The sequence below is a fragment of the Cuculus canorus genome, chromosome 4, assembly GCF_017976375.1.
Source record: "Cuculus canorus isolate bCucCan1 chromosome 4, bCucCan1.pri, whole genome shotgun sequence".
Taxonomy (NCBI): Eukaryota; Metazoa; Chordata; class Aves; order Cuculiformes; family Cuculidae; genus Cuculus; species Cuculus canorus.
The window spans coordinates 26343251-26487429 of NC_071404.1; the positions used below are offsets into that span (position 1 = coordinate 26343251).

General features: G+C 38.9%; 3 protein-coding genes across 6 annotated transcripts in view; 2 read left to right on the plus strand and 1 right to left on the minus strand.

The window, feature by feature from the left end:
• TMEM33 (transmembrane protein 33) overlaps positions 1 to 8179 on the plus strand; it is an 8810-nt gene extending 631 nt beyond the window's left edge. For both annotated transcript variants that reach the window (XM_054065544.1, XM_054065542.1), the window contains 6 exons: positions 690 to 784; positions 1225 to 1412; positions 2365 to 2432; positions 3208 to 3341; positions 5197 to 5280; positions 6618 to 8179. In XM_054065544.1, coding sequence (XP_053921519.1) covers positions 690 to 784; positions 1225 to 1412; positions 2365 to 2432; positions 3208 to 3341; positions 5197 to 5280; positions 6618 to 6747 — 699 coding nt within the window. In that variant the 3' untranslated portion in view covers positions 6748 to 8179. The remainder of the gene's footprint in view (positions 1 to 689; positions 785 to 1224; positions 1413 to 2364; positions 2433 to 3207; positions 3342 to 5196; positions 5281 to 6617) is intronic.
• Positions 8180 to 20950: 12771 nt separating this feature from the next.
• On the plus strand, positions 20951 to 59466 carry SLC30A9 (solute carrier family 30 member 9). 2 transcript variants are annotated; one of them, XM_054066501.1, is made up of 18 exons: positions 20954 to 21220; positions 24078 to 24254; positions 27763 to 27825; positions 30302 to 30401; positions 31701 to 31793; positions 32175 to 32257; positions 34402 to 34460; positions 35218 to 35285; positions 38923 to 39025; positions 41852 to 41907; positions 43259 to 43394; positions 44091 to 44130; positions 44573 to 44644; positions 45087 to 45194; positions 46413 to 46578; positions 52070 to 52199; positions 54538 to 54651; positions 56145 to 59466. In XM_054066501.1, the coding sequence occupies exons 1-18, from the start codon at positions 21139 to 21141 to the stop codon at positions 56187 to 56189; spliced, it is 1695 nt and encodes a 564-aa protein (XP_053922476.1). In that variant the 5' UTR covers positions 20954 to 21138; the 3' UTR covers positions 56190 to 59466. The 2 variants fall into 2 exon arrangements, 1 of the variants encoding a protein (XP_053922476.1); XR_008449900.1 differs by lacking the exon at positions 52070 to 52199 and having other exon boundaries at positions 20951 to 21220.
• Positions 59467 to 61750: 2284 nt separating this feature from the next.
• BEND4 (BEN domain containing 4) lies at positions 61751 to 104858 on the minus strand. Of its 2 annotated transcripts, XM_054066502.1 has the most exons (6): positions 104504 to 104858; positions 95822 to 96388; positions 82529 to 82620; positions 78382 to 78622; positions 74995 to 75186; positions 61751 to 73787 (listed from the first exon to the last, which is right to left on the minus strand). In XM_054066502.1, exons 1-6 carry the CDS (start codon positions 104841 to 104843, stop codon positions 73735 to 73737), a joined length of 1485 nt encoding a protein of 494 aa, XP_053922477.1. In that variant the 5' UTR covers positions 104844 to 104858; the 3' UTR covers positions 61751 to 73734. The 2 variants fall into 2 exon arrangements, with proteins under 2 accessions (XP_053922477.1, XP_053922478.1); XM_054066503.1 differs by lacking the exon at positions 61751 to 73787 and having other exon boundaries at positions 75045 to 75186; positions 78453 to 78622.
• Between the last annotated feature and the right edge of the window lie 39321 nt (positions 104859 to 144179).

Below are 144179 nucleotides of genomic sequence, written 5' to 3' on the forward strand. Positions count from 1 at the left end.
GTGAAAAGAAACTGATGCTTTGACTCTATGGCACCTAATGGCCAAAACCATGCTGTGTTTAATTGGAACCTTTCTGGTATGGAGGACTATATCAGGTGTGAAGAGGACTGCGGCTAAGGAGCACTCAACGACAGGAGAGGTGCTAGACTGCCGCTAAAAGCTTTTTAGGTAGGCCAAAACGAGGCCACTTTACTTGTGGTGTACTTATCCTAACTTTATCTAACTCCTTCTGTTTTCCTCTCATAATTAGTACGGAGATTTAGCCACAGGTGCATGAAGGAAACTTCAAGCAGTAGTTTCTGCAATGAAACTTGGAGCAATAGATACAAAAGTCAGTCAGGTCTAAAGACCGTGCATGATAGATTTTTGAAGGTGGCTGTTCTGTGGTGTCGGTTTGTTTAGAAAAAGTACCTCCATGTAGGATCTTACCATCATATTTTGTTACAACATATAAAGGAGCGTTTTCCTTCTGAGACACCCTAGCTATTTTTGATCTAGTTAATAACATCATTTGAGACAAGTTTCATACAGAATAAAGAGATGCTCTTTGCTTCAAGCTATAATTTGCTTCTATTCAAAGCTAGAGGGAGAGCTGCAATCTAATAGAGAAGGCAAGAATGTTCATTGTATGCAAATATTAAGATACCAACTTCTATGGGGGTTGGGTTTTTTCTTTTCTTCTAATGTAGCAATTTCTGATGGCTAACAAGTTGGATACAGCAATGTGGATTTCCCGATTGTTCACAGTTTACTGCTCAGCTTTATTTGTCCTGCCTCTTTTAGGGTATGTATTGTAATATTGTAAAATAGCATTAAATATTTACAAAGTAACTGTACTCCCTTTTCACAGAGTGGCCTTTCATGTAAGGAGATGTTTTTGTTATTCAGCTCATTTGGGGGGCATTCAATAAGAACCGCTTATAGGTTTTAGATCGGTTTCAAACATTTGTAGACACGTTTGGAAAACGTGTTGGACAACTGTGAAGTACTGGCAAATACATGGTTTTGTGCATGACTGTGGAGTGATACATTGAGTTGTTTTACCTTTTGGCACCTGCAGTAAATCAATGTTACCAGTTACTGAGTTGTGTTTTGGTAATAATGCTTATGTATGATAATAGAAATACTGAAGGTATTATGCAAATGTGATGCAATTCTCAAGGGTAGAAGGCTCCAGAACAGAGGTGCGGTTCGTATGGTAACGTTTCCTCTGATGATTTTCAGGTTGCATGAAGCAGCGAGCTTTTATCAGCGTGCCTTGCTGGCAAATGCTCTTACTAGTGCCCTTCGACTACACCAAAGGCTACCGCACTTTCAGCTTAGCAGGGCATTTCTGGCCCAGGCTTTGCTGGAGGACAGCTGCCACTACCTGTTGTACTCTCTTATCTTTGTGAATTCCTACCCTGTTACAAGTATCCTTTACTTGTGTCATCCTGGTAATGTTTTTAAAGATCTTAAAAACTTGATTCTTTTCATCACCTATACGGTGATTTGAAAAACTGGTTTAAACCAGAATATGTGTGCTCTACATACTCTATGTAAAATAGGAAAGGCTTTTGTTGATTGATTCATATTTGGGTTAATCATCTCTAACTAGTGCACTGCAGTCTCTGGCTACTTAGAGTTTCTGTTCCTGAGACTGAAGTTCAGGGGATTTTATGACCAGCTTCGAGTGATACTTTAAGAGAAGCCTGTTACTTTCTCTTATTACTAGTACAGGTTTTATATATGACTTTTCACTGTAAGAAGGACATTGATTATATAGGGAAAGAATTGTTCAGTAGAAGCTTTTTCAAATAAGTTATTAAACAGTTAAAGCCTGCGAAAAAGAATTGCTACCGTGGCTTGTCAAAGGTGACATATAAGAACTGACTTCATGCCACTTTGTATATACACTTTAAATATTACTCCTAAGATGTCTGTGGCAGAGGAATGTCTTATGTTTTTGCTCTCTAAAATCTGAGTGGCTGCCAACTGCATGGTCTTTGGTAAAGAAAAGAGTTTTATAGCATCTCTTAGTAAAAAGTATAATGGCTACACATATATGATAGATTTTAAGTCACCTCGCGTTTGTCTTTGCATTCCTACTAAAATGCATTCTTTCTGCATCATTGTGTAATGGTATGTTTACGTATGTGTAATGGTATGTACACACGCATTTTGAAATTAAGAAGAATGCATAGCAAAGAGGTGCAAGAGGCAAAGGAAAGGATTATTACTGTTGTTGTTCGACATATTTGTCTTATTCCAGTATAGGTCATTCCAGCTAGCCTCTTGCAAAGTGTCATCATGCTATTGCTAGCATAATATTACGGAGAAATGTTCACTTGTGCAGCCTATAATTTTCCTTATCACTTGCTTCAGTGAGTATTTTTCCAGTTCTGCTGTTCTCCTTGCTTCATGCTGCCACTTACACAAAGAAGGTCCTTGATGTAAGTACAATATGGTGTATAATATGATTAATACTGTTTATAAACCCCAAGAATGCCAACAGGATTGCGCTGCAGCTGTGATTCCTTTAGCTGCACTAGAGGAGTTAGAGTGAAATCGTAGTATGGAATCTCAGCACCCAGAATGTGAGGAGTCCTTTTTTAAGTTCCCTCCCAGCCTTTCCTTCTGCTATGACTCGATATGTTGGAGTTCACACTAATTATTTTTCTTCAAATACTGTCCTTTGGTGGAAGCAAAAATCTGTGTAGCAGTTAAGTTGAAACCTAAGACATTTCTTTCCCAGCTAAGCCACAGCCTGTGAAATTTAGTGTCCTATTTCAGTAGTAAAATAATAAACTAGTGAGAGTGAGGCTGGAAAGCAAAATACTTTCCAGTAGACCTGCTGCTCAGTGAACTTCCTTATGCAGCTTAATGTAACTAACCTTTGGTATTTTGAACTGCGCTATCTTGCTGCCATAGGCACTTCCTCCTAGTGGGCAGAATAAGGCCCATGACTGTCTCGATGCATTTGAACCTAAAATGAGTGGGTGAGGAAAGTGAAACACCTCATGTTTGTAACTTAACTCTATGTAAATAGAGTTCCAAGCCTCCAGTAGTTTTCTTTGTGATGCTAATATCAGCACCCTTAAAGGATCTAGACTTCAAATAATGAAATGAGTTGTAAATTATAATTTTTAGTATTTTGGTATTTTTTTTTTTTTACTAGAGAAGATAGGTGTAACTTATGTTTTCTGGCGATCTTTCTCTTCTTCAAAGGCACGAAGTTCAAATAGCCTGCCCTTACTGAGAAATCTTTTAGAGAAACTGAATGCTAATCAACAGAATATTCTAAAATTCATCGCTTGCAATGAAATTTTCCTGATGCCAGCTACAGTTTTTATGCTCTTCAGGTAAGAATTATCATATTTTTAGTATTAGAAACTTTCTACACAGGATTACATTTTGCAGTTGAGTTCTCTGTGGATCACAGATCTCTCTTATCTGTATGATTCTGGCTGACAGGCTTGAACTTAAGAGTTAAATTTATTTGATTCCTAGACTTCTGAAGTTGGTACATCGTGAAATCGAAAAGCATTCACTCTGATATAACTAAGCACTAAAAAAACCCTTTCCCTCTCATGGCATGGATGACATTGTTGGGTCAAATGAAAGTTTTTTCAGGCCTGTAACTTGTGTTCTACATTACTCAGTAAGTTGAATTTTGGTCAGCGTAATAAAATATTAAGAACTTCAGCTTCACTGAAAGTGAACTGATACTTTTTGACTATTAATTTCAAGAAATTTGAGTGGCATGAAATTTCAGTGTGCAAAGGAGTAGGTTATGTCCTCTCCTGCATTACTTCTGACCTGTGACCCTTGTCTCTCTTTCAGTCTGTTTGATTTTGCCTGCTGTGCAGCCTCTTGAATGAAATTTAGGGATCTTGAGTGTATGTTGGAATCCTATTCAAGTCAAATAGGCAGAATTACATGCCAGTCATTGAAGTTTGGGTCATTGCCTTTTAATATTTGGAGGGAGAATAACATCCTTTCTTCCATACGTAATAGCATAGTGAGACCATTTGTGTTGCGTGGTTTCACAGGCAGGAGAAGGGAGGCTTTATCTTCTTGGAAGTTACTGGAATGCATAATTTATCTTTATCTTGATATATCAGCTGAACACTTCAGTGCTTCAGCCCTGAAGGATTCCATTTCATTTAAGGCCACTTGCCAACTGACAGATACACTCTGTATCCAGTATCTGAAACTTTGAGATGCTTTAAACTTCTCTTTAGGAGAACTCTTCTTCACCACCCCATGCCCCTCACCAAAGGAGAATTTGTGAAGTGTTTCTACTTGATGCATCACCTTGTAGATAATAAAATATATAAAAGATCAAATATGAAATTTTAAAATTGTATAATGGTTAAATACAAGTATTGTGAGAATGTTCTTTAAACTTTTCTAGCATATTAAAGCGCTTGTAAATACCGTATAGGTGCAAGACTTCCTGTTTTCCCTCTCCAATAGCTCATTTTCCTTTTCACTTTTTTTTCCTTGGTAAAGATATTGCTCATACTTGCAGGATCTCTAGTTACTGGAACTGTCATGCTCAAGTTCAAAACAGAGCTCTTAATATTGTGTTATATAAAGAAACTTTGGTCGTTAAAATTAAACTCATGGTATTTCTGCGCTTTGAGTATGGTTTGTATACTACCCTTTTACAGCACCATCGTGTGAAACAGCAGCTTTGTAAAGTATAAAAACCTGATTTCAGTGTAACTGAAATAGGTGGATATCAGCATGGTATTAATATCTCAATACATCCAAAATAGTCTCCAATGTGTTCTGAGAAGTTTTGCAAGAGACTAGAAATGTGGTTCAGGTATTCAAAGTGCTACCATTAGAGCTGGACTATTTGTCAGCCAATTTCCATGTTTGACCAGCAAGCTCTTTCTTAATAGTTAACTGGTGTCCACCATCACCTCTGTGATTCTTTGCCCACTGCCAGAAATGAGCTGTATAAAAAGCTTCATAAATATAAAATCAACACAACAACAGCGTTAACTGCTTCATTGAGCAGTTTTTCTGCTTTCATAAGTGTATTACTATGTGCTTTTTCTTGTCAGATCAAGATTAAATGAACCAATGTGACCCCAGTGTAGCATTTTTTGAGCCTAAGTAGTTTGCTTGCTTTTATAAGAAAAAGTACTGGTATTTTTTTTCTTTTTGTCATTATTAACCACTACTTCCCTATTCTTTTTTCAGTGGGCAAGGGAGTCTGCTCCAGCCCTTCATTTACTATAGATTTCTTACATTGCGCTACTCCTCTCGGCGAAATCCATACTGTCGGTAAGCACTAAATTGGTTTTGGAACTTAATATTTACCTGCATAGTGCTTAGGCATTCAGAAACTTTTCATTCTGAAATGAATGTATAATTCATAGTACTAAATCTGCAAATGGTAATTATAGAATGTGCAATACTCCGGGATGCTAAAAAAAGAACAGCTTGTTCAAGATTACTTTTTTTTTTTTCACGTAACTGAGCGTTTCTGAAATGTGCCACCATCCTTGAATGGGAACTTCCAGAACATGCTTAAGTAATTAAAACTATGCTTTGGGAGAAGAAAGAGATTTTTAATTGTTCTGCAGCCACTTACTGGAAAGAAATGATTTCTACATTCCAGGCCTATCTGAGGTGAAGTCTATACATAAACAGGCACTTATGAACGTGTGTAGTATTGAGAGTAAAAAAATCTGTGGATGATCTTAAACATGTTCATTATCTCCTTTAGAAAAATTTGTAAGTCAGGTTATTTATAATTGAAATAGAGCCTTATTGATTTTGTTTTGAAAGTTGGTCAACCTAAAACTATTGCTTTAAATTTAGAAACCATAAATATTTCTATAGTTTTCTTATGACAAATGTTGCATAGCTTAAGATTTTTGTGAACATACTTCCAATCTGATCCCTACTTGATTAGGAAATGGTTTGCCAAAGAACCAAGGCAGTGGCTTTGGCTACCATGATATGCAAAGACAGGTCTGAGAATCAGGTTTAGTAGCCACCTATTCACTACTGTTTTGTAAGAAATCAAGTTCCATCTTGTAGTTTTTTTAACAACCACAGAAAAATAATCTAAGGGTGCTTTACTATGCTGGTATCTAAAAATAGCTTAAGTTGTGCAACAATAAAGCTAACTTTGACTATAACTAGTTTATCCAAGGTGTTCTGCTGGTCTTTATATAGTTTTAAGGCAAACTGGTGTTGTGGCTTTTATTTCTCATAATTGTCTTCTAATAGTTGCTTCTAGAGTGCAAGGTTCCTGCACTCTAGCAAGAAGCAGCATGAGCACACCTCGTGTGTTACCTTCCAGCTCCTTATGCTATTTCTGATAAAGCAATGCTCTTTCTTTTTCTTTATAGTGGTCTTTATTTGATTGAAGGTGGATTTTTTTCTGTTGTCTTTATCTGTTCTCAACTGGCAGCTGCTGAACTAAAGTTAATTAAAATGTTAATGTTTAAAGGACAAGAATTCTGAAGCTGTTGCAAAACAGCGTAACATTGAGTTGACGTAAAGTGGGGGGTGTTGAGAAAAGAAGAGAATGAAAAAGATAGATTTAGGTGATACTTACTTCTGATAAATGGTGTAGGATTTAAAAGTTTTCTTTAAATCTGATTTTGCAGGACTCTCTTCACCGAGCTGAGGATTGTTGTTGAACACTTAATAATGAAGCCCTCTTGCCCTGTTTTTGTAAGAAGACTATGCCTCAGCAGCATTTCCTTTATAAGCAGATTGGCTCCAACTGTTGCATAGCTGAACTTCAGGAAGCTGTGTTTTGTGAACATTATGAGCAACTGGCACTTCTGATGATTATAAATTCCTTTTACACTGATCTTGCTCCAGGCTGTATAAAAATGTGTATATGCTTTTCTTGGAGATAATGGGAAATTTAGCATATCAAAAACAAGTAATGGAAACTTAAAATTACTGTGCTGTATTGCTAATTGGTGAAAAAAAGTAGCTGCATCCTATCTAAAACATGCCTAGTTATATGGAGTTGGGTTTTTGGGAACCAAGGATTGTTTGAGGTTGACTAAAACTCTGAGAAGTCTGTGCTCAGTAGGTTTGTTAGTTTGAGCTATAGCTACTCTAGGATGTCTCCAGTGGATAGCAGTTGCTATGCATAGCTATGCAGTACACTTTGGACAGTATTTGTCTGCTTTCTAAATGTATCTGTAGAACCATTTGGTCTAAATTACTGTACTCAATGGAAAAATATGGCTCCAATTTAAAAAAGGGGTTAATGTCTATCAGTCTGACATAGTTAACGCCCTATCTGGAGGAGAGGCTATTTTTATTAAATGTACTTAAAGAGATCTCTTCCAAGTTTCCACCTTGTGACATAGTCTTACATTAAGTTTTCTGAAGAAATGTCAAGACTCTGTTCATGGAGAAAACTGCAGTTTTCTCGTCACAACAAAATATTTTACTAAGCTAAATTGCAGACCTTTTTTGTTGGCTTTTCAGACAAAGATGCAATCCTTATACTTTTAACCATCTCTAACTGAATTAATCAGTGTAAATGAAGTAACTTTTGCAGAAGCATTGCAGACTTGTTCTTCTGTCTCATGAATGTGAAACTGCAGTAATTCACACATGTTAGCTTTTAGAGAATTAATCTGTAGCTAGCTCTGTATAAATTGTTCTGGTTTATGAAACTCTCATTGTGATGAGAAGTTTATGTAAAGGATTGCACCTGTTTAGGCAGCTTCTCAAACAAATGGGTGTAGGATTTCTGGCATAAATCCATCTGATCCAAAATCAGTGTCTTTGCTACAAATGTGAATATTAAATTGATTGCTGATTTTTGTATTCACCTAGCAGCGGAAAGGTAGGTTGAGGGGGAAAAAAAAAAAAAAAATCTGTCTGAACTCAAACTTCTTTCCATAAATTCAAGGCGAAGTGTTTGCCTAATCCTCTGTATTTAAAACGTTAGCATTCTAAATGTGTAAAACTGAAATGGGTTTCATTGGCCTTTTGTAAGCTTCTATAGCACTACACTTAGCTGTTCTTCGGTCAGAGAAATCCTGTATGAAGACATTCAAAAACAGTCCTGAAGCAAAGTATTTTCCTGTAACTATTGAGTTATCTTGTTTATGGTGTGGGTATTATTCTTACTTTGCAGTTGTATTAGTTTGTTAGATCAGAGCCATGTATTTATAAACTTATTTCATTTTTTGCTCAACCTCTTGGTACTGATAAACCAATTGATAATTGAATATTATATTCTTTGAATACTTGTCTTGCTCTCTGAACATGTTTAGCTATTTATAGAACACTGGCACACTGCAGAAGCAACTGCATGCAGTAATGCTCTACAGCTGCTAAAGACTTGCAATGAGATTCATTATATGTATATCCTGTAACTTGAGGATTTTATAAAAACTAAAATTTCTACTGCAATAAAAGGAGTGTTAAATGTAATTTGCAAGGCTCTTCAAGCTTATTTTCTCTCTGACAGAACATCTTGATGCTTGAACCTGGAAGTTGAGCAGAATGCTGTCCTGGGTGTATGTGTGCATGTTTATATTCCCACTGCTGCTTCTGAATTGTGACATGATGTCTTGTTCATGTCTTAAATTATTTTATAACAATTTTTTGCCTTAAAATTTATGACCTTTTTCTCTGAAGTTTAATACAAGAATAAGCACTGCAGCAATGGTATCTAATCAAAGCGGCAATAGAGACCTACTAATTACCACTTCAATTCTTCAGCTCTATTCTAAACCCTCTTTCATGTTATGATTTTTTTTTTGAGTAGTGACATGAGACTCTGTTCTGCTCTTTACACCTTTGTGACTTAAAAAATCAAATTGGTCATCTAAGTTGTTCCCTTGTACTGGGAGTGGAAGGCAAATAAATACTTTTGTAATTATGGTAAGCAAAATAACACGTTCCTTCTGAGCAAATTTTTGTGGTATAAGGCTTCTGCTATGGGGTCAGTGTACTGTTCCTTTAATTGTATGCTGTTATTAAGTTAGAGAGTAGTCTACATGATGTATTGCAGTTGTAACTGAAGGATGCAAAGTCTTGAGATCCAACTGTATAAACAGATGAGAAAGATTAAAAGGAACAAGTGAATGAGGCTTCAGTAAGTAGAGAGTTGGAAGACAGTGCCATGATGTAGAGCTTATGTGGATACCAAATTTCTTCTTAACTCTAAGTGTTTAAAGTGGATCAAGAGGAGAAAGATGTTTCATAAACAGGATTTGATTTGGCTAGCAATATTTCTTGACTTTGCAAGGAGCTGCTTGATGAATGAGGCCTTGATTTTACTTGTGGCCTGGTAAAACCTCTCTGTGCCAAGAAAACATGGAACAATGGGGTAAGAATAACTTCCAAACAAAATAAATAGGGCAACTGACCTGCACTCTGCATCAACTTTGATTTTTTTACTGCAGCCTTTAGACTGCAAATGATAAGTTTCCTTAGTGCTGGCAAAAAGGCATTGTCTTTGCCTGCTTCCTTACTACGGTTTGTTTCTATACTAATGATTAAACACATTAAATGCTGGTTGTGTCCTCATAGCTTGAGATTTTTCTCAAGAAAAGAACTGTACATCCATGCTCCTGTGCTGCCAACAGGTAGCTGTGATGCGGAGGCTGTAGCAGAAGTTTGTGGGAGTAGAGAAATTTTGCAACTGACAATACCCTTCCAGCCCCAAATGTGAAGCAGAAGAGTGTTTATCCTACTGAAAGGCTGTCTACCAAATGTGGTAATTGTTTCCAGTGATTTAAATCACACTGGTAAATATTTTTATCATTAGCTTTCAGAATTTTGGGTGTTGTTGCATAGATTCTGTGGGGGGACCTACCCCTTGCTGCACACAAACGTGCTGTAGAAGTGATGCTCCAGACTTGCCTGTTCTCACCTGTAGATAGATAAAGCATCAAGACCCATTAGTCTATTGGAGTAGCTAATGCCAGCTGGAATTTCTTGCAAACATGAAGTAATTCACTAATGCAGCTATCTTTTCCTTTGTTTTCTTTTGCTTCATTTTATACTGTTCTTGTCATTTTTGTGCTGTCAGTTGTTTGGTTTGCTCCCTTCTTTGATAGGTGTCCATGAGGAGCAATAACAGTTAATATTTTAAGTTACATGCTTTAAAGAGTTTTTTAATATATTGTTATAATGAGCCACTCTTTATTCCAAGAGTTAATATTTTTTTGAGCTGCTAACTATATTTATGGTAGTACAAACAAATTCTGTAGCAGATTATTTTGTACAGTCTGTGTTGGATGTTTTTATTGTAAGCATTGGTATTGCAGTGTGTGCTGTATAGATTCCTTTTTAATTAAAGAAATGTAGTTCTTTCCCATTTTACTTACAGACAGGAATTGAAACATGGAAGGAAAGACCTGTCACCTGAGGTTATGCAAGAGCTCTGGCAGAACAGGAAATAGAAAGAGTTGGACAAGCGTCCAGGCGGAACTGTGATTTATTTCTACACCACGTACAACTTCTTGGTCCTGTTTCCAAAATGATACTAGCTGCTGCTTACACAGTTTGAGAAAGTACTGTACCTTATGGTGCCCAGATTAAGGGTAGCAAAGACTGTTGAGCTAGAACAGTGCGTTCTTTTAAAATAGTGCCAAAAATTGATTCCTGCATGAAGAACTAGGTATGGCCCCTGGTATCATCACCTTCCTGGTAAGGAAAAATAGTGCAACAGAATAAGGTAACAAGCACTTACATGCTAGATCTTAAGAGTATGTTGATTTGTTGTAGTTGTACTTTTAATTGCTGCAGTGCAAGTATTTGTGGTTAAACTATATATACTGAAATTAATGTATCTTTGTACTGTAGTACTCCTTTTAAGGATAGGATCTTACGCAATCCTTTATTTAAAAAATGCATTATCAGTATGGATAATTTAATCTTAAATGTGGATTCAAAAATACCTTCTTCATAAAATGTCAACATTACTTATTAACTTCTCTGCAGATGCTAGCTCTGTGATAATAGCAGATCTTGTGCAGGTTAGGGAGTTTCATTGCTTAATTCTGTGCCATCCAGATGGTACAAACTTCCAAAATGAATTGAAAAACTCATCTTTTACTTGTATTCAAGGACTGAGGCACAAAATGCTAATGTAAAGGCTCAGAGGGGAAATATAGTTCTCCTGCATATTTGAGAAAATGTGAAGCCCTTTGAAGAAAATCTAATAAACATAATAATCACAGGCTGCTGACACTAAGGAAAAAGTACCTCATTCGCTCTTTCTTTTATGCAGCGATTTACTGGTCCCTACTGATTTTCAAATTGGATCACTGCAGTAAATTATCCATGCCAGTACCTGTGAAAGAAAGCACTGGGATCCATATTTGTTTAGTGCTGCGCTTAAATCAGCAAGAATGATAAATTTGATAGCATGAAATTGAAAATATCAAGGGCTTTTCTCAGTGAATGAGCAAGTATCTCCATTTGTAATTTATTGTGACCCTTTTTCACTGGATGTGCTTTGTATGTCAAATATTTATTTTGAAACAAATTAAATTGTTTTCTCTCTTGATACAGCTATGGTTTTGTTGGTGTTCTTGAAATCAAATAGTGTAGTTTTTTTCAAATTTAAAATATTAATGTGTAGCAAAATGGCACATGCTTAAGATCAAATCCCTGAGTTTGAGTTACTGACCAACAGCTTTGTGTTAAATGTTCTAGGTGTAAGTTGGGTGTTGTGGTTTTTTGTTTCGGGTTTTTTTTTGTGTGTTTAGAATACTGCCAGATGCAGTGAGCTTCTGTGGCTTCTTATTTGCTTTTTCTAGAAAAAAAAGGAAGATAAAGCTGTGTATCAAAACCAAAAAAAGCTCATCCGTCTTTGTCTTTGGAGTTATTCTGCTTCACACCTGGCATAGGTATCACCTAGTCCTATCAAAAAATGGACCTACATGCTCAGTTTACTGCCATGTGTTCAGTGCAGGTGTTAAAGTTGACGGTACACCTGTGTTTTGGCAGGAGTCCTGTCCCTTTAATGGTTAAGTAGGCTACTTTGTGACTATGTACATCCTACTATCCAAGTAAGTGCCACTGCTAAACTGGAAACGAATTGTAGCTAGCACTTGATTACTTGGAATTTATATCTGTAAATAATAATTTGGTTAGCAAAATTGTAAACCAGTGTTGTTAATAATGTTGACCCTATGTTACCCTCTCTTTCTGGGCTAGGCTTAGCTCATTTGTGATGGCATGTTAAATAACTGACTTGTGTTCAATCCCAGTGCTGACAAGATGGGTTCTATCCTTCCACAGCTGGGTACCACCATACAGCTACGATTTTCAGAAGCAGTACGGTGGATGGTACTCTGAGGAGGTATAAAAACTTTGCTCTTAAAAGAAAGCAGTGGTTAATTTGAGTTAATTCCTCTTTATCTTGGCTTCCATGTATCTGACCATGTTATCTTGGCTTTTGAGTTAAGTGTTGTAGCAGTCCAGACTCCTGCCTGGGGTAAGGAAACTATTTTCATTTGCTGTGTGTTCCTATGAATACTCATGCACCTTTTGCCAATGCAAAGAACAAGAGTATGTTGGATGAAGATGGTGCATCATATTTCACTGGTAAATTAAGCTGAAAATCAGAAGTGGTGAAGATGCAGGGCTAAATTATCTGTAAGGGTTAAAGCAATGTCAACTATAGTTTTCACAAAGGTATAAATGTCATAGAAGGAAGAAGAATGGGAAGGAAAATGAGAATGTAGAAGACTTCAGCTCTATGTGATAAAAAGAGGTATGGAAATCCTACTGGGTCCCAATTAATAATTTGTGGTTTTATGCCATCAGTATTCTCTGGGTATTACTTAAGTTTCTAGCTGTAAAATATTTTTTAGTCTGTTAAAATACTATTCAAATAGCATGTTCAGATGCTGCCCCATCGTACAAACGCTGACAGGCTGTCTTGGCTTACTTAAAAAGGAAAACAACTATAGTGGAATGATGTGTTCCTGTTCATTATGTTTGAAGTTCCTGTAGTGGAAAAGTAGATAAATAAACACTGCTCTATATTGCTACTGGACTTCTTGACTATTTTTTTTAAGATTTTCTGTTTTCATGTTCATTTGCTACACTTTCATATTGGCAGTTTAGGGGAAGATATATTATATGTACAACTGCATTGGGTTTTGTCCTGATGTATGAAGTCTGACACAAAAAACCCAAGCTTGGGAACCAAGAGTGGGAAGGGGGAGAGAGATGGTTATAGAACAAGTTCTAACCTGTCACAGTGAGGCAAGGCTCAGCTTAGTTGCTTCACTCAGTACAAGTGGATGTGTGTTCAAATAGGGAAGTTTTCTTACCCTTGGATGAAAGATCTTGGTGTGCAAGAATAAACAGAGTTAACATCAAGTTGTGAAACAGAAGAAATCTGACAAACTTCAGTTATTGCCTGAGGCTTACAGTGAAGAGATCCCAAAGATTAAGTCAATGCTCAAAGGAACATATTTTTTTGTTGGTAGAAAATATGAAAGCAAAAATGACAGATCTTCAACCTTTCACAAAATGATCTGTGGAATTGCTTTGAACATTGGCAAAACTCAGAAGGGAACTATTTTGAAGATGATCACAGTTGATTTTTCTCAATTTGTTAAAAAGTTACAGGTAAAGTTGTGTTTTTTTTTTTTTTGTTGGACATCATTGTACCTTTGTGCAAAGACTAATAGAACATGGAATTAGTAACTTAGCATTTTGACATTTTTTTATTTTAATCTAGAAAATCTGACCAATGTTTTGAGGTGACATGTTTGTCTATTATAATCCCCTTCAAAATACTTTCTGCTATAGCTGCTTCATTTAGGTTCCAACTAAAACACAACAAAAATCACTGAAACCTTTCAGTGATATAAATCAATGCCATTATTAGTAGCTTTTTTTTTTGGTAATGGCAGATAGAAGTCTGAAGTTGACTTTCTGAATTGTGTCCACTGGCATTTTATCAGTTGTATAACTATAGTACAGAGAAATATTGAAACCTTAGAAACTACAATTGTAGCATCATCAAGCATTTGTTCAGCGTGTTTGCGTATCCAGTAGCTCTACTCACATTTTTAATTCAAATTTTTTTTTAACATGGCTATGGGGCAGAGGTAAGCAAGATGCTTGGTTGTGTCAATGTATATATGTTTTGGATTGTTGGCATGTATGTATACTTACAGCAGCAGATAAATGACTAAATATGTTATTTTGAGGATTATTTGCTGTTTTGACATGTTAATATATTTTGCTCTTTATAATTAAAAAGTCTCTTACTGCCCTCAGCCAGCCTTCTGTCTTTGTGGAATGTTACACATTTATAAAAGAAATAATTTAAAAATAAAGATTCTTGCACTACATAGGAAATTCTAATATTCTGCCTTTATATACTTCAAAAGTACTAGTTGAGCTTGTTTCACATTCTTTTATTTTTTTTTCCAAAGCAAAAGGAAGCTGCTTTTAAACTGGTCCTTGATGTGTTCATGTAAGATTGCAGGATGGGTGGAGTAGCAGGACACTAGACCTGATGATGCAGAAAGCTTCCTCCAGACCTGTGTTCCTGTCATGTCTGCATATTACTGTAAAGAATTGGGAGTAGTTTCAATATGTTATGTATTATGTACCTAGCACTGTTAAGAATTTTAAGTTAGCTTTCTGCTTTGGGATGAAGACAACTGCTGCTAATCTTAAGAGTTCTTTTTCCTTAATTGAAGGCTGGAAACTTTTATTTGATTATATATCTGGTCATTTGAAATAAAATGGATTTCTTCCATGTGCTAATTTTATTCCAGACCACTGACCTCCAGTGGCTGACTTGTAGCTATGAAGCAAAACATTTTAGTAATTGTGCTCCTCATGTGCCTACTGGCTACAGGAGAGCCATTTTCCCTTTAGATTTCTTAAGAAATTCTTTTCATTGTTTATTGTACTTTTGACTTGGTAAATATCTGTCTATCTTATGAATTAGAAAGGAGATCAAAAGAAAACCAGTATTATGGTTAAGCTTTCTTTAAAGATGTAACTATTCATGAGTCCAAAGGTTTGCTGTGATTTTTGAGAAGCTAGAAGAGCCCATGTCCTGTAAGAGCATCCCATAATAAAGATCTTAAAACATTTATTGTCAAATCTTTGCAGTTATAAAGCATGGTAATTACAATAGCAGAGCCCCAATTCTTTTTTGCTTAAGTTGTTGTTGCTTTACAGTTGAAGTCTTTGCTCTAAGTGTGAGTTAAGTGTTGCAGCAGTCTAGACTCCTGCCTGCATGGTGTGAGGAAACTGTATTTTCATTTGCTGTGTTCCTATGAATGATTGCTCATGCACCTTTGCCAATGTGGAGAACAAGAGTATGTTGGATGAAGACGGTGCATCATATTTCGCTGGAAAATTAAGCTGAAAATCAGAAATGATCAGGTGCAGGGCTAGATTATCTGCAAGGGTTTAAGCAATGTCAACTACAGTTTTCATGAAGGAATTGTTAGTTCAGTATTATTTTCAGTAATATTTTCATCTCTTTCCTGCATGACCATGAAGTGCACATTTCTGGATATCTGTTGTATGAGTCTTTCCCTTTTCCCTAATTTGATAGTAGCTGCTTATGTCCCAGTATAACTCCCATTAACTTGTTTGGTTTTTTTTTGTTGTTGTTGGTTTGATAGGCAAGTGACTCTTCATTCCCCGGTGGGGGAGCAAATTCTTTCAAAGTGTAATGCCTCCATTTAGAAAAACAGTATTGGGTAGCTAAAAGGGAGTGCCTTCCCTGGCATCTTAAATCAGAGCTGTACTGTGTTTTTTTTCTTCTTGAGCAAATCCCCTTATTGTTCTCATTTACCATAAAACCAAACTGGAATACCTACTGTAGGCTTTACTCTTAATGAGCTCTAGTCTTCAGGGATACAGGGCCTGACCACTGTGGTGGCTGCATTACTGCAGAGTTCTCTGGTGTGTACCAAGTCCTTGTGGCAATGAGGAGTCAAAACGTGGTGTCCTGAGGCCTTTTGAGCACTAAACTAAGGGCCAAATGATATCTCTGCTTCCATATCTGTTCTCAATCTCTAGACCACAAATTTTACCCCATCTTTCTCCTATGCTGATATTCCTTCCCTTCTTCACTCTTATTTCCCATTGTCCACTCTTGTGAAACCTCTTCTGGAATTCCCTCCCTCTGCTTTATTGTGCTCCCACTTCAACCTCCCAAAATATCTGCCATGTGTCACCTGGCTTCCTGGAGAAATGATGTTGTTCACAGCCTGTGCTGTGAGCAGATTGCAAGCTGTTCCAGTAGCAGGAGGTCACTGCCCACCTGGCTCTGCTGGGCGTGAAAGGGCTGGTTGAGCACTGCTGCATGCAGTGGAAGAAACGGAAGATGACCCTGCTGGTGTTTCGGTTAATGAACTGCATGTGAATAATTAAAGCCACTTAGCCACATGCTGGAAATGAAAGATATTTACTTCTAGTTTATGTTGATATTTGAGCCAGTGATGGTGAAATAAGTTTACAGACACTGTTAGCAGTATATGACTCATAGCAGTGTTATGCACACTTTTGTAGATTCACTATTTTGTTCTTTGAAAGAGTCATTTCCCTCATGGACCTGCCCTCCATGACATATTTTCTTTTTCTGTTAATTTAAATATTTTACCTGGAAAACTTAAAGGACGCTTTCTGTATTCATACTTTTTTCCTTTGACCTATCAGTATGTATTTGCTTGGTGTTAACAATATATGTGTAGTATCATAAAAGATACAAAATCAAAAAAGTCTTTTCCTTTTAAAAACCTTGCTATACAGTATGAAAGACACAAGTAACATGTTATGGGAATCATGAAAAGTAATTTAAACTATATTAAGTCATTACTTCAGCTCTTGCTGCTGACCTGGGGAAAATGTGAGCTCCCTCCACTGTATGAACTTGAAATCTTTAAAGAACTTTGTATTTTAAAATATTCAGATTGGCTTTATATCACATATTTTATGTAAGGAACATGAAAATCCTTCACTGGATATTAGCCTTTACCTATCACAGATTTCTTGCTGGACAGTAACTTTGGAGAATTTAATTATGATGTACTGTTGTAGCTCCAGTAATCCAATCAGTTTCCAAATGTCTATATTTCAAGCCAGTCACCTGTCTTTACTTAGAACTGCTTACGGATCAAGAAACTTTTCAAGAGGTTCCATAAAGCAGATTCTAAATCTTAAAAGGTTGTACCCACACAGTCCCTGTTCTTCCTAAAGACCGTTATAATGTGGTAAAGGTAACAACCTCGTAAGTTCTTTCTTACAAGGTACTATGCTTTATACACAAGGATTCTAGAGCTTTTGCAAAAGGTTGGCTGAGGAAATGACCCTCATACAGTAGCCAGCACCCCTCTTCTTGTAAGAAATATATCAAGATGTTCACACACAGGTTTATGCACAACCTCTGTCCCCTTGCTAGAGGGTCAGATGGCACAGAAGTCCCCTTACAAGCATGGCATATGTAAATAACCATTTTTTTATCAGGTCAGAGTTTAGCAAGTTGAATGTGAATGAGTATTTTAATTTTTTTCTTTAAAGCGGCTTGATTTCAAGAAATCCGGGTTTAAAACAGCTATTGAATAACCATTCTTCACAATTAAGCCTTAGAATGCAGTTCCAACTATATTGATTGAAAACATTGCTGCTCAATGAGAAATAAGATCTCACATATTCACTTTGGGTATGTACAGCAGTTTTTGGCACAGTTTTTGGCAAAAAGTTGTCTAATATAGTTTGGATGTGGTGAAACATGTAAATAGTTCCCTATAATTTAGGATGTTTATCCATTCATTGCTAGTGATTTATAACTAATGGATGTGATGCTCATAAAGAAAGATTTGAAGTTTTTGTCTTAGTGAGCTGCAGCCACATGCCATGAGGCATGGTAATTCATTATCAACTGCTTTATGTACTTGGTTCTCCCATCCTGACCAGGTTGCTATTGATGTTCTTTTGGTTGTCCTTTGCCTCCTTCCTCTGGTTTCAGTATTTATCAATAGAAAGGTTCATGCAGAGCCCTCAATCATGTAAGTCCTGGCTGAGTGCCACACCAGTATTATCTACTAATCTGTCTATGGCAGTCCAGCTTTATTATTTCCCTTCCTGGTTCATATTTACAACAACAAAACCAGACGAGGTAAATTCAGTTATTCAGCTGGATAAGATAATATGAAATAGTTCAATAATTCCATTTGGTTTTGGATAGGAAATGATAAAGCTAACAAAAAATATTTTTAAAAGTAATGCAATAGTTAGGTGTGGGAGATTAACGGACAGCACGCTGATCAATGTGATCAAATGCTGACAGTTTATTTGAGTCCAGATAGCATCCTATATATCTTTTCCCCATGATCACGCAGCTAGTTCTTACAGTGATTGGTACACGTTTACATATCCTAAACAACTAAGCCATAGCGACTGGGTAACGAATACTGTCCACGTGAAGATCAAATGCTTACTTGGTTAGTTAGCTTTGTATATTTTACATGCTTTTCCCCTAAGTTATCATGATTTTTACCTTTCTAACTTACACCTCCCTCTCAGCTGCTGGGCATACAGCCATAGCTTACTGTTGCTATCCATTGTTTCCTCTTACCACACTGTTCATGGTCCTTCAAGAGCATCGTGGCCTTCATTAATATAAAAAGTTTCTATGGTTAGGAACTCTTTTCAGAGGCTCTAGCAATTACAAATGTTTTGAGAATGTCTATATTCTTTTAAACATTTATGTAGGGAAAAGAAAGGGAATTCATAACCTCATGTTACTTCTTTTTCTGTTTAGGCTTTTGCCAAAATAACAAGCAGCCAGCAAAACATACACTAGATGTGCGTTAGACCCCAACTAAAATTGGTGAATTGACCCCACCATTCCTACTTAACAATTTGCAGTGAATTTATCATTTAACTCCATTGCTGTACATCTGGTACCTAATGATACAGCATCTGTTGCGAAACTTCTGATTCACCTGGTATGGCTGTGATTGGACTACTGGGAAGAGGTATGTTAATTATTTTATGCAAGTATTCTGCTTTAATCTGCCTCTATCAGGCTTCTAAGAAAACTCATACTGGCAATGCTAATCACTAGGCGGCTAGTAAAGAAGTTATGTCCCAACAAACCTTGTTCAAAATCTCATTGGGTAAGTTAAAGACAGGCATCATAATAATTCTCCTCAGTGATCAAATGATTTAAGGATTATCAGGTACATTAATTATCCAGATTCCCCGCCAAGCTAACTTCTGGTGAGCTCCCATGTTCCTCGCAGTCAGCAAATGAGGACAAGGAAGCCAGAGATGTTTTGTCAGTCATATAAAGTAACATCAAACCTATCCTGGACAAACAAACTTGCCCAAATGTGGGTTGGTTTTTTTTTAATTCAAAAGGGTGTAATCTGATGCCACTGGGATTAATTACATGCTGGTCCTGAGGCAGGTTGTAAGAAGAGCAGGAGGAGGTGTTGCAGACATTGTTATTTTAATTAGGTTTTGTTTTATCAGTACTGACCTGGGAAGTGCATCCTAGGGGAGATCTAAGGGTCAGGAAGAGCATTTTTCACACAGAACACTTTGTGCATGGATTTAGCGTATGTGTTTTAATGCTGTGATCTATAAAAACACATTCTTGGGTGTTTTGACCAGTGCATACGTACACACGCACAATTATATTATTCATTATTATCATAGAGTTGTTTGGTTGGAAAAGACCTTTGAGATCATCTGATCCAACTGTACCTGCCCACTACTAAATCTCTAGGTACTTCATCTACCTGTATTCCAGGGACGGCAACTGAACCACCTCCCTGGGCAGCCTGTTCCAGTGCTTGAGATCCCTTTTGGTGAAGAATTTTTTCCTAATGTCCAGTTTAAACCTCCCATGGTTCAATATGAGGACATTTTCTCTCCACCTTCCCCTTGTTACTTGGGAGAAGAGACCAACACCCACCTCATTACAACCACCTTTCAGGTAGCTGCAGAGAGCAATAAGGCCTCTCCTCAGCCTCCTTTTCTGTAGGCTAAACAACCCCAGTTCCCTACACGACTCCTCCTAAGGCTTGTTCTCCAGCCCCTTCACCAGCTTCCTTGCTCTTCTCTGGACACGCTCTAGCACCTCAATCATAGAATCATAGAATAGTTTGGGTTGGAAGAGACCTTAAATATCCAACCCCCCTGCCACAGACAGGGACATCCCACTAGACCAGGCTGCCCAAAGTCCCATCCAGCCTGGCCTTGAACACCTCCAGGGATGGGGCACCCACAACCTCCTGGGGCACCCTGTGTCAGTGCCTCACCAGTTTCTTCACAGTGAAGAAATTCTTCCTTATGTCTAGTCTAAATCTACCCCTCTCCAGTTTATACCCATTGCCCCTCATCCTATCACTACAAGCCTTTGGACACAGTCCCTCCCAGCTTTCTTGTAGCCCCTTCAGGTACTGGAAGGTTGCTATAAGGTCTCCTTGCAGCCTTTTCTCCATGCTGAGCAACCCCAGCTCTCTCAGCCTGTCCTCGTATGGGAGGTGCTCCAGCCCTCGGATCATCCTACAGCTCCACACCCTTCTTATGTTGAGAACTGGACACAATACTGCAGGTGGGGTCTCACGAGAGCAGTAGAGGGGCATAACCACTCCCCTCACCCTGCTGGCTGCCCTTCTTCTCATGCAGCACAAGCCACGCTTGGCTTCTGGGCTGCGAGCATGCATTGCCAGCTCATGTCGAGCTTCTTATCAACCAGTACCCTGGAGGGATCCGAAACTTTATTATTATTATTATTATTATTATTATTATTATTATTATTATTATTATTATTATTATTCTGAGCAGCAAACGAGCTGTACCCGACCAGGACGCGCTCCCACCCGCACACAGCCGGGAGCTGAGGGTGGCAGCACCCACACCCGAGACAGTCTGACCGGCCCGGGCCCAATGAGCGCGGGGCGGGGGGAGAGAGAGGCTCCGCGCGCAGGCGCGGGCGAACGCGTGACTCAGCGGCGTCGCGCGCCTGCTCCGCACATCCGGGTGCGCGGCGTCGCCTTCCCTCCGCGTTCGCTCCCCGCCTCACCCACCGGCGGCCTCGCGCCGGGGCCGCGCAGGGGCTTCCCCCCATGCTGATCGGGGGCCGCTCGCCGGGGCGCGGCGGGGAGCGGCCGGGCTCCGCTTGCGGCCGCCGACATGATGCCGGCCCGGGGCTGCCGCGGCTTCTACCGACTGTACCTGCGGTGCCAGGCGGCGCCGCTCCGCCGCGCCTGCCACGGTGAGTCCCGCGGGGCCCGGAGGCGCGCGCTCGCAGGGCTGGAGGGCCCCCTCGTCCCCTCTTGTTCCCCCTCGTCCCCTCTTGTTCCCCCTCGTCCCCTCTTGTTCCCCCTTGTCCCCCCCGCCGCGGTCTCTCTGGGCTGGGAGCCTCCCGAGTCGCCGGTGCGAGAAGTGGTCTCTGTTAACGAAGTGGAATAGAATCATAGTTTGGGTTGGAAGGGACCGTAAAGGTCATCCAGTTACCAACCCCCTTGCAATGGGCAGGGGCACTTCCCGCCAGATCAGGCTGCCCAAGGCCTCATCCAACCTGGCCTTGAACACCTCCAGGGATGGGGCATCCACAACCTTCCTGGGCAACCTGTGCCAGTGCCTCACCACTCTTACAGTGAAGAAAAGTTTCCTTATGTCGAGCCTCCCCCTCTCCAGTTTATACCCATTTCCCATAGTCATGGAATCATACAATCATAGAATAGTTTGGAGTGGAAGGGACCTTAAAGATCACCTAGTTCCAGCCCTTGTGCCATGGGTAGGGACACGTCCAACTGGATCAAGCTGCCCAAGGCCCCATCCAAGCTGGCCTTGAAAACCTCCCTGAGCAACCTGTTCCAATGCCTCACCATCCCCATTATGAAGAATTTCCTCCGTATGTCTAGTCTAAATCTGCCCCTTTCCAGTTTATACCCATTCCCCCCAGTTCTATCACCACAAGCCTTTGTGAACAGTAGTCTTGGTTTAAACTAAAATAAAGTTTCATCTAAGCAATTATGTTCTTTGGAGGTCAGACAGAATGTGCCTTTGATAGCATGTTTTCTTTGGAACAGTGTTTTTCCACACACTGTTCATTTCAAGATGGTAATGTTGTGTGTGCTGTGTGATCTGTGCTGAATGGATGTGTCTTCTGTGATCACCTCTGTCTGGCGTTTTCTTCCCATCTCAAATGCAAGGCAGAGCTGGAGATGGCTCCAAATTAGTAAGAGATTTGTCTGTTGTGAAGTTTGTAATAACATTAAAATTAGTTCTCGGCAAGTAATAGAATATACATGAGGTTTCTGGGAAAATTTATCCCTATACATGTATGTGGGAAATACATTCTGTCCCCAGCTCTTGTCTTGCTGCGCAGGATTGATGAAGATTGCTCTGTCACGTTGCCCAGGCCTGATAAAGGGTGCTTGCTTTCTAAAACTACAAAAAACGAGTCTTACAGAGTGTATTTGCTGGCATTTTTGGTGTCACTGCCTCCCTGGTGCTGGGGCAGGTGAGGTGTGTACTGGCAGGTGCTATGGCATGCCTTGTGGTGACCTGGTGCCCCATCAGCCCCGCTCTGTTGTACAGTGGGCACTGGCGTTGGACGGGATTGTGTGAAAATGTCTCAGTTTTCAAACCCAGTGCAGTCTTGTAGGATTTGTGTTTGTGTGAGGAGCGAGCCCTGTTTTTTCTCTTTAGGCCAGACACCCTGAAACTTAAATTCTGACCAGTTTTGTCCCTCTTCACGTAACCACTTACAGTTAAATTGCAGCAAATAGCCTTTTCCTTTAATGGTTTCTTGTGTGTGTATGGATTATTAGGGAAAGTGTCCTCTAAACGTGCTGATTAAGTGTCCTTTTTCAGTTACTCTGGTGTCACCATAGCTTAGGAAACAGTACTGCGCATCTTCTGCCCTATGCTTATTGTGGTGCTTTATGAGGCGTAATCAGTAAGTTTGCTGAGCTGTGTTGCGTTGATTGTTCTGGGCTTTTGTCACATTAGCAACAGCTGATAGTCAGTAAGAGCTTATCTGACTTTTTTTTGATGGAAGTGTTCTCATGTAAGGTTCAGATTGGTGCATGCACATGTGCAGATGTTTCTGTACGGTAGATGACTGAAATAAAAGGGAAGCTGTTGAGACTTTTATGGTATGCACAGTTTTATAGGATATTATTGTTTTGTGAGAGGAACAGTATTCATGCATGATTACTTATACTTTGTGTGACTTGACTTACCAGCACTGCTGATTTATTTTTTTTAATTTGTTTATTCATTTAATGAATACTTTCCAAAGCAGCCAGTTGGCTGTTGCATATCTGGTTGGAGGAGTTATATACCCTCTCTACAGAAGTGTTTGTGCTGCCTAAAAGAAGCTGTTTGCTAATAAGCTGGTTGGCTTGTACTGCATACAGCTCTGCTTTTGGCTAGTCTTTTGAACTGAGGATTGTCTACCCAGGGTGATTTCTCAATAGGATTTTTACATATTTACTGTGTAATTTGTCTGTTGTAAATGTTGCAAAGTTTAAGATTCTTCTCTATAAAATATTTTATACGGTGTTGTGTGCTTTTCTACGTAATATCTGTAGCAACTGGCTCTTAACATGTAATGCACAGTTAAATTTTTTTCTTAATTGGTAAGGTGTGGTTTGTATGGAGTGTACACAGGGAGATGCAGTGGCAACACTGGCTGATAGTTTTGTGGTGGTCTGTATTTCTTCTATTGATATTTGGCTTTTTGAAGATTTTGAGGCAATCTGACTAGAATATGACTTAATGTATCAGTAAGTCAATCTTATCAAATAATTTTGTATTTTTTTTCTTTTTGAACCCCCTTAAGATCATCTAGAGGTCTTTGGAAGAAGTGCATACCAGGCTGTTTGGGGAGAAAGCCCTAACTTTAGAATGAAGTTTAAAAGTAGGCGTTTGAAGGGAGGCAGTCAACGCATGCTGTGTGTTCCTATTGCATAATTCCTAAACATGGGTAAAATAAGGACAGATCAGTACTCAAAAGCTAACTTTTTGTAACTTAAATGCTGGTATGGCTCTACCGTTTCCTTTCTTTTTCCTTGCAAAATGGTTGCCTGAAACATCTTTTTTTCTCCTTCCCCTGTCAGGATGGCAAGCTTCAATGAAAAGTGGGAGTCTGTCTTGTATTCTGCCATGCAATCGTCTGCCTGTGCAGTTAATGAGTCAAGTGAGAGTTTATACCTCCAATGGTCAGAAAAAAGATCTTGGATCAGAAGATGCAAACAAATCGGCTCCTGAAGAAACCCTACATAAAGCTGGAACAGGTAGTACTAATCTAAAATAAAGAGTGTTTACATAAATGGAAAAACTTTATGTATTTAATGATTGCTAACTTTTTTTTTTTTAATTGTGTATTATTATGGTTGCAGAATTCTTGCTTCTGGGCATCTGGGTATATAAATTCAGATGCATAGGCAAGGAAGAATGCCAAAATTTATTTCTTTGTCATTCCAGTGTTTAAAGGGTTTCAGTTCAGAATAATCTAATTCAAAGTCATGTATGTCAGAAGGGATTAAGTCACTTAAGGGATAATAAAGGGGATGTATTACTTGTCTTTTACCACTTTACTTGGCTTACTTAATTTTTTTTTTTGTGGTATTTCAGGTTTTTTTTGTGAAATAGACTACTGATATGATAAATATTCAATGGGCATGGATACTAAGCACTTTGACTTCTCCAGATCAGACTGTAGATGACTGGCAAAGAAGGTTGAGCTGTTTCATCCACTAGAGTTTTCTAATCTGATCGCTGTCAGAACTGCAGCATTCACATTAAAAACTTGATGTAATGGGCATAACCTGACCCTCAATTTGATTGTCAATCTTGTGCTAGTTGGGTGCTTGTAAAATACAGAACTGTCTTGTTCTTACTTCATCATAGCATCTGCTATTTTTTCTGCTTATTAAGTGTAGGATGGCACAGATACATGTTTGGAAGACTACTTTGCTGAAGAGATAATGAATGCTTTTTATAATGAAAGCTGTCTTTGTGTGCTTTTGTATAAAACGTAGTGGTCTACTAAGAAATCTTTTTCCTCTTCATTGTCAGGTTAGCAGGTATTTATTATTATTAGCAGGTATTATTTGTTTTTTGTTTGTTTGGTAACTTGTAAATTCCTGAAACTTTTAGTAGTCTTTAAAAGCTAGTAACTATAGCCAGCTAAGTTACTTTTCTGATGTTTGAAAGAGCACAAGAGTGGATCTGAAATGTTGTTCTAAGTTTGACAATTAGGTATTATTTCTTAAGCCTGGGACTGGATTTTAGAAGAGGATCATACTTAAGACTGTTTATGTTTCTTGGAAAGTCTTGAGCTGCAGATGGTTGCTAGAGGCAGAAAAATGTCTGCCTGAATACAGTGAAAGACTGTAGAGCCAGTTGTAGTTATTGGTATTTTCTGGGTTCTTAATGTGCAGTTACTGGTGTTAAAAATTGGACATGTGAAAATAGGCTAGGACTATTGCTTTTATGATTACCTGAAGTTTGTATAATTACTGATAGTCATCAGAAGGGGTGTTCCTACCTTCTCCCACCCTTATCTGATTACTCCCTCTCTTGTGGTGACGTTAATGAAGTTTAGCTTGTTCTGTGACAAAGTAATTGCTTGCTTGTTTTGTAGAGCTAGGGTTCAAATGAATCAATAAGCTGATCCTGCTCACTGTCTTTGAGATGGCTGGAGGAAAGACGCAGCCCTCCATGGCCTCATGGCTTTGAGTCGCAGTAAACCCTAAGTGGAACTTTGTGGCATGGGCACCATGAGACCAACAGACCTTTTTTGAGAGTCTGGGCTGATGTATGCAAGTGTATATGAAACTGTAGCCTATACTGTGCATAGATGGAGAACTGCTTTGAAATTTATTTTGGAATGCATATTGTCATATGCATGCTTCATATAGGGGGTGTTCTCTGGAGCCTGGCGCATAGAATGTTCTTATGCGTTATGGTCGTATTACTACTGTTTATTTAAAAAAGCATGATATTTTGGTAATGTTCTGAAAAGATGATGTGCTGCCTGTAAAGTTTGCCCTATTTTTCCAATAACTTAAATGTTTAGGAAATAATGTATCTCTTTTGGACCTCAATTTCATTATCAGTAAACTTGGGAAATGCATTTCCTGTTACTGTGTTATTTAAAATATAATGTCTTCGTCTTGAAAGTTCTATTATATCAACCTCCACTTGTTTGAAAAACAGTCTGAATTGAAGTGTTACATATTTTTTTTCTTTCTTTTGACTGATGCACTGTGATTTTGTCCAGTCTCTAGGCTGAGGTCGTAAACTTGAAAAAGGATCCTGATGTAGTTTTTGCACATAGATATAAATCTTGATATTTTTTGTGCTTTTTTTCCCCTTCTGAAATCTTATGACCCAATCCTTTGTTGAATAGTTTTGATGATATCTCTTTTAATTACATAAATGGATTGCATGCAGAATTTCTGAAAAGAAGCTACTACTCGTTTTTTGCTAAGCAATCTTAGCTGAAGTTTATCATGAATATTGGTAGATTGGCTGCCTGGTGCTTTAAACCAGGTAAGAAAAGAAAGGAAAGGAATGGCAAAAAGGTTTTTGCTTTATTTTCAAGTCCAACAATAACTGATAGGGATAAATGTTATAGGAATGCTAGTTATTTATGGTCCATCCTTGTTTGTTGTGTAATAAGACCAAGTTTCATTTATCAGTGTTATATTTCCAAGAAAGTATGCTTGGGTTGTTATTAGCCTTAGTCCTCGGTTGATGTTAGGGAAATAACTAATTGCCTGGTGAAAAGCTAGTTATGTAGTCCAAGCTTCGAGAATATCTGACCTTTGAGTAATTTGAGTAGCATGTTAAGTGAGGAGTGTCTCATGAATTAACTTGACCTGCTTGTAAAATCTTCTTTTTTTTTTTTTTTTTTTATATATCACTTTCAATAAGATCAGTTTTAATTTTTTTAATGACTGTGGATGTATGGCAAACCACCAATATTAGAGTGTTAGGACAGAAAAGAGTGAGTATGTTGATTTGTTGTGTTGGAATCGTAAGGCTTTCATTTTGAAAGCTGTGTTGAGGTGTATGAGATAAGGATGCAATATTTGTATTTTTGAGTAGTACTTCTGATTTCTAAGTAGAAATCTCACTGATGTTACTTGAATCTATTATTTTCCAAGTATTAAGATTCGCTGAATGGTATTGTGAATTATATTTTATTGGCTTTTTATTGAGTCAAATCCTGAAATTTCAAAACCAGCGAAGATACTTTGTTTTCATTCTAGCTCCAGCTTGTGACACCAGTTGTGGATTTTAGTTTTAAGTATTCTATATTTTGAGGAACTAAGTTTTTGTAGGTGAAAAAGACTCGGTCCCCTGAAACTGAATTACAGATCGAAAACTCTGTGAGAGTCAGGTGATCAGAAGCCATAAACTATGTAGAAATCATTGTATTAATCTAAAATTTTGCATAAAAATTGCCCCAAACTATAGGTACACTGTTAAAATATTTTTTAAAAATTCAGGATACTTTCTGAAGTAGTTTGCAAGTTGGAACTCTTCTTTAAGCCACTAGGAGTTTATTCATCTATGCTATATTAAATGTCTTACTTTCTTATTTATTTTTTTACTATTTCTGACTTATGTTTTGAGAGTTTTAAATGTTGGGAATCTAGCAGAAATGTTTTTTAGTGGTCAGGGGGGAAAGCAATATTAAGATATGTTCTTTTTTTGTTACGTTAGCCAGACTCTTTACTAAAAAAGAAAAGTGCTTCCATATTTACAGTGAGCTTTATTTTTATTTTACAGGACAAGATACAAATAGTACAGGTCAAAAGCAGTCTTTCATTAAAGAGCCAATCCAAGTAAAAGGTAAAAAAATGCTTTCTTTGTTGAAACTTTACTACTGTCTGCTAGTAGTCAAAAAAGATATGTGTAAAGAAACTTTCTTTTTCAATTGTGACAAGTTATGTTAATAAAATTTAAAAACACACTTGTATGTCAGCTTTGTTTGAACGCAGTTGCTGGGAAATTGCTCCTGAAAAATCAAACACAGTGGTATTCCTTGTGATTACTCATTCTTCTCTGTCTGTTTTTAGTTGTTTCATTTAGGCAGATAAGTTTGTCAGGAAAAGACTGATTTGTTCTCTCATCTGTTACGAGTCTGTCCTCCTTGCATGTTTTTAGATATGTCCATTCACCATCTCAGACTTAATGTGGCTAAGCTAAATACTTGATCTCACCCCATTCCCTGTTCTAAGTCTTCCTCTGTTCCTTCTTATTGCTGAGCTAATCTAATCAGTGCTGCTTCTAAATATATTTTGACCACGTGAACTGCCTAATCCAAGTCCTGTAATGTTCCCATTTGTGCCTGTGATAAATACATGCTTTTGTCTTTAGTTACATTGTTTAAAAACATAAGTGGCTAAAATAAGAGCATAACTTTCTTTCATGTTTTTAATTTATCACAACTTGATTTCACTCCATCTTCACTCACATAGCTTCTATTATGTTATTGTGAGAATGATGCTATTAAAAACTCCTGTGCTTTTGATCACTCCTAGCCTTCTATGAAAGAACTTTATCAAAATAGAAATTGCCATTTCTCTTTAAACTCCACCTGGAAAAAAAGAAATCTCTGGAGTGAAAGTAACTCAGGAAGGCTATAAATGGTATCAAAATTCCATCCTGTCTTTCCCTGGATTTAAAGAAACTGATCTCACCTTGTGTATTTTCCACACACTTTTGTCTACATCCTGCATCCATGTTGAAGTTCACAAGGTTCTTGTTAGCCCACTCTTCTAGTTTATCCAGGTCTTCCTTCAGGGTGGCTCTCCCTTCTGAAGTGTCCATTTCCTTGCTCAGTTTGGTATCATCAGCAAATTTTATCAGGCTACACTTGATCCCATCATGAAAATACACTTATGAAAATATTAAACTTATGAAAATATTAAACAGCCTTGGGCTCAGTATGGATCCCTGGGGGACCCCACTTGTGTCAGGTTGCCTATTTGAAAAGGTTCCATTTACCACCACCCTCTGGGTGTGGGCTGTAAGGCAATTCCACACCCACCACACAGACCACTCGTCTAGACCACAACATATCAATTGCTGTAGGAGGAGGCTGTGGGAAACTGTAGCAAAAGAAATCCATGTAGGCAATCTCCAGCACCTGTCCCACATCAACTGAATGGGTTATTTTGTTGTAGAAGGCAATCAGGTTTGTTAGGCAGGACTTGCCCTTGGTCAATCTATGCTAGCTTTTCCCAATCACGTGTTTAATTTGATTTGTGAAATCCCAGGAGGATTTGTTGCATGTTTCTCCCAGGGACTAAAGCAAGACTGGTGCACCTGTAATTTCTTGGATCCTCCTTTGAGCCCTGCTTGTCGGTGGGAGTGACATTAGCCTTCTTCCAGTCTTTTGGGATGTCCCTTTATTTCCATGACTTCTCAAAGATTATGGAAAGTGGCCTTGCAATGACATTAGCTTGGTCTCTTAACACCCTTGCGTGGATATTGTCAGGGCCCATCGATTTGTAGGGGTCAAGCTTCTGCAGGATATCTACATAGTTCGGGACTAGCTATAGAAATCATATCAATCCTGTCATTTGCAGGAATTTAATGTTCTTTATTTTTATATCCTGCAGCAATTGTAACCCTTTTTCCAATGTGCATAATGTTTTTAATAGAAGTGATTGTATAGCAACTTAGCTTCATCTTATTTTCAAATATACGTACATACAGACAAGCAGGAAATACTGCCATAAAGTTAAAATTCCTTTTTCTGAATAGATATGGTGTTCTTTTTCTTATGCATGAAAATCTGATATTACGAATAAAGAATGTGTATTTTTAATGGTTATAAATGGCCAATATTAAGTGTGCTAATTTTGAAAGAAATAGTTGAGAAGATTGATACATACAGTCTATCTCAGATCTCTGTGTGGTCTGCAAAGGTCAAAAATCTTACCTGTGGAAGAGGGAATTGGTAAAGAATTGGAAAAAAAGAAATGGAACTCTATGTTGCCATTTCAGTTGCTAGAGCAAGGGTTTGCCATGTTTGAGTGCTGTCTTAGTTGGAGAGGTAGCTGGCAGTGGCAGTGTGTGGGATGGTTGAGACCTCTGGGCTACAACTTGGCAAGTAGCATTTTTGGAGGCAAATTGTTCTGCTCTTACTCGTTTCCACAATGAAGTACATTCTTGTCTCTTCACTGTAAGTTTTTTATCTTGCTGACAAGCATTGTTTTTTGAATCTCCACTTAAAGGTATCATGATATGACACTACGTTAATTACCTTTTGAAGTTTCTGCTGAGTGATTTAACTTGCTTATCTTTTTCTGGTTTTAAGTGAAAGCAGTCCTTAAAAAGAGAGACTATGGACCAAAATACACACAGAATAACTTCATCACTGGAGTCAGAGCAATAAATGAGTTTTGTCTTAAATCCAGGTATGATGGATTTGAGTTGCACTTTAAATTGTGAATATTTGTTTATTTGTATGTTCTTCGAAGTAATTGTGACCATAGAGTGATTTTGCATGGCAACTTCTTCTAAATACTTTTGTGGTATACATAATCATAAGTGGCTGAAGTTAGTTCTTGTTTACTTAGTATTGCAGTGGATTAGGAACTTGCACTTAGTTTGCATGTTTCCATAATGACTTCTTAGAGTAATTTATTTGTACTTCTATGACTATAAATCTAGTTGGGAGGAGTCCACCTCTAGAGCAGCTAGTCATAGGGGGTAATGACAGATAACTCTTGTTTCAGCATTTTGGGGTGGTAATGGTTTGTTGTGAACATTTCTAAAAAATCAGTGGAAGCTTCATGTTATGCGAGGTCTGTAGTTTGACATAAAATATGATCTGGTTCATTGTAACCTAACTATTGTTACTTGATTCGTATTTACTGCCTTTTACTGTGTGCTGTGCCTGCCAGCGGGTCTTGCTGAGTGTCACTATAGTTGAGGTGTCCGTCAGATTTCATGGATGTTATGTGTGACCCCAAGGCTTAGCAGCTTTATTTATGACTTTTTATGCTGTCACTGTGCCTCCTCAGTTTTTATTTGTAGTGTATGTCACCAGACTTAGTCTTTGGTGGAAATCTAGTGAGAAATTATTCTTAGTCCTTTGCCTATTTTTATTGTAACTGGCTTGTTGTGCGGAGAAATAACTAGCTAAAGTTTTGCTGGATTGACCAAACGGGAAAAAAAATTAACAAATAAGACTATATAATTGGTTGGGTTAAAAATGAAATGTTCATCAGCGATTTTTTTTTTTTTTAAAATACTTCTCTGTGTAGATACCCTAATGTGTAGCTCAGCAAGTAAAATTTATCTGTTCCCTCAAGTAGTTTTGTTATCTCCAGCCTTTTGTAGCTTGTGCAGGTGTGTAATTCCCATTTAGAGGTTTTGAACAATGAACCTCTTATGCACATTGTCAGTTACATGCAGATAATTGATTGGATGTTTTATTATTCAAAGGTTTATTCATTTGTCTTTCATGTGTAATATTTCATAGTGTGAGGACAATTTGGCCTTTTGAGTGTGGAAAATACAAAGGCTTTCAATAGCATTCTAGAGATAGCTTGCTTCATGTCACATGTCTGTTCTGTTTGGTGCAAGTAAACAACTTCAGTTTTTTTGTACTCAAATTAATATACTAAAGTTATGTGAGATCCTCCAGACATAAGTAAAATAGAATAATATGAACTTTTTCTTGCACTAAGCTGTTTGTCCACCTTCCTTAGTGATCTAGACCAGCTGAGGAAAATTAAACGACGGAGTCCCCATGATGACACCGAGACTTTCACTGTGTACCTGAGATCGGATGTAGAGGCAAAGTAAGAACATTTTTATAAAGGAAAATTTTCGGATCATTTAAAACGGATTATGGCAGAGAGAGAAAAAACTTACGGAAGTCAGGCTTACAATGTGAAAGGGCAATAACGTTTTCCGTTTTCTATCAATACATTTGATATCCTCATAATTGTAATAATTACATGGTGTATATAAAGTTGGAGAGTATGCTTCATATATCCAAAGATTAAGTGCTTGTCCTCAGCCCTCTCTTGCTTATGTTTTTATTCTGTAAAGTAACCTCCTTGGCTTCTTATCAGAAAGAATGATGTGATGTTTGTATAGGAAAGACATTTGCAATGTATTCAAACTTAAAAGAAGTTGCATAGATAGAACCATTGTTAAGTTCCTCTTACTTCATGCAGGTCTCTTGAAGTTTGGGGTAGTCCAGAGGCTCTTGCTAGAGAAAGAAAACGACGTAAAGAGGCAGAGATCAAGTACAGAGAAAGTAAGTATATAGTTTTCAATTAACTTCCAATGTAAACAACAACATATAGTTGTTAGAAGTCCACTAGAATGTAGTATTTCATTGAGAAAATACTAATTTGGAGTTAGCAATTCCTGATAAGGTCTTATAGCCAGTGTTAGAGTAACACATTACTGTCTATGCCGATATAGTCTGTTACTATCTTACAGTTTATTACCTGTGACATCTAAAATTTGAAAGTACGACTATAGATTATAATTAACATCTTCAATGGTTTGGGATTCTTCTTATTGAGAATTTTTGAAAGACTTAAAACCAGTTGGAATCTTGATACCATATTGTTGTTCATTTGGTTTTCCTCTAAAATGAATTCGGCTTTGTGCTTCAGAAGGGGAGAAACACTCTGTCATGGTTTAGCCCTACCCAGCTGAATCTCAACAGCTAAAACTGTGCATTTGAGCTTCCAAAATCCCTTCCCTCCCCCAGCCCCACAGGAAAAGGGCAGAGGGAAATGAAAGTGAAAGATTTGTGTGTTGGAAAGTAAAACTATGGCTTTAATGAGCTGATAATAGTGAAAATAATTAGAAAGTAATAAAATATATACAAATAAGCGATTTGCCACCCCTTGATGACTGTATGCCACCCCTTGATGACTATGTGTCACCACAAATACTACCGAGTAGATGCGAGAGAATGGGTCTACAGTTAGGAGGGAGTTAGACTTGGGAGCTGGTTTCAGGAACATGTGGATCTGGGATCAGGAACAGCCAGACAGGTGAGGTCCGCATCGGATGTCAGTCATCACAGAAGAGAGAGGCACCCTCATGATCTCTCAGTTTTATACTGACTATGACATATCCAGGATAGAATACTCTGTTGGTCAGTTTAGGGTCACTTGTCCTATTTGCCTCTTCGCAGGTGTGGCCCCTTTTCCACCAGCTTGAGGATGGCCTTGGTTAAGTATAATCATTGGCCTTTCTGCATACCAGTGCCTTGTGTTATTACTTCTAGGGATGTCTCAAATCCAGGCAGTTAGCTTTCAGAAAAATGAAGTTACTTACAGCAACTGAGTTAATCACAAAACTGACCCTAATTTCCCTCAAACTACAACAAAACCCCAAATGATCTTTTTGCCTAAAGTTATTTTTGTCATCATTGCAAGTATTATCAAAAAGCAGGTATGGTCAAATCAGTAATCCATAATGGATTTTGATCTATCTAGTCAGTTAAAATCACAGGATAGGCAATGTTACTTCAAGGTACTTATTTCAATTATTTAATTATTAAAATTAAAGTTTCTTCTTTTTTTTTTTTTTAAATGGTTGTGCCACTGGAACACTCTCCCAGTAAAAAGACTAGACCTGCAGGCTCTTGTGAAAGTACCTGTAACTGCTGGTACTAGGAGCACAATCAGTAGCTTCAAAATTTCTGGTGACCAGCAGAATCAAGAAAAAAAAGACTAAAAAAAGTACTACTCAGTCATAGAAACATACTGAAACATTATATACTTGAAGTAGTAACTCCCCTTTTTACAGAGTATCCTTGTATTCCACTGGCTGTTTTAATCTATTTAAATTGTGTACAATACTTTATAGGGGAGAATCTAGTGCTAACAGCTTCTAGGTACTCTAATATAACGCTGTTTATTTTTAAGTTACCGAACATCATTAGTGGATGGAAAAGATACTGACTGTAAGAGTCTTGCTCTGAAACATCCTTCTTCTAGTCCTTTGTGGCAGAAAGGGTTAAGGAGTGGAAGAGGGGCTGTAGAATGCCTGGATCTGGTTATAAAGTAGCTTGGTTTGGTTTGGGTTTTTTTGTTTGTTTGTTTTGGTTTTTTTTGTGCAGGGACATTGAAAGATAGCCAGAACAGAGTATTTTGAGTTTTTCCCTCTTGTATATCATCCTTTATTGGTAAGAGTCACAGCAAAGCAGAGGATCATAACAGATTTTATTTAACATGTTGAATGAGTATCTAATAATCTGTGTTTCTGATCAACAATATCAGGAGAGGAGTTTTTCCCAAACAGAGATGCCTTTAAGAGATTGTAATTTGAGAAGACCACGTAGCTTTTGCTAGAACTTGGCTGCTGCGTAAAACAGACTTCAGTTCCTGAAACTACTGGTAACTAGTAAGCATTCATGATAACAATTTTGCATTGCAGATCTATTTAGAAACCAAAGGCTGTTAAGAGAATACAGAGAGTTCTTTGGAAATACTAAGGTAAGAGATGTTTTAAGGTTTTGGCTGAAAAAATGCCACAAGATATACTATAAAACTTATGGAAGTAAATAGTTGTGAAACAGTTGCATGAGCTTAACTAATTGAATATTATTGGAAGATTTATTTGCACTGTAATATACCAGATCTAGTCTGACTGTAATGCAGTGGCAAATGTTGTGGTACAAGCTTAAATGGCTTCTCACTGTGGCAGTGTAATCCACCAGTAAGGAAATTTGTCGATTGCCTTATTTATTAACAAAATTGTAGTTGCATTTGTGATTTCTTCTATAGCCTATAAACATTTATAATAAATGTATTGTTAATTTAAATAAATGAAATATATTTCTTAAGGGGAAAAAACCAAACAATCAAACCCAAAACTTTGCTCTGTGTTGTACTGACCCCTCCTCTGCTTAAGCAGACACATTCCCTAGATCCAGGTATTATGCTATGGTAGAGTGATTTCTTAATCTTACCGCTGCAGAGTTGGTGCCTGTCCTTATGGCTGCGGTGGGCCCTGCTGGTAGCTTTGTTGGTTGTTTATTCTTTTTATAGCCATTCATTTGTAGAAATATGCAAGGCCCAACTGCAGTCTGGGTGAGCATTTGGTAATAAATTAGTAGGCTTCAAGGACTGTAGCTTCACATTTGCAATACAAGACAGCATGAAGTTTTTATTTAATAATTTGTATGGTAGGTCCTTCATGAGGTCAAGATTTGGTTATTTTATGTTAATAATTTCTTATTTCTTTATGTAGCCACGCTCCAGTGCAGCAGCTATGTTTTTCAAGGGACCAGGAAAGGTGGTAATGGTAGCCATTTGCATGTAAGTTAAAAAAAAAAAAAAAAAAAAGTTTTGTTTATGCAAGTATGAAACAATTTGGTTTCGTTATCCTGGAAATGAGAACGGTGTGTAATCAAGCTAGAGGTACCTGTATCTCTGTAACTGAAGTTAGTAGATCTGTTTATTCATTACTGATAGAAGAGATTTCAGGTAGATACATTCATCAATATATAGAGAACAAGGATAGAATGTACCAGATCAGAAAAGAGCAAACTTCTGAAGTTGATCAGACTATATAGTTTTTTAAAGTAAAAACTAGAATTTTGAAGGACATGCAGAAGCACACATTTAAAGTTGTCCTTTTTTTTTCCCTCTTCTTGAGAGGAAGCTTTCATATGTTTTAAATAACGTTCCATCTAATCACTAGAAAATAATTCAGTTGTCTCTTTCAGCGGTTATTCCACTGTTTTACTCCCTAACGGAAAAGGGAATGTTTTGGGAGGTTTTTACTTTTTACTTATCAAAAAGTTTCAATGAAACAAAGCTAAGCTAATCATGCTGATATAAAGCAAATGAACACAGAGACTATGTGGCATGAAATAAACAGAAGTGTGTTAAGTTCCTCTAAGAAAATGATGGCTAAAATTTACTTGAAATTAACACAGTGTATTTTTAAAATAAATTTGTTTATAGGAAAGGTATTTATGTGCTAAGACACTATCAATGTAAGGGAGCAAAATAGAAATATAGGGAAGGTGCTTTTTTTGGCACAGGAAACAACATTTTGAGCAGGAAATAACTTTCTGATTTTTCTCCAGAATGATATGCTTTTTACTTGGGGGAGAAACCCACAAAGCCCCTTTAACTGAAAACTTCCCTCTTTATTTGGTATTCTATGAGTAACTTTCTATGTTAAAAACATAAGAACTGCTAGTATGGATGTTTCTATTGAGAGACAAAAAAAAAAAAAAAAAAGAAGAGAGGGGAGGGTTGCGTGGTTGCTTCCATCTCCTTCTCTTTCTTTTATAGTGATCTAGAGAAAACAAGACCTTTCCTCCTGCTTTATAAATAGAGCATTACTATAAGCATTGCACTGTCTTCGCTTCAAAATACCTTTTGGATGATTAGGTGCTTTTATAGGTGAATGCCTGGCAGGCAGGCCAGTGGGAGTTTGTAGAGCCTGTTGTATTGCTCAGTCATCTTTTTGTTGAGCTTTTTTAGAAGTTAAGGGCCCTCAAATACCTGATGACTTTTCAGAGGTTTAAGTCAAGGCCTCTATCAGTGCTTCTTTGTTGATGGCCTTGATCCTTCTTAACATCAGCATGATTTTTAGTGGCTCCTGGGTTTGAGTAAAGAAAGGCCAATCTGTATTAACTTCTGTGGTTGGAATGATTCGGTAAGCTTTGGGCTTCCCTTGTGGTGGTGAAACGAACGTGGGTCAATCAAAAGCAGAGTTCTCTACAGATCCACCAGCTGCGCTGGTACATTCTATAATATTAATAAAATTCTGCGTGTGAGGAAAAATTTTGAAGCTCTGTTAAAGAAATACAAGAAGACAGTGTCTTTATCAAAAAGGAAATGACCTATTATTATCAAAACATTCTTCAGAGTCTGACGTTGTTGAATTGATTTTGTTATCATGCTAATACTTTACCTTTTAAATGATACCACATTTGCATGGTATGTAATGTTTTTCTATATATTCATAGTGGATCTGAATATTTTCAGTTTGATTTTTCTTTAATTTTCACTTTTTTTTTTTTACTGTCCTTCAAAAGCCTGAATATTTTGTGTAGGTAGACAAAGATGATTGTATAAATCAGACGAGGTTGGTGTAGACCCTTATCTTATGCTTTAATGTAATTTTAGCTGCTTTCTCAGAATCTACTAGTTTTGGATTATTTTTCCTGTGCTGTTTAAAGTCTTTGTAGTATTTTTTTCAACAGAATTTAGGCTTTTATAGGTCTTTATGTTTTCAGATGCAGTGGTGAATTTATTTTTTAAAGCAATGCATGTTTTATTTACAGTAAAAACCTGACTTATCCTTCAACCCCCATGACTGTTATCTGTTGTCTTATATTGATATGAACATCTGGTCAGACAGGAAACATCAAATAGCCTTGGCTCTATAGTCTTATTAGATTTCTTGTAATTATTTCCCATGTAGCACTCTTCATCCTTTTGTCCTGTGTCTCCAACTCTCTGGACATCATTAACAGATGGATTTTGCTGGGCCTGACATTTGAAAATTTTTGTGTGGTTTCTTTTTAGATTTATAGGATGTCAAATCTCCTCACAAATTTGGAAATTGTAGGGGTGAAATAAAATACCAGCTGAGTTCCTGTTGTCACCTGAACAGGTGGGGGCCGCACAACAGAATTGTACCTTCAGATAAGCTGTCAGACCGGAGTTTATTTAATAATCAATTTTACTGGAATTTATTTAATTTTCTTTCTGTGTTAAAGATGCACTATGCTGTGAACTTGTTATTAACACAGGGAGTTAAAATTATAGTTTATTGTTTTCCTTTCTTTTTGGACTGTCCAGTAACTTAGGCATTTTTTTACTTCCCGCCTGTAAATTATGGTGATGCTTCACTGTCTCATGAGGTAATGAGACTAAATTAAAAATTTTAAAACACATTCAGGTCCTTGTATGGAAAGAGGTATAGAAAACTGCTACCTCTTGATCAAAGTGGATCTACTCTCACAGAAATTCTTTAAGGTGTTCGCTTGAAAGTGAATGTTATTCAGTCAACTGTATAATTTGGATTGTGGCAAAGGACTGGACTTGTGCTTCTTATGCTTATTCTAACAAGTATAATTTCTTGGCATGTGGTTGTTAAAAAATGCAACTACAAGATGCTGTTAATACTTGTTTATAACACTATTTCGTTTGAATACTTTTAAAAATTGCCAATAAGCTGCACTCAAATGTATTAATAAAAATACAGAAGAATGTTGTAATCCTGTAGTCTGATTTTCTTTACAATGAAACCGTAACAATTAATCTACTGATTCTGGTAGCAGCAGTTTAAGGTGAGAATGTAGATTTGCACGTTAGTGCTAATAGTTACTTTTCTCTGTACAGCGTAACCCAGGGCTTGCTGCAGTGAGCTCATAACCTAAAAAAGACTTGACAAGTCACACTGGACAACTTAATGGAAAAGTTCCATAGATAATTTTTACAGTGCAGTCTAATGACACCCTTGTTTTCCTGTCTGGTGTCTTATGTTTGTATCCTGCTGAGAGTTGCTCAAACTGAGACTGAAGTGGGGAACCTTGTACCTACAGTATTGGAAGGGGATGCATAGGAGGCAAAGGATTGAAGAAAGAGAAAAGGGAAATGTTAAGGCTTGTGTTCTCCTGCTGGTAGGCGATTAGTTGTTCCAGGTAGTGAATGTGATGGCAGTTTTCAGGAAGTGTAACTTACTCAGGACTGCGTAGAAGCTAACAATTTTGGAAAAATAAATTGTTTATCTTTACATATTGAGTTTAGTTGAAAAGGCTTTTAAACAGTAACCATGCAGAAAATGTGTGCGCTTTATCTGTCTGTGCAGGTCTCTAATGAACTGATGTTTAGTTTTACCTGCTGGCAGGTAATGCAGGATTATGGTTTTGATGAAAATACTACCAAATATTCTGTTATTATTTACCTTATTTTTTCTCTTTGTTTCCAGAAATGGGTTGAACTTTTTCTTTAAGCTACTTGCTTGGGTTTACACGGGTTCTGCAAGTATGTTTTCAGAAGCCATACATTCTTTAGCAGACACATGCAACCAGGTGAGTGTTTCTTCCATACTCCGTAAGTTAGCACAATAATCTTTTGGGAATGAAGAGAGATACTTAGAGTAGTTGTATTACACTTAAAAGCAATAATTCAGTCTACTAGTATTCTTTAGTTTGCTTGTACTGTCTAAATAGTTAACACCAGAGAAATGAAAACTTATATTTAGGAGGACTACAGCTCGCAACAAAATACTTTACTTTTCTTTACAAAGTGTGCTCATAGGTAACACTGGTGTTTTGAAGTCTAGAAATTCCAAGTTTATTAACTACAACTCTTACTACAAATGACATTTAGATTCTGCTGTGGTGCGTGTTTACTGTGCTCTTCCTGTTCAATACCTGTGAACATTTGTTGTATTGTTCGTAAGGTTCGTGTACTCCCTGGAATCATAGTAATTATATTCTAGGAGGAAAAAAATGCTAGGACTTAATCTAATGACCATTTAAAATAATTTTGAGGCAAAGCAGTGTTAAAGGTGTGTTTATATAAACTCTTTCACTTGGAAGTGGGTGTTTTACTTTATTATTAAATAATTTCTGGTTTCAGTCACTCCAATTACAAAACCTGCCGAGTGTGGCAGGCTCTGTGTGAACTTTTTTCTGTGTGCACATTGCATACGTGTATATTTTGTAGCTTCCTGGGGGCAAAAGCAGATCTCACTTAATGTTGTTGTTATATACAGTTTTTATCAAACTAGTCAGATGAAGGCATATTTTTTCAGAAATTCACGTTCCTTTAGAAATATTACTAGGACCAGAGCTCTTTCTGCTGTTTCCCACTGCAAAGCTGTTGTTACTGTGTTGCAAATTTACTTGTCAAAAGTAGTGGTTTCAACTAATGGTTTCTATAGCTACTCTTTTAGTTTTTATATTGATGCAAATAATTTGATGGAGGGTTTATGAGCTCAGAGTAAAGTAACTGGCATAGTCCAGAAAACCTAACTGCAGAAGGAATCTAGAAAGTCACCTGTAACTATAAATAAAATCTATTTGAATGGTGTTTGGTATTTCTGTTTATAATTACTATTTGTTCTACATTTGCATTACTTCAAGCTGCCTGCCTCAATTACTTCTGTTCTTCTTTTCTAAACTGTTGGGTTTTTTGTAGTTGATTGTTCCATACTTCAGTTGCAATTATTTTCCATATGGGTATAATAGCAGTCAAATATACAAACATTTGGAAATAAGTCCCAGGACAGGTTAAATTTTGTTTGTCGCAATGCATATGCATAATGTGACTAGCTTTATCCTTAGGAAGTGGTGTCAAACCAAAATCTGAGTAGTTTAGGTTACTCACTAACCTCATGCTCACTCCTCTCTGCCTTGCTGCCTGCCCCACCTGGTCAATAATGGTATGTTTGTCATCTTGAAGTATTATTGAATGCTTGTGCAGGTAATAAAAAATACAAAATAGAGCGTTTTTTGATTTGTATTGATATAAGGATCAGACGAGTCAGAATGCAGATTTTAAAGTTTTCTTTAGAAATTAGTTGGAAGAGAAGAGTTATAGTGAGGCAGAACTGTGCTGCTTCAGGGATTGTAAGTGGAGCCTGAAACTAAGATGAGGTACAAAGTGCACCTCTTTCTTATTTTGGTTAAATGTTAATTTGAAATACTTTTCTTGTCACTTATCGTTACAGAATGACAGACTTTGCTTAGTCATCTCTTTGTACAATAATGATGAAAATTTGAGCATGTCATTTTCTTTTTCTATTCCTAGACTGCCTTAGGGGCCACTCAGCCCAAGCAGCCACTTACCTCGCACATCTACTTTGAGTACTGTAGCAGACTCAGAGCTGGACATGTAATAGTGCACAGGGTCAAAATTAATATTATTTTTACCCACTATTTCTTTAGTATGCGTGAGGCATTCATTACAAGACTGTGAAGTCTCCCACTTTCCCAGTATGCAGAGAATCTTTCTTGTTGCGGTGTTTGATATAGCCAGGCTTTGGAAACAAACAAATACTTGAAGTTGAGTGGCCGAAACCCTTCTGCATCTCAAGCCAGAGGATGGCTTTGGTAGCTTGTAACTCATAAAATGCAACAGTCTTGTGTTCCTCCAAATTTGAGGAATGTATGGAAACTTGTAACTGGCTTAACATCTTAAAAAGCATTTTAAAATAATTTCATAATTTTGGCTACCTTTTTGCTTCAGTTGTCTAGTATGCTTGTCTGTCCAGAAAGACTGAGCAGAGGACTAACATTTTGTTTGCTGTTTTTCTATATATTATTTTACAGAATCTTTGTGCTATTGCAGCTGTAAAGTGAAGATGGGGTGCTATTAATTCACTGATAGTAGTTTAAGTCTGCATCCCGATACATTTCTTCGTGCGTGATATTCATTTGGCTAAGTGTGCCTGTAGATGAACCAAGTTTTGTAGCAGTATTGTATACCACTTAAATGTGGAAGAGCTATTCTGGTTTTTAAATGTGAAAGTTAAATAGTCCACTGGACATGTGTGGTGTTTTTGCTCAAATATTCGCTTGTGTGGTTTTGAGGAACACACAAGAGAAATCTTGTTTCCTCAAAGCAGCCTGCTGACTATAGTGTCTACATTTTAATACTTGTTATTATGTTTCAGTAATTGAGCCCTAAACCAAAGCACATATAGGTATAATTAACAATTTTTTGGGGGTCGTAGACTTAAATGACACACTTTGAGGATTATATTCCAGATCTAACAAAATATCAGTAACAAACCATATGTGCAGATCAGCGAATTGCATCTGCCTTTATCTTTCAAGTTCGATTGATGTAGAATGTTTCTGAATTAAATTTTTCTTCTAACAAAAATGTTTTCCTTTTGTCCTAATTAGGCATTGCTGGCTTTGGGCATCAGTCAGTCTGCAAGAACGCCTGACCCTAGTCATCCGTAAGCTTTTTGAGTAAATAATGATTTTGGTAATTATATGTAGAAGTAACATCAGTTTTTGTTTGTGGGTCACATTGGTCTTTTTAGTCTGCTGTTTTGTATCATTTCTGAAGTGCATTGTTTCTGATTTTACGGTAGGTAAAATAAGAAAAGGAATTTCTTCCAAACTGCAGAAGTTTTAGCTTCAGTGCTTTGATGTATGTTATGTTTAATGTGGGCTTGGTTTTTTTTTTTTTGTGGTACGCTTTTCAATGTGTATTATTTTAATTCACAGAATTTTTCACAGAAGTTTCTGGGCTCTTCTGTCTCTTCCAAGGGATAGACTTACTTTGCTTTTAAATAAACACTGTTCATGTGAATGATAAGATTCTTTTAAAAATAAAAAATTTCTGTCATCCTCTGCCTCTTTTCAACAAAGTGCTTTTCTGCATGGCAGCTACTTGTGTTGTAAGGAGATGTGTTTGACTTGAACTAGTCTTTGTTTTTGTCTGAGTAATAGGGATATTGTTGATAAGTTCTTACCACTCCTTGAAAGTTAGAAGCTATGCTCTAGATACTTTCTTGGCGTTGACCTGCTTTACACTTCATGGGTTTGGGCAAGTCATTCAGCACTAGTTCAGTATATGTCTAGTGTACAAAATTAGTTAAGCTCTTATTCATTAAGAGTATCAAGTAACTTGAACAATGTTTTGATCTTGTTTGTCTAAATATTTATTTTGTCTCCTTCCCCTCTCTCACTTTTTCCCCCTTCTTCCTCAATATAGTCTTATGTACTGTTGGTTTTTATATGTTGCTGAAGAAATGTGCTGTTTCTAGTAGCAGCTAATACAAAAAAAAAAGATTAAGGATACACTTTTATAATATTGCTTTAGCTCTTCTCACTGCACTTAAAAAATTGCAAATGTTGAATGTCTGCAGTTTGCTGAACTACTTAACTGTCACAGATTTGATTCCTTTTAAATTAGTCTTAAAAAATATGTAGTCTGACTGCCTATAAGACAAGATTTTTCATTTCAATATAATGTAAGTTGCATAAATTTTTGGTTATTTTGCTGTAGTAAAATCGTCGGTGTCTGCACAGGACCTAATACTGCTACATAAATAGCTTGTTTTAAAACAGATTATGAAAATAACTATGCTTGATATCCTTGTTTGTACTAGATTACCGTCTCCAGGTGGCTTTTAGTTTCCCCCTGGGATTAGGTTGATTTTAGCAGTTTTGTGTTGAGTAGATGCCCAGTTGTATAACCGTAATTTAAGACATGTAAAAATTAATGGAAAAATCTCGAGATATGGTTGTGGAGCTACGGACCTCTTATTTTCCTAAACTACTTTATTTGTTTTCATCTAGGTATGGTTTCACAAACATGCGCTATATTGCCTCTCTGATTAGTGGGGTTGGCATTTTTATGATGGGTGCAGGACTTTCTTGGTATCATGGGATCATAGGTTTACTCCACCCTCATCCTATAGAATCTCTTCTCTGGGTAAGCTTATCTTGTTTAATATTGTATCTTAACATTGGTGACTTAATAGAAAGTAACAGCACAGTCTGAAATTCACATTCACCTTCTGAGTCATAGAATCATTAAAGTTGGAAAAGAACTGTGAGATCATCAAGTCCAAACGTCAGCCCAGTGCCACCATGTGTACTAAACCATGTTCTAAAGTGCCACATCTGTGCAGTTTTTGAACACTTCCAGGGATGGTGAATCTGCCACTTTGCTGGGCAGCCTGTTCCTGTACTCTTTCAGTACAGAAATTTTTCTTAATGTCCAGTCTGAACCTGCCCTGGCACAACTTAAGGCCATTTCTTCTCATCCTATCACATTTTATTGGGAGAAGAGACCAATACTCACCTCAGTTTGAATCTTAACACAATTAACTCAAACCATCCTTAATGCAAATATGTTTTAAGAAAAAATAGTGTTAAACTCTAGCTGATCTTGCAGCAAAATGAGCTTTAAACCCTGCATCTTCTCTTCTTATCTTCTAAGAGGTTCTTCTTTCCTATATTGCTATATATTTCATAATTCAAATACTGTTGATGGGCTTCTGTTTAGAGACAGCTACATGGCTCAGTGGGAAATGGGGTTCTGGAATGCTGCATTTGGGTAGTCTATGGTGAAGAGATCTGTATAAATATTCATATAACATAATAATCGAGACTTTTTTTCACACAGGCATACTGCATTTTAGCAGGGTCATTGGTATCTGAAGGAGGTATGCAGTTTTAAAAAATATTTCGGTAAAAATATTTGCTATCTCTTAAGAGTACAATGTGATTGCAGTAATAATTGATCCTTGCATAACACTGAAGTTTTGGGCTCTCCTGCAAATACTCGTATCATAAACAAACAAACAAACAAAAAAGTGGGATCTTTTTTCTCATATGTCTATATAATAAGTTGAACACATCATTTGGAAGGTATACATGAAATACCCTTTTGGTGTTAAACTATCAGTGGGCATAACTGTTCCAGTTTCTATGGGAGACGCACATAGAAAAGAGGGTAACTTTTTGCTTTGTAATTTTTCAAAGTATCAATAAACAGAGCATTTTGATGATCTGTTGCTATGATATAAAGAAAAATTCCCTCTTCAAAATAGAAGCAAGTCTTTTTGCCTCTAACCATTTTCAGCAACTACTTTGGTGTCATTTCAGCTACCCTTCTTGTTGCTATAAATGAAATCCGCAGGAGCGCTCGAGCCAAGGGTCTGTCATTTTATCAGTATGGTATGTGTCATTATAGCAATAAGGTGTGTGGTTATTTAAAACAGAATCTATTTACCTGTGTTTGCATAATAATAGAAACAATTTTGTCTGTTTTCCTTTCCCCGTTGCTTTGTTGATCTGTTTTCTGTTCTAGTAACAAATACTTTTTACACATTAGTGTGAAAAGCAGTTGATTTAAGTAACAATAGTTAGATACTTTTACTACACTACTTGCATTTATCTGGATAAGCTTTTAAACTTCTCGAACATTTTGGAGAAGATTCTGTTCTGTCTATTTATGAATGCTTTAAGAAGTATGTGCAAAAAGTCAGTTTACACTATATATACTTACAGAAATTTTTTTCTTAAGTTGCTGCTGTTACTGTACTTTAAATACAGTGCATAATGTAGTAAAGCTAAGCTTTCCAAAGCAATGTAATTTTTTTTTCCGTTGCATACACAGTCGTACAGAGTCGTGATCCTAGTACAAATGTGGTGTTACTGGAGGATGCTGCAGCAGTTCTGAGTGTGGCCATAGCTGCTGCCTGCATGGGTCTGACTTCTTTAACAGGTAAAATTCCATCTCAAACTGAGGCAAGCAGGATGCGAATTTCCTTCTGTGCATGAAATGACCACAAAGCATTTAGTTTATATGGGTTGACTTAAATACATCTCTACTCTTTTTCTGATACTTGTACTGTGTAAGCTTCTAGGAGTTTATACTGTTCTCTGATCTGATTTCTAGTGGCTTGAGTTGAAACTGTTCAAAATTAAAAAAAGCTTTTTTTGTTTTTTTCTTATGTCTATTATTGATGAGTTTAAGCTTGAAAGAGTACATGCAGATAGGTCTGACTTCCCTTTGTCGTACAAACTAAGGTATTTTTACTAAAGGTACATTTATTGTAGTCAGTTATGTAAACTACTTTGTGCTGTGGTTGAATTACATAATTTGAGCTTCCTTATTCGGTGGTGTGCAGCTCCATCTGCATGTAGGAGGATTTAAGCAGTTCCTTCCTTCCTATTGAGATGCAGTGGTATTAGTGTTACGTTCAGATTACAATATCTACTCCTGAACAGTGTGGCAAACCTAATTCATGCAGTTAGGATGATCTATATGGCAGCTGATTTGAAGTCTGTCTTTGCTGCAGTTACATTTTCTAAAGAGGGGCGATTATTTGTCTGGTTTTATGCAGACTTTGGCTTTTCAGTTGTTTAAAACCAAATATGGTTATTTTGTTTGTTTGTGGCTTCTAATGAGTAAAAGTTTTGTAGGTTTTCATTCCATTTCTAGTTTCCTTCATGAAGTTAAAAGTATATTACTGCTTCTACAAATGTGAATATGAATGAATGTGTTTAAAGCTTATTATGTAATTACTGTATTCCAGAAATGGTTAATACTTGCTAATTTGAGTTATTAGGACAGACTATTGTGCTACTCCCTGTGTTTAGGTGTATGTAATTTTATATTAATAAAAGTGTATCTGTACAGAGAAAATAGCTAGCAAGAGTTTATTCATTTATTAGTCCTGCAGGAAACAGGAGGGACTTGAGATTTATCTTAAGATAACTTGTTTTCTTCCAGCTTCATCTTGTTCCTCACTAGGAAAGAATTGCCAATGCATTGAAATTGCCCCAAAATCCAAATAAAACAAAAATGCCACCAAATAGCAAAAACTGAAAAACTAAAAAAAAACCCGCCTAAACTACGTACTTCTTTAGGTGTGAAATCTGAATTATCTACTATGTTTTAGAAGTGCTCTTTGAAACTAATTTGACATGTCTTGTTTAGGAAACCCTTATTATGACAGTGTGGGGTCTTTAGGTGTCGGAACTTTGTTAGGAACAGTGTCAGCATTTCTAATCTACACTAACACTGAAGCCCTGCTGGGACGATCCATTCAACCTGAACAACTGCAGCGACTCACCGAGCTGCTAGAAAGTGATCCTGTCGTAAGGTAAGAATCTTTTCAGCTCAATCTCTACTAAGAACAACAAAAAGCAGGAAAATAACTTGGAAAAAATAGTTAGAATGCTTTAAATGAGACAAAACTGGTGAGATTTTTTTATTTATAGGGTCGATTCTTCTGTATTGAGATTTTAGAATCCTTATTATTGCTAACTTCTATTTCTGTGCTAAAAATTTCAATAAGTGAATACTCGTACACCTCAGATGTCTCACAGGTGAAATAAAATTGCAAATATGTTCTAACAGTTAGATTATTTACAGGAGTTGACAGTGACTTAATGAGAAAGCCATCACAAACTTGAAACTATTTTTAAATGCATGAAATGATTCTGTTATGTTGCTTTTATAGTTTATTAACACTTAGATATTTACATTTTGTTACTGCTAATATTCAGTGTCTGGAATTCTGTAGTAGTTGGCACTGAAGAGCTGCAGTAGTATTATGATGTAAAAGATTCTATATGTTAGAATGTTTACAGAATGAACTCAAATGCTAATTTCTCTTTCTTTGGAAATCACATTTTGCAGTGAAATAAACTTATAGCTCATCATAACTCTGAAATCTTTCTTAAATGTTTTTCAAGTAGCTATTTTAACTTACAGTAAACCTATTAACCTTGATTTAGGAACAACTCTCTTTTTGTTTACTTGTTAATCTGTGTTCAGGAATGTATTTCTGTGTGAATCAGCTGGAGTATTTTAGTGCTTACTTTTTCTGCCTAGTAAAAAAAACCAAGCCCATTAGTTAACACCAGAATTCTTGAGAAGCTGAGTGCTGCATTATCTCAGTTGAAAGCAAAAGGTCTGAACAACATTCGCTTCATTCCAAAAGCTAAACAAGATCCTTATTTTGGAATGGGATTGTGCTAGAATTTTCACATCAGTAACTAAACTCTGTTAAAATATTTGTGGTGGCCCTGGATTACTCAGAATGGTGCAGCATGTGCCAATAGTGGTGTGTTAGAGTAGGTGAGTTCATGTGGTTATTTGTATATGACTTCTCTATTCCTTTTTTCTAAAGCGCACGGGTAGCTTTGGCTTGTCTTGGGCTGGAATCATAAAATTTCTCCTGTGCCAAGGACAATTTTATATTTTGTTCCATTTTGTAGATGGCTATAGCCTCTCAGCAGAGCAGACTCAGTTAGTTTCCTTTTTGCTGTAGACAATTTTTTAATACCACAAGTAACAATTTTAAAAAAGCACAAACAATAAAAAAAAGTGAAGAATCGATAAGAAAGTGCGGGTTTCTTTTAAGGTTAGAATTACTTTTTTAGGTACTTCTCACATGTACTTTAGTATATGTTCAGGTACTTCTCACATGTACTTTAGTATATGTTCAGGTACTTCTCACAATCCTATTTGTATGACCTGTATTCACTTTGTCTTGAGTGATCTCTTTCTTAGGTCAATTACATTATGTGCTTTGATTCCTTTTAGTACACGTCTTTGACAAAGTTCTTCTTGTAACAACCCTAATATCTTGAGCTTGATTAATTTACATCTTCTAATAAAACACCTGGTCTTCATTTCAGAATTCTCTGAGATGTTAACGTATATCCCCTTGCTTGTAACTAGGCATAAATCAGGGAAAAAATACTCTATATTTTTTTTCTTATTCCAAATGTTGGTTAGTTAGGGGTTTTTGTTTTGCTTGTTTTCAACTTCTTCTTGTGAAATGAGGCAGTCTTTTAGCATCAAGTATTTCTTCAGAGGGCCACTTGTACGTTTTCATCACCATAGCTTTGGGCTTATCAGACTTACACATTTTGTTGCATTTTAAAACTCTCCAATTTGCTTAAATGGGTTTGTGTGGTAGTATGTCCTAATCTTACATCTTTTCCTACTGACACCAAATGTAAAAGTCTCTGCAACTGTGACTAAGACGTGTTCTTTTTATTTCAGCTTTTCAGGGTCTTCAGCTGTCAAATTGTACTTGAGTTCTCATTGCAATCCTTTTTGCAATTGCTGCTTCCCAGAACAGTCTTGTTCTTTTGGGGAGAATTTGTAATCTTCCTTTTCAGGGTTTTCTGCCAAATATGAAGGGACATACGTATATTAGAGAATCACTTAGTATTTATCAGAAGGTATTATAGATGCAAACAGACCAAAGGTTCCAGAAGTTCTGATTTCTGCCTCCCATTACCACCGCCACCTTTATAACTTAGTATTCCAGCAGTAGCTTGCCTGAACATCATGCTCTGCTGATAGTTATCAAGAATTTGATTTATCAGGCAATACTAACTTCTGTACTAAAATAAATAATCTCTCTTTTTCAGCTAATTTATTTATTTTTTTTTTACCAGGTAGTGGAATGACTGGAATTCATACTCATAATATTTTTTTTTCCGCACTTTTTTCTCTCTTTTGCCTTGGATTGTCAGGTGAAGTTGTATTTAGTTAAATGATTTGCTTCATTTGCCATTCTTAAGTTTTGGCACAATGTTTTTAATCTTGTCTTTTTTTATTTCTCATCAGTATTGCAGGATGAAAATTAGTTTGCTTTCGAAGTTGTTTGTAGTTATTTTTACTCTTGAATGCAAGTTATGAAGCCTGCTAAATTAGAAGCATTTTTCCTTTTAGATATCCCGTATGCTTCTCTGCTACTAATAGAGAAATGCTTTGTTGTAATAAATATATTTTTGCTTTTTTAGATCAAGAAAACAATGCCTATTGCAATGTTTCTGCCTATTTTGTATCGTTAGTAATGATTTTGCTATTTCCATCTAGTAGCAGGCTTTTTTCCAGGTTATCCTTTGTTTCTGCTGTACCTAAAAAGATGTTAGTTTGTATCACAGATACCTTTCTTTTAATGCCTCTCCTCTATCAGCTTTCTGGACTTCATAATTTTTTTTTAGGCTCATGGCTATTTCCCTTTTAATTTTTCTTTTTCTAGATGTAGCACATTTTTTTTGTGATCCAGAATGGTCTTTCAATAAGAGATGTTCTCAGCTGGAAAATGATTTTATTTTATTTTTTGCTACACAAACATTCATTTCTCAACAGTGATAACATTCATTTCTTTTCTAATTCACACCTTTGGGATGCCAAAATTTTTCTTGTGTTAAGCTTAACTGAAGTGTAGGAAATTAGGCTTTTGGAACCGTGAAATAAAATATATGCTGTGGTACAGACTGTCCTTATCTATTCTTATGGAATGTAATCACAGATCCCTAGACGTAAACTATTCTTAGTGACAATTTCTTCTTTAATTTTTACTTCATTGTAATAGCTATTGGGTAGTTGTGCTGCTGGAAAATCTGTCGTGGTATGGAGGGGAAAAAAAAAGCATTACAGCTGATGGCTGAAAACCAATAGCTTGGCATCCTCTGACAAATTTTTCTTTAGTGTGAAACTTTCTCTTTTCCCTAGTTTGAATTAATGATGTCTGCTAGCCATCCAGAAGCTTCCATAAGCAAGCAAGCTTTGTAGATTAAATTTTAGCATGCACGTTTATATTTTTGAATTATTAGTGATTTTTCTCATCCTGACTTACTTTCTTATCTTTCCTGAACAGATTATAACCAGTAAGGTAGACTTTTTTTTCCTTCACATTTGCATTCCACTGCATTTCGTTATCAAGTTACTGCTTAATGAGAATCTCAAATATCTCTTGTTATCTTATTGCTTAGCTCTGATAGGCACTTGATATATCTTCAACATTTTTGAATCACATGGGTTCAAATTCTCTTCAATAACTCTCATCGAACCACATCCGTTATCTTAAGTACCCTCTTGTGTAAGGAGGTAGTTTGTTGCCAGTTAGGTTGTTGCAGTTAATACTGTTTGGATTTGGTAGCTTCCCACAGGATAGCTGTGTAAATTTCATTGGAATTGGAAATTCTCTATTGCTGCCAGTAAGCTGATAGTTCTTCTAATCTGCTTATGTATTTACTAAGATGTTTTTCTTGGTGTCTCTATATTTAGTTTGTGTTGTATTTCTTTTTTTAGTGTGCTTACACTTCCCCCACCCTGAGTATTACAAGAAATATTCCATAAAAATTTCCTGTGACTGTTCATTTTAAATTTCTGCCTCCTGTTCTTTGTAGGCCGCTCATTCTAGCAGGCTTATTCCAAAATCTGTGCCTTCTACTTTCTTCCTACACCCACTGTGAAGCTAATTCTAATTTATAAACATTCAGATGAGAAGAAACATTTCCAGTTGGGAAAAATGCATTTTTTTAAGACAAAGGGCAAAAGTTTAAAAAGGCTGTAAAACTTTAAAAATTTAAAAAGGCTGTAGAACTGCACAACTTAAAGTGAGTGGGGGAGCAAAAAGGTTTAGTACTTTCCATCAAGTGAGCTTTATTGTTGAGTCTAAATTTTGTGTTAAAATTTAAAAAAAATTTCATATTGCATTTTTTTTCTTAATAAAACCAAGGTGTTTAGAATATTTTGTAGGTGACCTCAGATCCTCATTTTGCTTTGGAAATGTCAGAAGAAAAAAATTCCAAAAATGTGAAACTTAATCTTGTGATTTATGTTCCATATCCTAATCCCCACTGTTTCTCTGGCCTTGATAAAAAAATGTGGAAGCTTACTCTGCAGTGGCAATTTTGAATTCTACTTGGCTTTAAATATAAACAAAGTTTGTGTTAATGTAATTAAAAAAAAAATAGTTTACTACATTATTTCCTATATTATTATCCCTGAAAAAGAGAGTTCTCCATTTATTACCTATACTCACATGTCACTAAGTTTGTCTAAGAAACTGGAACAAAACTGTGCCGTAGAAAAACAAGTTTTCGTAGGATGAAAAATGTAAACGTACTGCAATGTTCATGTTCTAGTGTCTATTATGAACCTTTAATTCAGCATTTACAAATAGCTGTGTTATTAGTCATGATCCATACTACAGTACAATCAAAAATGAGTTCCAAACACAATATCCATAACTTTTTTTATATCAAATATAACTTTGAATAGAAAATTCTCCAAAAGGTCATGCCTTTACAAATTGTAGTTATCTAGGAAAGGACACTTCTATAATTACCATGTGTGCTTTCAGTAATGGACAATAAATTAGTGTTCCTTACCTCAGAACTGAGAGTACTTAAAGAGTGTTAAGTAGAGTCATGTATATGTATATGCACTAAAACTTGTGTGCCATAGCAAATAAATTGAACTTAAGAGTTTAAGTCAGAATAGGGAAGTTATTGCTTTCTGTGGAGTGGGAGTGGTTTTTTTATACTATCAGTCAAGCCCTAAATCTGCGATGCTTCTTATGGTCAGTCTTCTATTTCAGCAAGCAGTTTGTAGATGTGTTGGTGTAGCAGATACCTGTGGAAGTGGTATAACTGGTGAAATATAAACCAGTATTTAATGGAAGTGGGTGGTGACAAAATGAGTATACCTTAGTCAAAAGCAATGTTCATTTTAAATTACGTCATCATTTTAATGTGACGTTGTTACATCAGAATTCAAACTAGCTAGGTGTTTGTTTTATGTTCTTCTACATTTTCATTAAAAATTATGTGTTTCAGAGCAATTCATGATGTTAAAGCCACAGACATGGGAATGAGCAAAGTGAGATTCAAGGCAGAAGTAGACTTTGATGGACGAGTTGTAACTCGTTCTTACCTGGAAAAACAAGACATTGAACAGCTGCTCCAAGTATGTTTAAAAAAATATTTTGTAACTTCCCATATTTGATATTTACTTTCCAGTTTCAAGTATGTCTAAACCCAAGATTTTCAAGTAGGTGAGATGCATTCCACTTCTTAATTTTGAAGACTTGCAGGTGTTTTTACTTTGTGTTGGTGTGTTAAATATCTGTATGTGGAATGGTAACTATGTGCTGCTGAAATACTTGCCTTCTGGGTTGAGTAGGTCCTGGGTAAGAGGGCAGGTATTTTTTATTCAGTTCTTTTGTTAGAAAATTCAGATTTGTCTAAAATAATTTTGATGAGAACTTAATTCTTCCAGTAAATTCTTATGTGATTACAGGATCTCTAGTTAAAACTGGAAGCCTGTCACCTGAGAATAAGCATCTCTTTTGTCTAAGCCATTTTTGCCTTTGGTGCTGAAGATGCAGTGTTATGGTTTACAGATCCTGCCGTTCAGAATAGGCTTGAATATAGATTGCTTGTATCACGTCTTAGCATTTTGTCAGTGTTTAACAATTAGCCACCCTTAACTGTCTGTCTTTGATTTTAATGTTGTTCACATTAGGTTTTCTTAGTTCCTCTCTTCAAAATAGAAAGGCAAAACTGCTTTCAGCTGGATTCTATGTGGCAAAGCTATGAAATGTGAAGTAAAGAATGTTTGTTATTTGTGTACCTGGACAATTTCTTTCTTTGCTACCCTTTCAAACTGAAAAGTAGATGTGCCATATATCTGCATTTTGTCTGGCCATTAAACATGATTTAGAAGTTATCAGAGTTTACATTTAAATTACTGTAATTTTTTAAACCATTAGTGTTTCAATGTTTAAAAATGCCCTTTAATGTCAAAATAAGAATGTATGTATATTATATATATAGTGCAGTGATCTGTTCATGTATTGGATTTCTATTTTAATACATTTTTGAGAGGAAGAGTGCTATCGGCTTTTTATAACTGAGACACTGCAGATTTGCTTGGTTTTATATTGCTAAGCCTGAGTTGCTTCGCTTTTGCAGCTGTTTAGTGTGCTACTTTTCAGAGGATTTGTTAGCTTTTGTTCTATACCCATGATTCCCTTTCATGATTGCATACAACTTTTAACTATTTTTTCCAACTGATATTGTTGGGAAAGTTCTTCCTGACTGTTTCCAGGTTGGCAACTGTTTCTTACACAGATCATTGTAGTTTTGTGTAGGAACCTTGTGTCAGCTATAAAACTATTATTGAAGGATAGCTGCTTTCAGAAGCAGGACTCAGCCACCTGAAGTCGAGTGTAGACATAGTGCTTGCCTTCGGCTCTATAATTTTTCAAATAACTGGCTATTTCAACTATTGATGCTGTATTATCAACATTACTCTTGCTAAACTTGCAAAGTATTTGTTGGAATTCTGTCATCCAGGTTAATTTTGTTTCTTTTTCTTGTAGACATGCTGTGATTCTAGTCATAGATTACTGTGGTTGGGATATCATTTAAACTCACTCAATTACATTATTCCTTTTCAGCTTTAGGGTAATGATGGGGGGGAGGAAAGTGGTGTTGTGTTGTAGTTGTATACACAAGAAGAATTAGCTATTTAATGATTGCTTTGTCTGTTAGTAATAAGCTGTTTGTTCTAAGCATACTGGAGCTGTATCACCTAACCTGCGGCTGAGATACTGCAGGGTAAATGGCTTCCGGCCAGCTTGGTGTGAGACCTCCTAAGGAAAGCTCACAACAATGCTGTAATGCCTGCTTTGGTGCCTCTGATGTTCTCTGCTTTTTTTGGAGAGAGAAGCATAGCATCCTGTCTTCCTTCAGTTTTGTATGCTATGGGTCTCCTAGTCTGAGTTCTATCAACCACCTTTTAACTTTTCTGATAGTATACAGGAGCAGTATTTACAGCGGCATTCATAGTAATCCTTGTGTATTTTCAGATGAGTTAGAAATGTGATGCCCAGAGTAACAGTGTAATGGAATAGCAAGAATGTATGAAAATGAGAAAAGAATACACAGGGCTGTCCTGCTTTGTCATGCTGAGAGCAAGGGCTACCGCAGAAACTTTTAGAAAATCATTGAAGTCCTCTAAACTTATTTGGAAAATAAAGGAGGGAATCCATTAAAGTTAGAAGGTTTTATATCAAGTGCAGGTGTAATGGTAAGCCAGCTGTTTTCATTGAATAGATGCTGCTCCTCTGTGTCTGAAATGTAAAAACAGGTGACATTTTGAAAGGAAATGGCAAAAGCTGAAAAATGTTTGATTGTTGTGTGTTGTCCCCCACACCCAAACTTGAAATGTGTCAGGACCCTTTGTTTTGTTACTCTTTTCTTTTCCACATCTCAACCTCTTAAATTTGATTTCTTCCTAGGAAATTCAACAAGTGAAAACCCTTGAAGAATTAGAAGCCTTCATGCTTAAGCATGGTGAGAATATCATTGACACATTGGGAGCTGAAGTAGACAGACTTGAGAAAGACCTAAAGGTAAAATTTATCTGCTTATTAGGGAGTGCTTGTTCTGTGATTTATTTTAAACAATACTACTGCATCTACTTTTTGTTTTGTGAATATGGGAGAGGGGATGAGGTTGATAATCGCAATGCAAATTTTCTTGCTGTAGTATTGTTAACTAATTTCTGAGCAGCAGCAAACCTTTGCTTTGCCACTGATCCACTTATTATGTATTTTGTTCAGTTTCATACCACTCTTGAACAATATTTTTGTGAATGAGACCTGATTATGTCTTTGTTACTGTCTTCTCAAAATGTCAGCTTATTTGCAGTCTGTGAATTTTGTTTTGGTTGTGAAGAAGCAAATTATATATATGTATTATTATGGTACTTAGCATTGTATCAAATATATTGTTGTGTGATGAGGGCTTTACTAAACATTTTCGCTCTTGTTGAAGTAGTACGGTGTTTGCTTCTGTTATAAGCCTATCGTAACTTTCTTGTCATTTTTTTCCCATTCTACAGTCTAAATATCCTTTGACTGATGCAACAGAGGATTATTTCCTTTTTTAATTTTGTAATTACATTATGCCTGTTAATCTTACCTTTCCTGGCATGGATACAGAATTATGAGTATGCTGCCTGTCAGACACATACAATCCTGTGGTGACTGCCTTTCCTGGTCCTCAGGAGACACTGCTCAAGAGCTTGTCTGTCCTTGTTTAATACATTTGATAAATATATTTTTGTTTCTGTCCCTAGAGTGGTGTTGTTTAAAAATCAAAATACTGTTTTTGAGTTTAATTGCACCAGCAGATCCAGTTCTTCGTGTTTTTTGAGGAGTAGGGTGGTGACTACTTTATAAACTTGAATACTGTTTTTTGGTACAGGCAGGGATTTCAACAATTGTGTTGCTGTTGAATATTCTTTACTAAATATCCCAGTCAGTTTCACATGCTGGATGACTTTGAAGTCGGTGACTTTCAGTAAACCTCTCATTGATTATACAGTCCATGTAATGATTATAACATATTTCTACAATATCAGAAAATGCATATTTCTTAATAGAAACAGTATTTTGAATTTTTATAAATAGCTTCAATGGCATAGAACAAATATTTCAGCAATCTTGTCCATTATTCAGGAAAGAGATCTGTTAAAACTTTCTTAAAGTGAGGTGGGTAGGTATACATTTATTTTGACAGTTTTATATAAAAACTAACTCCCTTTTCATAATCAAGAGAGCTGTTTCGTGCTTTATAAAGCATAAGAAGTAATTTATGGTGTTGAAAAGTATTTGTGAAATAAAAAAGATGACTTAGCTTCAAATAACTGCTTGTAGTATCAGCGATGCTTGTTGAAGCTGTTCTTCATTTTAGAATAGTTCCTGCTTTAAAATAGTCCCTTTGTTACCAGAAAAGGGTATTTGTTATCTAGTTATAGATAACAGCATCTTACGTTATTTGTATCAATGTGCAAAAATGTGTTTGAATATTTTCAGTAATTTATTTAAAAAAATTATTTCAGCAACGAAATCCTGATGTTCGTCATGTGGATTTGGAGATACTATAGACTTGGCAGAAGAAATCTTCAGGTTGCTACCATTTTGGAAAGAAGTCACATGAAGGACTGAAAATCTTCTGAAATTGCAGTGACCTCAGTACCATACCTCGCTTACTTTTGGTGTAGTCTTCCTGGAGTGTTAGCACTGTTTCTGTTTCTGGAAGAGCATCAGAGTTGCAGACAGAAATTTCCATGGCAAAATCAGTTTTAAAAATCTACTTGATCTAAATTCCACAGGAGAGTCTGTCAGAGTATATTTACTGCAATTCAGAACTTAAGAGTTGAGGTTAAGTTAGGCAAATGTAGCTGCCTGAAAATACACAACACACTTAGTTTTTCCATGTGTCCCTTTGCAGTCAGTTTGCACTTCTTTAGTTTCTTTCAAGATATCATTAAAGGTTCTTGGGAGATATTAAGATTAGCTAGGAAGAGTTTGTTCCAGTGGAACCTGCCAACCTTAAACTAATTGTAATATTTCAACTGTGTAATTGTTTCACAGTTTTTCTTTTCTATGAGATAAATTCTTTCAAACAGGCGCTGGCCTTCTCTCAAGTACCATGACCTGGAAACTTGCTTTTTGCCGTTGTTGTAATTACCAGCCACACTTCAGAAAAATTATATTTTTCTCCTCAGTGGAGTCAGCTGTGTGTGGTTAGCCAGAGTATGTTAAGTTACTGTGAACAAAATACTGTGTAGATATTTCAGTGAACTTCCGCTGTTTAAATTTGTTCTTTTTTTTCCCCGCCTACTTCGACACTTTTATTTGTGAATATCTTCAGATGTAATCTGGGAGCCATTTATAGTAGTGCTTATTAAAAATTGCCTGACATTTTTGGCTTTTATTATACTTCTAATAGACTATATTGCCAGATATGGTCTTTGCTAGAAGGTGTATGAGTTGTATTTGCAAGTTACTATAGTAACAAATGTATTAGAACTATTTATGGTTAAATGAATACGTTATATTTTTAATTTATTTACCTCTAGGCTTTATCTGTTATCTGAATTCTAAACCACTTTGTGTTTCTTTTTAAGAATTGACCTTGCTTGTTTGGGAAAGTAAAGTAATTCTGTCAGTGGTCCTCATCAATCCTGAGATAAGCGCTTAGAGCATATAACTTTGAAATGTGCAATTCTAGCACTGTATGTAATCAACTGGAAGGCTTTCTGCAGTAGGTACCCAAGGTGTACCATATTCTTTGAGATCTGGTGTTTAATAAGACCATGAATACTGATCATGCAAGTTGAAATATAAGTGAAATAACTGCATATAAATAACTCTGAGGAAAATCCTTTATGCACTTTAATATGTTTCAGTAAAATGGTAATTGCACATGGATGAGAGGTGGTAATAAGTCTCTTGTAGTGACTCACATGTTGAGTAATGAATAACTTGCTGAAAGAAGAAATGGTGATATGAAACAAAAAGTCTTCAAAAATCAATTTAGGGTTAAATTATAAGTATTGCAGCAAATAATTTTTGAGACCAATACATCCAGATTTGACTAAAAGCTTTATAGAATGCTTTTTTTTCATATTAAATGTCACTTATCAGTGAATTATGAGAATTTAAAATATCATGCCTTTTGAGAACTGCAAAGCACTTCACATGCTGGTCATTTTAAGTAGAAAAACATTCCAGAATTTAGTTACAGACAGGACTTTAGTTACAGTAATTTTGAGTGAAGAGATCTTTTTGGTACCATTGTTCATAATCCCTCTTTGCTGGTGGCTTCATTGTAGCATATTAGCTTATTATGACAAGTCCAAAAGAAGACTTACTTTATCTGGTTTTCTTCTATTGTAGAACTAGTTAGTATATTTAAGCCTGATGAAATGCAGTTTAAAAATAATTTGGAAGTGTGCTGTATCAAGTAAATAGACATATTTTAGCACATTGTATTATTATTTACCTTTCTTCTTGCCCTTTCATATAAACTTCAGCTCATCTCAGTCTGCACTCTGCTGGTGTTAGTCTTATTAATGAAGAGCACTGGAATCTGATAATGCATAGCCTCCTTTCTTATTCCTAGTATATTTATATGGATCTTGAATTTGAATAAACCCATTAGTCCAGAAATCTTAAAAACTTGAAGAGAAGTAAAACTGATAAAATGTTCTTGCTGGGGAAGTTAGTGGAGACAACCGGTGTGATTCAGGTGGTTTGTGTGCTGGAATTACTGATGAATGAGTAGTGTTGGTATGTACTCAGTGTGGCAGAAATTTCACTGAGAGGTTAGTAAATGTTTTCTCAATACTGAAAGTGTTCCAATATCTTGTTTAAGAGGAGGCATGAGTTTATATTCCTTTTTCATCAGAAGTGTAATTCATATGAATCCTGATATTAATTTCCTTATCTGAGTCAGAAGCATAGCCATCCACACACCTTCTGTTTGTGTTCTAAGATTAAAATTCAGATCCTTGTCTCCCAGTTATGTTATTGATTATAGCATCACAATATGTTCAATTTAAGAAGCTAGAACATAAATGTTTTTGGGTACCTAGTCACACTGTCATTTTTAAGATTAGAACTGAGTCCTCAAACTAGGCAACTGTAAAGCAGTAAGAGGCAGGTGGACTGGTTTTGGCAGTAGCTTGTAAGTTTGTGTCTTGCAGTTGGATGAAAGTATTGATTCATTGTGAACCTATGAGGTTGGAAAGGAAATGTAATTCCAAGCTGTTACATTTTAATATATATTTTAGTTTCCAGATTGCTACAGTTTTGACATTTTTACTGCCTTTTTATTTTTTTAAACTGTTCTCATGGTCTGAAACTTCAGGTGAAGTGGGTCCAGTACTTATTTACTTTTTATTTAGTGTTTTTGGGGAAAATGTTTAGCTTTACATGATAGAATCCTCAGAATTAAAGAAAACTTATAAAGTGTGGAGGAACACATTTTTTATTTATCACAAATGCAATTACGTAATGTTTCTTTTAAATTGGTTTTAAGGAAAAGGATTGTAAGGAGAAGTGAGGATTTAAATAACAATAGAGTTGTATCCTAGGATCTTTTCAATTATGGTCTTTTAAAATAATTAATTTTTGTAGGCTGGCCTTGCAAGTTCTGTTTTTTTCAAATTGTGTTCAAAGTACTGCTGCCCTCTGCTTTATGAAGGATTGCGTACGTGTTACACAGTGTTTTATAATTCTGTCAAAGTTGCGATGTTTGAAAAAATTGCCATGGTGTTCCAGTATACTGAGTGATCTTGATGTATTGTAAGTCAAAGTTGGCTGAAAAATAATGATAACAATGTATTTTCATATAGAATTTGTTTTTCTGTAGAAGATAAAATTCTGAAGTGAATGTCTTTCCCTCGTGAATTGATTTTAAGTCTAAACTGTCTCCTTTATACACTGAGGAATTCAATATTTGTTGTGGTTTCCCTTTACCGTTCCACTTTCTAAACCATTTAATAAGCATATTGTAGTAGTGGACTACTCTTACTGCAGAGACTACGGTGTGTTCTTGTCTAGAACTAGCAGGGACTGAGGAAACAGGAGAACATAGTTTTAAGGACAGGTTGCATCCTTTATCCTCTCTGACTTAAGCTGAAGGTTTTTTAGCCTCTGATGTTCTCTTTCCTGGAATTCCCATTCAAAATGTCATTATTTTTTAAATATCTTTTAGACGAAAAAGCCATTATGTGCATCTTCTGTTTTTAATAGCAGGGCCAGAAGCTACTCTTGCTCGTTGGATTTTGTACAGTACTTCTTGTTCACTGATAGTTGACAGTAGTGATTGCTGTTTTGAAAGCTACAAATCGTGTTAGCCAGAACTACTGGACTTTTCTGGTTGTCAGGTGTGCAGTTTTTTCAGATGTATCTGGAGACTCGTTTTTTGTTGAGATTTTTGCTGTGCCCCTTTGGTAAGTGGAAGCATGGGGAAGAGTTTTAGTTATATTTTGTATAGGTGATACACTGATTGCAATTCTGTGTTTTCCTTATTTGTTATCATTATAGGTGCATTTTTTTTCTTTGTTACAGAAAAAAAGATAAGTCATTATGGAATTACCTCTAGTAATGATGAGTGCATCCAATACAGGCTTCCTGCGAAGAATTTTAGGCTTTTGTGTCTTGAAAGTATGAAAATTTTTTTAAATTCTCAAGTAATCTTTTTTTCTGAAGTTAATGTGTTGCTTACAAAAGAATACACAGAGGCATATTGTTTAAGATTTGAAAGAGAAGTATTTTGGTTTATCATCATATATTCTAAAGACATTTTGGCTTGATAGAATAGAACAATTGATTAATATTGACTCCTGTACAAACCCCAAACTTCTGTGCATGCCTGAGGCTTGCATTGCAGAAGTGAATGTAAAATGACAATGTGCTCTTTTTCTTCTAGCTTAAGTGTTGTGCTGCTTCTGTTCTTATTGTTAGCTCTGAATAGAGAATATAACTAACATTTCTTTTGCAGTTTACTTGCTTAATTTAAAGTAAGGGAGAAGCTGAAGTGTACCAAAATATTTTTTTGGGGAGGACTCGTGTAGGTTAAATAAGTCACTTTTCCTTTCATGTTAGTGAGACACAAATAATAAAGATCAGAAGTAGACTATTTCTTTACTATGTGTAAAAAGAAATAGGAATCCAAGCTTTAAAGCACAATAGTCAGATTTTTGAAATGTGTGTCCTTTGAGGAAAATAAAATATTACAGGAGCTCTGAGTGGTTGTATGGACTACAGAAACTGCAGTCAATCAGGTTTTGCTGAAGCAAAAGAAAAGAAACCGTAACAAAGTGTATGGTAAAAAGAAAAGAATACAAGGAAGAGAAAACACTGAGATGCTGAGCACTTGGGAATAGGAAAAGAAGAACACAGTCTAAAAAACATTGCCAGAAAGAAGGAATTATAATTGGAGAGGAAAAGAACAGGAAGAAATTGTATTTAATTAGAATGCATAAAACTGTAGTACGATATCCTCTTTCTTTCAACAATATTCATATATTTGGGTGATTATTCCCTCTCACCCCCAGCAAAAACTCATTTTTTTTTTTTTTTTCCTGTAGTGAAAATTAGTGCCTCTATTTAACTGTTCCTGATATGGTATTCATTCCTGCAGATATAAACCTATTTGCCTTCTGAAAATTTAGTCTTATTGCTAAAGGTGATGGTGTAATCTCAGTCTGGAGGTTTGCTGGTGAAGTATGTGTTTGGTTAGTGGAGGGTGAGTAATTTTAATTGTGGAAGCTGGAGCTGGAGTGAATTAAAGAGAAAATGAGTTGATTCTTTCAGCCAGAAGATGATTGAAGCACCATACTGAAGATTTTATGGGGGGAAAAAAAAAGTGTAATGGTCTAAGGTCTGCAGAACTCTTGCAATGGACTGTAATCACTGGTGTATATGGCATTCCATATTTTTGAAGTTGCTTAAATGTCTGTGGATGAGCAAGATTTTTAGTTAAATAATCACATTCTGAAAAGCAGTTAAAGAAAACATAATGTCAAAAGTATGTACATTTTTTCTAAATACCACAGATGGATACTGTAACAGATTACAGTAGATAGGCAGAAAATTGTCATTCTATCCTATGTTACAGGAAACTTTTGAGGACAGTTTTTTTCTGTGTACATCAAATCCACCAATTAAAATAAAAGGTCTTGGTTACTTTTTAGAAGTGTTACACTAACAGGAAGCATGGTCAAATTTTTGTATTGCAAACGTTCACAGTGCTGTTGTAGGGAGACTACATCTCTTAAAATAGGGAAGTAGAACTTCACACTCTAGGATATGTTTGATTTTTTGTAACCTAAATTTACACTTGTTGTGATTCTGGCTGGGAGAGGGTTAACTCCCTGGTTTTAGAGGGGAAAAAGGTAATTTTCAGAAGAAGCTGGGAAGGGGCACGGCTTGGGCAGCTAACCCAAAGCAGCCAAAGGGATATGCAGTACCATGATGCTGTGCTCAGGATATAAGAGTTGTAGGTAGCTGGGGGGCAGAGTGCGTGAGGCTTGGTTTTGCACAATTGGTTCTCCGGTGGTAAAAAATTTGCATTGTGTATCACCTGTCTGGGTATTCTTTTACTGTTGTTGTTGTTGTATTTTCTCTTCCTGTGCTCCTCTGTTAAGCTGTTTTTTTATCCCAACCTATGGGTTGTACCTTTTCCTTTTTGGTTCCTCTCCTTACACTTCCCGTGCTCCAGTGGGGTGAGTGAGTAGGCACCATGGTTCTTCGTCAGCTTGGGGGCTAAACCATGACAGGTGGTATTTAAAACTTTTGAAGTTGTCATCAGCTGCTTCTTCTGAAGACAGAAGAAGAAAAAAAAATATGTGATGTATAAATAGTGTAATATAAAGGGGTTTTTTTTGTAAGTTTCTTTTAAAGATGCTAAATACCTGCGTGAGAAGTGTTTCAAAAATGCCTAAAGCATTTGGAAAGCATTTTGGCTATTGCCAAAATTGTATTAAATCTGAAAGTTAATGGTGAAGATTTTTCACTTTCAAAGGGTGATCTCAAGGCTGAAACATATTTTTCCATGCAGCCTTTTAAACACATCCTCACCCCTGTGCTTTTTGGCTTTTTCGTTCTCTGTCTTGGTCAGTTCATGTTACTATGGGTAAGTAATTTTAATTTGCAAAGTGTAGACATTTAAATATTTCTCTGCATATGTTCTTTCTTTTGTAATTATACTTGCATTCTGTCCTTCCTGTAAAATGTCTGGAAGTTGTGATTATTCAGTAAAATGTTATATAGCTGATAAAGGTTGTGTTCTGTTAATTCATGCAATTTTATATATATTGTAAAGTTAAGCAGTAACACTTCCTTTAGGCAGTTGATGGTTTGTTAAGTTTCTGAATTCAAAATGCATATAACAGTATTTTTTGGATGCAAAACAGTTATATCCATCTATTGTACTAGTTATTCAATTTGCCTTTGTGATGTTGACAGTACACACACTGTTAAATAGCAAGCATGTGGTACATGAACAACCTGCCTAGAATAGCCAGATCATATTTATTAATACTCCACACTTCCCTGGCAACTGTGCATTTTGTCCTATTTACTCTCACCCTGAAGAGTGCAGTTCCTTTCCAGTATGGAATAAGCTCTTTCTGCCTGGCTTTGAGGTCCCACTGGAGCTGTCTCCAGTTTGGACTACAAGTCATGATCAAGATACAAGGATGATGTGAAGAAAGGTACTAATACAGACGGGTTGCATGTCTGTGTATGGTCAAGGGTATGGAGAATTTCTTGAAGAGGGTTTATGTATTAGATTAATGTAATAACTATAGCTTGACAGTACTAGCAAAGCAGTCCAAACCTCTTAAGAAATTGTTATGTATCATTCACTTGAAATTAGTCAGCTTAGAAAGGATTTAACATACTATCTGGTTAATTAAAGTGCCATTTTTTATTACTAATACTCATGATTTATCCAGTTATGGGATAAATACTACTTCTAATTGGGCTAGGAAAAAAAGAAAAAATCTGTGTCTGGTTGGAAAGAAAACACAAGAACGCAAGAAGCCTGGGCAATAAAGAAACTTGAAAAAAAGGAGTTTTTGTCTATATGGTATCAAATATCAGAAATAAGTTGGCTAAGCAACATATTTCAGGCAAGATTCTAGATATGAAGCATATGTTTTGATTGCTGAAAGTTTCATAGTTAAGAGATTGACTTCCTCTAGGGATTTTCTTGCAGGTACACTGGACAGTAACGTGTGGTGTTCAGATTGCAAAAGACCGTGTGCCACAAACTTGTCTTCCGTGTCCAGCCACATTATTTTTGGGTAGTGATACCATTACCAGCAGGTTTGGTCATTGTTGGGTTTGGGTTTGTATTTTAAATAAACCAAATGGCACAAAATCTGCCTGAGCAGGGAAGTGACTGACTTCAGGGCCGTTCCTCTTTGAGGTCAAGTCCAAATATCGGGCTATCCTTTGGCCTGCATGAATAACCAGATGGATGGTCACAGCCACTTTGAAAGAGGGACGGCACTCTGTCTTTGCGAAATATAACCTAGAATACTTCAAAATCCTTTAGTTACCATTTGTGGCATTTGTTGAAGGGCCATTCTGAAATGGTTGTGTTATATGGTTGGTAGTGGGTTGAAGTGGAACCTTGCAGTCAGCTGGATGGCTGCTTGGAGATGATCATGAATCAAGAAACAATTCTGTTTGTATCTTTCCTGATATTTTATGGGGGACTTCATTGAACTACCATGGAAAGCCAACCTTCCTTTCAATATTTGAATTAAACTTTTTTAAAACCTTACAAAGGGACATAATTTCTTCCTTCAGAGAGGTCAACCAAGCTTAGCCTCTGGAAGATTACTTGTATTGACTTACACAAGTTCTCTAGTGATCTTTTTTTTTTATTTGGACTCCTTCAGTTCTGGTGCTGAATTGGGACTTAGTAGTTTCTAAAAGAATTTTTTAGGCCCTCTTTTCTACAAATGAGGTGGCTCAAATGTTATTCAGGCCCCTGGTGTAAATGAATATTCAGTACTTCAGAGAATTTTTTTCTCCAGAAATACTGATTAAACAGTTTTTTTTTGTTTACTACTTCCAGGCTGCTCTGGATACCCAAAGCATTAAGTTTAGGGGGAAAAAATGTTTTTCCAAACCAAGCTGTGGTAATAAAGAAAATCTATCTTGCAAGAATTGATACGCATACAAATACATTCGTATGTGAATTTGTTTCTCTGCATATTGATGATGTGATTGAGAGCAGCCCTGCAGAGATGAACTTGGAGGCACTGGTTGATGAGAAGCTTGACACGAGCCGCCAGTGTGCACTTGCAGCCAAGAAGGCCAACCATACCCTGGGCTGCATCAAAAGAAACGTGGCCAGCAGGTCAAGGGAGGTGATTCTGCCCCTCTGTTACGCTCTTGAGATCCCACCAGGAGTACGATGTCCAGTTCTGGAATACCCAACATCAGGATATGGAACTGTTGGAATGGGTTCAGAGGGAAGGCTACAAAGGTGATTAGAAGGCTGGAGCACCTCACATATGAGGACAGACTGAGAGAGTTGGGGTTGTTCAGCCTTGAGAGAACCTGAAGTTCTGAAGAACCTCTTCAGAAGGTTCTGAAGAGACCTTAGAGCAGCCTTCCAGTACCCGAAGGGGCTACAAGAAAGGTGGGGAGGGACACTTTACAAGGGGCATGTAGTGATAGGATGAGGGGGAATGGCTTTAAGCTGAAGCGGGGATGATTTAGACTAGACATAAGGAGGTATTTCTTCACTGTGAGGGTGGTGAGGCACTGGAACAGGTTGTGCAGGGAAGTTGTGGATGCCCCATCCCTGGAGGTGTTCAAGGCCTTGGGCAGCCTGATCTAGTGAGAGGTGTCCCTGCCCATGGAAGGGGCTTGGAACTGGGTGATCTTTAAGGTCCCTTCTAACCCAAACCATTCTATGTTTCTATGTTGTAATTGTATGTAGGTGACTTTGGTTGTAGATTTGTATCTCCTCACTGTGTTTCTTTTAAAAGAACTGGTATCTTGGCAAAAATAAAAATCTAAATACTGTGGAAGAATATTCTAATGAATTTTGACAAATTTGGAACATTAATGAAAGGGAGAAGTTTCGTTGAGGCTGTAGCTTTGAGAAAACCCAATGTGTGTTCTGCCCTACATTTTCATGATTTTAGCGGCAGTGTAGAGAGGTTTAACAGACCTGTGGTTGAATTGCAGTGTGGCTGCTCTTATATCTTTGGCTGCTCTGTCTGACATTAGAGGAAGAAGGTAGGGAAGACTGAGCAATGAAACTGATAACTTTATGAGTATATTAAGACAGACACATTATGAGAGGATACCTGAACTATGTGTTACAGTGCAAGCTGAAGGGGAATGAACAGCTGCTCTTCACAACAGAAAAATTTGAATAGTTTTATGATAGAGGAGTTGCTTTGATAGCCTCCTCAACCTCCCATGTACATAAAAGACGCAGTTTTCAAGTGACTTGGACAGAGATACAATTTTTTTTTTTTTTCACATTTTCTGCTCACTTTTGTTTGTCACAGTTGCAAAATTTTGACCTTTATATGCTAAGGATAAATTAAAGGTATGTCAGTGCTAATACTTAGTGAAAGCTTATGCCTAGGCAAGACATGCAGGGCTGAGTTGAGATTAATTCCTCAATGGGTGAATTCTTTTGGCAGCTCTCAGTTTCTTCTGACAGCCCATTTTCTAGCCCCACTTCACCTAGAGAAGGGATCAATAGCAGCTATCCCCAGCAGAACAGAAGAGAGCAGAACAATGAATATCATATACCTGCCTCTTGCATGGTTTTCTTTCAGCTCTAGCCTTAGACTGAGGCTGAGACATTGGAAAGGCACCCCAGGTCTTGTCCTAAGGATGAGTTCCTCATGGGAGAATTATTTATTTTTTGCAGCCTTTATTTTCCTGCAGCAGGTATTGGTATATTAAATGCAAGAGAGAAAGAGAAAAATAGGAATGAGAGAGGAAAAGCCATGTTTGTGGTAATGTCTTGGTTTTTTTTGTTTTTAATGTTAATGAGATCTCTGCCTTTAAGATTTGGTCCCATGGCGATAGCTGTGAAATGTTTGTTTTGGTAAAGTTGTTTTGTTTGAATTTGACTGAGGAAATGTTCCTCTTGCAAGACATGGTTGTGAAAAATTTCCAGGATCTGTCTACTTATGACCCCAAAGACTTATATCTACTGCTAGAATGAAGCTCCTATATAGATACGCTGTTCACTTTTCTTAATTCTCTCCGAGCATAAATATGAGGGAATTTGTTCTGTCTTCTCCCACTGAAGAAACCTATGCTATGTCTTAGAACCAGATGTCCCCAACTTACTGAAACAGCTCTGATCTGTTGCTTCCACTGAGAGCTTAGGTTTTAATACAAGGGAAGAGTTAAATACTCATATCATCTTGGTTCATAAAGACAGAAAGTCCTTTCTATTTAAGGGAATGAGAGAAGTGGGTAACTGTTCAGGAAGACGTTGTCTAACCCTGACCTTACTTACCTGCTTTAATAAATCTGAAGAGAAGGGTATGTTGCTCATGTGCGCCTTCCATCAAGTTTTGAAGATGGTCAGATGGTGACTGGGAAATCTGACATAAAGCTCTTAAAACATGAGAATGGATAAAACCTTTGGATGGTTCTGTATTTGCATTAACTGTGAACTGAAATTTCACTTTTCATTTCTACGTGAAACTCATGAAATGTATGTTTAGCACCTGCAAAAAGGGGAAAGGTAGCAGAATTCTTCCGTCTTAAGAGGAGTTATGGTAGGGTATCCTGGAGCCCCTGGATACTACTGAAAGGCTATTCTAAGGTAAAACATCATATTACAAACTAAAGTCCTTTCTTTTGCTGAGAACATCTTGTAGATGTTCACTTTAGTAATACATATTAAGCAATGCTTAAATGAATAAGTTATTTAAGAACTACTTTATTATTTTTGAAGGTTTTGTACCAAATCTAACTTTTCACGTGTCAGGGCAAAGAAGAAGAAACTTGAGAGAAAAGTCTTTTCAAGTTTACATTTTAAAGAGGGAATCATCTTTAATGTTTGCCTTTCTGTCTTAGACTCTTGGGTTGACAAAGGAATTTGCCACCCACAAATACTTAGCAAAGGACATGACTGCTGCTTTTACTGAGGTCTGCGTGATGCATGTGAACTTTGTCCCATTCTACTTCTTCCCCTTAATGCCTTTGGCACGGTTGAGCCCCCCGCCTCAGCCAGGGCAGTAGCTACACATGAGCAGTTGTGTTCCAAATTGCTCCCCGGTTTCTGGAAAGGGAGATGAGAGAGAAACTTGTGGGCTGGAAACTAAACCAACTTTAATGAAACAATAATAATGAAAATAATAAGAAAACAAAATATATACAAATATACAAAATTGAACCTCTTGATGACTGTACGTCACCACTGATGCTGCAAAGCAGGCACAAGGAAAATTGTTGGACTGGACTCATCAGCAGACAGGAGCTGGGCAGGAACTGGATTCAGGAACACACGGATCCAGGATCAGAGGGCAGAGAGACAAATGGAGTTCTTACTGCGTGCCGGTGTTTGAAGAAGAGGGCCTGACCCTCGTCATCCCTCAGTTTTATACTGGGTATGATATGTATGGAATGGAATACTCATCAATTTGGGGTCACCTGTCCTGTCCAGTCCTCCCTGCACATGTGACCCTTTTTTGTCCCTTTGACTTAGGGCATCCCACCAACTTGAGGATGGCCTTGATTTCCATAGGAGTAAGTACAAGCAATGGCCTTTCTGCATACCAATGTCCCATTACTTTAGTGATAATGATACATTTTAAGTGTTATCACTTTTAGAGGTAGACACTCTCTGAAAAATATGTAGTGAACTTTCAGAAAATGAAGTTGCTTAGATGAGGCTTAGATTAAAAGTTAGAAAATTGGTCCTGCTTTAGCTCAAGCTACAATAGCCTTGCACTGATTTCCTTAGTCCTGACCTTCAGCATGTAGTTTCAGTCACCAGGTGATTCAAAACAAGAAGTTTTGGGTGGGGAGACAAATTCCAAAGTCTCTATTCCAAGAGCTCTGTCTGCTCAGTAGACACGTCATCAGGGAAGATGTGTAGTGATGTCCTTGTTGGTGCTCGATGGGTTTATGAATGTGTCAAGGTTAAATGTTTTTCTTGCAGATTAGTCTTGTCCTGGAACTGTCTTCCTGATGCTACAGACAGGAAATGTAACTTGGGTGTTTCATTCACTTTCCTTTTGTCAAAAGAGTCTGTGAGAACTGCCCTCTGCTCTGTGTCTTGTTTTGGATTATTCTTTAGAAAGAATGAAAAACAACCCCCCCTCTCTGTCAGTTCAATAAGCAGTTTAGTTGTCAGCTTTTTCAGTTTCACATCCTTTTGCAAGAAGATTTCTCAGTTTTTCAGTCACATTGCAAAAAGGCATTTTTGAAAGGTTTTAATTAGACTTTTTCTGCCACACTACTGACCCTCTTCTGAAACGAGAACTAAATTTAATATTAACTTCTCTAATGGGAAACTACTTAGAGTCATTAGCAAACCCGTTCTTTCTGTTTTTCTACAAAGAATGCTTTGCTAGTGGCAATTATATCTGCCAGATGAGTGGGATAGTTTAAAGTGTTTTTAAGGACAAAGGGTTTTTATATATTTATCCCAACGTTGTTATGTAAATTCACATCAGATTTTTTTCTCTTGACTTGAGTAATAATTCTGCTGGTATGGTTTTTTTTCCTCCTTTCCTTAATGCCATACAATGGCAGTCAAATCTGCTTTTACACACTTAAGATGTTGAATAGTGTTTGGAGGAAGATTATTGTTTCATAGGACAAGGTCATACACAGACATTTGCCCCATATTCCAAGGGACTCCAGGCTCCAGCAGAGAGTCTCTACTTCTCTATAACGCTGCTGTTGCCCAGCACCCCCTCCACCTGTGGGAAGATGATGCTCTTTCATCAGCAGTCATTTGATTTTTTTTGTTTTATCCTCATTATTTGATCTGTGGCCTGGTTTTATGTACTGTATGCACTCAAACTCCTCTGCAAATAGTCTTGTTGCCTTCTTCAGTGGCTTTTCTGTTTTGCTTATCACTATAGTCTTGAGTTCAGTAGCACTAATCTTCACAAAACCCCTATGAAAGAAGAGATAGAACTACCCCAGTTTCCCAGTCTTGGGCACAGTGAGCTGAAGGTTGAAACATGCCACCTCATGCTGTGTTTTCTGGGTCTCTGACGTTTCAGGTTGATGGAAACGCTTCCTATTCTGACACTCCTCCTTCCACTGGCTTTGGTCACAGAGGTGCCTCAGGAGAGGGAAGGTGGCAGAGGAAACAGCAATTCCTGCCAAGCTGAACTCCTCAGGGCTAGATTTTGCAACTTGAGTAATCTTATTAAAATAAGATTAAAAAGATTTTTATAGTGTGAGCTTTAACATGAGCTTGTTTTATGCAAATTAGTTAAAACCTAAATTCCTTCATAAGTATGAGATTCAGTGGTTGATTCGGATCATAAAGTTCCTCTTAAAAGGACATTTTGGCACTGGAGCAAAGGCGCACATGCCAGCAGCGCTGGGCTATGCTTCTGTGAATGGACCAGCACTGTGGCAGAGCAGAAGCATGGTTTAGCTATTGTCCTGCCAAGATGCTTAACAGCTCTTTAGTGGAAGAGTGCTAAAATATGACATTACCAAATTGCAGTTCCCATCTGTGCTGCCTGCTCCTCTTCAGTTATTTCCCAGGCCTGGTTCTCTCCAGCCCAGGGACATCTTCCCTATCCCTTCTTTCTGCTTGTCCAGCCTCAGATGCTCTCTCTCATGCTTTTCAGCTTCTTATAGACTCTTCTGTTAGACTTAATCTCTCTGAGGATCTTTCCAAGCTCCAAAAATCCCAATTGCTGCTTCTAGTTCCTTACCTACACGCTCTCCTTCCCTGCCACCTTTCCCTGTTACTCTCCCACCCCATCAGTTTCCCCATAACCCATTCCCCCATAACCCGTTCCCATTCACTCCTGCCTCTGGATCTACTCTCTGACATTGCTCAAAAGGCTGGGAAGTCAGAGCTTTCCAAAGAGTTCTTTATACATTTTTCTCAGAGTGATTAACAGGGGTTTTTAACCTATGTTTCTCAGAATCACCCAAAATTGTCTGGGTGAGGGTTTCACTAATAAGGGGGTTTCACTAATAAGTGTTTTCACAAAAAATACAGTAGGTTTAAGCCCCTGACTTAGAGAACATCAGTCCAAGCAGTTAAAGTTTTGCAATATCATAGGCACCCAAAAAAATGTTGTTTTATAAGAGAAATACTGGGCAACTGTTTCTAATGGATGGCACCCACCCATGGTCAGACCAGTCCTGCTTCACAGCTCTGCAGAAGGAGTTTGCTGTGGTGAATGTTTGTCACTATACTTCCTCTACATTTGGAGCTGAGAATTTTCTAAAGTGTTTAAGAGAACAGGTGACATTCAGCCATCACAGAATTTTGCATTAAAATAGGATATAAACTTCACTGCTTGAAAATCTAGGTCTTAGGATTGCAGATGAGTACTTTCTCTGAGTGGTCTTTCTAACCACTGCATAAATATGTGGTTATATTTTGAGGTGAAAATGATTTACATTATATTCATACTTGAATTCATCAGAATATTTCACTGCACTTGCTGGTGCTTTGTATCAAACAAGCACCTAAAGCAAAAGACAACCCTCTATCCTTTTATATAAATCCAAGTCTAAAACCGTTTTAATATATATAAATATATATAAATATTTGTGGTGAGACATTTTTGCTGTCAACACTAACACAGCACTGCCTACAGAGAAAGAGAGAGACGGGTTAACCAGAGGCTAGCTTTTATTGTGCATTTTTATGCAACAGAACAAATGGAACTGGAGGTATGTAGTAATAAAACCAATATTCAAATTAGAATTAACACCTGAAATAGTAAACTGTAGGTAACAAATGTCTTTATAATTAAAAAATATTGACTGTTTAAAAAACTCTCTAAGATTTTATATTCTTTAAAAGAAATGTGTGTTGCCACATAGAAAACAATTCACATATCCTATAGAAATTGTCACAAAAACCTTACTAGTCTATATTATACTATGCACTTTTTTTTTGTACAATATCTGGTAAAGGTCTATCCCTAACCTGTACTTACTCTACACAGTACAATCATCATTAGAAAGTATTCATAGAATTAACTGCACCATAACAATAAAAATATCAGGATTAATGGTTTTTTAATCACAGTTTCTCCACAAATATTTGTCATAAAAAATATAGCGAAGGCATGTTGGCACAGATGGGTGTGCGGTACTGCTACACAAAGTTTGGGAGAAGGCAGATACATAAATGACAGTAAGATTAAAGAGTATGGAAGGATAAGACAAGAATCTCTATCCTCCTGGGACTTTCTGGAGTGACATGATAGATAGCAGTTTTCTTCTGCCACAAGCCCGCTGTCTACATCCAGTGCTGGGAGGGGATGCGCTGACATACAGAGCTCACTGCTTAAACACGGCTATCTCGCTTTGCAAGGGCTTACGTGCTATCTGCTATTTCAGGTACCATATCCTTATACCGAACGTCTTGAGGATATATAGACACTTCCATGTGGATAGTTTTATAATGCTTCATGAACAAGTTAATAGGAATAAGTGGTTGTGAAAGGTTTGGTTTTTGTTGATTTTTTTTTTTTTAAACAAAATGGGTGAAACAAATCAAGTGGCCATGATGGCATCAGAAACAAAGACAACTGAGAAAAGTTGTTGTACTTTGTTATTTTAAAACCGAACATGAACAAAACCAATGAGCTGGTGTATGCTAATGCCTGTCTGTGACTATGATTTGTGTGGCCAGGGCACACAAGCATCTGATGGCAGAATTTTATTTATAAAGAAAGGTCCAACCCTGCAAAGCCACTTCTACTCCTGAAGTGGCTTTCAGGATGAAAACTATACTTTTGGTTATTTTGCACAGTATGAGAGCAGAGGGTTGTGAGTGGTTCCAGTATGCTGGCTACACTTTTTACACTAAAAACAAAGCTAAGCTTACTAGTTACTTCAGCAAATCTTTAGGTTATTAAGTGAGAGAGGTCTGTCCAGTCCAGTAATTCTGTTCTGTGACTGTTAAAAATGAAATGTTGGTATTTTTAACCTCATATGATTAAACATTTGAAAGCAAACCATCACAATGTTTACAAAAATACAGCATGATACATATTGCCGTGGACAAATTTACAGTATAATGTTGACTCACACATTCTGACATGTTTTACCAAGTAATTCTGGCAAGTGCCGCCACATTAAACATAGACCAGCAAGACTTACACCATCTGAGCAATGTAACAACTTCTATTATAGTTCTTTTAAAAAAAGTGTAAGTTCAACACTGAAAAGCTACTAGAGGATTATCTGTACGGAGATATTTATACACCGAGTTTCTCCTCCAGAGAACGCCATGCACTGTTGACCCTTCACACAAGCCAACTCCTGCCTTTAGTGAGGGATGCGGTCCCAAACTTCTTGGCCTGGTGAGGTCCAGTGTGAATAACCTGCTCATTTGTTTTAAATGAGTTATTCTGGGGCAAGCGAGCGCCTTTTAACCCTGTCTTAAAAAAATCACCAAAAATAAAATTAATCAAGAGGTATTGGACACTTAAGGGCCTAAAGCATATCCTGGCTGTGTGAAGCCCTGTCTACAGCAGTGCATGGTGCTGTGAGAGACCGGACACAACCACAGGCAAAGAGGAGGCAGATGGTGGGAAGAAACTATCATGTGGGCAAGCTGACCTTTGAGAGACTACCTCAGTCCTCCATCCACGGTCAAGCTGGAGCTAGAGGAGCCCTTCATCCCAAAGGGCCATCTCTGATCTTTGAGAAAGGGGCTGGATGTCTCCTGCACTGCCCAGTGCACAGGGAGGCCAAGAAGGAGAGGAGAAGGGTAAAAGGAGTAATTAGTAGCTTCTCTCGTGGCTTGCAGAAGGTGGTTAGGAAAGCTGGGGAGTATGAGATACGTATTCAGGAGAGTCCACACTGATGAGGTAGCACTGAGGATGGTCAAAAGCAGAGTGAACTTTCTTTCCGAAAACGGGTACCCTGTACCTGCCAGTAAATGTTGCCTCAAGAAGAGCTGGTTCAGGCTGTGAAGGATGCCAGCACTGGCCTGAGCAACTGGAGATGGAAACACCCTGACACAAAAAGGAAAGGGTATCATTTCTTTGGCATTGTGTATTTTTGGAGTGCATCAATTTGGAGCGACAATGAACTCATAAACCTTTAAAGTGAAAGGTTTTCAGTGCACTGAATTTTTTTTCTTTAAAGTTGGCATCTACTTCCAGTGTTGTATACAGCTGTGAATTGGCTTCTGCTCTAGCACAGATCTTTTTTACAGTTCTTTATTAGTCTGGACCCCTTGTGTACTTAAAACAGAAGGTTAAACTAGGCTTTTCTTACCCAGCCCCTCCCTGAATGCACCACTGGTTGTTAAGACCAGCACACTGCCTCATCTATTTCAAAGGATGGATACAAAACAAATGAAAGCAAAAACAAGAAAAGGCAATTTACAGCCCCTGATGCTACTTAATGTGGCTGCAGAATAGGAGCAGACAAAACAAAGCCTGTCTTCCAAAATGGCAATTTGTTTTTAGCAATCTGCTTTAACAAAAACTGTCATGATCAACTTTAATCCCCTATAAATCTAGATAAATACAGTGTCTATGTGATATACAAAACCATTTTTATCTATTAGAAATGCTTGTTATCGTTCTGGGTCTTTGAAGGATTCTGCTGTTGATGAGCCCTGCAGTTTTACCTGGGAAGCTTAATTTCCTGGCAGAGCTAGCTAAAGCAAGTCCATGAATTTGCCACCTTGTCCGCTATTTTAAGGTAGCATTTATAATTATGTTATTTTCTGTAAGGAAATGGGAGACCAGTTCTTTTTTTGTTATAACTTTGCAGACTTGTTCTTAAGTCTACTATTCAGGGAAAGCAAACAGTACCCAGCTGTTCTGGGTCCAGACCTGGGCTTGTTACAATAGGGAGACAAGATAGTAGCTGCTGTTTCATTTGACATTTTTGCAGTTTTAAATGACCTTTCCTCTAGAACTACACGAAATGAGCTGCAATTTCCCTTTGAGAGTGCTACGAAGCATTTGCAAATAATAGGCACTGGGAAGTCCCATAGAGCAAGTCTTGAAATGGATTTCTTTCTGTTAACTGGGACATGGTAGGATAAGGAAGCTGAAATGTATGCAGGATGTGTTCAAACATGCTTTGGACTCCTAAATGACAGCAGGGTAAGTATGTTTAACAAATAGTCTCTCCTAAATTAAGTGGTTGCTACTGTTGTGTAAGGTTCTTCTCACTGCCATCAATCGCCAGATCCGTCTTGCATACCTCTATTGAAGACTTCGTCCTGTGATCCTGGATGGTCAGTTCCTTCGTAATATGAGTTCCCATTGTGAAGGAAAGTCCCCACTGCACGCCCTTGACGAGCATGTCCTACTGCATCACTGAATACCTTGTTTATTTGCTCTTCGGATGGCATCCACCAGTCCGGGTTGGAAGTACAATGCATCCTAATGAACTCTGCAGAAAAATATGCAAGGATAAAAAAACAACTTATGTTTGCAGCATCTGTTATCGCCCCGCATCGAAAGCTCATGAGAAATAAAAAAGAGGGCATTACTGCTCTACTTAAGCAGAAGTAAAATCTTATGGGGGATGCCATGATAATGCCGCTTGGACCTATTTTATTTCTGTACAAGTATGTTTCTCCACATGCAGTGTATGTAGTTCTACCTGAGCTAATTATGCAATGCATGTGACCTGGAGACAAAATCCCTTCTTGCAAAAATAAAAAGAACTACTTTGAAGTGATGGCTGTGGTTCAGCATGTGCTATGCATGTGAAAGTTAACATGAATCAAGATGTATTTCCTTTGATTCCTGCTATGTGTTTATACCTTAAGGTGATCCCTCTCACGGCTCTTTATGATCTCCCTCTGCTGGCTGCTTCATCATCTGCAGGCTGCGGTAGCCCACAAGCTGCTTGAAAATGTCACTCCCATTATTTCAGTTTGATGCTCCTTTCTGTTTGGAATATTTTTCATTTAAGTCCTGCTCTTTCCACCTTCTTGAATCTGACACCTATTTTTCAGAGACTAAATTGGTCTTAGAAATAGCTAAATGAGATGAGAAGGCTAATTTGAGGAACCTTGCAATAGTTTCCAATGCAGGAGAAAATGAATTGTACTGCATGTAATTTGGCTATTTAAGTAGCTGCTGCTTCCACATACAATTATTTATATATCATGATTACATTTTTTATAATTTATTTTTCAGATTCTTGGACATGCAGTATGTTAAACTTGCAGAAGGTGCCTTACCAATTCTGGAGCTGTAATTGCTAGACATAGCTCAAATAGGTGTATTTGGACTTAGAAACATCTAAATATGATTTTAAATGTGAGGGCACCTTATTAGATATATTGGATACACAGTACCTCATACGGTAACTGCGCTTTTTATTTTTTCTGTAACATCAGTTATTCCCTCGTGCAGTATTGTGTGTCCCAGGATATTTTAAAATTGTTTTCTACTCTTGACAAGCTAACAGCACAATAAGTGGCGTCAGGTAACTTCATTACTGTCACCATATCCCGAGACCAGGGAATGCTGTGCTTTCACACAAGCTCCCATGCCTGCAATGTATCTCATCTGTTGAACAATTAGGATGTGTTTTTTATATAGCTCCTCTAGAAACGTGTCTGCAAAAGTGATCGCTATCTTGGTTTTTCATTTCCCTGGAAATCCACACAGGCAGCAGTAATTCCTACATAGTTATGTTCACGTGGGTCTCCATAGACTGGCGTTTTTCTCAGAGAAATGGTTACCACATAAAGCAGTAATGCTATAAACTTAAGCATGCCAGGCTGCTTTAAAGCTGGTTCCAGATATCGGTCAGTTCTAGGAATATATTAATAATGTTTATAGATGTTTAAACTTCTCCGAGTGCAGAGAGAGAAGCTGTTTGTGTTCCCTGCTGTAGTATTGAACGTGCTGAGAATTAGTCAGACACTTGTTACCTTGGCTCGCAAATGGGTAGGAGCCAGTGGCCAAATCTTGGCACTGGAGAAAGCTGTCATGTTTCCCCCACGCATGAAAGCCCAAAGGGAGAACTGTCTACTCTGCTTTCTTAACTGGTCCTTACATACTGAATATATTTGCTTCCTCTTCAAGCTTCGGAAAATTAAGGAAACTGGCCTTTCTGCCAAGGAGCACTCCAGATGTTTTGTATGTCCAGGACCCCAGAAAGGAGAGTGACCATAAACAAAAGTCCGTCTACAGGTGGATTTACTGTTAGTCTTGTTAGATGGCAGGGAAAAGAAAGGAGAAGAAAAGAGGATTAACACCCTGCTTGTGCACAAATTATTAGCTGAAAATTAAAGTAATTTAGTAAATAGTTAATGAACATGTATTCAGCTTTCAGTTTCCAGAACTTCTGGGGCCCTGAATCTCACTCCAGACCTTTGTGCAGCATGATGCATAAGGTCCAGTAGAGTATCATATAACAGGTTAATATGTCCCTTTGTAGTAAAAAAAAGAGCCTCTTTGACTAATTTAGCTGTATCTAAAACCTGAGTTCATTATCTGATTATAACAGCGTACCTCCAACTACAAGTCTAATTTACTTGGCCTTATTGGATTCTTCTACACTAGATGGGAAGATGCTCCATCTGATGTATATAACTACTTCAGACTCCAGCTGGATCACTGACCCAAACAGAGCTTTTTACACTGCATTTATTAGTAAAAAAATCTTGAAGTTATAAGCAAACAAAATTTTGTGTATGTGCTGACAAAATACTATAAAGTTAACTATGAGTTAATTGAAGAAATGGTAAGTGCATTTATAGAATACAGATGCCGATGCTACAAACTTGGTTTTAATTGGGCTTTAGAAAGTCCTGTTTTGTATGTTTTGTTATAAAACCCAGCAACAGACCTTCCAAATAATTTTAGGAAACCAAAACATGAACTGCCACAACAGCTAATACTTCTCAATCTGGACCTTTTCTCTTTATTGTCCAACATCCTCACTCTCTGACATGGCAATATGCTTGCAAAATTCCCCCTCCTTTTCAGGTTAAACAGGAGGGGAAAGTTATTGCCTAACTTTTTCAGTCAATATTGCACCAGTACTCCAAAAAAGAAGTTAAATACTCGACAATACATTTCTATACACTTTGTATCTAATTAACCTCTAGATGTTCTTGCCCCTATAAAATGTTCAAACCTATTCTGAAACTTGGTTAGCTTTTAACTCCAATGATGCACTGAGGCCTTGAGAGCAACATGCTTATTACACATTAGACTATAAATATTCCTTTGGTATATTTTGATGTATATCAGTGTTAAAGAATGTCCTGTTAGTTTATTACAAAAGAGTGTAATCACGATTGCCTGATTTTTCTTCCTTCTTGTTTCAAGTATATCAATGTCGTGTGCCCTTGTATTTGTCTCCTCTCTTAAATAAGCAGCCCTGTTTTCTTCCCATTAAAAAAAAAATGCACATATATAATACATACATACATACATACATACATATATATATATATATGTACGTATAAAAAAAAAAAAGAAAGCGGAGGGTTTCTGGCTGCTTGTCACCTGCCTGTGAAACCCCTTCTAATTCTGCAAAGCCAAATGCTTCTACTGAGCCAGAGCCAATGTGGTGAAATGAGATCACATATGGTGGACACTGAGCGAAAAGATGCAGTACCTCTGAGACATGTTACTTTTACTGGATCCAGAGGACGTCTTTCAGGACCTGTCTCTCCTGACTGCACTGACCTTTTCCTTTTTCCAAGGCCGCATGAGTACTTAAGCTCATCGGTTGTGAAAACAAATCTGATGAGATAGCGAAGGAGCCGTCGTCCATCTTTCTTGGAAGAATTTACAGCCTCATCCCACTGTTTACTAGTGATGTAGACAGGGTAGTTGTTCAGCAACTGCTTGCTCCCCTGAAAAAATGAAATATTTCCATTGCTTATTTTACAAAGCAAATAAGTAAAGATATCAGTTCCAATAAAGGAATATGCTTTTTAACTAGCCGCAATACTGACAGCAAAACACATCCTCAAGTGAACACATAATTGCTTTTACTGGGAATGAGTACTTTTAAAATTACATTTCCATTTTCTAGAACTCAAACTTGGTGAGGTACAAGAAATACATTTTGAGGGATTGGTATTGATAATTTCCACTTTAACAAGCAGGTTAAAAAGAGTTAAGAACCAGTGACTGGGTATACCATTTAAGTATTACCTTTCTTCTTAATCTGTTAAAATGCATAAAAAGGGTCTTTGAAGAGCGTGATCAAATGGATCACTTCATCACAGCTGACAGTTTACTTCAGAGGTGACTCTTTTGGTTTGTTTTTAGAATAAATTTATTACTTCTGCAGAACACACCTGAAACTTGACAGCAGTTATGTTACTGTGAAAAATATAAAGAAAATAAATAAAGGAACTATAAAAACTAAAAGCTTCATTATTATTAATGAATGTCATATTAACTTAAATTATGGCTTTACAGAAATGCTACCACGTCAGCTGGAGAGAAGTTTTGCTTTAACCTACATAATTTCTGTGCTTCAATATTCCAACATTAAAATAATGCTATGGGATTAATTATGGGGATTCCTGTAATACACACATATTTATAAGACCTCTTTAGTCAATTGTACTTAAATTGTATTTCATTCTTGTTGCCTATAAAATTTTATTGTTCAGGATTACTCAATTAACATAAGATGGTAGTTAATATACTTGAAATAAATGAAGTACACAACCCCCCAGTCCCTAACCCACACCCTGCTAAAGACTCAGTCACTTTTACATTTACACTACTTTATTAAAAGATAGAAATCTGAGGACCTATTTAGAAAAACCTTTGTATACCCCCTGGCTTTGACAGGAATTCACAATGAATGAGAAAAACGAGTCTGATGCTCAACAGAGTCAATCACCTGTATGCTGCACTTGTAGGCAACTTTTGCAAAGTTTTCCTCCTCACTTCTAGATCTTTGATATCTGAAATCTATTTTAAGGACTACCCTCATCTCCTTTCATATATTTATTATAGCATCCTGGGAGACACCTTGGGAGCATCTTTGAACTTTTTCCTCAGGTACTTGCTTTTAATTATTTTGCAAGTTTGATAAATATGTGGAAGGTTGAATTTGGTGAAGACTGTAATGAGGAGATCCTTGGCGATTTGATGTCATATGGTTTAGGGTACCACCACGTCCCAGGGAGGTAAGCATGACTGGCAGCTGAGCCTGCATGACTGCCCGCTACTTCTTTGCCTTGGGGGAAACCTAGCTGGCTTGCTGCAAACTGCTGGCAAAGGCAGCTATAACCAAATCCAAAACTCTGCAAAGGAAGCCAAAATATAATATAGAAGAGGAGATGGGCTTTGTCTGTCTGATGGGCCCCTATCCTTTCTCCAAAACATCTCAACCCTTTGGCTTGTAAATCTGTTTGTAATCCCCCAAAGAAAGACTCTTCACCTACATTCCAAGTCTATAATCTTCCTCTTTTTACTTCACTTGTCTACTCCCACCACTGCAAAGGGGCCAGGGTCAATTCCTCTCCTCCACTCATGATGCAAGAAGCTGCTTTCATTTTTGCCAGATACATGTGCCTCTGGGAAGCCAACAGTACAGCTGAGGAGCTTTTCTGTGAAAAGAGCATTACCCTCCATCCAGCTCAGCTCCTCATCCTCTGCCAACATAGCAAAGAGGCTGGAGAAGGAGGAAGAGCAGGGAGGCAGCACCAAACACTCTTAGGTGTATGATGCTCTTATGCTGAAGCAACTGTGACCACTCCATCACAGTGGATGCTGATGCTAGTATTTCCTTGGCTTGTTCCATCACAGGGGTAACACACAGGACCATCTGATCTCCACATTGGAACTAATTTTTTTTCATCAACTAGCTCAGCATCGCTTTTACATAAAGCTAATTATTTTCCTACCTTAGATTACTGAAATCTACTTTTCCCTCTTTTCAAAAAAAATCTGTAGTGAATCAAGGACCTTTCTTGTTGATATCAATGCAAAGTACAAGCTGTAGCTACCTCTGTAGGCATTCCCTTGACTTTGTAGCCCTGGCAGGCAGGAGCAATGCAATGCAAGCCAGGAATGACACAGCGTGAGTCTCCAGGCTTGCTCATGTGTGGCTTTGCTAAGTAGCAAGCTATCCTAAAAGCTACCTCTGTGTTTAAATGCATTGCACTAACACAAATAGGGTGCAGAAAGGCCCAACATCTAAATTCCAAGGGAGCTCACACTACTATTAACTGAGCAGAAGGCAACAAATTTTGCATAATTTCCTCAGCCCCAATTTTACTGTACTTCTCTCTTATTCACCCTGAAATGTAGTATATTTTTTCTCATTCTTCTCCAAAGGCATGAGACAGTGTAATGCCACTCTGTTAAGCAATTACTGGGTTCTTGCCACAGATACACTTTCATTACTTCCGCTGAAAGTAAAGCACTGCTGGGCAAAAGATAAATAAATAGATGTAATAGATGATGCAGTTTGGTATGTCCAGCAGTCATTAAACTAAAACAAACAGAAAACCTTCCAGAAATAAAGAAAGCAGATCCTGAAGGAAGAACCAAAACACAAATGTGTTCATGCTTGTATTTGTACATGATTAAGCTTATGAATAAAATATTAGCATCTATGTGTTTAATTGAATAAAAAAATTCTGTCACATCATGACAAGCTATTCCACGAAGGACATTACAGCACAGCCTCATTTTTCCATAGTGCTTGAAAATTTCAGTTAATTACTAAAAAAGGAAAATGAACCCTTGGAAGACATTTGAGTGATAACAGGTAATGATATATATAAATATATGTATATATCAGTTCGCACAGGGTAACTGAATGGAAGAGCAGTGATGCACAGCCTAAACTGCTGCAAAGCTTTTTCACTGAAACTATGGTAAATTGGACTACTCAAGGCTTGCACTACATATAATTTATGTGCAAAGGGAGGTCAGACAAGACCTAAGTCTTCCCTCTTCTGGTTTTGTTTGCATGAATCTAGGTAGTAACATGTATACCCTACATTACATGAGAATACACGTAGCAGGAGGCTCAAATACAGACAGTCTAAGCTAGAAAAGTATCAACACAGCCACTGTACATATCTATACATCTACACATCTGTATAACATTTTCTGCTTTTACACTGCAGCAGTTTTAAACAGAACTTCATTACAAATATCCCCAAACTCTGTATCACGTATAAAATTGTCAAGACTCAACATTTTATTTCGATGCTTTATGAAAAGCAAAAGCAGTCCAAAGACTTGCAGAAGTCTATACTTGGGTCTATTTGCAAAATGAAGGAAACGTATATTTCAGTGTTAACCATCTCAGGGCTGTATGAGAACTATACTAACTGCATACACATGCATGCCTATGTCTACACACATGACACGTTGGTACCCTCCACACGTGGGCTGCAGCCCCTGTGCACCAGCAGCCACCATGGTGGCTACTGTCACTCACCCAGCTATAGTTTCCACCAGGCTCACCCTAGCCTCAATTCTGCCCACTAAACTTATGTTTCTGAGGGAAAGTGAGTAAAAAATTACCCAAAGCAAGGCAAGTGCAGCTGGTAGTGATGGAGGGAGCTACGCACTGCTCAGTAAAGTCATCCTAAATTACGTTAGTGATGAGCCTCCTCCATGTGAGAGATTACTGTACCTAAGAATTACAGTTTAATAATAGATTTCACATATTTTTACTACTAAATATATTCTTCCAGCACCTACTGATTTATTTGCCTACATGTTTACAATGAGTTGTCAAAAATAAGGAGATGCAGCTTGGCTTTGCTGTATACTACCTCAGTCGGATGGTCTGTTGGCTGTGGTACCATAAGCTGGTTGTGATGCTGAAGTACGGTCTTCAAATAATCTAAAACAGTCTGGCAGGGCACTGCATGAAACAAATTAAAATTACTGCATATTAGCTATCTAGCACAAAAGAGAACAACAATATTAAATCAAGCAGTGTTCCTCGGGATCTGTTTTGTACATCTGTGAGCTTTATTTCAAATAGGAAAGTTCTCATTTTGATTTGAACAGTCATTTCACTCAATAAATATATGACGGATGTTATATTTCCTACGTTGAGATCTCTGACATTGCTTTTATTTTCTGCCTGCTAGTTCTCAAAGGCTTTTTTTTTTCCTAGTTTGAAATTATAATTATTACAAATACAAATTAGGTCACCAGTAATGATAATTAAAAAAAAAAAAATCTGTAAATACTGCAAACAGCCCAAACCATACAAAGGATAATGCATTTCTCAGACCTAAATCAAGCATGATTAACATGTAAATATGCTCAAATATTTTTGAAACTATGGTCTGATTAACCACACTGAATACATTTAATGATTCATATACTTTAATTTCTTTTCCCTTCCTCCTCCCAATTCTGTTATAAAACTAGGTGTTAAGCAAATTGCTTTATTTCTCTTTCCCTCATCCTCCCACCTTTCCATTCCATTGCTCTCATCCATTTCTGTAGTGGTACAAACATCCTATTCCCTTCTGGTGAGGTGATAGGTTAATTAGGGATGATTCAATTATGGGTCTCTCTTAAGCAGATGCTGCCACATCCCTGATTAACTCTGGAGTATTTTTGAGATACAGTGCTTTTCTCCCGAGCCTGAAACACCACAAGAGAATTAAACAGATATTAACCCAACATTATGACTGACTTGTGCAAGACTAAATAAACACAATTTTTAAGGTATCTTATCAGTCCCACATTTCATATGGGTTGCTTTTGTAAAATATTTAGAGATAATCTTAGCTTCAGCTAAAAATCCAGAAAAAATATTTCCTTTTTTTTTTTTTTTAAATTATTTCTTGGCATTCAGCCTTTACACCTGGAAAAATGTGGTGTTCTGGGCTTTGTCTTAAGCTAGCAAACTGAAAGCAAGCACTGAGGTAACGAAGAACGTCTCAAAATAGGCTTTACAGGTATTTTGCGCCCTTTCTTGGGCATTCACACTATGCAGTAACCATAGTCCTGTTTAGGCAGATGGTGCACGACACCCTTACTCTGTGCAAGAGAGACCCTTTATTCAGGGCTAACCAGTGTTGCATCTAGTAGCCCACATACAGAAGTCATACAAAATACCTGGCATGAATAATAAATTCCTATGTCATTTCACCACATGCTAACTTCTCCGTAAAGATGAGCCCCCTGTATATTTACTCCTGTTCCATAGATACATCACATTTCATCACAGGAGCTCATGTGTTAGGCAAATGTAAGCATTTTGAGCAGCTTGTACCTGTTTAATTTCTCCGGTGACTTCACTGCTTGGAATAAAGGAGAAAAATGTACTAACTATAGGTAATGTCTTAGTACAGTAGTATGAAGATACGGCAAAAAAAAAAAAGGATTTGGCTTTTCCATCACAATTGTTATATACAGGAAAGTGTAATTGGGAAAAATCAGAGATTATTTTCTTTTCTGATGTGGATGGGCAGAAGGGCGAGATAGTGTTTTGAGACCCCTTTCCTACACCTTGTGCATATTTGCTGTCTGGCATCTCCAAAATGAAGATGAAATTAGGAATGCCCCTGCACAGGTTACTCTCTGACTAAGCAAGTGTCCAAGAAGGGTCATGAAGGCTTCCTGTCCTAGGGAAACATCAGAAACCCTGTGACATGGTCACCAAACACTCCCATATCGGTGAAAGTTACCATGGATAACCAGCATCTCCCATGAGATCCTGGACCTCCTGTGAGGTGACAGCAATGATGGAAGGGGCTACAATAGGCAACTGGGCTATGGTGAGTCACTGTACTGCTGCCTGAAAGAAAGCATGCCTGATACTTGGACTTGCAAAGAGAGTCAAGTGATACTTGGGAAAACACAGCTACTTCCCAAGTATCTCTTTCCTGCCCTGTCTAAATGTGTCACTTTTTGTTTAGCAAGCTCACTGGGAACACAGTTGCTGAAGCACCAGCGATACCTGGGAGCTTTAGACTTCTTCAGCTAGGCTCAAAACTGTCTGTGAAGTTTGCACTTGCTTGTTATGTCTATCAGCATAAGTCCCTGCTGGTGACCTGATGGGTCTCAGATGTGCTTGGTACTATTACCTATAATTATGTAAAACAACATGGGGTCTGAAAGGGAAAAGAATACAATGTGAAAAAAAAAAACTCTAAATTTTAGGTGCTAATCTCACAGCAGGACGGTGCTTTATCAACATTAATGTCACTGCAGGCTATCAAAAAATGTATTTACCTATATTCTTCCAAAGGGATGGAGACAAGCAAGAAGACAACAGGAAAGTATTTAACCTGTTATGTCCCCAGCACATAAAGTGCTTTAACTGTACTCTGCTGATAAAATGCTTTTGCATCACTGGTAAGAAGTATGAAGGTACTAAGAGCTGGCTGAAGCTTATAAATACTTCTGTCTTCACAAAAGCAGTTTCAAGCACAAAATTGTATGATTTTTGTTATCATTTTACAGACTGGAGGATTCAGTGCTTTTGACTTTAAAGCCATCACACATTACACTGTTTGCTGTTGCTACAAATAACTTCAGCCTTTCGAATACCAAATGCAACTTGCAAAGCCAAGTTTCTTTGGCTGCTGGATTAACGAAAGCCCAAAGCAAGCTAAAAAGAGGGCAGCACAAGGCTGAGAGTGAGAGCTTCGGTTTTGTTTCTGTGTCCCTCTTATGGCTCTGCAAATATTCCCTTTGCCAAGAGATAAAAGAAAATGTTTCCTCCAAATACTGCAACAAACATAACTTTGTAAGCGTCTGTGGCTCCCAACTGTGAGTACAAGAAATCATTTAAATCTACTAGCTTATTTATGTTCTGTTTCTTTCATTTTGATGTGGTCTCTAGAAAGTTAACATGATCATAACTCTAAGAGCTGATTATCTGCATGCTGATGTACCTATCCACTATCACCAACACTAACAACAGTGATCTGTACCTACCGTAACCAATGGTGAAGATGCTAATGTCAAAATAACACTTCACTGTTATCGTTTAGTAGAAAGCTTGTGGGGAAGGCAGGAATTTTCCTGCTCATTTTCTGCCCATCCTGGCCATTTTTCCTGCCCATGTTTCCATGTACTTTACTTTCTGAAAGTGCCAGTGACTCAGAAAAGACACTGGAAGTGGCAAAGTAACCTTGACTGCAGTGAGGGAAAAGAAGAGTAAGATCTTTGTAGGAGCTAAAGGGTGAGGAGGTTCTATGGGGGACTTTCAAAAGCTGGGGAAGTCTGGTCTCACTAAGATGCTAAGCAGCAACTAAGCAGAACATGCGTAAGAGGTGGCAGGTCTTTGTTGTTTATTGATCCAAGTTATAAGACTTCATTGTTATTCTAGGCATCTGTATGCTGTAACAAGTGCTTTTGCGGCATAGCTTGTCACAGCTTTCTCCGAGAGTATCCTGATTTCCTATAAACAGCTGAACAGTGTGGTGGCCACCAGCTGTGCCAAGAGCAAAAGCCAGGCTGTCATCTTTCAGTTTGACCTGCCACAGAGCACAGCAACTCTCTGGACTAAGTCATCTTTGAACCAGACAGCATTAGTGGGCAAAACACAGTACAACTCGAATCGTCATCTCCCAGTAATGCAGTTTCTACCCTTGGCTAGTTATTACAGTGCGTGCTATTTCACCCTCAGAAACATACACTGTATTTCAAGTCTGTATTCTGTTTTCCTTTGACTGGGTTTTATAAATCTTTGGAAAAGAGATAGAAAACATCTGTTACTTGTTATGTACTTAATAGTTAGTGGTGAAGTCATTTCTCTGTCTTCTATTTGCTGAGTTCAACACTGACCTTCCCAAGATGCTGGGCTTACACTAAAAGCAAAATCCCTACATCTACTTAGGCATCTGTACATCCAAAGACCAAGCCAGCCCTTTTTGCCATGCTGTGTATCAATACTTGGCCAAAGAGCTACCATGTCTTCCAAAACCCTTTCTCAGTGTCCATTTCCCAGGGGCTGAAACCAAGCAGAGCGATATCGGTTTTCAGTACCTCTTGTTTTCCTTGCTCATTGCTACCACTGCACTGCTTGCAAGCTGTAAGCAATGATTGTATGCTTTCTTTCACTGATGAAAGTATTAAAAACACGGGCTGTGAACAGTTTCACCAAGAATCCCTCCAGAAATTCAACTGCATCATGGCAATTTCCTGAATACAAACACAAATTTCCTGAATGCAAAAATTTGCATTTTTTTAAATCACTTTTTGTAATCTAATGTTATGTAACACCCTGAATAACTGCAACACCCTCATCAACCAAACTTTTCATCTCATCAAAATCATAATTTGGAAAGATGTTGCCTGGTGCTAACTCCATTATTCTCTTTTAGTACTCCATTAATTGAAGCCGGCATCAGCTGTGCAATTAGTTTGTCTGGGCTCAGTATCAGGCCAACAAGCCTACCATCATCCAGGACAACTCATGTTCTTTTTTTAAAAAATAAATCATAGCGTATTTGCATCTTTCAGTCTCTGAAGCATCCCAGATATTCCAAAACATAAAGAAAATAATTGTCAGAGTTCTTTTTTGTCCACCTTTATTTTTATGTTAGCTCCTCAAATGAGTTGTCCAAGCGCCATGATTTTCAAAACATCGTGCTTTGGCAGCAGCTGCCTAATGCTTTTGGTAATAAGATGATGTGCACTTACAGATGAAAAGCTGATGTACACAAGCAGCTACTGCTCCCTGTGCTGTGTGCTGTGGCTCTCCTGGTGACACCAGTTTCTGAAAGAGGGACCCCTAACTCCACTCTCACACCCCTCTCTTACAACCTGAGCCTGAATCAGCATCTCTTCATCCTTTCTAAAAGGCCTGCAATTCTGTGGTGACTAAAAAGCTTTTCTGCTGCCCCAACACTTGGGAAGGAGTTGTGGCAGACAGCTGAAGTTCCACTTGAAGCCACTGTTGAATGTGTGCTACCATGCCGAGTTGCAGTGGAAATGGAAAATATTTCTACCTGCTTACCATCATCATATTGGTGTGGCTGTATCATTTTATTCTTCACAAATACCAGAACAGAAATGCTCAATAAGCAGTTCCATATTATTGACAAAACCCATTGTTTCCATCTGATAGTGGTCCGATACTTATTAGGTCTCCATATTTTTCATTTAGTTTGCCAGGGAAAGGTGTTTTCCTCTACAGAGTGCTCCAGGTACAATTTTAAGTCTTAATTTTCCACTGATCCTAACCTCTGCTTTTTACTCATCATCAGCTTCCTCTCTAGTCCACTTGTTATGTTTCCAACTTTTCCTTTGCTTCCCCTCTATACTGGCTGATTTTGCAACCAGCATGAAAATTTACTCCTAGGTAGACTTTTGGGGCCTTCAATAGCATGCTTATGTTATCACCCACCTCTTTCTTTTTTTTTTTTTTTAACTTTTGGCTCTAATAATTGTTTCCAACTATTTATGAAGTGCCAAGAACATTAGTTTGGGCTGGGTTTTTGCTCATTATAAATGCCATTGGACCACAATCACTTGTATTGCTGTCTGTCAAAATGAGGGCTCACATTTACCCTCCCTCACACATTGCCTCCAGTGTAACACACTCCAGGGCTGTTTATGTTGCAAAAGTACAGCACTACTGAGAGATACTCAGGCTTGCTGCAAATAAGACATATCTCCAGTGTAAACAAGGTACACCTCCAACCTCTCCTGCGGCATCAGACAGCCCTAATGGGAAGGGATGGCTCATCCCTGGCTTGGCTCTCTCCCTCCCTGCGGTGGCCTCAGCCCCAGTAAGGACACAGTAAGGAATCTGGTTATTCTGCTCATTAATGAGATTTTGTGCTCTGCAGCCAACACTGGCTAGTATTCCTCTTGGTGTTTTGCACAGCAGAAAACTAATCCCTTAGCACTCAAGACCATTTATTTCTTTACTCTCCAGTGAGGAGAAGGGTGTACAGCTACATCCACCCTGCTCAGACCAGCAGCTGTTAGTTAAGGCCGGCTCAACACTGCAACACATCCTCCTTCACTTGACCTTGACTGATGCTTCACTCCAAGTTCATTGCAGGGCATTTCTAAATTGATGCTCGACTGTCAAAAAGATCTAACAAATGACAGGGAACCTGCTGACGAACTAGATGGCAGTGTGAATTTCTTATAACATTAATAGAGATGCTTTCTCTGCCTGAGATTTGGACAAGTGTGCAGTATAACATGGCTTGGATTATTTTAGCTCATACAGTCATTTATTTCAATAGTCAACTGAAAGCCAGCAAAAGCTGCATGGATGGGCTGTGAAGACAACTTGTTCGAGTGCGATGAGCTGGAAAAAGAGCGAGGGGGAAGAAGAGATGGGAATTAGTAAAGAGGAACTGATCTCGGTACTCAAGACCCTACAAATATGGGTATTTGTAACTGGATGGTAAAGTAAAACCAGCACTCATTTGTAGTGAGAGCATCCAGCAGAAATAAGACGACTTGACATTACACACAGAAGAGTGTTAAAGCTTGGCTGAACTGACCTACGTGCTTGCCAAAAGCAGGGAAGAAACTAAAAATTATAGCAAATATCCTGCCACTTTTAAAATCCTTCTCAGTTATGTTTTCCAGGTAGAGTGGAAACCTGTTTTACTTCTGCTAATCTGCATCTGAAAAGCTGTTGTATTTATTTTTTCTTTTGCAAAAATATTTCTTCCAGAAAGCAGAAAGAATGTGCCCCTTCCATGTGCCCCTGGGATGTACATCTCTGCCTAAACAACAGAAGGAAAGAGAGAAAACAAGACAGCTGTACATCTCTCATTTAAGCAATACTGCTACATGCAGTCTGTGCTTCCTCACTTTCCTCCCGCTATCTCTACAAGACGTACCTCTTCCCGTCTTCCCTTCAACCACGAAGTCTTCAGGGCAGGGACAACCCATGTCAACCACTCTACACGTTTATACTGTTGATAATAACAGGGAAACCAAGGAGACCCTTGCAAGTGGGGACAGCAGCTTGTGTCACTAAAATGCCAAATGCTGACCTGGAAAGCTGCCTGGCAGAGAAGGATCTGGGGGTGTTGGTTGACAGTCAGCTGAATATGAGGCAGCAGTGTGCCCAGGTGGCCAAGAAGGCCAATGGCATCCTGGTCTGTATCAGAAGCAGTGCCTCCAGCAGGACCAGGGAAGTAATTCTGCCCCTGTACTCAGCATTAGCGAGGCCACACCTCTAACACTGTGTTCAGTTTTGGGCCCCTCACTACAAGAAAGACACTGAGGTGCTGAAGCGTGTCCAAGGAAGGGCAACAGAGCTGGTGAAGGGGTTGGAGGACAAGCCTTATGAGGCACCACTGAGGGAACTGGGATTCTTTAGCCTAGAAAAAAGGAAGCTGAGGGAGACCTTGTCATGGTCTACAAATACCTGAAAGGAGGTTGTAGCAAGGTGGCTGTGTCTCTCTTCTCCCAAGTTACTAGTGAGAGGACGAGAAGAAATGGCCTTAAGGGGAGTTTCAGATTAGATATCAGGAAAAACTTCTCTGAAAGGGTTATCAGGCACTGGAACTGTCTGTCTGGTGAAGGGATTGAGTCACCATCCCCAGAGGTATTTAAAAGATGGGTAGATGAGGTGGTCAGGGACATGGTTTAGTAGTGGGCAGGCATGGTTGGACTCGATGATCTCAAAGGTTTTTTCCCACTGAACAATTCTATAACCTGCAAAACACAAGCCACAGCTGAGACCGAGGAGTTCAGCCTTGCCAGGCTGAGTCACAGCTACCCACAAAACTCCCACTAGGCTCTTGCTTCCCAAGGTAGGCTAAACTGCCTCCCCCAATTCTCATGGGTTTTTACCTGGAAGCGTGGAGAAAAAAGATTAATAAAACCCTGGTCTGCTGCAGTTATATGGTTCAGCAATTTTTTGTACTCAGGCTAGTTTAGCAAACTAAGCCGGCACCCCCAAGATGCAGGGAAAGCAGTGCTAAAAAATTCAAAGGGGTTCTCATGCCGAAAAGCGGGCAACTGCACTTGAGGCTCTGTCTTCCTGAAGTAACTTCATGCTTTGAAGCTGAATAGTAGAATGAAGCCAGAGATCAGACCAAAACATCCAGAACATCAAGGGAAACCAAAGTAGTGGTTAAATGTGAACATCAAGAAAAAAAGGCAAAAAAAAAAAGGACATGAGAAAGTGTTCATTGTAACCCTTGATGGCTGCTTTATCTACGCTGCGGCTGTGGTAGCCTCTTTGGAAACGCGATGCTCTGAAAGTATAAAGGAGACAGGATTTGTAGGGAAAAGTAATATCTTTTATTAGATCATCCGATATAGTCAGGAAGTCGAGTCAAGCCTTGGGCACACAAAATCTCCTGGAAAACTTGTCTGACTTTTTCAATTATATAGATACTAGCTCTACCTGCAAATCCCGCTTTGCTTTGGCTATTTGCACCCACCAAGAATGTCGTCTCTGTATGTGATCACCTCTCTACATCTGAGAGATATTTTTACCCCCATTCACCCATGGTTTGCTGGAGTATATTTGCTGTCAGGCCAACAAGGTAAAAACAACTGTATTTCTCACATGCTGTTTCATCTCACTTATTTGTACCTTCTCACTGCTTTCAGGCTGGTTTGCCTGAAACCATGTAGCAAAGCTTGGAGCACTAGGATGCAAACATTCACTCATGTCTCCTGGCCTTTGTTTTAACCACCTGGAAAAGTTCTGACCCATTTAGACCAAAAGCTATGGCAAAATCCTGCAGACAACAGTGAAAAACTGCTTAATATCCTTATGCATTAGAGGGCCTAAGTCCAGGTCTTATACGTAGTCTCACAAATAAGTCTTTAATTTTACTATTGGGAATATATCACAGCTCTAGTAATTTTTATACAGAGGAAAGAGATTAGGAAAACATTTTTCTCCTCATATAGATGGATTACTCTGTTCATGACGTTCTCAAAACCTTAAAGATCAATGACAAGTTTGCCAAACTCCTTCCAGGAATTATCTATCTTTAAGTACTTTTTAAAACAAGACAAAGTAATACACCGAACAAATTATTTCTGTTTTTCAGTTGGACTGAAAATTGAAAATGTTCAGTTAATGTTTTTACCTAAAAAAATTATTAGGGAAAATTGTGCAATTTGCAATATGCTACATTGCTCCAAAATCAAAGCACTGACACAGGAATTTTACTTCATTTATTCCATAAGTTAAAATTTCTCACAAATTTAGTACTGTTTCAGTCAAATCACATGGGTATTTTTTGAGGGGGAAAAAAACCCCAACCAACTAAAACACATGCAATATTTCATCCACGTAATCTCTTTTCTGCAGTGGTGAGCTACCAACAAATGATGGATGCTAGACTATGGGCAAAGAGATCCTGCAGGACTGGAGGTCTTCTACGACAACAAGGCAGAGTCCTGAAAACTCAAAAATCTTATTTTCTGTGTCCTATAACTACAGGAGGATATGTTTTGTGTAATATTTGTTTAAAAAAAAAAGGTCACTGCCTTTATATCTGCTGAGAAAACACTCTTCTTCCTGGTAGTCTCTTTTTGAGCCACTCAAATGGTGCTTCTCAGAGCTAGAGGCAGAGATATACAGCGGTAACTATTTTTAGATCTAAAACTCTCACAGATTTTAAAAGGGCTTTTGCATATGGAAAGTAAAGAAAAAATAAATGCAAAGTATTTCAGAAGGATAAAATGATTCATAGATGGTTATAGAGCATAAGGGAAGGGTTGGTGCTTTTATCTTCTGTTGACAGGGTTGCTAGAAGGAGGCTCAGCACCTGTGGGGAGGGCATGGTGCACGTCTCCCAATGCTCGCAGGGTCTGCTGCCAGACTCACTGAGCAGCTCCGGCTCAGCTCCCTCAAGGATGAGTGGGAAAACCACTACAACAAAAACCGCTGCTCTTTCAGCAGCCTGATGGCAGCCTTCATGCCCATCTAGCTGCTTCCACAGTCGCTTTTCTCCCACACTAATCACCTTACCTGGCCTGTTGGATGCCTTGCGTGAGACGTATGAACAAGCAGGGAAGAAAGTTTGTGCTCCGAGATGACTCAGATGTGGTAGATGGTGGCAAACACCACTGAAACCCTCTGCAGAGGGTTTTCTGGCGTCCTCCTGATGCACATAACATTTTGACCAGCACAAAAAATGTGCTCAGAAAATGAGCATTGCACCCGTTCGTATACATAGTTGGGCATTTCAAGTCCCACAGAAATTTCCAATGGCTTCTTTGGTTTATCAGAAACTCATTGAAGCAAAAGCAGCACTGGAGACAAAAACGATCAGCCATTGCAAGCAGCTGATTTCTGATCCCACTTGCTTGGTAGTGGCTGTGGGACTGCCTGAGGAGCTCAGACCTCTGTCCGACTGATACAGCAAAATCAGAGGGTACCTTCTGTCCCTCTTAATATTTCCCCACACACCTGAGTTGCTTTAGACTTATCTGTATATGCCACCCAGACAGCAGCAGATGCATTTGATGACAATTTTATTTTGGCTGATGAAGTCATACATCCTTGCACATTTATTTTATGTTTGTCTGCTTCTTTTGATACTCCACTAACAATGTGTTTCTTTACTCCTGAGTGGTGAAGGACTATGTTTATGTTTATCTCTTTTAGAATGAGATGAAGTGTAACTGTGATGACCCGAGATAAATACTGGCTGTTTAGCCCAGCATTAATCCTAGCAAAATACAGGCAATTACAACAGGATTCATTTGACTGACTAAGAACTAAAGGATATGAATATAACTAACGCCAGTCAAAATGGTCTTATGGAAAGTGGATCTTGTCAGACTAACTTGACTGTCGTTCTTGGATGAGATTATGGGTTCACTTGAAAAAGTAGAGTTGAACAAATACAGTATACCTAGTCTCCTGAAGGGCATTTAACTTACTACCATGACTGCAAAAGCAGAAACACTTGAATAGGCTACAGCATACATGGATCAAGAACCTGCTACCAACATCTCAACTATCTGTCTTCGAGGTCTCATAATGAATAGATGTGTTTCCAGCAGGACTCAACAGGGACTGACAGACTCAATACCATTCAACATTTCTAACTGGGATCACAAAGTTAATTTAAACAATCAAAAAAAATCTGGATGACACAGGAATCAGTGACCGGCAAAGAGGGGAAAATAGGACAGCCAAAGCAATCTACATCGTTTAGTAAATGAACACAGCCAAAACCAATGTATGCACATCTAGGAAGAATGGGCACAGAATGAGAAGCTCAGCTGCACAACCAACGGCCAAATGACCAGGGCAATTGTGTGTGGGAACAGAGACTACTTTCGCTCAGGCAGACAGGATATACTGCACATACTTTCAGAGCCCAAATTTTTAAGAAATGAGTAGAGGGGAGAACTACAAAGAAGGATATATCTTATTTGGGGTGGAGTTTTAAACAGCTGCTTGCTTAGTTCACCTAAAATGGAAATAAAGTCAGCTTTCAATTTCTAAGCACCTTCATCCAGAAAAAGCACCTAGTCGTATACAGCACTTCATTTAGTGGAGCAAAACATAAAGGTCAGTGGCTGCAAGCTGATTTCCAATAGTCAGACAGGGAATTTGGCACACATTTCCACCAATATAACAGACTGCTAGAGTGAAGTCTCAGGGTAAGAGGTACAGCCAACACTCACCAGAGTCTCCAACTCAGGACTGTAGGTCTTCTGAGATATTACTTGAGTCAAACAGAAATTACACTTTAGTCAAAGTAAAAAAGATTACTGGGTTCAATATAGGTGATTAAATGAAACCTGTAGGATATTTTACAGACCCTAATGATAATTTTTGGTCTTCTACACCTTAAGCCAGGACTTAACGGGAATTGAATACTGCATGACTTCTCCTGTTACAGTGTTTCCACGTGATGCATGAACCACTACTGAATCCAGTGACAGTGCATGAGTTACTGTGACTGCAGATTTTGGGAGGAGTGGGGGAAGTATTCTCAAGTCTGGGTTTTCTCTGCACTGAACAATATTGCTTATGGGATTTTCTGGTACCCACATGGACCAAAGCATACAAGAAAAACAATATAATTAATACAAATAATTCATAATACGTCACTGATAGCTAGGGAGAAGTATTATGAAGACTCCTGCTTGCCTTTTGCTCAAATTTTGAAAGTGTATCTAGATATTCGGACAGTACTTGGTTACTGCCTTCCTCCTTTCTTCATAGTTAGCGGCTCTTAAGTATTTTTTCTCATGACCCATGCTATATTATCTGTGCTTTTCTGCTACTTGAGGATTAGTTCAATTAACTTTGCATGGATCTACCCTAAGCACCTCAAATTTTAGCTAGCAAAGGTGTCACTCCCTAGTGTTTATATATGTCAGAAGTGTGTTGCAGATTTCTTTGCTAAATTCCATTTTTTTCCTGTATTATTATTTGACGTGCGTATTTGCCTGCGGTTAAAGTTTTGAGGATCTGGGTCCAAGACACCTCATTCTTATCCAATACCACTCTTCAAGTATGTCAGTGCACCTTAACAGTGAGAAGCCTTAAGTTTAAATGGGCAAAGAATTTTTTCACATAGGGGGTTTCTATTAGATAGGGGTTTTCTGTCTGCTTTCTCTCCCACAGCGGCTGCTAGGTATTGCTGAACTGGAGAAGTTGTTGTCAAGCTCTTTTTCAGGTTTTATTTGAAGATGAATGGGAAGAGATATATTTATGCTTCTACTGAGCTAATGGAAATTTAGGAGATACTGTTCAAGGTAAAAGCCAAATCTATTTCAGTTAAAAGTACGGATGTAATTTTTAATAGCTTCTTTAAGTAACCAAAAAAGGAACCCCAAAAGGGAATTAGGTTTATAAGCTGCAATGTCACAAGACAGATAGAGAAAGATAGATAATTGGGTATAAAAGCATGTTTGAAATTACTGTGACAAACCACCTAATGTTTGTACTTGTAACAAGTACATCCCATCCTGAACACAGCTCACTAGACTAGAACTCAAGATTCATATGGATGAGTATCACCAGAACATTTTCCAGTGGGCACAACTACAGGAATTTTAGCTGGAGACAAATTCCATTGTTTATTATGACTGCAACCTTAAAAATGACTAGAACTTAAAACAAACTATTACCGAAACTATTTGTATCACTTACTGGCAATATTATAGGGCAGGGCATTTTTTACCTGGGATGCTCTCCAATTTTCTACGAAGTTCTTCATTTTCTTGTTGCAATGAAATTACCTCCTGCTCCAGCTCCTGACATCGAGGGCAGTAACCTTCTTCCTCTTCCTCCTCTTCCTCCTCTGGAAGTGTAGAAGATGATGGGTGACCATGAGATTCAGATGTTGCTGGAGATGTCCATCCACCTAAAGTGTGTACTGGAGAGGTTGAAAGTGGATCCACATCTGCCAAATGGCTGAAATCATTTACTGATGAGGTGTTCTGAGAAGGGAAGCTCCCAGAAAGCAAATAGTTCTGAAGAGAATCGGTAAAAACTCTCAGAAAGGCTGAGGTTTGTTGTTTCTTTTGCATATACTGCATCTCTATGTCTAAAATGTCTGATGTCTGACTATGGACCATTTTCCCAAGCTGACATTGCTCTTGTCTTTCACTATAATTTGGGTTTTCCTGCTTTATACAAGAAATCATGGACTGAGAGTGGTTGTTGTCTAGTAGTTTTCCACCACAATTTAAGAGACTTAGAACCCGGCTGCATTGTTGGGCAAAGGCATCCAGAATCATCCGACTCTCTGCAACAAAAGAAAAGGTGAATCACAAAAACTTAAAGCAAAAAGTTATGTCAGGCAGTAGCAGCTAGATGAATGTACACAGCTGTTTACAGTAGCATGCATTTTATTTCTGAACACATTAAAATTATGGCTTCTGCTTTAATACTTCTGCAACACTGATTTAAAACAACCCCAACTTTGCTTCTATTTTGGGAGTGCCCTTGTGCCCTTGCTGTTAATCAGAAATGCATTGTGATGATAGTCACTGCTTACTGCTATCTTCTTTCAGAGGGATTAAGACAGGAAAATGGGGAAGAAAACACCAATTCCATCCAATTTGCTCGAAGTTCAAACAAGTACTTCTCTGGAAGCCTATTTCAAGCTGCCAGTGGGCATTGCCTGTATCTGTTTTCAGGACTTTGCACTGCATCTTTGCCCTGTGCCTCACTCCTCTCCAACCAGGGTTCCAAGCTTTGTTTTTAATCCTTTTCCTATTTGCTGCACGTGCTTGACACTGGGCATGGGATTCTTCATGAGACCTACTCCCATGGACGTTGTTTCTGTTCCTTTTACTCCAGATTCCATGTATGTCCAAGAACAACTCAAGAGTGATAGGCACAAACCCCTCTCCTTACACTGAGAAAAATCATCAAATGGACAGAGGAGGGATTTCTTCTGTCCTGCTGACCTCTTATGAGCTTGTGCGCAGGCCATAAGCACACAGCACAGAGCAGTGCAGAGTTCTTCAAGCTGCTCTGGACATAATCAGGAAGCCCTATGTGTGGTCATGCAGCAGTTTCTGGAGGCAGCAGCTCAGCTCTGGAAGCAGGATAAGGATGTCATGCCACACCCAGCTTTCCCTCTAATGACAGGAGGTGTCATTTCTCAGAGAGCAATAGCAACTACAACTTAAACATGCATAGTAGGATGGATCGTTCCTGCAGTGTCTATGTATATAGCTCAAGCAGCTGTAACAGTTTTGAAACAGTTCAGACCCAGACTGAAAATGGCCAAACCATTTACAGTACAACCTGTCAAGTTCCCCAGTAAAAATAACGCCTTTTAAAAATTTTTTAGCTTATTCATAGTTGAATTCCTCTAGGTGTATAAAAAGACGTAACTAACATTTTGCATGAGAAAAAAAAAGACTGGTAGGTTTAAGCACTGCCAATTTTGGAGAGCTCTTCTCAAGCAGGCTTGACTTTTAGAAAGTGACAAACGCATTTACTTTCAAAACGGCAACCTGCCACAGATGCATGAGACTAAGCACCCCAGACCTTCATGTATCTTAAATTCATCACTAGAGATGAAAATATAGCCTCATCACACTGAAAATAGGTAAAGAACAGAAACATTCAAAATTCACGCCTTTCAGAGTTGGCACTTACGATACTTCACCACAATCCAGAAGATACATCTTTTGGTGAAAAAATCTACTTCACACTGAGGTTAGTACAGCTCACCTGAAAACCATCTGAAATAACGCTAATCTGCATTTCTACCATCTTCCATATCTCTGCAAAGAGGGCAGGGCTGAAGCAGCATACAAATGTTTTCAGTCTCAAGTGCAGCGCCAGTAGGAGACCTCCTCAGTGCAAAACCTGAGGATGTGACCTTCCAAGGACTGAACTGTAAGAACAGAATGTGGACAGAGTAAACGTAGGCACAGTGCTGGGCTACGAGGCTGCCAGAGGCAGGCAGGGATAGCCCACTGGCATGTGAAGGATTGAGGTGGTCTTGAGACCACTTGAAGCATCCTCACAATCAGCTCTCTCCGCTAATGTACCACACCCTTGTAGGTGGGCTCAGACAAACCAGGGCAGTTTTCTCCAATGCATCTTTGATCCAAAATGTCAAGTAACACCCTGTCCTCAATATAAACTCAAAAGGGCAGAATTGCACTGCTGCCCCCTTTACAAGTAGGTGCCGGCAGGGCAGTAGGTACTCTGTAGTGTCCATACCTGCCGTTCCTCCTTCCTTTTTACTGCATTAACCTAAGGCTAGCGGGCTTAACCCTTACTATGCAAGTGCAAAATAACACAGCACAAAAAATGTCATACAAATTAAAAGAAGAGAACTCTGGTGATATTGCAGTTTTCTAGTTGGGATGTGTGGATAAACCTAAAGAAAATCAAGAAACCCAAGAATCACTAGCAATCTCAAGTTGCATTTTCTTTGCCTTATTTCTTTACTTCCCACATCTTCCCCTTAAAATTATCAAAGGATGATATTGATTGGAACTTTGCAATCCTGCTACAGAGCAGTTTTTTCATTCATTTTAATCCTATAATCCGATTCCAGACCTGAAGTCATATTTATGGTTTGTATTTTAATCATTACGGTCCCTGGTGACAAAAGAGTTACTTATTCCTTGCATATCCTTGTTACAAGGGGACAAAATATGAATGAAACAACTGAAAAGAGATTAGATTAGTATAAGAGATGTTATTCTAATATTATGATTTCCCCTAAAATATGGCAAAAAGTAACCTGACATTTCAAATATCAGTTCTGAAGAACGCTATAATACACGCTAACATCAGTAAAGATAAAATTAGTGATTAGTTTTGTTGTAAAATTGAATGCATTAAGCACATTCACTGTGATAATGGCTTAAAACATAACTGAAATTTTATACAGAAATGACGGTACTGGTTTAATCTTCAGTTCAGTATCAGATCTACTACAAAGACACAAACCCAGCAATTTCTGGTTTTTTCTTAACTTTAACCCATACTCAAAGATATAAAAAATGAATGCCATGACAAGGCAGGGCTATTTTTGAAATGCTAGCACAAAGATTTGCAAGTGATTTTTTGTGGGTATCGCTGTGCAGCAATAGGGAGGGATGCTCTGAGCACACATTCTGGAAACATCTGGCTCTGTGCTGAAGCAGGTAGCACTTTGAAGGTACGAGCAATGGTGTGCATACACACAGTCTGAACTACCCCAATTGAAAATGATAACAATGGTTATTTCTTGCGAAAAATAAAAACAAATGCTACCCATTTAGCATATATTGTAGAAACTGGGATTCCAGCTTCTACTGACTGACTGTAATTAGAAACGCAAGCACTGTGCAATGTCTAATCACTACAAAATGACAAAAAGTTGGCTTTATGTCATTACTATTGAATAATCATTGATCTATGATTCTTAATTGATTTAATGTAATGTATGTATTTTCTAGGAAAAAAGACTCTATTGAAATGACTGCACTGGACTAAAACAGTGTAAACAGTTGTGATATTCCTTTTTCTTATTATGATGCTCACAAACCATGTAATTCTAATGTCTCAGACCCCGCAGCCTTTAGTCTTACAGAGCTTCTATTGACTTTAACTAGGCTTTTGCCTGAAGGTGGATTGGCTGGATCAGGCCCATAACGTGCTAATAGAGAAGGATTAAATTGCTACAAGTATAAGTATTCCTAACAAGATTATTTGAGAGTGCCAGCAACCATAAGATAGTATCATATAGCAAATCATGTCTCAACTCCATGGTACAGCATTCATCTTTATATCTTTTTCTCACTGATGCTGAACTATGGGGCTTCGTAGCTATCCAACTGCCAGACTAAACGCTGGGTTTTAGTAAGAGTAAACTTCTGAAATTCGATCCAATGACTTACACGGTGTATCAGAAAAGATATCTGGAAAGACTCGCAGATATAACATCAGCTTTTCCTACACCTGAGGATCTTTTCAATACTTTGACCCGACAGCTTTATTAATAAGGCATTGTGTTGGGTCTCAATGGCTCTGGATTCAGGTCGTGGGTTTTTCCATAGTTTCCTTTGTAATCTTGGGCAGCTGGTTTAAAAAGTCATCTTTATAACTATTGAGTGGGTCTGAATACCATACATTCTCCCCTGCAGGGAATGTATTCATTGGTATTTAATCTTCAGGAAGATTAAAAAGGCCAGGTTCCTTAGCAATTTCAATCATCTCACTCTTCACACTGCAGTGGTTGTCCTCTAACCTGATGATTTGTATTTCTTGATTTGTTCAATTATTATCCTATTAGTATTAATTTAGATCCTGGGGCAGCAGCTCTGCACCCCTCTAATGGCTTTGTCTGTGGATACAGACTTTATGTTTTCAGATACGAACACTGTTGTAAATATCTATGCTTGGGTCACAAAAATTGAGAGCATTTGATACCTCCCATGACTAAGCAATGCTTTCTTGGGCATTTCGCATGAAGATCACTGAGACAGTTCAGTGGATGAAGACTACAAGAGCCTGTCCCTTTCAGTACTGATGTGATAGATCTACTTCCAGATAAGGGCTTCCAATTTCTTGGCTAAGGCCAAAATGATGGTCTTCACCTTCTCTATATTCAGTTAAAAAAACATTTTTCTGTCTGGGCATGATAGAGCTTGATTAACTGGTCGTGTTAAACATGCCAGGTTGTTAACACTGTACCTGTGCAAGCCCTGGAGTAACACCTCTAAGACAGCTCTGCTCTTCTTCCTCTGCTGTCCATGAAAGGCCACCTTAAATTTTAAGGAACGCTATGAGGTCTACATCATGCTTTCCTAAGGAAAAGGAGTTTGTTTTGTGGATTACGACACTGCTTAATGTAGACGCTACCAACGGCAAAGATGTACATTGTTTTCATATTAGCAAAATAATCTGAATAGATGAATAAAAAACTAATATTTTACAGGAGAAAATGGGTATCTGCTGGTGCTTTGAAAGCATCCATTTGTGTGGTTTACTCTGCAGCAGCAGTGGTCAGAGTAACCACTGTTCATTAGAGAAGACAGAAGGCTCATGTTACAATGCAAATCCACATTTCTCAGTGCAAGATGACATTTCTCATGCAGATCTTTCCCTACAAGTTGGGATCTCGAGCTAGATCTGTCCTCACCATGGTGCAGGAAGGAGAACATCTGCTTCTTCTCCTCCTAATCCCCCTTCCTGCAGTTCTTCTGGAGTCTAGAGGTCAGGGTGATCTCTTGGAGAGGGACTGAGGGCCATTCATGCTTGGCAAAACCTCTAACCAGTAGGAAAAACTTAAAAAAATCATGGAAGCATCCTTACTTTTGGCCCACTCTCAAAAGCAAACCTGGTTCTCTGAATTCCAAGGAGCCAGAAATGTCATGCTTGGGTTTAAGAATCAACTGAACTAAGTGTTTAATTTGCTAGCACAGTTAGACATCCCAGGAACAGTGTTTTAATAGCCAGTTGCTTACTGTTACCCACAGTCTCTGAAATGGAACTTATGAAACAGATATCCAAATAAAACTGTTATCTACAGCCCTCCATCTCTTCACTCCAGTAAGCACCTGCCAAGTACTATGGCTACACTCAGTGGGAAAATTATGCAAGTCATGGATGGTGACTCTCTGCTTTGTGGAGAACGACCCAGCAGAGCCGCAGCTGGATACCTGCTGAGAGAAGGATCTTTCTACCCTTACAACACCCACCACCTGGCAGATGAACCTCTGGCTAAGGGGTGTTCTAGAAACGGCCCAGCCCATGCCTGTGCTGCTTGTGGGAACCCAGGATCTTGGTGGGCAGAGCCTCTGCTTGCTCTGGGCAAAGCGCAGAGCAACCGCGCACGGAATACATGCAAATGCACCCACTCCCTATGGGAAAAACCCCCAGCTCTGCTTCCCTGGTGGCAGCCTGAGCTATGACATTGGCTCACACATTTGTTAAGAGTATTGCAGGGCACTGGATGATGGGATGGAAGTACTTCAAATACACACAGCCTTGAGATCCCAACTAGTTCACCCTCAACAGCTCCCTGCGCAGCCTACTAGCATTACAGCTCCTCCAACACAAGGTTCCTGGTGTTCCTCCATTACTGTGCAGAAAGGACAGGCGCATAGCTCTGCAAAGCATCTGTACCTCAGCAATTACAATACCTAGGAGGTCAAAACCTTGCCTCTTGCTTTATCAATCTCTAGTAACAACTTGTACAAAATTACATTTTGGCACACCATAGCACATTTTTAGTTTGTTTTCTCCTGTTCTGTTTTGCTTGGTACTTCAGTCTTAGCTGAGAGAAGGGTATGTTGGGACCCACATAGGAACATAAAGAAAAACTAAAGCCTGGATGTGCAGCTGACGCGACAGGGACCTCACAGAACTTCAGTGTACAAACACAGCTCCTTACACTGTTTTGTTTATTTGTTTGTTTTTAAGCACTGGACTGAATCAACTACAAACTTTGAAGCCTGCTCTAGCTTGTGGTTAAAAAAAATCTATAGAGGCAGGAGAAAGTCTAAACTTCTGCTCATCAAAGCCCAGAGGGCTTTGCAGTGCATATGGCCTCATATATCATCTACCAGACAGCCAAATGTTTTCCATGGCGTAATCTGCTTCTCTAAGAAGAAACGTAGGTGTCACATTTATCAGAAGTGTTTTGATTGTGGACCACAAAAAAACCTGAACCACCACTGTTTGGGCATTCAAAATAAGCAGCAGTTTAAAAAAAAGAGAAACGATGACCTTCTGCCATAGATCATAGGACTATACATCAGTGCCATGAATTTTCAGGCTAATCTATTTCAAACTTTTTTGGTAAAGTACCTGAATTATTTGTAACAAGGCATGATAAATTCATCCAGTACATGGCTGCTTCTGAGCAAAACCAGGCATTAAAACATAGCCATATATCCCATTAACTAGCATATCTCCCTATTTAGTAAAGAAATGTCATCACATTTGTTACAAATGCAAACAGCAACACACCAAAACAGCATCCAATTTTTCTAAATAAATAAATCAATGATGTGTCAAAAATTAACAGATGAGTTAATATACCCGACGTTATCAAAACCAGATGGTGCTTCATAATATTCATCCTGTTCAGTCAAACCCTGAATATATTCTGGACCATCAGTATATAAAATAGGATGCTGCTATTTGTGATGGCAAACAAAAGCAATCATGCCTGCCAAGCACATACTATAACAGGCAGCATTTCAGCTCTGCTAGACAGAAAGTAATTAGAATGCTTTTAATGTCCAAAAGAATGATGCTGATAGGCTGCCACAGATGTGTAGATTTATGAATATTTATATGGTGGTTTATAGCTGACACTTTTATCAGTTGAAGAAGATAAAATATCTGCCTGACTCAAAAGCTTGACAGTCAGGTTAATAAAATCTCATTAAAGAGAATGACCTATGCAATTATATAGGATTTATTGTAATTCATTTTTGATTGTACTCTGCTTAAAGATGCAATTTCCCATTTCCTGATGCCAAATTTAGGTTGCATATCAAGATCTACGTGGTTTTTAACTCCAACCCATCACCAGAAGAAAGATACGTGTTCAGCACCTCGGTATCTTACACCTTTAAAGAAAAAAGAAATAATAAGACAATCTCATCTCCTGTTCCTCGCACGGAAACGGTGCGGCCGATCTATTTTCTCTCCGTTTACACCATCACCTCTTTAACAGCAGCCTCTCCATCACTAGCAGCTCCCCCCCCCCCCGCGGCGGAGGCGACGCTCCCGCACCCCGCGCCGGGGGCGACGAACTTCAGCGACGCCGGACCCAGCCCCGCACCCCGGAGGGACGGGGAGAGACGGAGGGGGAGACAGGGAGAGAAGGGCAGAGACGGAGAGAGAGACGGGAAGGGGGGGAGAGAGACGGGGAGAGAGGGAGAGAGGGGAGGAGAGAGGGAGAGAGGGGAGGAGAGAGGGAGAGAGGGGGGGAGAGAGGGGAGGAGAGGGGGAGACGGGGAGAGAGAGAGGGAGAAGGGGAGGAGAGGGGAGGAGGGAGGAGAGAGGGGAGAGAGACACAGGGAGAGGGGGAGAGGGAGAGGGAGGGGGGAGAGGGAGGGAGGGAGGGAGGGAGGGAGGGAGAGGAGGGAAAGAGACGGGGAGAGAGACAAGGAGTACAGGGAGAGAAGAGGGAGAGGAGAGGGACACAGGGAGAGGGACACAGGGAGAGAGAGAGAGAAGGGGAGGGGGGAGAGAGACGGGGAGGGGCGGAGAGGGAGTACAGGGAGAGAGGGAGAGAAGGAGAGAGGGACGCAGGGGGAGAGAGAGACGGGGGAGAGAGGAAGACAGGAAAGGAGAGGGAGAGAGGGCTCGAGAAGGCGGGAGAGAGAGTGGGTGGTGCGGGGTCCCGAAGTGCCCCGCGAAGTTGCGCGGCGGAGTTGCGGGGTACCTGCGCTGAGCTCGGCGCCGCCGCCCCCCGCCGGGCAGGGTCCGTAGCGGCCCGCGGAGCTCGGGGCGGGCGCGCGGGGGTGCCCGTGGGCGGCGGGGCGCGCGGCGGCGCCGGGGAAGGGCGCGGCGCGCAGCGCGTAGGGCAGCGGCTCGGCGGCGTGCGGGAAGGGCTGCCCCGCCGCCCGCCCGCGGGGCGCCTCCGGCACGGCGGGGCGCTCGTAGCGCCTGCCCAGCGCCGCCCGCTTCCCGGGGAAGGTCTTGAGGACGCTGTAGGGACCCCGCTGCTTGTAGATTTTGGGGGCGCTGGGCCCCTCCTCCGCCGCCCGCATCTCCTCCTCCATCCTCCTCCTCCCTCGGCTCGGGGCTGCGTCTGCCGCCGCCGCCGCTCGTCTCCGCGGCTCGGCGGAGCCCCGGCGCGGCGGGGCGCCGGGCTGATTGACAGGCGGCCGCGCCAATGCCTGGAGGGAGACGGGAGAGTGTTTAGGGTAATCTCTGCTAATGGCAGCGGGGCGGGGAGGCGGGACCTGGCGGGGCTCCTCCGTGGGGGCAGGTGACACCACGGGCGCCGCCGAGCGGGGGGGGGCACGAGCGACCGAGAATGGTCTAAGCGGGGACCGTGAGCCCCGCTCCGCCCCGCACGGGGACCGTGGGCTCTTCCCCGCCCCGGGACCGAGGATGCTCCCCGCCTCGGGACCGCAGCCTCCTCCGCGCCCCGGGACCGAGGATGCTCCCCGCCTCGGGACCGCAGCCTCCTCCCCGCCCCGGGACCGAGGATGCTCCCCGCCCCGGGACCGCGGGCTCCCCCCGCCCTGCGCGGAGCCGCCGCACAAAGTTTGTGTCCCCCGCGCCGGGCGCCCCCCGATCCCTCCCCGCTTGGAGCGATCCCGGCTCTCGGGGATGAAATAAATAACGCCATAAATAAAAGTCTTCGGGACCTGTCAGACTTGATTAGGGCGCAGAGGACATTTTCTTTCTCATTATGCAAAAGCGTTTCATGGCGAAATAAAAAGAAAGGTTTCGCTGGAACTCGTGCGCGTCGGATTTCCAGGAATCCGGGAGATTAATCGCGGTTAACATTATTTGCAACGTGCCCCCACCCGCGTTTTGCAAAGTGCTTAAACGAAGCGGACACGTGGGGCGAAGGCTCGTCCCTCTCCCCTCCGCCTCCTGCCCAGACCCTTCCAGGGACAGCTGAGGAATGATGAAACACTGGTGAAAGACAGCAAGAGAATGAGATGCCATCGAGAGACGTCTCTGAGAAATGGTGGAGATGTGGGTGAGACGGGAGACAGCGGAAACTGAATGATACGTTGAAGAAAAATAAATGATAACAAACTGCTTGGTTCCTCTCCCCATTCTTTCCTGTGAGGCAATTTTATATTTTGCATTAACATTTCCCTTCTCTGTCCCACTTCTCCTGCTTCTGTTCCTATAATTTATCAGGATTACAATAAGCCCTCTGGCTTTTGGAAGTAAAATTACAGAACACCTTAGTTATATTTAAGCGGTGGCAAATCATTCCTCTCATCATGTGGAGTTTTGGCTACTTATTGTGGTCATCGCTCTCCTGATTTGGCTTTATTTAGTCAGTCAGACTTGCTGGAAATGAAAAGTAACCCTTTGCTGCTGATGTAATTCTCAGAAAAGTTGGGCTAACTTATACAAGCTGGGCATTTCTTTCATGTAGGGTATACAGGGAGCTGGGCTGTTTCTGATTTTGATTTTTTTGACAAGTAGAATAAATTGATTCCTTGTAGCAGCCAAAAGCCTCTAAGTAAAGGCTAGTGAAATAGAAATCACTATTTTACTTAAGCAAAATCAATCATAAATCTTTTTGTTTTCTGACCAACTCTTTGATCACTGTGCTTTAAAAAGACTGCGCTGTAATGCAAAAGAGAGAATGAAAAGAAGTGTGAGAGAAACTCTGCTTCCACTCAGAAATGAAACACTGAGATGATAAGCAGCCATACTTCGTCAGCAAGCTGTTGAAGACACAAATGCCATCATTTGGTCAAGAGCTGGCCTGGTCTGTGTCCTCCATCTCCTGGTCTTGTCTCATCTGGCTGGCGTCTGCAACTATCTATCTGAGGTCAATATGGTAATAAAGTTTTATAAAGTTAATATTAGGCCTTTAATAGTTAGATTCAAATGAGTTCAAATAAACGGCCCCAAATTACGTACTCAGATGTCAACTACATTCTTAGGAGCTCACTACTCTTCGGCATTGACACCTACCTCTGCTCCCAGTGGAGGAAACAACTCTTGTCTACCACGAGCCTTAGACAAACAGAGAAAACTGGGGCTGGCATGTCATATCCTCCAGGGTGAATCCTTTGTCTAGGGCTCCTGTAGCTCAGCTGACTCCAGACAGATGTTGAGTCTGTATGAAAGCGAAGAGAGAAGCAGATTGGAGGTTAACAGGATCCAAAGCCACTGAAATGAGGTGGGGACCTCAGAGCCAAGAGGAAAATGCAATGCACACTTGATGTTCTGAATTTCTTTCTGTTGAGGTTTTTCACAGTGCTGATCACTGGACTACCAAAATATCCCATTCAGTTGCCTTAAGGAAGTCTTGGCTTTTCCTCTGCTCTACTCTCTGTGATTCCTCTGGGTATACACTCCTATGTGTTGAGTTTATGTCCCCCGGCTTTCCTTCTATGACTCTTTCCCTGAGTTTCTGGTGATGGATTCTGGTGCTGTGGCCCAAAAGCTGTGTTCTGCCTAACCTGAAGGGTTCCTGAAGCCCGGTCCCGTGGAGCAAAAGTGGTAAAACCCAGTGGTCCAACCTTTGGTTTTCTGGGACGCCCGTTTTCAGGGGAACATCATTTTAATCATAAGCTCTGTACAGGTATGCAGTTGCTCTTGCAGGAGGACTAATGTGGCTTTTCAGTTGAGGAGCATGACCCTAGAAAAGCAAAGAGGCAGTCTGGGTGAAGTGGTGGTCTCAAAGTATGGGGAGATGCCTCTGTACCTGCTGCAAGCAACTGCAGGCTGCCCCCTTCCACAGCGGCTCCCTGTGGCAGAGCCTACAGCACCTCAGTCTTTTAGTGAGCAATAGCATGGAGTCATTAAATTATTATTAACCATACATTTCTCTCTGAAATACAGTCTCATTTTGGTTGCACAGTGGATTAAAACAGTTAACACATGGTGCTTGCCTTGATCAAATGAAAAAAAACCCAAGCCTGAGCTGATACCAGCAGCTTGTTTCAAGGAAGCCAAACACCTTCATTTCCCTTAGACTGTGCCACCACTTGGGATTTGACCCTGAAGCGAAGGTTGTGTCTTTCCCTACCTGTTTACTGATGCAAGTTTTCACTGTTTTACTGGCAGTAAGGGCTGGAGATCTGTAACAGGATTATTTCAGAGCATTCCGAGTGGAAAAAAGATGGGAAGTAACTGACCCGTAGAAAAAAAAGAACTAATAAAAACAAAGACAAAGGGCACAATGAAAAACAAGAAACCCAAAATTGCTGCAATGTATACTCCTCTGCTCCTAGAAATCACTGCAAAGAGAGTATTTGTCAGTATATAGAAAAATACCCAATCTAGACACAGGCTATCAATCACTGAACATGCCCGTGTTGAAGGTACTATGAGGTACTCAAAGAATAAAAGTGTGATTCATCTCTATCTTCTGAGCAGCGACTATATCTTGCTCCACTTATTCATGGAAGCAGTGCTTCTGTGATAACTAAAACATGCAGGATTTGGCCATGAACTGCCAATGTTGCTCTGCACATTTGGAGTGCATGATGAGAGCTAAGATTGGCAACTCTCCTCTGTAATCTAAACCACTCAGCAAGCAGGCTAGCCATAATTTGCTGCCCTAAACATTTAACCCCAGCTAGTTAATTTAAGCTTAGCTCAGTTGCTCATGTTTATGGATAGAGAAACAAAAGGGAAAGCATCAAAAGGAAAAGATGACTGTGGAATTCAATATTTCAGCAGCTGTTGATAGGTAAATGTTATTGAAGTGTGGCATTCAAAACCAAAGGCCTGCATTTATGATAATGAGCCTAACAAGGAAATGAGATTGACACAGCAGTTCTCGTTTTTGTTGTCCCCTGAGGTTAGAGATTATGCAGCGCATGGTGCTGTTTTTAGCCTCTTTGGTGATTCCAACTGTGAAAGAAAACACTGTGCATATTTGTCAAGGTTGCACTTTAATCAGGTGACTCAGGAGCTTTTTGAGGGAGAACATGAACTGCTGGTGTCACTTAAACCTTAGCCCACATCCTATGCCTGGAGATCCATCAGCTGAGCGATGTGGCTGTTAGTCCTTGCTTTTCCTTTATGCTTACTCAGTGCTCTGTGAAAATAGGTTGAAATAATTGAAATGTATCTATCATGGTTACTTTGTATTTTGAGAATTACTGGAATGTTTCTCAGTGACATTAATTGCTTTTAAAATATTTTTGTCTTTCTAATTAGTGCAAGATTGATGAGCAGTGGAAAAGGCATTTATACACAGGCAGACACGTATTTCCATGCTACATTTATGTCTTAATAAAATGGTAGCTAACTGGATTCTTGTGCTGAGTAAACACCAGCAAGAAAGAAAATATCCTATAACTTTAGGAGGAAGAAACATCCTGTGTTTTAAATGGGATCATATTGTGTACAAAAAAAAAAAGGGGATTGGTCTCCCTGAGCGCTGGAAAAAGTGTAAATTAATTATTTAAATATATATATAAGGACACACAGGAAAAAGTAATGGCTTTGATACCAAAGGTAGGATAAAATATTAATATTTTAAGGAATCAATTGTGGATACATGGAAAAGCTCACTTTAATTAAAGATTGCTTACATAAATTACTTTGAAAAAGGAAGAAATAGTTTAGACTACTTGTTGCTGAAATTTTTTTAGAAATACTTCATGAATAGAACAAAAGACATAACATATTCCAGACTTTCACTTGCCTTAAAAAAGCTTCATTGTCTGTGTTGAAGTAATTTTGAACAGGTTCACTTCCATGGAACATTAGCTTTTGTCTTAGCCCTTTCCCAATCTTGGTGCTCTCCTCTTGGCCAGTACCGTGTAACACAGCAGCTCTGTAATGAGTAATTGCTCTTTGCAGCATTTAGACTCGTCTTGTGGCACTTATAATTTTGAGATCAGTAGCTCAAAATGTCTGCTGGCTACATGATGGAATGGAGGGCTGATGCTTCATTGATTGGGATCTGCTGCTTTGCCAAACCTGTCTGTATCTTAACTGCTTCTGTTATTTCTTGCCCTTTATATACTTTCCAACCTCAGTTATGGATGTTTCAAGAAAAAGGTGGTCATTGCAGGGCAGGAGAAGTCACACTCAGCTAGAATTAGAGTAGAAATTAGAGTAGAAAATGTTGGTTTCCCCAAGTAAAGATGTTATTGATATTTTTCATTGAAGTGTCATGTTTGTGCCCAGCACCCATACAGCTTGGCAGATGCTCGGCGTCATGGCTTAGCCCCTCTGGGTTTGATGCAAGCAGTTGTGTCCCAGATCCCCACACCCTGGGGGAAGGAAAAGTGTATGAAAGACTTGTGGGTCTGAAAACTAAAACAGCTTCAGTGAAACAACAACAACAACAATAATAATGATGATGAAAAGAACATCAATAAGAAAATATCTAGATTTATGCAAATATACAAAATCGAATTCCCCAATGATTATGTGTCACCACTGGTGCTGCAGAGCAGGCACAGGGAAAGGTCTCAAATTGGACTCAGTGGTAGATGGGAGATGGACTCAGGAACTGGATTCAGGAATGCATGGATTTAGAATTGGGGCTAAAGGACAGATGGAGTTCTTACTGGACACCAGCCATCAAAGAAGAGGGCTTGACCCTCGTGGTTCTTCAGTTTTATACCAAATGTGATGTATATAGAATGGAATATTCTGTTGGTCAGTTTTGGGTCACTTGTCCTATCTGCGTCTCCCTCCAAGTGTGACACTTTTTTCACCCCTTTGACTTATGTCCTCCCACCAACTCAGGAATGTCTTTTGCTTCCATAGAAACAAATATAAGCAATGATCTTTCTGCATAATAATGCTCTGTTACTTTGGTGATAATAATACATTTTAAGCGTTATCAATTCTAGAGGCAGACACCGTCTGAGAAACAGTTAAGTTTCAGAAAATGAAGTTACTTAGATGAGGCTTAGATAAAAAGTTAAAAAATTGGTGCTGCTTTAGCTCAAACCAGAAAATTCAGAAATACTATAAATTTTTGTCAAGCAAGTTGTGTGTATCGGATGTAGCTAAAACACAGATGGGATGGACAGAGGATAACAGCTGGAAGCAGAAACTTCCATTAACAGGAAACCTGACTGTGGTTCAAAGACAACAGGATGTGAACAATCAGAAGCATCTACAAAGTAGAGTCAGCTGGGCTTAATTTAATGAAAAATGTAGGCCTGACAGATGCCAGGAGATATCACTGGTGCTGGAAGCCTTATTTTTTACTGAAGATAGGCTTCACACCGGATTAGATGCCTTTCCTAGCTTTAAAGGGGGCCTGTTAGGATCTGAAGGCTATAAAATCTTCCATGTGTTTGCCTTCACCACTCTTCCGTTTTCAAGGAACTCCTAAACCTTACCTTAAATCATGACAGCTTAACACCTCATCCTTGATGCAGAGTTCAAGGACTTCCTCTACATTAATAATCTTGTAGATGTAACACTGGTAGTCCTGTGTGAAAACCTCAAAAGCTTCCTGAAGGGTAAAATAATTACTTACAGTCCAGAAAAGAGGAAAGCAGTGGACAAAATCTGGAATGTCCTGAGACCTGCATTGCACACAGGGTTGTGCAGCACAAAATGTCTCAGTTGGGAGAGGCGCTAATATCTTTGAAACACAAACCAAGCCGAGTGCCACATTAAAAGCAATGGGGAGGGGAGAGAAGGAAAGGCAATAGTTGTGTAGAAGCACAGTTGTATGGAAGCAGGGCCAGGAGATGGTTGTGGTTTCAAGTGAGAAGAAATTCCGTCACTTGCAAGTCTTTGTGCCTGGGAATGTGTCCATCACAAGCTGCATCTGCTTAGAAATAAAATTTATAAGTGAAACTGTCTTGGGTCAATGGTACAGATATTGTGTTTGTAGAAAATGAAATTTCTACACCATCCACCTCTGGCTCTCCATACACGGACGAATTGCACCCAGAAGACCTCCAGAGGTGATCTCAGAATAAGCTCTACAAATAAGTGGCATTCTATAACATCGTGTGCTTTTACTTCTTTAAATACAAAAAATCTGAAAAAATTTGATGATATGTGTGTGGTTGTCTCAGATAATATAATATCATGAGCATCTATCAGCTTTACTTTTGCGATTATTGTATCATGAGAATCCCTTTATGTCCTGGCTATTATTCAGCATCCCTATTACTGTATTCTTGTTTCTTTTGCTACGTGACAATGCGTTTACATCTTAAAACAGTAGAGGCTTGCCCATCAATATCAACAGAGAGATGAGAGTTAGCTTTAGCTAATGCTCTGTCCTCTTAGTTTATAAATGAAGAAATCTTATATCATCTGCCATCCTTGGAATTATCTACTGGTTTTGGGGCTGATTCTGCCACCTTTAGTTAGAGTAAAGGAGATCAGAATTTAGGTAATCTACATTATCTTTATCTGGGATAGCTTTTAAAAATTTATGAAAATCTTTGCAGCTGGTAGGAAAATGACTCTTCAAGTAAGACAGTATTTCTTGCTCGCCCTCCACAGACATCCATTTCACTTATGGAGGATTTAGCTTTTTAAGAGGAAAAAGATTGTAGTTTTTTTTTGTTTGTTTGATTGTTTTTGTCTTTGTAATTCTCTAACCCCTTTTATTTTTTAATATTATAGTTATTGAAATCTTTTGCTGGGATAAAAATCCTTTCTGATCAGCTCTATTAATGATGGAGGAAGCCATACTTTCCAAGGGAAGGGCTCCAACTTCCCTAATTGTTGTTTTCAGATCATATATATACATATGAAAGCAAGAGGCACCAGCTTCTGGAAAACCCAAGTGCCAAGAATGATAGCTGTCCAAATTTGAAAGAAAATACATTGCTCAAATACATCTGGCCAAAGCATGAGCACAGACATAGCCTTTCTTTCTTTCTTTACACTGTCTTGCAGATACACACACATCCAGAAAACTGGAAAACTAAATATTAAGATCTGACACTCACATAGTTAAGGTTTTACATGTTCACTTACATAGGCATCTGATTAAAAATGCAAATGAAACTGGCTTCGCTGAGATGCTGACCTGAGATCAAGCTTTCTGAAGACAGGCTATTTCTGCTTTCCTCAGAAGAAAGAAAAAAAGAGTTGAGAGTTTTTATTCACCTGGATGAAAGAAAAAATATGTGTAAGAACTGATTATAAATATGTATGAATAAATACTTAATTATATATATGCTGAACGGTTAACTGTTGTTCAGCAAATACACAATTTGTTAATTTTGCCTGCTTCCACTGAATAATTTATTCATCAGATCAGCTTTTTTAATATTCACTGGGTGATCAGCTGATCAAATCCTGTCAGATGAATAATGTTATTTGATTTTTTTTGCCCTTTTCAAAAATCACTTAGTCTATTGGAAGAACATTGCTGTGATTTATTAGTAGTATATTCCATCCAGTCTGTGGTGACATTCTTCAAGAGTAACCTCTGAAGACAGTAGATTTCTTGCTCCTGTCATATGATATTAACCTTTTGTAATCCTGACATGTATTAGATGTCTTTGACCAGGGAAATAAAACCCCATGTCCGACAGCACACTTTTGTGTCACACATTCATGACAATGCATGTATGATGTGTTTTATTTTGCATTTGATGACTGAATATTAAATTATTTAGATAAGGCACATCAATCAATCCCATATTCTGGTTCATCCAAGCGTCTTCTCTGCAGTTTGCCCAGTAATGCAAAGAATTTCTTGTAACCCCTAAAACTGCTGTGTATCTTCAGAGATACCCTGACATTACAGCGCAGAACAAGATGCAGAAAGGACACTATCCAGTCCTTTACAAGTCATCCTTGGAGTCAATCATTTTAGGGCCCTTTGTGCCTACAAAAGGACTTCTTACACTTACTACTTGAAAAGGGAGATTCTTAGGTTTTGATTGTACTGTCTTCATTCCCAGGGAGGTTTACAGAGACCGGGAAGTAAAGCCATGGTATTATTATATTTGGAAAATTATTTTACGTTTTTATAGTATTCTTTTACATTTTCATCATTATAAAAGCTTCTGGGGACATACTTTTTCTCTTAAGTTACTGAAACCTAAATATTTGAATAATTAGACTAGCTTGTAAGAAGGGGGTTGTAAAAAGCACTGTCAGTTCAATTTTAAAAAAAGAATACTCTCAATCTAATTCTCTGTAACACTGCTTTATTAAGACTTATAGTAGACAGAGAACAAGAAAGAGGGCAGTGGCACCCAAAAGCATTGGGAGCACCGCTCTGAAATGCCCTGTATAACTTTGTGGCGGTGCCAGTCAAGATTCCTGCCGACATCTAGTACTCAGATATGTTTGCCACAATCTGTGTGCTACAGCCTAATGTATTCCATATTTCAATATGCATGCATATGTAATAGGCTATATAATATTCCATACAAAAACTGCATTAAGAAAATGTTGAAGTTGCCTAATTCAGCATTTAAAAGTCAGGAAATAAAATTAAGGTTGTACATGCAACATTAACTCTGTTCCCTAGTGCATTTGCCTATGATACAGTCTAATTACATGATCAAATATTATTTCTCAGATTATACAGTATAATATCTACATTTTTTTCATCTTGCAAAGTCTGAGGTGAATTAGGCAGGACATAGCTGGATCTGTATAAACCTCCATGTGAAAAGTCTCCAAATAAACTTCAACTCCTCAGTCTGGAGAAGGGATAACTAAAAGGAATTATAACAAGGGGTTATAAAACCATGAGTAGTGTGGGAAAAAGTGAATAAAGAATGATGGTTCACTATTTCTTCCACTGTAAAAGCTCAGAGACATTCACTCAAGCAGGTTTAAAACAAGCTTATTTTACATGCCACGCACATGAGCTAACCACCACAGGCTGTTGAGGAGGTACAAAATATAATGGATCCAAAAGACATCAGAGAGATGTCCCCGTGCCAAGAAGTGACTAAGTTGTTGGTGGCTAGGAGCTGGGAAGATCTGGCAAGGCTCCTCTAATTTTTCTTCTAATCTTTCCTCAAACAACCATTGCTAACCATGGTTTCCAAAAAGCAGCAGTTACCAGTGTTTCCATACAAAGTAATGATGATGATGACACAATGCTGACAGTAATACCATGTATTTGGAATTCCTGTCACAAGGAAAGGAGAGGAGAGTGTGACTGCTTGGTCTTGGGAAGATATTTACAAGCTGCAAATCCCATCCTCTGAATCACTCCTTACCAAAAATGCTTCTGTGCACGCAAATAACCCAGTGATACCAACCTAAAAACTTTGCAGGATTGTCTCTGTAAGACTCTATTCCTGCTCACTGCTCCACAGGCAAGCAAGATCTTACCTTGGATCTGTAGACTTGGGTGTTTTAAGTACTGAGTGGAGGACTGTGGGATCCTTCTTCGTATTTCCCAGCAGTTTGAGGCACATGTACCTGTGTCTCGGTGGTTTCTCTCCCTGACTCAGGTGCCAGAGGTGTTGGTTATGAGATGGTCGCAATCCCCTCCCGGCTGGCATGGGGTGCCCTCGGTGGGCCAGCCAGTGAATGCTGAATATCCCTGGCAGCTCTGGACCAAAAGTGCCCAGAGGAGCTTGGGAGAAGACACAGTCTCTGGGTACAGGCTCTGTTCTGACATGGAGTGGGAAAAGCGTGGCTGTTTTCCTATGATATGGGAGTGTATGTCAGAAAAAAAGAGGGTGATGATGACAGCCATGTGATAGGCCATATTCACAACAAATTCTATTTACCTTGCATGTATTATCTGCCTACTTCACCTGCACTGTGACTGCTAATTCATTTCTACTAAGTGTCTTTTTCTTATGCTAATGAGGTTCTTTAAAGAATTGTTAGAGAAATGGTCCTTTCTTTTCCCAAAATGCAGGCCTTCCTTCACCCCCTGACAGGTCTGAAATAACAGTGTTGTTCCACTGGCAGTTTTAAGATCTGTTATTTCACTCTTTGTTGAATCTAGAAGTTGGTATTTTACATAGTCAAAGATCGAGAAATATTAGTTCAGAGAATTAGATTTTGAAGAAGTCTTGACAGGTATCAAGGTATGATATATAATTAATGCTAAGTAATCTACAATTAGAATATAAAGCACTGAAAGTTTATTTTTTTGGAAATTAATGGTATTTTAGAAAATGTGTGAGTGATGATTTTTACTCCCTCTGAAGTCTCAAGTTCTTCATGGCTTTCCAGATAAACAATATAAAACTCTCTGCCAATTTTCATTTTAAAAGACTTGAATTCTTAATGTTTTATTCGTAAAATATCTGTAACCATCAGTAATGCTGATAAATTTGTAACACCTCAAGATTACACCTGTGTGAGGTATCAAATATAAAAGCCACTCTGTCTTTATCGAGGGAGGAGTTAATTTTCTGTACATGGAGGAAAACAAGCTTGATGCTTACATCTGCCATGCTACACTGACTCATACAATAGGATTTTCAAGCAGGGAGGGGAAAAGAAAATGTGAGAGGAATTACAGTCCTGTGGTAAAGACACAAACTTAAAGTGCTGACTGCATGCAACTGTCCCTTTACTTATCTGTATGGTAAATGAGAAGCAGTTAGTAATCTGGGGCGTTCATTCCCTTTTGTTCTACCACATAGGTGGGGTACAAAATGTAAGCATTGTAGAAACAATTTGCTTTAGAGCAAATCACTGCACAACACTCACAGCATGGGGGAATGTAACTCTGCATCCCATTGCACACCTTTAATGTGGAAATTGTAAAAAGCCCTTTTGTCTTTCTGTTTGATTTTTCAACATTTATTTTCTTTCCCAGATTGGAGACTAACCATTCCAGTAATGGATAGAGGCTGCCAACCTTTTTATCTCTGCAGCTGCTGTCCCTGGAGAGCTCGGCACCCTTGTTCTGCTTACGGTCCAGCTATGGGGACCTGTATGAGTTCTATGTAGACTTTTCTCATTGTGTACAGCAGATTTCCTTGCAAAATAAGGACCCTGGAGCTGTTCACTCAGCTTGGCTGACTGATATTCCCTCCAGGGCCAGATCTGTGGAGCACAGCTGCCCTAGAGGGTGGATGTGGTTGAAAGCTGCTCTGTCTCAAGATCTGTCTCCAGCGCCTGTCCCCTTCTCTGTGCCGTTACAGTTGTGCCTGGCCATGTGCAGGGTTTGGCACTTGCCTTGCAGGTGACAACATCTCTGGAACACAGCACAAAATGGGATAGAATAGTAACTGCAACAATGACGTCCATGGGTGGAGAAGGTATAAAGGCAGCTTCAAAAGGAACCCTTCATAGCTCTGTGACTTCCCAGGAGACTTTGAAATGTCTAGAAGCCTGAGCCAGCAGTATGATGGGACAAAGTGTTTTCTTTTGGAGTTGCTGGTGAAAGATAGGGTACAGGCAATGCGATCAAACCTTGGACATGGCAAGACACAGACAGAGGAGCACTGGAGCTGTCTTCTGAACCTTCTTATTGAACTAGCATATTTTTGGGGTGGCAAATCACACCAGGCCATTTTAAGACTGATCTCAGCTCTCTGTCTGGTCCCATCACCAGAGTTTTGAGCTTGTAGCTTGTTACAGGCAGAGTAAGGAAAGAACGTAGTCTGCATGTTGGCCTGTCCACGAAATCCCCAAAAAAGAAGCAATGTTCAGATGCCTGACACCTCACAGTCTCACGCCTCCAGGAGAAAACAACAAGAGACTGCTTCCTTTGAATATCAGGAAAAAAAAGATATTTTAAGAGGCAGGAACTTATGGATTCATTTGTTCAGACTGATAGAAGTCATTAAATATTTGCAAAGCAGGTTTTTTTTTTTTTCTGTAATATTACACTTAATGGGAACAAATTAACTGAAAGATATGATTGCAAGAATGGTAACAGCAGGATTCTGTATGAACTTCGAGTTTACAGAGTGTTTTTTTCTGGTCCTCCAGAAAGAAAAGAGCGCTTAATATATAACTTCTGTGACATTGTAAATGAATAGAAGATGGCATAATTCTTTGCCCTTAAAACTGACTTATTAGATGATGCACAGACACAGATGAGATATAATTCTGTACTGTTGCTTTCTTCAGGGCTGGCACAGTTCTTGTAGACTAGGACCCTTTTAATCAACAGGATGAACTTGATTATAATAAATCAGCAGAATTTACATGGCCCAAATTCTGTGTTAAATGGATCAAATATAAGTACTGGTTGTGATAAAATAAAAAGAAGTTATGGAGAGAGCATTAATAAGACATTCACAGAAAGAACCAGATGAAGCCGCATCCAGACTTTGATAGCAACAGTAGGGTTGTGAGACAGTTGTCAAAACCAATACTCAGGAGAGCATTAAGACTTCACATGAGCAGATAAACATCTCAAAGTCCTAACTGTTAAAGCTATACCCATCAGAATGTGCATCCAGCCACATGCTATGATGCAAATGAAATGGCTCTGATGTTTAGTCCTTCAACGCTGAATTTCTAAATTTACTGTATTAAAAAGAATCCTGCAATTCCTAGTGTCAGACCTCAGCCCTATCACAACAAAGAAATTGCAGAGGATACATAATGTCAATACTACTGTGTGGTGTTGTGTAGTCAGTGTATGTAGCGGGCTTACATAGTGCTCAACTCCTGTAAAAAGTAAGGTTTATAGGTTTGCCCCAGACCACAAAACAAAGCTGGCAGAGCAGAACATGGTTAGGATCAACAACTTACCATATGGCACTTCCTTCTCCAACCTATGCTGCTTCTTGATCGTGCTAAGTTAGTCACAGCTCTAGCAATAGAAATAGAAGTTGTTTATTATCCTCAGCGTAGTAATGATACCTCAGGCCACAGTGACAAGTAATTGAAACAACAGGGTTCTTAGAGATACTTAAAAGCAGAGATCTTAAAATATACAGAAACCAGTGCAGACAAATGAAATGTGTAAATAATAAATTGCCAGATAGCTGCAGTATAACATTGCAGCCCGAATTCTGTTATTCCAGAGACTTCCACAGTACCCCTTGCCACTCTTTAGAATGTATATCTCCATCAAGCTGAGGCTAAAATAACAGCAATAATAATAATTAGGTATTCACACATACATTTGCCTAAAGGGATTTTCACTTGTAAATGCCAGACAGGTGAAAAGTAAGTTTAGCACCAAGGTGTGACAACAATCACATCCAATTAAGGACCTAGTGCTATGCAGTACTGAATATCTAGGGCCTAAAGCTGATGAGGAGTTAATCAAGTAAATAGTGATCGTTATAAATATTGTTGACTTATTGTATCATGTTTTACTGGCCTGAATATATGTTATATCACACTGGCTACAGATTTAGAGATTAAAAACAAAACAAAGTGATTTCTCCACGGCTGTATTTGCCCTAAACAGATGTCATTGGAGCCCTTTATTATGAGCTCTCAGGAAGGAAGGATACGATCTTCAAAGTAAGTCTTATGCCATCAGACCCACTGATCTGTATTTCCCTGTGTTCTTTATTAAGTGAGATTGCATTTGATATTTTTCATTTGCCTTTATGATCTATTAATAACACTTTACCTACCCGTCACTCGGTATTTTCTGCAACATTTTAACCAGTGCTTTTGCTTTTAAGATGGTCCTTGAATTTATAGTACTATTCCATGTACTGTATGCTTTTTTGGCATATATTTTATGCAGCTAAGATATATTGTACTTAACAGAAAGTTTTGCAAAACCATAGTCTCACATTGTAATGAGATACAGAGATATTAAGTCTATTTTAGTACTTTGGCTACTGGATGGCATATGAAGGGCAATATGATTAAATGCAAGATAAAACTGTGAGCTGAGTGATGAAACCAGACAAGTACATGAAAGATTCTTCTGTCAGAGGTTTTTCTTATTTGTCATGTAAATATTGCCTGAATGCATTATTACTGAAACTAAAGTTTGTAATTTTGTAGCTAGTAAATCTCCATCAAAGGTACCCTTTCATTTATCACTATGGGGTTGTCTTCGGAAAAACAGAAAATGTGACAAAGTCATAGAACAATAATTTCACTTAACCCATGCTAATCTGGCTGTACTGTTTATTTCTAGTAGCATGCACCAATTGCCAGGGCTGAGACCTTGCAAGGTACCGCAAGAGCTGCCAGCGTGACTTCATAATGTATAACACCAAAAGCTGAATCCAACAGATTCCTAGAGTTTCTAGATCTTCAGGGGAAGAAATATGTACAGCTGGTGGGTGATTAATGGGCAGAGCAAGGAAGCACAGAGTTAGACAGTAGGGTATGCTGAGCATCATCATCTAGTCAAACATTCTTGCAGATTGTTTCTGCCATTAAAGTATGGAGGAGTGGAGAAGAAATGAGTGTGACACTCCAGTAACCTCAACTGACCTCTTTCAGGAGCCAGGGTGATATCTGCTTAGGGGAGGTCACCTCTTGCAGAACCCTGGCTTGGGCTGGACTGAGGAGTGTGGTGGGCTTCAGTTCCCCCAGTTTCAGCCCACTGCCTCCTAGCTGCTGGGGAAATTATCCTAATTTTCAGATAATCAGAATGTAAATATTAAGGAAGTTAGTAGTTGGAGCTCTTTCTCTGGTAACAGCATTTGCATGGGGAAAAATAGGAGCCCCATTGCCAGCAATACTCCAACTCCGCTTTTATGCCATTCTGCAGAAACACAGTCTGATCTAGGCTTTTGGGGTGTGGCTGGAGCTCCTGAGCCTCACACCACCAGTGCATACTAGTTCTGGCATGAGATGAGGCTTGCAGAGGTTGTGGTGTCTGCTTGCCCACTAACACAGCTTTGAGCAAAGAGAGTGCTGCTGACCATAAGCTAACTTATGACCATTGAGAAAACTGTAGGCTCTGTGTAAATTGCAAAGATCGTTACTGGTCAAAGATTTCAGACAACAAATACGTTTGGTCTCAGCCTATTTATGAACAAGGGAAATAAATACCCCACAAAAACCAGTGATGGGCTGAATATGCTTTGTTTGTCTGGCATTAATGGATATCTGAAGGAGCTGGATTGCATGACTCATTCAATCAAGCTGTAGAGATAATCAGAGTGGGGAGGAGAAATATTTCCAAATGATCCCATTCTGCATCCTTCAAACATCCTAAATTACTAGTGAATTCAGAACAGAAGAATTAAGATGAGGCTTCCATCCTTGCAAGTCTCTGGTCTCCCTGGTACTTTCTAACTGAGAAAGAACTGAGAAAGAACTGAGACTAAACCACCTCCCAGAGCTCATATAGGAGCTGCATAGTTACTCCTTTCTGCATGATATTTGTTATATGCATTTCTAGTCTCTGGGCTGGATCTAAGCAGTCTGCATATGACTTGCTGCCTGTACCCTGCCACTCCCAGTCCACAAGGACCTTGCTGTCACCTGGGGATGGAGACCTGCTGTGCAAGCTTCTGTGTCTTGGTAATGAGCTATCTGTGTTCTTTTGCTGAAGTGCTAGGGTCCCTCTTAGATATGTTACACACGGGAGTAAAATGGAACTTTCAATATAAAAATTCTGATCTTTTCATGTCTATAATTTGTTTCTGTGTTTGTGTGTTATTGCATCACATTAAGCTCCCTCTAAAAATAAAAAGCTACAGTTCATAATCAGAGAGAGAGAGAATAATGCTGGGAATCCCAGATTACTGAAAAGGAGAGGAAAAAAACAACACAAAATTACTGCCTGAGATGATTAAAGACACTTCAAAATTTTATAAGGAACAGCCTGCAAAATTGCTACTGAAAATGATGAGAGATAAGGCAGAAAAGGAGTAGGTTATAAGAGGAAGAAGCTGGGGGTCTTTTTTGAAAAAAGTTATTGTATGAAAATATTCCTTCTGGTATTCAAAAAATAAGGTGCCAAGAGCAGATCTACACAAGGAACATATAGGTGATCAGTGTCCCATGCTTCATTCAATCAGGCAATCAAGATAATTAGAAAGTATGGGAAAGATTGATTAATGGCCAAGACAGACATTGAGTTGACCTTTTCTTTATTGCTACAGCAGTACATTTAAATAGTCTCCACTTAGTAGGGTTTAAAATAGAAAAGTGAGCTGTTATAGATATAGTAAATGTGTAACTAAGAATGCACGATCTAATACCCCTGTTCTGTATCTTGCCTCCCACATTTAATCTCTCCACTACCTCATCTGAATATGAATTAGTTTAACTTCTTGGATCCACGTTCCAGCAGCAGTACGAGTTACTATCTTAGAGGTACAAATTTATTTAATGGTAGTAAAATATATATAGTTTTAAATGTTTTTAAACTGAAAATACAAAGACCTAGAAGTCAATGTTATTTTGTGAATTAACATGTCATGTTTTTCAGGGGAGTAAGACAAGGAGCCACAGGCTCAGTGATGAATGAGGGAACTTTTTCAAGGTTTCTTGATGTTACCTGCTGTGAGGAGAGGCTCGCATGTCCACGATAACCTGGGCTGTACCTTCTTCATGTCAGAGATTTTGGCTCAGTGACCTACAACTCTGGCCAATGCAGCTGCTACAGCAGCTGTGCCAGCAGAGGCAGTGGTGGAGCACAGAGAGCAGACAGAAATCTCAGGGGAGAAGAAATTTTGCTAAGGCATCTTTAACAGTATCAGCCAGTCTCCTTGGGGTGAAGAAAGAGGTACCACACAGGCTAGAGGGCAGGAACTGTCTGCAGTGGGGACTGGAAGAGTGTATGGCAGAAAGAGAAGACCGCACAGGAGAGTCTTGCAAGGATTTGCAGTACCCATAAAAAGAGATCCTGAGCCAAAACACGTGTCTAGCAATTCTCACCTGAGAAGAGCTGAAAATATAACATGAGTCACAAGTCACAGGGGCTGGATGACTTGTGCCACTGGGCTGTTGGCGTGGAGGTGGCCACCTAAGAAGCAGACTTCAGAGCATAGCAGCACTGCCCCAGTCACACAGGGAAGCTGGGACTCAGAGGTGTTAAGGGAATATCCTCTTTTGGAGAAGGGTTTAATTTACCTTTTATAAAACATCCCTCACTCCAGTGAGAAATGCAGTGAGCTGGATGCCGTAAGGTGACCCTAATAACAAATGTAAATAAGAAGCAGAGGTAGGTACAGACACTTCTTGGCAGCAAAGAGTGAGAATGAATGATGCTGGATTTTGCCTGGAGGCAACCCAGGGCAGCAATTTTGTCAGGTCTCACACAAAGATAGTGCACTACGCATCCTGCCATCAACAAGGGCTGAATAGCAAGCAGCACAGGTCTGAGCCTGCTACAGAGCTCCGTTTCACACTGAGGTCCAGTGATACCTGCTGAAGAGTCACAGGATTTTCTCAGCTGCTGAACTGAAGAATGGCATGTAGTGCTCCAGGCCTGTTTGCTGAACAGTGCTCTTCCTCACAGGCAAGTCTGCAGGGAAAAGAGAAGGAAGTTAATTAGTAAAACTGGAAGGTATTTAGAAAAAAGAAAGTATATATTTGGAAGCAATCCACACCAGCCTCTATGGTATAATACAGGTGAAATAAATGGATTTCTACAGGGATTGTTTTTGCAGAAGTTTACAAGCCCTATAGGAAACTTATGACATTAAGCAATATTCACAACTACGAAGCAATGTTTGAAGCAAAAAATGTCATGTGTTGTTCATTTGAAGTAGTCCATTGCCTGCTGCCTCCCACCTCAAACTACAGTGTTAGCCTTCTAATTTTGTAGAGTTGAGAGTCTTTGACATATTGTGTGAAAAGTTTCCTTCTGTGAGGTATCTCTATTGAGCAGAAATAATCTTGATCACCAGCATTGGATCAGACATTCAGCTCATGTAAATCAGCAGAACTGCTTTGGTGTCAATAAAACCACCTTGATTTACAGTAGCAGGAGATCTGAGCAGTGCATACTGCTTTGAAAAATTAAGGTGCATGTTTATTCGTTGTTTCAAAGGTAGAGGTTTGATCTGCTCTGCTGGGACGCAGCCTTGTTGTGTCAGGCAGCTCTGCCGAGGTCCCTGCAGGCCCAGGAGGACCAGGACTTGCTTACAGCAGGTGCTTTGCAGGATCAGTTCCTTATTGAATAGCACTTCCCGAGGAATGCCTCTTTACCCTAGCCCATCAAAAACACACTTGCAATGGCAATTAATTGGTTCTGGGATACTCTCCAATGCAAATGGCCACTTCCAAAGCCCTCTGTTTTGCTGGCTTCAAAGGGCACCAGCTTAGTTTCAAGGGTGTCAGTTTTGAGACTGGTGCTGGCGCTTTATATGTATCTAGGTCACATTTCATCTGTGACCAAAAATGTGAGCTGTGATCTTGTGCTGATCTCAAAATGGGTGTAGGGCCATGTGGAGCCTTTTTAAATCCCACTGCTCCACTTGCTGCAGCATGGGTACAAGAGTGGAGTGGGGCTACTTTAGTGCATAGAGGTGCTGATGTCTGTCTGCATTTGCTGGGCTGGACCCAGACTCCATAGTGCTGTTCCTATAGCACCAGCAGGTAGGTAAGACTACAGGTCTGGTCTTATTGAGAATGTTGCTATAATTAAAAGAAAATGTTAAAAAGGAGTAATAAGGAAATGTATACCTCATACTATGAAAATGTAGCTGGATTTTAGTAAAGAGTGCTACGAACAACTGTTTTGGAGACTGCAGAAGGTGCCACTGGGTTAAAGCAGCATTTGGTTTGGTGTTCATATTGCATTAAATGCCATAGAACTGGTGGTTCAACATGGTGAGATGCAGAGTTCTTCTGCCTTATGCTGAGCTTTTTCCACTCTCATAGACTTCACTGGAGGAGACTGAGAGAGCTCTGCACTTCAGAAGGTGACTGCAAGCTCTGACATTTGAATCATATTAATGAAACAGGTTCCCTTAGTGGGATATGCATTTCCCCTCCCCCTAAGTTTCAAATAATACTGCTCCTTAAAGTAGGAACAAACATTTTACTTATGACTAGAATGCATTTATTGGTAATTTTCACATAAATCAACTTATATGAAAATGTATTCATAATCCCAGCCTTCTCTATAGTGATAAAATGTTTCTGCTTCTGTGGTAGAAAATAGCTTATTATGCAAACAGCATTGCTAGTGTTACATTATGCATGGGAGTCACCTGGAGAACATCACAAAAGCTTCAACCAAAAGGAAAAAAAATAGGGGAGAAAATCGGGTGTTCCATTTACTGCACCACTTGCCTATTATAATTAGCTGTAAATGAGCTGATATCTGTACTTTGAAATGTATTTCATATATGCCTTGGAAACACTATACAAATATGAAAAGCAGAACAGAATGGAAGCATATGAAACCCACAAGGAATGGCCTTGCAAAATGTCACCTCAATTAAAAAGCAGAAGCCAGTCGCCATTTTAAAACTGGTTAGTTGTATTTACTTTGAGAATACCTTGGTTATATTTATACACTACTTGATTTGATTCAGGATGCTGCAAGTTCCCACCAGACTGTCATTATTGTGAATGACATTGTTGAGAAGTTTGGTTAAATAAGATTTTCTCAGGCTAAAAACCATAATTGCCTCAAATTATTTTTAAATAATAAGGAAAAAAAAATCAGCACAATCATCCAAGGCCCAGTATCTCATGTGGCCTTTCTTGTTGAGGGATAAGAGGGTCATATCAAAGAGAAATGGGAGGATCACTGCAATAAGGGTAAGTCCTCTAGAGACAGTGAATTCTTATGGTTATTCTTGTGGCACATCTTTTGGTAAGTTGTCAAGAGACATCACATATCAGAGCAGCTCTTGTCCAGACTGGGTTTACAGATGGAGTTGTTCAAGACAAGGTCTGTGTCATTTGGTAGTGTGAGGATTAGTATTCAAGTAATTATGAGTATTTCAGAAACCACTCAGTTCTGGGAATAAATAAGACACACTGCACCAGCCCTATCTTGGCCATAGCTCTTACGCCTACATTGCTGTTAGACCTCTTAAATCTTCACCGGAGGGAGTATTTTGACTACAGTCTTCTTGCAGTGGCCAGATGTTTCTATCGTCTTCTCTATATCAGCTTGTATAATGGGCTCTTGACTTCTCTGATGTTCTTGGCTGTGTCTATAATCAACTTGAATAACATTTCCCTGAATTATTTGATTCTGAAAACTTCTGAGTAAGTTGGAGCAATGTCTTTTATGATGTATTCATTCAATCATCACTTGTGGCAAAGGCAGGACAAACATAAGCAGAACTTCACTGCCCTTCACAATCATTTAGTCTTGCCAGTCAGCAAAAAGACAAAGTTAGCCCATAGAAAAACAACACGACACTGAAGTGAGGGAGGGACAAGAAAACTGGTGTGTGGTATGCTCTGGAGCTCATTGTTAGCTGACATACATCTCTCAGCAAGGGCATGGGACATTGCAGCACCTTGCTGCCTGCAGGTCTGCCACTACCGGATTGCCCAGTTTGAGGCATCCTCAAACCCTGTGCAAACCTCTTCATCAATTAGCAGTTTGCAATGATGGTGTTCCCTAGGCAGTCCCTGCGGCTTTGACTGGATCTGGCTAGGACAGACTATAGCTACAAGTTTCTGTTTTTTCTAGCCCAGCCCAAGTTTGCTGCATCTTTTCACGTCCCTGGCAGATATAGCTGTAAATTCACCTGATATGAGGAAACCAAAATCTTATACAGTGCATGATACTGAGATCTCCCAAACCTCTGAGCATGCAAGAGGCTGGTCTAATCTCAATGGTCACTAGGCGTTTGCAGGCCCAGGAAAGTACCCTCTAACCTCAGAGAAGAGCAGTTTGTAATGCTTCACCACAATTGGCTCTGCTGGCTTCTGGGGAGTAGAAAGGCAATTCCGCCACATAAGATCTCATGCCAGTATCTTGCTTAAACAAGAAGTTGTGTCTGTGTTCAAGCTGCAGGGAACTGTACCTTTCAGCATGAGCCAGCTCAGATCAGCTGCTATGCAGCAGATCAGGTAAACTTAGGTACCAAGTGAAGCTTGTATCTGATGCTTTTTGTCTCTGCATGACTACTAAATGACACAAGGCAGTAGGAGGAGAAATGGCTAAGAGAGATAGTATCCCCTCAGGATTCAAAAAGGTTCAAATTGAAACTCTGAAAATGTTCCAGACAATTGGAGATGGTTTAAATCTCACTTCACCATCCACAACATATGGAAGCCTGTGAACAAGAAGGAAATCAGAAGGCAATCTTTTTTTCTGACAGTACTTTGATCTAAGGTAGCTCATGTGCTAAATAGTTTTTGTTTAGCTCTCTCATGGAGACACCACTGGGAAATTGAATGTGGAAATGTGAAGTGTCCTGTGCTGCCAGAAGAAAAACAAGTTGCTAACATTGCATACAAACACTATACCAAAAAAATATGTAGTATATTAAATATATATATAAACATGTAACCATATGTGTATGTACATATATGTCTAGAAATCCAAGACTCAAAAAAGAGAAACATAGCTTCTGGTTCTTTTAAAGCCAACAGGCCATTCCTAGGGTCCAAAGCCTTTAGGCAAGATCATGACAAGAATCTGGGGCAAAATACTCACAGGAGTGACTTTGAGAAGGCAGAATTAATCTGTGGCAATGAAAATAACATCTATGAAATGCATTAACTGAAGTTGCATTTTTTTCTTGTGGAGGCGACTTGAGGTGACACTGACTGGTAAGGGCAATCCGGGATATTAGATGAAAAAGGAATGACAGAAAATCATAGCCAAAAAAATAGCATATAGAGATGTACTAAAATCCAGTGTAAGCAAAGATAACACCTGATATTTGTGAAGATACACAAATTAAAATGGATTGCATTGCTTTACAGGCATTCCTACACCAGCAGAGTGTGCACAGCATGGACAAAGAAGACAACAGCATCACTAGCTCAGAGCGGTTTTTCCTTTGAGCAATGGACAGTGCTTGCAGATGATGAGTGGAATATTACCTTGAAATCAAAGGGAACATTTATGAATTTTAAATTGGACACAGGTAGACAAGTTGGTGTGGGGCCAGGAACACAGATATGGAGATAACATCATGGAGATAACAGCTGAAGGCATTAGGAGTGTACCAGAAATGTTGGGGCTTACAGTGAGAAGCTTATCTTCACCAAGACAGTGTGTGAACTAAATCTATGAGCAAATAATAAATTAAGAAAAAAAGATTTACAGATGTGTCAAAAGAGAGGGATTTATTTTTGAGTTAAAAATGTGTAATAAAAATATACAGTTATTAAAAAGAAAAAAAGATTAAATCTATTTGGTAAGAATTCAAGGATATGTTCCAGAGGGTAGGGAAGGAGGCCCTCCCTTCCCCATATATAAATAAAACTATATATCCCCCATCTACTGCCTCCAAGACAGGCTTTTCTACCATCCTAAATCAGAAAGTAGAAGTGTAGCCAGTGAAGTTATTTCTATCGAATCAGGGAGTAAGCGAAGCACCCCTCCAGAGTGGATACAATTTCTGTGCATTGCAGGGGAAAAGAGAACCTGTGGCTACTTACTGATGTATTGAATAAGGGTGTGAAAGGTAAAGTCTGCTTCCCAGAGAGCGACATCTTTGGAAACATGGACATTGCCAAAGATGCTCTGTATGTGATGTGCCAGTGCTGGCCAATCTCCGTTAGTGAGGCAGTGTTTGCTCACCCCACACCATGTCCTCTCAAGGAACAGCTGAGGAGTTGCTGATTGCACTAGATTGTTATATGTACCCATAGAACCAAGTTATGTTCCCAGGGAGTGTTCAGTAACACCCCCACTATCCCACATCCATTTTTCCTTTGTTTTTATTGAGAAATTTGTCTCCACTTTCACAACTGGTTTGTCCTATCTCTACCTTATTCAGCATCCTACCTATGTTACAGTACTGATGAGCTGAATTTATTTTCTCTTTCTGGTAATTATTTAATTAATTGCCTAACAAAAAAAAATATTTGATGAGAGCATACTTTGAAGCTCTGCTACTCTTCAAACCTTGGGAGACAATGAGCGCTCCTGGTTCACTCTGTGGTCTGGGTTACGGATCTTCCTCCAACTCTCTGGTGCCCTTTTCCTCTTTGTCTCAGGACAGAGGTCTGCGTAGCTCTCCAAAGGCTGTAGAGAAGAAGTTTCATGTCAGCAGATAATTAAATTTTCTTTCATGAATTCACCCTTGTAGATGGCTAGTGGGCCTCGCTAGCTCACAGCGATAAAACTGCAAAAAATTGAGGAATATTAACAGAAAACTCACTCTGTCCCTAGATCAGCATCACAGGAGCCCTGCCTGCCTTTACTAATGATACGTCAGACTCACGTGAAAATATGAACAAGTCTTAGCACACATGCAGATCACAATAATGAACACACAGTTACGGGATGCTGAAGACTGTGCTGCTTTCTGAGACCAGCAGAAGAAAGATCGAGTATTTTCTGGTACACAAATGGTTATGGCCATCCTGCCTGTGTACTATCTAACTGATTTTCCTTCTGCATGTGTTTTCTTCTTCATGTGTCATGTCTTCGTATTCTACCAACCCTAAAAAGGTTGTCTTCACTTTCTCAGAAGGTTTTATCTCATACCCTAAAAGCTGAAAGGCATTTGACATTCGATGTACTCAGCTGAGTTTAACTAAAAATGAGCAAGAGGTCTAAGGCAAGCCAGATAGACAGAAACAGCTTTCACTTCTTAAAGTTGTAGCATCATCAGTCGCTACAGTAGCTGGACTGGAAAAGGTAGAGTTATTGCATCACTGTACTCTTCCGTAAGATGCTACAGTTTTTAATTGCCTACTGCAGGCCTTCAGGTCTAGTACAAATGCCAGTGGGATCACACTGGTTATGAGACAAGCTGATTTTCCTGCTCTCTGTTGGCATGCAAATGCCAAGAGATAATGTGTTTAAAGACTCATGTTATTTTTTCATTTTGTTAGTGTCATGTTTTAGCTGCGATAAAGGTGGGTGTGAAAAGGAAGGTTCTAGTACTGATGTGACATATAATGAGGTAAAAGATAATTGCCACGCAGCAAGAGATGGCCTCAAGGACTGGAGATGTTCTACAAAAGCCATTTTATCCATTTTAGGATGGTGACTGTGAGTCATAAAGGAGTAGGAGTTAATGTGCAGGGGTGGAAGAAAGTGGAAAAAAGCCTGTGGGACCATGAGATAGTGTCCTTTCAACCTGCTAGACAAGCGAGAACAGTGCTGCTTCAGATACAAGCCTAGGCTGACAGGGGAATAACTTGCTGTGTCAAACTGCAGAGTGGGATTATTATGGCTTTGGATAAGAGCTATTAACTATTGTTAAAGTGATTGATCACTTTTATCATTTTGTTGTGGAAGGAGTTTCACAATCAGAGCTAATCATGGGGCATTACGGTGCCCCTGTCTGCTTAAATGCTGAAATCTAGAGATGGATTGTGAGATGATTACAAAAATTGCAAGACTATCATTTCCATATTGAACATGGACTAGGCAAAAATCATAACAACACATGTATTGCTGAGGCACCCCTTGTAGGGGAAAACACCTGTGAAGTTTGCTTTCAGCCCCTGGAGAGGGAAACAAACAAGTTTGCTCACTGTTCTGTTTAGCTTTTCCAGCACACAAAGTTTCTACAGTTTTAAGATTGTGCTGCTATGCATCTCCTATGATATATGTATGTCTGGGTAAGATGCTTTCCAAGAACTCAGACTTCCATCTTACTCTCTCTCATAGTGCTGGTAAGGCTTTTTTATGAAGTTCTTGTCTGAGAAGTAGAAGAATCAAGCTGACAATCTTATTCTATTTGATGGGAAAAGAAAGATTCATGTTAATTAAAAAGTATGCAGGTTCTGAGAAAACTAGCCAGATCAAGTCACATAAGTTCTAGCCCAGCGTAGAGATCTGGTCAGAAATAGAAGAACTAGTCCATGAGACGCTTTCCAGAAGCACATGGCCAATGCTACATCAAGAATTGAAATAACCAGAACAAATCAAATAAATTCATGTTTTTGTGTTGATATTCTCACTGGTGATGGATGAAAGCAAAGAGAATATCTGTTAGTCATACCCTTAGCATCATGAAAGTGGCCTCAAGGAAGCAGCTGTTTCCGTGCTTTTTTTAAGGCTTGTTTTCTCTCCTTGGGTAGACCACGAAGAACAACCTACAAAAATAATGAATAACTACCATAAACCATAAAATAACTACCATAAATGTAATGTTCAGGTCCTATTGGAGGGTGCATGTTCATCTTGATCTTGCAGAAAATGAGCATATAATAGTAAACACAGTAGAAATAACAGGCAAGGGATTGCATCAGGACTGGATGGAAGGGAAAAATACCAACTGCACTGGCCTGGCAAGTCAAACTTGTATTGAATTGTACAAATAATAAACGGTGCAATAAGAATTCTGGAGCTAAGTAGCATATTATTTTGCTCAATATTAATAATGTGTCAGCTCAACAGTGTATGTGTTCACCAATGCAGTCTCTTGTAATGTTGTTTGTCTGCAATGACGGACTACTACAGAAAAAAGAGGTGTCTCCCACCACGGCTAGCCAGTGTCAGAGACCTCATGCAAAGAAACCTTTCCCTGTCACTACCTTACTCATTTAAAGTCTGTTGCCTCAGGCAGGTCCTTCCTCACATCTTCCCTGCTATTTTTCCTCTTTTGACTGGGAATATGAACTCTTCTAGTCCTAAAGCTCAATATTGTCAGAATCTGATATTATACATAACAGGACCAGTTCTGCTTTGAATTTATCACCTTCATAATCTATGAATGGGAACACCAGTAAGACAAAGTCTTTGTGGGGTCTTCCCAGATCGGTGGGTTTCAGCACAAGTCCAAGTACTTGAATTGCTCAAAAGACACTTACGTGGGTGTTCTTTGTTCTCCTTTGATGTGGATGACCTTTGACCAATATTTAACCCATCAACTCATTGGTCATAAACCATCTACCACCAAAGCAAAAAGAGTCCTGTTCATAGATATTATACCAATGGGTAGAATGACACATAGGTAAGATGAATTTGGAGATACTGTATATGACTAAACCTGCCTGCTTTGTGAGATGATCATTTTGCAAGGAGTGAGGAAGAGGCACAGTCAGCTAGTGTGCCTGGTTTTCAGACTGCTTTCTGAACAGAGGGGAAAAACCAACTCTAAAGTCTTTTAACGTTCACGCTAGCTAGATTAGATTTGTACTGATAGCTTTTGTTTCCGTTCCTTTCTGTCTTGCCTAGTTTAATATGCATGGCTATATATGGAGAAAATGTGTCTCCGTGCTGGCATAGCAAAGATAACCTTGAAGAGTATAAATGAATGTACGTATTGATGGAACAATTTGTGTTTTTATTGATTTCTCACTGTGTCTCGCTGAATTCCTAGTATGTAGAATAGGCTGTAACTATTTTGCTATGAAGAATGCTACAGAATATATTTTCCCACACCAGTTCTTAAGGGACATAGACAATTTATATACGAGAATATGAAAGAAAGAATACAGTATATATTGATTATTATTATTTATTGCTATAAGTAGGATTTAGGGCTTCAGATGGAGATACAAGACTTGAGATCAAAAGAAGGTGACATATTTTTTGTATAGGAAGGCCGAGCTGCCAAGATGAAATACCAAGATTTTAAGCCTAAAATAAATAGCTTTTGCCAATGTGGAGAAAGTTAAAGGTGAAGGGGTGATATAGTGATGTACTCCTGAGACGAAAGGATGTTGTCGTAGAGCAATGATTAATGCTGTCAAAACGCAAATACATGATTAGAAAAGGAAAGGCTGGGCTGGCTCTCCTCTGTGCTGGGGGTCAGCTAGTGCAATAGATGTTTTTCCAAGCAGGTGAAGAGGGGCGAGGTGTGAGTGTCATGCAGGCCACTGAGCTCAGATGAGGATGTCAGTCAGGTCCAGAGGCAGGTATCACCCTAGGCTCTCATCCTGCATGTGTTGCTGAACGTGAGATCCTTTAGTGTCTTTGAAATCAGTTGTCTTCTATACGCACACAGGGGTTTGTAAATTAGGGATCTGGTTTGAAATGATGATGTAGTGATTAGTAGCATTAAACTGAAGATGGTGGGTCTCGGTATAGGTAGCTTGGTTGGATTTTCTTCCGTTCACCTGTGTTTTGCAACACTTCCTCCTATCATTCAGTCCACCAGCTCTGAGCAGACAAATAAAGCAGACAAATAAAGCAGAGAAATGTGTTGAGTGCTAGCTCCTGTGCAGCCTTGCTGGGTTGTGAGAATGGGCACCGCAGATTCCCAGGTGCTGTTTAAGACAGCTCTATGCCAAATTTGAACCACGCTTCCATTCAGCTCAAGGGGAGAAAACTGTACCTTTCTTGTCTGGTTGCATGTGAATGAGGAGATAAGCAGAATGTCCAGCCTGCTGCACAGTAATTAGACATCAGAGACTCCACACTGGGAAGAAGACACCTTCATTTGACCCAATGTTTGCTTTCGGAAAGTGCCCAGAAATGGACATCTAAGAAAGCCCATAAAGAGCAGGGTACACATAACATGACACTTCCTTCCAGACACTGAAGTAGGTTCTAAGCTAGAGGTTGTCTCTGAACTCGTGTTAATAGTCACTGGTGGCATCATCCTCCTTGAATTTGTCTAATCTCTTCTGAGCTCATTTAGGCTTTTGGCCTTTGTAACTTCCTCTAGTATTAAACACCACAATTTAATTATATTTTGTGAGAAAAAGCAATTCCTTTGATTCCTGTGTAGATCTAAATTCTAAAAGAGGGTACATGGTAATTAGTAAGTCTTTTAAAATGGAGAAGGGAAGCCATGAAGCTGAGCACAACAGATCTGCTGTGTGAGGCTGAACACTGAAATGTGGAAGCAGGCAATGCCAAAGGCCTCAGCAACAAAAGGCTGGGACTGACAAAATGGAATACTCGTACTGAACCCTGCTAGACCTGCAGACTTCTCGAAAACTAGAATAATTATGTAAAAACAGGAGAACTGTCAGAACAATGATTAATCATGTGAAATACTTCATAAAAAAAACTGTGGGTCATCATACAAGTAACTGTATGATGAAAGCCTGTAAACAAAGACTGTTTTAGCGTATTTCCTTTCCATTAATCCCCTTACCAAAACTTGAACAGCACAGTCTTCAAAATTTGTGTATACCATGGATTTGCACCATTGCATGGTGGTAGGACATGTTCCTCTTTGTTCCTAGCCCATTATTATTGTTTCTTTCCATATATTACATTCTCAAGAGAAAAACAGGACCTTATTTTTGAAGAGTGAAAATCTAAACCTAGGCCAGCTTTTAATTCATGCCTTAATATACACATATGTAGATTTAAAAACAATTACTTAAACCCATGCAGTTTCTATGCATAGATGAGCTGCAACACTCCAGATACATCAAGGCAGCTCATCTCTGAAGGCTGTGGACAAACCCAATGATCCTTATAGCAATGTGGTGAGCAAAGCGTGCCAGCATATCCTTGCTCGAGGGTAGCAGCTCTGCTGGCCTCCCCATTGCCAGTGACATGGGAACCCCTGCTCATACCCAGCTCTTCTCTTGCCGGCTTGCTTGGTCTTTAGCATTGATTAGTCGGCTAAGTAACCTCTTGCTGTCTAAAGACTGCTAATTTCCTTGACTGCCTTCCTTCTGGCTTTATGGCATGCAGGGGTCATGTCAGTCTTGCAGAATGAGATTTTCCACTTGATGACAAGCTCTGAGAGCTGTGGAATACACAGAAGCTCAAGGTTTCCTGTGGAGCAAGATAGCCAAATGTTTTGTTTGGCATGACTTATCCTTACAATTTAATTTTTAATTTAAAATTTCTGAACTAAATAACTTGAGGCTAGAATCATATGATTCTAGACCAACTATGTTGTAACAGATGTTATCACTTTTTGAAAATGTTTTATTAACTGAAATGAAATGTTATTGAAAATCTTCCTGTGAGACATTTCAGTATTGAGTTATGGAATTTTTCTAATTGAAACTTTTTTTGACACAAGATTTTAAGCACACTCTATGTATGCTTAGCATGTGCTTTTTAAGCATTTTTAATACATTTTTATAAATTCAAAGCAAGTAAATAAAACAATATTAAAGGCAAAAGATACTCTTTCTGGGATTGAGAACATTTGGTAATAATGGACAGCGTAAAGCCACGAAGTATTTTTTAAACGGCCTGTACACTTCTATTGTTTCACACTGAAAAGTAATTGCTTTTCTAAACTAACAGCCTTATTTTATACAATGCTCAGATGTTACAGTGCTTTCATTAGTTTATGCTGACAATATTGTTAAAAAAAAACCTCCAGAAGAGCACAGGAGGGGAAAACTTCCTGGGGAAGTTTCACATCTCATGAACTATTTGTACCATTTGCTTTTATCCACAGGTGAGAGTGTCCTGTTTTCATACATCCATCTTTGGAAGCAGGAGGGTGGTTTGCTGACAAAGGAGCACTCAGAATACATCAATGTTGCCAAGGCAGAAATAAAAAACAGTAATCTGAGGATCTTGAGGGCACTGTGTGAATTATTAAACTAATGGAACAGCTGCTGCTGACAGAGGGGCGATGTTTTCAGGGCTTTGGGAAACTCTTGTAATTACTTGTTAGGTTTGGTAGTATTGTTGCAGATGTTCAAAATTCAGACACAAACTATTCAGTAACTAAATGTAGTAAAAAAATCTGAAGATCTGAGGAGGATGTATTATCCAACAGAATGATGCCAAAAGCCATTTAATGGTCACACAGAGAATTACACTATCTCCTTCCAGACCACCAAGTCATCCATTCAAGTCTATTGGCTGCTACTTCCATCTCAAAGTCTTTCCCAAGCTAAGAATAAGCATCCATTTCTCAAAAAGGCAGAATAGGGATAATTGTTTCTCTTGGGGGTTTCATGGCCCCTAGACCTGAAAATCACTAAGAAGATTTTCTTGCTATTCAGCAATGGTCTGTGATTGGAGTGATGACATGAGAAGTAGGAGGTCTGGTACAAGGGCCCTATTAGCTTAAATCCACAGCTCCAGTCTAGCAAGATTGACCTAATTGTGAGGCTGTCAGTTACAAACTCCTGTGTATCTGACCATATTGTGAAAAACCACTATCAGCTGCTCTGAGGGCCTGATTCTTATGGTTTAAGTATTCTCAGAGCCTAGTAGACAGGGTATCTTCAGGATGTAGGGGAAGCAATGACCAGTTTCTGGTTGTTGGTTGTTTTTACAGAGGAGGTTGATATATGCTAAACTGGAAGATGCATCAGAGCTTCCCCAGGAGTTGCATTTCACTAGGCTCGATGGCTACTGGGTGAGATTTCCTTGGATTTTAGTAGATTTCTCATTTTAAAACCATATTTGGTTATAACAACAAATTTGGAGTTGCCTGGAAAAACCAAGACTTCAAAGTTCTCCTTTTGATTATAAACATTTCAAGGCAAATGTAAAATTAAATAAAGAAATGTGAACAGTTAGTGGCTTTTCAGTTTTTAACGGCTCTCATAATCTCTCTCTGAGAGAGACTAGTAAATCCTGGACATCACCTAGATCCTGTGCTTCTACCTAACAGGGACAACACAGTACCCACTACTGAGACTTGTTTTAAAGTTTTTATGATTTGGGCACAGACAACCATGACAACAGAAACTGCAGAAAATTTTCACGTATTCTAGGTGTCTAGAGAAACTTCCTTCTGTTATGAAATATTCATTTTTCAGTACCTCCTGAATGACTGCTTGGTCATTCAGGCTGGATCTTGTATGAATCCACACAGTAAACAACAGTTTGTGATTCCAGGCTGAGAATGAAGCTCCTGAAGTGAGAGTCTGATCTTTGCTATAGATGGTACTGAATTTACCAGAAAATTCTGGAATCATAGGATTGTGCTCCCGCACAATCTTTTTAATGATAACAGAGAACTTCTACAAAAATGCATGCATCAGAAGCCAGTGCACAAATGAGTGTAGATAACACAGAAATTCAAGAACTGAAGGGCTGCATTTATATTGATTCTAGTTTTTTGCTAATAATTATATGGTAACAAAATGCTAAATTATAGTACCAAATACAAAAGAAAGGGAAAAGAAATCAATACATATTATGTTCAGGCTCAGAATGGTCAGATAGATATAACCACTTTTTGACTCATTTGCCAATATTTCCTTCCCCTGTCCCATTAGCAGCTGTCTGGCAAAACATGTTGAGTGAACACAAAGGGATGAATCCATCCAGAGTATAACTTTGGAGGAATATTTCAAGGGATATGTTCAGTCCCTCATGGAGAGTAGGGAATGCAGGCTGATTGGCATCTCTCCAATGTGTTTAAAGATGGAGAAATTACTTTTAGCACATGCTGTTTGCCCCCAAAATGTATGTGCAGCAGTGTACACGGTATTATAAGGAATATGATTGCATTTAAAAGATAAGATGATTTGATATGTTTTTTATTTTTCTGATTTATTTATGGATTTGTAGATTGAGGGGAATTTCCTCTTGGTGGGAGAAGTTTCTCTTTTGTTTGAGTCTGTTCTAGGAATCAGCGTATCTTTTTTATAATGAGAAGGATGGAGCCTGTAGGTGTTCAGTTAATCTAAAGTAAAATGTGAAAGCCGGTGTTGTTACAAAAGATCAGGAAGATGTCTTCAGGTTGCACCTTGCCTTAAGAATGTCTTTAGAATGCTAGTAAATCTATTGGTGACATTGCTAAGATCAAACCTAGAACAAATCTTCTTACTTAGAATCAAATATACATTTTTTTAAGTGAACTTCCCAAAGTTTCTGAATGCTAATACTTACAACATTGGCTCCCTAGAAGGACAACGAGCCCGAGCAGGAGGCACTCTTGCTCAGTGCTTGTCCAGTGGCTGGTAAAGAGGTGTCTGGGTTATGACCAAGACATTAAAGAGCTTTGCCCTATCCCTTGCTCAGTCCTGTGCTTTGCTGTCCTTTCTAAAAAAATAGTTTCTCCAAATAACAGCTGTAGGCTTTAAGGGATTGACATGCTGAAGCTTGCCAAGCATAAGCTAGAATTGCTAAGATAGGAAAGGCTGCCATGTGTGAGATACATCTTCATCTTTTAAAAACAAACTCTGAGTGAACTGAAACTAGGATGTGAAGCCAGATGGTTGCTCTGCTGAGATGTGACTGTGTTTTGTGACCCTGCTTTGTGGAGGATGCTGTCATGTATCCTGCACTTCAGAGTGAAAAAATGATGGGAAGGTCACAAACAGCCACAGTACCACAGCCTTCCTTTTCATGCACAGTTTTTCTGCAGAGGTATGTGGTAAATAGTACTCTTGATAATGTAACCAGCTGCCCAAAATTGTACTAAGGCAAATTACACAACAATTTGTGTTGTATTATGTCTCTTAGAACTGAGAACATTACAGGAAAATGTCTTTGGTAAGCAGAATACATGTTTATTTTAAATATTACTTCTGAGTTAAATGTTGTTGGGTTATATCTGGATAATATTAGCACGCACCTTTGGGGATGATGTTTGAACTCTAAATCTTTGCTTATCAGATCCATACTTGACAGATTACTGTCACTGTGTTTCTTGTGGTCATGATTCAAATGAATATTTACTGCAGCAATAAGAGTTACAAACACTAACTTCCTTCTCCAACATTATCTGAAGGTCATGCATTGTTATCTACAAATAGTTCACACTATTCCTGAAGGGCCTACCTTGAGTGGCTTTATGACCCTTGGAGCAGTGATAGGTCATTGTCCTCCATTCCCTGGGCACTGGAACAGGTTGAAGGGAAGCTGTGGATGCCCCATCCCTGGAGGTGTTCAAGGCCAGGTTGGACGGGGCCTTGGGCAGCCTGATCTGGTGGGAAGTGCCCCTGCCCGTGGCAGGGGGGTTGGAACTGGATGATCTTTAAGGTCCCTTCTGACCCAAACTATTCTATGATTCTATGATTCTACGATTCCTCTGAGCTCAGCCAGTGACTCTTGTCAGGTCTCTCGAGCGTGATGTGCAATTGAGCTCCACGGCATGTAAACCTTGAGTATTGAATAGACTGTTCACGCTCTGGCTGAGTGAATAAATGAGCATCTGCCAGGGGGTGCTCATCCAGGGGATGTGGTGGAACGCACTCAAAGCGTGATGACGAGCGTGCTTAGATTAGATTTAGAACATTAGGTTTCCCACGGTGTCACCAGGTTCGTCTCCCTCGTCGGGGGAGCGCTGGAACTGTTAACGTTGTGGTGGTACCCCTAGAGGGCAGTCTCAGATCCCTTTTGGAACACGCTCTCCTCCACCGGGCAGCGCCTCTGCCTCTCCACCTCAGCACGCAAAGGATAGGGTGCACCTCTTTTAAGACAGGGATTTTAACAGATCGTTAAACAGCCTATGATTGCTGATCAGAGCTACCAACACAAGCATCAGACTTTCCAGGAAATGCAGAAAAGTGTTTTTTTTAAATTTATTTATTTTTATTTTTACTTTTTTTGTATTAATTAAGGTCTGTTGTTTTGATTAATATACAAAGCTCAGTTGGAGGATCACTACTGCAATGACCATGCACAGGGAAATGTGGTTCACATGTATGTCCATAGGACCTTAATTTCAAGAAGCAGCCAGCACCAAAGGAAGAAGAAAAGCTGGTCACTGTCTCATGTGGGATGCCTGTGGTAGGACTCAGGATTTGACCTCAGGATTTGGTAGGATGGATTTGACCTCCTTCCTGCTATCTCTCCCCTGCCCTTTAACTACAACTAAGTAAAATCTTTCCTATGCTTTGAAAAGTTTTGAGCATTGCTAAAAAATGCAGATAATGAGTGCTTTCACCTTAACTTCGAATCAAAGGAGCTGTGAGTGAAATAAAGTCTCCAAGATGGCCCAGTACTTCCTGAAATTTTACAGAAATTATGATTTTCTAAACTAATGCATCTAATGAGATAACTTAGGTCTCATACAGGACTTTTTTTCATAGTTCTGTATACCAGATAATTTTCGGTGATGGAAATCTATATAGCCTGTGCTATATTTCTTTATTCCAATTCTTTTTAATTGCCTCTATACCTTCAGTATGGATGCCACTGAAAAGTTGTCCTGTATTTCAGCTAATATTTTATAGAGTTTACCTCAAACAAATATGGATGCTCCTATCCTAATGGTGAATTTGAAGTCTGCCAAAGTAATCTGACAGTCTGAAAAGAAAAGAATATCAAGAAAACATCAGTGACTTTAATTTATTCAGACTACAAACAATGCAGTGAACTCCTGTAAATGTTTGGGATGCATCACCTGAATCTGCCAGTTATAGTTTCTCAGAGCACAACTCGTATTTGTTTGCAGACACTGGCAGGGGAAACAGCATGCTCTGATGAGATGCAGGCATAGGCTGCTTCAGCAGATTCCAGGGATTCGGTCTCCCTGTTTATTAAAAAATAAGCACATGTCCTCCTAATAAATGTTGTATGCAAATATGACTCAGTAATTTCTACAGAATATTCTAATTCTTCATTTAAAGATGTTCATTTTGTAGTGTATGCGAATCTGCATATGTAATTCAGCAAAGTCAGGAGCAATCTTTTATTCTCATCGCTTCTGACGTTTTAATCAATGATTTATGTCTTATTTTTACATTTATTAGCTCTCCCTCAGAATGCTAAGGAAGATTGTTATGCATTGATATTTCTATACATATATAAAGCTCATTAAAACTCTTCGACAGAAGGATGGTCAAAGTGCGGGAACAGAGGGCAGGCATTTCAGGGCTTATGCTTTACCTTCTCTACAGACTGGTTGTGCTCATTTGATAAACAACTTCCCTGTGTCACCGTCATTCCATCTGTACAATAGAGAGAGCATTGCCTGAACTCGGAGATGTGACTAATTGGAGTTTTTAAAGCTTATTTAGCTGTCTGGCCGAAAGCTTCTATATAAATATTCTTCTGGTCACAAAGAAAATTAATGAGGTACAGTCCTATGTAACAGAGATATCATCTGTTATTTCTAGGTTTTTTTGTGTGTTTAAAGATGGCTGCAGAAATAGCATCCTCTTCTCCTACAGACTGCCCCTTGCAGGTTTTCACAGTCACATACTCACTGATTTTTTGACAAAATACAGTTTTTACTACTATTTCCTTCTTCTGACTTGGTTGGCTTTCCAGATCTGAGGGACTAAACTGGATTTCATTACTTCCTAGGCACCATCAACAGAATAATTTATCTGTTCTCAATGCCAGTCAGTCACTCTGTGAGTCCTTGGAGGGCAGTTGAGTTACAAGGATGACTGGGAAAGGCAGAATCGTATGAAACAGAATTACAGAGAAGTAATTTTAAAGGCCTGATTTAACCTACAAGACCTTTACGGCTTGGATGAATGTGTGAATAGAAAGAAATCAGCTGGAATCACAGATCACATTTTCAGTCTGAAACAGGTCTCTGTATTTAGAAGAGTTATTTGCAATGACAGAAAACAACAAGGGATTTTTCAAAATCATATTTGCAACTTAAAGAGTGGAAATATGTCCCAGAAAGCGCCTCGGTGTTAGAGTTTTGGCCATGTGATTATTGGAAATATGTTTATATTCCTGTATGCAACAAAGGCAGGGCTAGGAATCCAGTTACAATTTCCAGAAGTGTAAATACATTGATGGCACCTGTCAAAAGCAAAACCCTAAGCATGTTTACACTTAAAACCAAGAACTATAAAATTACATTTTGTGCATGTGGCTGTGCTTTGGTAAATGCCACACCATATTCCCGGAGAACACAGGCATACATGAGAAATCTGTTCTTTATTCAGTATGGCTACTGCGTGCGGCTGAAGTTCATGGTGACTCTGTAAAAGAAAAAATTCTGGAGAACATCAGAAATCTCAGTTCAAACTCTTTTCAAGGGAGTAGTTTATGAATTGTCTCTGCTGCACAGTCCAGTCTGCATTCTATGTTTGAGTATATCCACGTGACTGCAGATACTGACCCAAAGTAAGAATGACAGCCACATGAGACATAGAATATACAACTAGATATTTTCATTATAAGGAAGTCCCTCCTGACATCTAATTCTTCTCAGGTATTATTATGAGTGCTATGACTGTCAAATATATGCAGATAATTTTGATGCCACACTGTCAAGTCCAGGATAATGGGGATGAACAGGATAAACAATTTGCATTACGAGTTTCTTTCTCAGAACAAGGAACATCTATAGTGATACTTACAAAAATAAACATTTTTGACCTTTGTCTAAAACTAAAGGTCCTGAAGAGACATGCATGGACTTCCCTCCATTCTTGGACACGTAGCTTTAAAAAGTTCCAGTTGCTACTAGTGAGGAAATGTGTTCATTCTAGGGATGGGGTCAGGAGTCAAAGAAAAAGTGGGGAAAAGAGTCACTGTAGTATCTCACCAATCTTGTCTCTTCTAAAATCATTAGTCAGACTTCCCTTTTCTCTCTCAAGCAAACTATTGTTAGATTAGCCTACTCTTACAACTACAAGAAAAAAAAGATTATTCTCAAAAATACCATGATTCAAAGGGCTGGAGTCACTGCGCATCCATCTTCTTCATCCTCTTCTCTCTCCTGACAAGTGGGAAAAAAAGCTCTGGTCTTTCATACCTTCAGGAAGTAGTTTATTCTTAACAAAGTTTGTCCTCAACATTTCCTATTCCATATTATAATGGCATTCTGAACACTTTTAAATGAGTTTAAAATTTTATTTATTATTTTATTTTACTTTATTTTATTTTATGACAAACATGAGAAAAGGCGACAGGGACTGAATTTCTTGTTTTTTTCTAGTTCAGACCAGACCTCACCATCACACAGAGTTGGCAAAATGGAATGAAGGGAAGATATTAAATTGTAACTGGAAAGGTTTATTATTTATTAAGCCTTATCCTACACCACCCATCCACCCCCCACTTTCTGAGAGGCAGTAGGACACTGACTCACTGAGGAATAATCCAATGAATAAAGAGACTGCCTGACATCATGCCCTTTCGTGAGAAGCTGGTGGTGAAGGACAAGCAGCTACTGCCTGCCAGGTAACACGCATTGTCTGAGACAAATCCTGAGTTTAACCCTCTGTGTCTCAAGGGCTGCCAAGACACGACTCCCAGAGCCCTCTCCATGTCCTCTGCTGTCTCTACAGGTCCTGTGGGACAGTCTCTGAGGCACAGAGAGTGTCCCTCCTAGCAACTTCACCTTCAGCACCATTAACTCATCCTGGATACTCTCTAGATATACGCTTCTTCCAAACAGAGTCTCCACTAGAGCTTTGATTCGAGTTCTGGAAGTTCTGGGCAGGAGAGCATGTAGCTGATCCAGGCAGTGCTAAGGCTGGGGGGAGCCCCATCCCTCCTCACCCTTCACTCCTCAAACAGCATATACACCACTGCCTCTTTCTAACTACCAAATGCTCCACCAGAGGAACCTTCCCCAGCACTCACTTCTCAAGGTTTCCTCAATCCATAACTAAAGAAACAGCACTGAAAACTTGAGTTAATAGTAAATATATCAAATATAAACCTAAGGAGAAAAGGTACTCGAGGGATGGATATAGTCTGAAGAGAATATATAGAAGGACTTACAGGACTATTAAATACAGAAAACAGAACAGGAGAAACACTACAGGACACAGGGTTCACCATTGAATGCGTTTCTTGGGATGCCCAAATATTCTCCTCATTTGGTCTGCAGCTAGCACTTTTTTCACTTGCTGTAAAGAGATATTTGCTCTCTGCTGTGCAGAGACAGTCCCACAGGTGGATCTTCAAGGAGGAAATGGCACAGGCAGTGTAGTGCCAGACACCGGTGGTTAACATTGCTGTTGTCTTTCCTTTATCCCACTATCATGTGGATGCCTTCAAAGAAGTGCTTCAAGAAAGCTGTCAAATTACACTAAGAGCAGTGTCAGCGCAGTGAAGCCAGTGTGGGATTTGATCCTCCTTGTGGTGTGGTCCCACTCACCTCCATCAAGCCACGGGAGGCTGAAGACCCCATCACAGGTCCTCTTGGTTCAATGAGGACCTTCTGAGAAAAAGACCTTATTAGTGCTGGGGAAGCCTGGAGTCTAAGGAATGAGTGTGGGCAGCAAAACGGTGTGCAGATCACTGTTGAGTGCTCAGTTCTTACACTGCATGTTCTTCTTTCAGCTGGTAATTTGGCTATGAATCTAACGTCATTTGTAGCACTCTCCCTTTGGAGTCTGCTTCTCTGGTGCCAGGAAGGCTCTGCAGAGTGAACACTGAACTTCACTTAAATGGGAAAACAACAAAGTGAAAAAGATTTAGACTGAAATACAAAGTATAAAGTGATTTCTGCTTCTGTATCAGATGTCAACAAAATAGAAACATTTTCAGTTAGGTACCCCTGGTTTGAGTCTTTAATTGCACAATATATGGTGTCACTCAAAAGTCAGCCCGGAGCAGCAGTTCTGTTGCTGTTCCTCCCTCGGCTGCTCTTACTGAGCAGAGGTGGGTGCCTGGGCATGAATGTCTTTAGCCATTTAAACATTTCATGAAAAGCTGTGTTTCTGGAAGGTTTGATATATTTGTCAGTATCCATGCAGGTCCTAGCAATTTATTTTTTGGTAGTAAGTACTACTACATTCATTGAACTTCAGAGTTTTCCTGTGTGGTTTTAAAAGTAATTTGGCCGGAGGTAAGAGCTGCAGATCCCAAGGGCTGTAGCCAG

Excerpts from the sequence above, each read along its gene's own strand:
- SLC30A9 (XM_054066501.1), top strand. The coding sequence starts at position 21,139 with ATGATGCCGGCCCGGGGCTGCCGCGGCTTCTACCGACTGTACCTGCGG. Across the intron at positions 44,131-44,572 it reads GTCATTGGTATCTGAAGGAG|CTACCCTTCTTGTTGCTATA; the intron begins GTATGCAGTTTT and ends GTGTCATTTCAG. Across the intron at positions 52,200-54,537 it reads ACATTGAACAGCTGCTCCAA|GAAATTCAACAAGTGAAAAC; the intron begins GTATGTTTAAAA and ends ATTTCTTCCTAG.
- BEND4 (XM_054066502.1), bottom strand. The coding sequence starts at position 104,843 with ATGGAGGAGGAGATGCGGGCGGCGGAGGAGGGGCCCAGCGCCCCCAAA. Across the intron at positions 96,389-104,503 it reads CGGCGCCGAGCTCAGCGCAG|AGAGTCGGATGATTCTGGAT; the intron begins GTACCCCGCAAC and ends CTTTTGTTGCAG. Across the intron at positions 78,623-82,528 it reads CAACAGACCATCCGACTGAG|GGGAGCAAGCAGTTGCTGAA; the intron begins GTAGTATACAGC and ends TCATTTTTTCAG.